This window comes from Ochotona princeps, chromosome 3, assembly GCF_030435755.1.
Source record: "Ochotona princeps isolate mOchPri1 chromosome 3, mOchPri1.hap1, whole genome shotgun sequence".
In the NCBI taxonomy this organism is placed as follows: Eukaryota; Metazoa; Chordata; class Mammalia; order Lagomorpha; family Ochotonidae; genus Ochotona; species Ochotona princeps.
Genome location: NC_080834.1, coordinates 38,086,940 through 38,231,118, shown reverse-complemented (window position 1 = coordinate 38,231,118; position 144,179 = coordinate 38,086,940). Strand labels below are relative to the sequence as shown.

The following is a 144,179-nucleotide window of genomic DNA, read 5'->3' as shown; positions in this document are numbered from 1 at the left end:
ACTCTTGAGAAACAGTGTTGTGTTTTCTGCTTGCTATTTGTTAATTTCTTTTTGTCAGGGAATGGTAAGACTGTGACCATGACTTGAACCGAGAGTAGGTCACTATTTAAAAAACAAGAAGAAGAAATAAGGAAGGACATGGTGGGTGGGGAACATGGGCAGGGGGGAGGGTGTAGTAGGTTTCACCATGCTACAGAATCTGTACTGTGAAACCCATGAAATTTGGTCACCGTATATAAATAAAATATTTTTAACAAAATATTACGATTTTGGAAAAATAACATTCACTCAATAAGAACTCATCTTCTGCTGTGCTTTTTGGGTCTGTTTGCTTCTTTTTGTAGGGTGCAGCTTTCTGGGTCAGGACACAGTGTTCAAGGTAGCATCCAGGACAGGAATGAACTTGAAGAGAGGTTTCTGCCCTCACCTTGAGGCACTGCAGGTTGAGTCAGATGTCTGGGATCTGAGTTCTATGCAACTCAGTAATTTAAAGGATGCATTTAAGTTCTCTAATACTCTACGCACAATTTAAATTTTATCAAGAAAGAAGACATACTCCATTTTATACATGTCACCGCTTGTGATGGAGTTTTTCATATTTAATAGGTTTCAGTGAGTGTGGCTGTATAGAGAGGTGGTGTGAACATGCTACAATTATTGCATTTTCACTTCAGCTGGTGAGACCTACACAAGATCTACACAAACACCCAGGCTTGCCACCTGTGGAGATCCAGCCTGACATGATACTGACCATTTTGGTGGTAAGCCCACTGCGTCCTTTAAGCAACCCTGATAGTTATCTTAAACTCTTTAGGATAAACAAAGCTATTTTGTTGGTAAGTACTGCTCTTACCAGATGCTCAATATGTTAATATTTCTCAAGAAAGTCCAGGTGCATTTTATTAGCCATGGGCTACCTTTGATTATAAAACCTTATCTCTCTTGCTTTTGTGGCATGGAATCCATCTGTCTCATGTCAGTCTGAGGCTAATAAATTACACTCTGCACAATCCTGGATTTGTTTTCTTTCTTGTGTTATGGCATCTTCTTTTGGCAGCTGATTCTAGCATACTGGATTTTCCCCAAACATCATGCCAAGGAGTCAGAAGTAAACTTGACCTCACTTGACAATCCTCTTATTTTTTTCCATTGCCTACTACTCAAGAGACAAAGTTGTATTACACTGAAATAAGGTATCTGAACAGCACAAAGACTTTGATGACCTATAGAAAATGAGAAATGGGGGCAGGCATCTGAGCTCCATAGTTAAGACACCTGTGTCCCGTATCTAAGTGACTGGGTTTTATTCTTGGCTCCAGCTCCTGATTTCCATTTCCTGTTAATGTAAATTCTGGGAGACCATGGTGATGGCTCAAGTTATTGGGTTCCTGTCACATATGGGGAACACCTGGATTGAATTTCTAACTCCTGACATTGGCCTAGTCCAATCTTAGCCATTATATGTATTTGGAAAATGAATGGTCAGCTTGAAAGTATCTCTCCTGTATCTCTTTCTCTCTGTCTGTCTGCCTGTCTCTTTCTTTTTTTTCTCTCTGTGTGTCTGTTTATCAATTAAATAAATAGAATTCTAAAAATGCAATGATCACTAGATATCATCTGTTGTTACTGCTGTCAGTGGGCAGACAAATGTACCTGTCTTTGCAATATGGTAGATACTTTGCAGGGTCATTTATAAATATTACATTTATTTATCCAAAGAATAATAAAAAATAAATAGCATTATTCTTAGTTCTAGGTGAAGAAACACGAACTCAGAAAAGTTAAGGAATTTGTCAGAACCAGTGGAAGCCAAGTAGGTCGAATTCCGAAGCCCTTTCTTCTCCATGTCACTGATGTCTTGTATTGCTGAAGACCAAGCAGAGTTCATCATGGGAGGACTATGGGAAGATAGTCTTCTGTTAATAAAAGTCGCTAGGTTGTTACTTCGAATGACAGTTAATGCATTAGATTCATATACATGTTTAAATGAATACATTTTCCAACTGAAGCTAATATGCTTATAATATATCTTTTTTATAACAAACTTTTGGAGCCATTATTTAGTGCAGTGAGCCAAGATATTGCTTGCTACACTTGTATCCCATATTAGAGTGCTGGTTCGAATCCTAGCCTCTTCACTTCTGATCCAGCTTCTTGCTAATGTGTCTGACAGAGCAGTGAATCCTAGACCAAGAGCTTGAATCCTTCTTCCCCATGTGGAAGCTCAGCTGGAGTTGCTGGCTCCTGGCTTTGGCCTGGCCCCATGAGAGATGTGGTGATCATGAAGGGAGTAGACCAACATATGAAAGAACTCTTTCTGGTTCTCTTTTTTTCTCAGATGTTCTTTCAAATCAGTCAATCAGTCAATGAATAAATCAACCTATCTACCTTGCCCAGAACTCTGCTTCTCAGGGAAGCACAGTTTGGAAAGCATCCATTTGCTTGTAGTCTTGATCCCCTCCAGATATAGTACAGGATGTGCCTGCTGAACTAAAAAGCTGGAAGGCTTTATAAATGAAAATATAAAGCCTACCAGTGCCAAAGCACTCTTAGAAACTCACATTTTATTATGTTTTTTATGTTCCAGACACCACATACTGTGGAGTATCTTGGTCAGCCCTCATTCTACACTGTGAATGTGGTTGTTATTACCCCCGCTTAATGGATGAGGGCACAGAAGCAGAAGGCTTTATGTAACTTGGCCAGTGAGTGTCCTTAGCAGTCTAAGCCCTTAACCACAAGTAACCCGATATAGACAAGAGGAGCATCTGGAAACCTACACCATACGTGTGTTGTATTGATTCACGCATATACTGTTTAGTCAAGTTTCTATTGGTATCAGCCAAGATTCATTCTCCCTCTTTCTTCCATTCACCCAGACACACACACACACACACACACTGAACAAATGTGTGCAGAAATGGAATATATGAGTTTTGCATTGTGAAATATAGTGATACAGTACAGGTCACTACTACTTTTATTTGTAGTGTGCTGAAGTTTGAATAGTTTGTCCCTCCTCAAATACATGTTGTACTTCAACGATGAAATGTTAAGGAGGTGTCAACAGGTAAGACGTTGAAGAGTCTATTAGGGTTCTACACTTACACATGGCTTAATCTACTCATCAAATTAATGGCTCAACTTAATAACAATTAATGGGTTATCTTGAGAATGCTACAGAAGTCCTTTTTTCCCCTAAGATTTAGTTTATTTGAAATACAGCATTACAGAGCAAGAGAAGAAAAGATAGAAAGATTCCATCCGCTAGTTCACTACCCAAAAGGCTGTAATAGCGAGGGCTGGACCAGGTCAAATCAAGGAGCCAGGAGCTTTATCCATGTCTGATTGTTTCAGAGGTTCAAACCCTTCTTCCATCTTCTGCTGCCTTTCTCAAATACATTAGCAGAGAGCTGGATAGGAAGTGGAACAGCTGAGACTCAAACCAGCACCCCTCTGGGATGTCAGCATTGCAGGTTGTGGTTGAACCTATAACACCACAGTACCAGTCCTACACAATTCGGTGTTTGTCCAGGTCTGTTGTATGCTTGTTCTACATTCACCACCACATTGTGTCTCTGGATCACCACTGATCTGTTATCTAAAAGAATATCTTCAGATGTGGTCACATGAGTTGGGTCAGAAACACAACCCTGAATTAACCTTTTGTTTAGAGATTACCCACTTTTTGCTATTGTATGTTGCTAAGAACAGAAAATAGACTAAGATACCATATAGTCTCAGAAATGTAACCCTTTACAACAGGGTTTAATCCCTTTTATCAAGGGATTAACTAAATAATTGTGGGGTTTACTGCTGATTCAACATGAAAGGATTTAATTTCTTTTAACATGAAAGGATTTATAGCTCTGATTGAAAGCATCATAAAAAAGCTGTTTGTAAAACTTTCATACATCCCTTTAAAATATGAAATTCAATGCTCCAGCTCCAATAAAATGAACAAAAAGATATTATAAAGTTAGGCCTATAAAGAATTTCATTTTGCTACAAAAATACATATTGTATATAAAATGACCAATGCAAATTTCTCTAAATTAGTGTGTGAATTATAGATATTACTTATGTATTTAATTAGACAAATATATTTTCATGTTGAAGGAAAGATTCATAAATGTCATAGCCACTTGTCAAAACCATGCAATTTTATTTAAGAGAAAACAGCCATTTCCTCTGAGGGGTGTGTACTATAATGACTAACATTCAGCATCACCCCAATTATTTTACAGTTTTGAGAATTAACCATTCAGAATACTGAGGTACATATTGCTTCAGTAAAGGTCTTTTGCTTAAAGCCCTTAGAAAACCAGAAATTACCCATCGATCTGCTATTTTACACTGACAGAACTTGTTAATTTCATCTCAGTTTGTGTATGGAAAAGGTCAGACAAGAGTCTCTGAGCAAAAAAAGAAGGATGGTACCTTGGAAGCCACCTGGGCAAGTGTCACATGAGGGACAGACAGCTCGTCCTGTGTCCCTAGGACTTCCCCTGAGTCCACTCTGAAAACGGAAGCTTAAAATGCCCCAAAAGAGTTGGCTTGAGCTGTACTACCGTGCCTCTGTTCTCCAAACAGGGTTGTCTTTCTTAATTAAGCTTTAGGGTAATGTTGCTTTTCATTTAAGGAGAAAAAAAACCTTGAAAATTTGTTAAATGTTTTATGTGTCGGTAGTGGAAATTTAAACACTTGCAGGCAAAAATCACTTTGGAAAATGGAGTCTATTTTATTTGAAAGATGAGACTCAAGTCTCTCTCTCTCTCTCTCTCTCTCTCTCTCTCTCTCTCTCTCTCTCTCTCTCTCTCTCCTTTCACCTGCTGGTTCAGAGGTTTTCACCAGACAAACATCTAAAGTCAAGAGCTGGGAATTCCATCTAGTTGTCCCACAGTGCGGCAGTCATCCAAGTCTTTGTACCGTAGCCTGTTGCCTCCTAGGGTGTGTGTTAGCAGAAAGCTGTAGCAGAAGTAAGGTGGGAGCCCAGCACTGTGGCTAAGTGAGTAAAGCCACTGCTTGCAACAATGACATCTCATATGGGCACTAGTTCATGTCGTGTGTTGGCAACGCCTGCGTCGCCACATACCCCGAGCTGAGCAGAGGGACTAGGGTTACACAAAGGACAACGCAGAGAGCCAACACAACACAACACGCGGTACACCGAATGCCGATCGATGATAGATTGATTTTTATTGCAACTCCAGGCTTTCTTTTATACTCTCCCTAGCTCCTCCCAGTGTTTATCCAGTCCTCAAGGGGCCACCCTAAATCCTCGAGTTCCTCCCAGTAGTGGCCACCCTAAATCCCTTGTGTTCCTCCCAGTGTTTATCCAATCCTCTAGTGGCCACCCTAAATCCCTTGAGTTTTATCCAATCCCTTGGCAGATAACTTGACAAATAGGAAGCAGGAACTTGCGGTTAAGCCAATGGCTAGATGTATCAGGCCAAAATTGCCAATCCTGTTATGCTCTGAGAAACAAGCTAAGCTGTGGAGTTAATCCTTGGGAGACCGGGGCCTGCATGTCCCCCTTTTTTTGTTTTTTTAATGGACGCCTGTCTTAGGTTGTCCAGCAGTCAGTTGACGCCTTACCCATCATGGGGAGCCCCACCTGGGGAATCCCTGTCTTAGGTTGGTCATCAGTGCTGCCAGATCTTACCCGTCTCTGGCTGCCCATCACACCATGTTCAACCAAACTTGAGTGCTAGGATTTTCCAAGCTAAAACCATCATGGTTTGTCAAATAATGACCTGCTCCCAGGCTTGTTGCCTGCATGAACAGTACTGCAATCATGGCTACGACCATCAGCCCCATGGCCAAGATTCCGCTTTGTTCCTGAAACATCCATGCTGCCAGTTAAATGCCATTTCACAGGGGTAACACATATATGATGGTAAATCAGGGAGCAGCTGGAGATCTGCGTTTCCCATGGGCAGGATACCAGGAAGTTGCACCACTGCTGTCAGGGTCTCCTATCCTGCAAGAACATCGTTAGGAGTGGAATCATGCTGAGTTGGAGCCAAGGAGATTTGCCATGTAAGTCTCTCGGGAACCCATCTAGGTGTTTCTTCATCCTGAATCAGCTGGCCAGCCTCCCGGGACGACCCTTCCTCGTATCCTCTCTTTCTCAATCTCGGTGGGACCTCCAGATGTTGGCAACGCCCGCGTTGCCACATACCCCGAGCTGAGCAGAGGGACTAGGGTTACACAAAGGACAACGCAGAGAGCCAACACAACACAACACGCAGTACACCGAATGCCGATCGATGATAGATTGATTTTTATTGCAACTCCAGGCTTTCTTTTATACTCTCCCTAGCTCCTCCCAGTGTTTATCCAGTCCTCAAGGGGCCACCCTAAATCCTCGAGTTCCTCCCAGTAGTGGCCACCCTAAATCCCTTGAGTTCCTCCCAGTGTTTATCCAATCCTCTAGTGGCCACCCTAAATCCCTTGAGTTTTATCCAATCCCTTGGCAGATAACTTGACAAATAGGAAGCAGGAACTTGCGGTTAAGCCAATGGCTAGATGTATCAGGCCAAAATTGCCAATCCTGTTATGCTCTGAGAAACAAGCTAAGCTGTGGAGTTAATCCTTGGGAGACCGGGGCCTGCAGTCGTGCTGTTCCACTTCCAATCCAATCCCTACAAATGTCCTGGGAGTGGCAGAGGAAGAATGCGTAAGTCCCTGCTACACACATGCGAAATCCAGGTTAAGCTCCTAGTTCCTAGCACAGCCCTGGTTGCTGTCATCCAGGGAATGAACCAGTGGATGTGAGAGTCTCTCACTCACTCTTTCCAATTCTTTCAAAATAAAAATAATAATAATAAACCTTAAAGAAAAGGACTGGAGTCCAGGTACCCCAGGCAGTGGCTCAATCCAATGAGCAATATACCTACCCTTCTTTTGGATCTCTTAATGCTGAATATTCATACACCACGTGATTTAACAGTTCTATCTCCAGGAACATGTCATAGAGAAACTCTTGCACAGGTCTAGAAGCACTCTCTGTAACAACAAAAATCTGGGAAGAACTCAAATCCTCATTAATCAGAGATTAAAGAACTGTCATGTAGTCACCTGATGAGATTGTTTGCAGCATGCTTCAAGGACCGTAAAACTCACAACTGGATACGTGTTACAAATATAATATTAGGTAGAAAAAAAAAACTGAATTTGAAGAAATTATCCACAGGTTGCCACTGTTTAAAATAAAGGTGAAAATTGGGCCTGGAGCGGTGACCTAGCAGCTAAAGTCATCGCCTTGCATGCGCCAGAATCCCATATGGGTACCGGTTCTAACCTTGGAGGTTCTGTTGCCCATCCAGCTCCCTGCTTGTGGCCTGGGAGAACAGTCGCGGATGGCCCAAAGCCTTGGAACCCTGCACCCGTGCGGGAGACCTGAAAGAAATTTCTGGCTCCTGGCTTTGGATTGGCACAGCACTGGCCATTGCGGTCACTTGGGAAGTGAATCATGGGATGGAAGATATTTCTCTCTGTCTCCTCCTCCCTGTATATCTGACTTTGCAATAAAAAGAATTAAACAAAAATAAAGGTGAAAATCAAGAGCTCAAAGTGCAGTCATGCCTCACTTTTCAACGCTGCAGTCCACAATGGGTTTTGTGTAAGATAGTGGTACCATTAGAGTGTAATGCAGCTTAAACATTTCTGTTGCCTAGTGTCACTGAAGCCACTCAGTGCATGAGTCACCTGTTTGTGGTGATGCTGGTATAAACAAACCTACTAGCTGCTATCCATATAAAAGCATAGAACATGCAGTTAGGTACAATACATAATACTTCATAATGAGGATAAATGACTGTGTTACCAGATTATATATTTACCACACTAAATTTTATTATGGTTTTTATCTATCTACTTATGAAAAAAAAGGCTTACTGTAGAACAGAGTACCATGTTGACAGTGTACCTTATACATTTCTTATTTACTGTGCTTCTTTGCTATCAAGCAGATAGGTTACTGCCTCCATGACCTAGGCTTTTATAAGTACACTATATGATGTTTATTCAGCAATAATATTGTTAACAGTGCACATACCCAGGCCTGGAGGCGTGGCCTAAAGTCCTCGCCTTGAACGTGCCGGGATCCCATATGGGCGTCGGTTCTAATCCCGGAAGCTGCTCCACTTCCCATCCAGCTCCCTGCTTGTGGCCTGGGAAAGCAGTCGAGGATGGCCCAATGCTTTGGGACTCTGCACCTGCGTGTGAGACCTGGAAGAGGTTCCTGGTTCCCGGCTTCGGATCGGCGCGCACCGGCCGTTGCGGTCACTTGGGGAGTGACTCATTGGACAGAAGATCTTCCTGTCTATCTCTCCTCCTCTCTGTATATCTGACTTTGTAATAGAATAAATAAATCTTTAAAAAAAAAAAAACAGTGCACATATCCTCTGCCTGTGGTGCCCGTATCCCATATGGGATGCGTCCTGGCTCCTCCACTTCCCATCCAGCTCCCTACTTCTGGTCTGGAAAAGTAATAGGGAAGGGCCCAACTCCTTGGCCTCTGCACCCATAGGGGAGACCTGGAAGAAGCTCTTGGCTCTCGGCTTCAGACCAGCCCCGCTTTGGCCAAGGCAGCCATTTTGCGGAGTGAACCAGTGGATGAAAGATTTCTCTGTCTCTCTCCCCTGCCCCATCTCTCTGTGATTTTGACCTTTAAGTAAAAATTTAAAAATAATAAAACGAGCTGCGATCTTTTGAGCACTTCTCAGGAGTTCAGATTGTGCTGAGGCCCTGAATTCATTTCTTCCTTCAATTAAAAATTTTAGACCTACACAAAGAAAGGCAATCACTGGTAATGAATATTACGATTTTGTCTCAAGTTTTCCTTATATTTTTAAACTTTAGTTTCTAGAATGGTTTTATCTACATAGTGAAAGTAAGTGATAAATCCAAGAGATAGCTCATAAACCACTTATGCTCAGAATTGTATAACCTCTTCCATTATAAATATCTTAACACTAGGGTGATATGTTTATTTACAATCAATAAATCTATACTGATGTATAATTTTTACTGAATATACATACTATAAATTGGGATTCATTCTTGCTGCTCATATCTTTTACATTTGGATGACTGTATAATGATATTTTCCCCTTATTTTTGATGTTTTTTGAAAAGTATTTGTAGAACATCATTAAATTATGTTTCAGAAAAATTTCAACTTCCTTAATTCAGGTACTTAAAATGTTTGTCAATGTACTAAAGGCCTACTTAACTAAAATATACTTCACTTTCAGAAGTAATAGCTTGAATTTTTAAAGTTGTCTTTGTAATGTTAGTAACTTTAATGTACAATGCAATTATAAGTTTTTAGTATAGTAAATGGTATAGCTAGAGTTCTGAAATTAACGTTATGCTAGTGAATCAACAACTTTATTACAAAATTGATAAGAATTATAACATGAATCTATAATTAAAAATGTAAAGTACTAAGTTTTATCTCTTATAGTAATCTGCATTTTCTCACTTAAATGCTTCCACTCTTTAAAAAAATGATAAGGCTTTGGCTGAACACAATAGTTTGCTGTGATTATATAGTTCTAAAGAGTAAGTCTGTTAACATGAACTTTACAAAAATCAGAGGTCTGAATTAAGAAAAAAATGAGTTTCATCTTACTTCTTTATTGTTTTCCTGTTACATGGTGTTATATTTCATTATTCTCTTTAGTTCTTTCATACTGAGGTTAAAGTCGTTCAAATAACAGGTAGTAAGCATGCCTTCTCCACTGAACTCTATTTATTTTTCATGTTAGATGTTTTTGAGAATCAGAAACCCTGATTTTTCCTGGAAAGATTATCAGACCCTCAATCAAGAACTGGATTTGAAACTAAGTGATTAGCAAAGAAGAAGTTAAGGTAAAATCATGGCATGTAAAAAAAAGAGAGAGAGCTGATTTTCTCTTTTGCTATGCTTGGAATTGTTGAGTTTCTGGGAGATATTTATATAGTTTTCATCTTACCTTAAATATTTTCAGTCATTACTTTTTAAAATACTTTTTCCATTTTTTTGGATACCACAAATATATTTGTGGCTTGGTAATATATGTATATTTAAGGTGCTTGAGATTATCTGCAGTTAAGTGCTGTTCTATTCATTTTTTTCAGTTTAAAAAAATTGATAATGGATGACTTCTATTGTTATGTCAACAAATTAACTGATATTTTTCTGTAGTGTCTAAGTTGACATTAATCTCAATCAACATAATAGAATTTTCATCTAAGCATTGCAACTTTTTTATTTCTAGAAGTTGAAGTCATTAATATATTCTAAACTTCTATAAAATGTTTGACCTTTTCCACTTTCTTGGACTTTTAGTATATAGTAAACGGTAATGGTTTCAATGGACTTGTCTGTGAATTCTATCATTTGTAGAGACATTATTTCTGGATCAGTTGCTACTTAGTTTTTCTCATTATTAGGCATTGTTATTTTCCTATATTTTTTATACCTGGTAATATCTGGTTAGATATCATTCCCTATCGATTTTTTTCTTGTTGGGATTCTGGATATATGGTTGTATTTCCATAATTATTCTTGAGTTCTGTTGGTACAGGATTATGAGATGATTCTTACCCTTTGTTAGTGGAGGCACAGCAACCTTAATGAAGGGCTAATACTGTCCTACTACTCAAGCAACACTCTTGAGTACTCCATGTCCAGTGTCTGGGTTTTCCCACGCATGCAGGTGGACGCCTGAGTTACACCATCTTGCCTGAACTCCAGTGTTTCTCAGCATCCTCAGGTCCTTTTAGGGGCTGCTGCCCTAGGTGCCAGCATTTTCATCACAGGCATGTACTGAGGGTCACTAAACATAGGGCACTGGGGACTCTGTAAGTTACTGCAGTTCTCTCGTTTTGGTTATCCTGCCTAAACGCCATGCCCTGTGGATCATAGTTACATCTATTTTCCCAGACCATCAGCTCCAGCTCCATTCCCTCAACTCACATTAGCCACCATTCTCCGCCCAATTTCTCTTTCTTCAGGTGCTCGCTTGGGCCACTCACAGGGCCCATTCTGTTTGTTCTCTTTCAAAGAGTGTCATCCTAAGTTGCTAGAAATCAATGTCTAAAAGACACTTTTTTCTTTTTTTTTTTTCCTGAAATTTTGTTTCTGGTGGGAGGGTAAAAAGGTTTTTAAAAAAGATTTATATTTAGTTTATTTTAAGGTAGAGTTACAGAGAGGAAGATACAGAGAGAGACTGAAATTCCATATGCTAATTAACTCCCCACATGCTTACTCTGCAAATGCCCTCAACAGCTGGAGCTGTAGGTCAAAGCCATGAGCTTCATCTGGTCTCCCACATGTATGCAGGGGTCCAAGAACCTGTGCTGTCCTCTGCTGCTTTCCCACGAATGTTAGCTGGGAGATGGATTAGATGTGGAGAGTCTGGTACCAGCTGGGATACCAGCACTTCAGGCAGTGGCTTAACCCAAGGATAAGTCTCATCCTTGTTATTTCATCTTGGTCATAAGCAGAAGTTCAAAGGTCCTCTGCAAAGACCATTAAAAAAAAAACATTGTTTCTTTGAAAGTGTGCAGAGTGAAACTTGTCTCATCCTTTTCCCACTGGCACTTATAAATTCCTATGAATCAGAAGTAAACAGGCCACACCTGTGTGACTACCTTCCCTGGGGAACCAAAGAAAGCATGGCCTACATTTCTAATACATCCTATCATGGAATCCTACCTGTGTGATTGATAGAATTTCTTAAAACAAGGTTTAGTCCCAGCCTCTTTATTGTCTTTTCTGCTACTTGCAGTACTAGTTGATCAAATTTTACTGAACTTACACTGATGGTTGCTCAGCATCGGTGGCCAAGAGCAAAGTCATTGGCTTCAGTTTGAGTCTTGGCTCAATTACTGAATAACAACAGCATTCCTTGAGCTCTTACTACTTGGTCAGGCAACATATTATGGAATTTTACATGGACTATTTCACTTAATTCTCACAGCTATATCTAATAAAGTTGGTATTATCATTATGCCTCAAGATTGAAATCGTCATCAACAGACAAAGTTTCAGAACTGAATCTTGAAACCATTTACCCATTATTAATGATCTACTATGGGGACATTTTAAAATTTCTAGAAGTCTTGTTTTCCTCATTTTAAAGATGGAACTGATTATACCTCTCGCACTGTGCTATAAGCAATTAGCATAGTGCTCAGTGCATATATTGAATAAAAAGTGACTAGTTGCCTTATTTTTCTGTGAAACACGGAAAATAAAAGGATAGCACTGTGTAGCTTCCAGGAAGTTTCTGGGCACTTGAAAAAGAGGACATGAGACAATAACTCTTAGACCTATAGAGATTAATTAGAATCAACCAGTGGCACCAGCTGCTAAGCTTTGAAATGCAGTGATGCCTTTGTGCAATAGCACACCCACCTTGGACTGCTCCCTGATGGTGATGGGGTACACCCAATGTACTAAGGCTGATTCATTTATGGAGCCATGGGACTCCTGCTGTTGGCAAAGGCTCAACAAGTTTCTGGTGGCTTTGCAGAAGCTTTGTCAGGGCTGCACTCAGTTCAAGAAGGTTTCCACACCACCTTCACTTCACCCTCCTATGCTTGAAGTTCATTTTGTAAGTGGAATCCCGTGGCTCTGTCGGCCTTTTCTGGCTTCCTGTCTGCTTCCTCTCACATGGGCGTTCTTGCATGTTTAATCCTGTCTTGTGGTGTCTGCTTTTTGGAGACGCTTCATTAACAGATCTGAGTTCTTATTAAGTTTCCTGACAATGATGCCAATCACAACTTGCAGATGTTTTTTCCTGGCCCCAGTCTCTGGGAAACACAATCACTACCATTCTCCTTATAAGTTTTTCTCCAACAACCATTCCTTTTAATTTTACTCATCTGACTTCCCATCGTACTTTAACATTGAGTGTGCTGCCCCCTACCCTTTTAAAATCTTTTCTTCCTATCTGCTGTAGTCAATAGCTTATTCTTCATCTGCCCTATTTTCTTCTTTCTTCTATTTGAAATCTTGAAACCCTGAGCTCTTTAGGATGCTCAAGTAGCTTTGCACAGTTTTGAAAAAGAAGTGTATTTGAGAGGGAGAAAGAACGAGGAGAAGAGAGATGTGTTGAGAAGAAGAGTGGAGAGGAAAGGAGAAGTGAGGAGAAGGAGAAGAAGAGAGGAGAGGAGAAGAGAGCAGAAGAGAGGAGAGGAGAGGAGAGGGGAGGGGAGGGGAGGGGAGGGGAGGGGAGGGGAGGGGAGGGGAGGAGAGGAGAGGAGAGGAGAGGAGAGGAGAGGAGAGGAGAGGAGAGGAGAGGAGAGGAGAGGAGAGGAGAGGAGAAGTGAAGTTCACTACCCAGATACCTGCAAAATCTGGAGGGTTGAAGCCAGGAATTGGAAACTCGATCTAGATTTCCCACCTGGGTTGGCAGGAGTGCAAGTGCTTGAGCCATCTCCACTGCCTCCCAGGATCTGAATTAACAGGAAGCAAAATTCAGGAGCTGGAGCATGGAGTCCAACCCAGGCACATGGTGAGTTAACCAGTGGTGGTTAAACACTGCAGTGATCAACCAGTAGCTTAACCACCAGGCCAAATTTCTGTCCCATGTGCTTTCTCAATTTTTGGTTGATATCTACTTTCCAAGTCTGCATTCAGATAGCTTCTTTACAATGAGTTTATAACTAATGGAATGTTTAGGTTGCCATTGATTGTTTTAAAATCTTTTTATTTGAAAGCAGGTTGACAGGGACAGGAAGGAAGGAAGAGATGGAGATGGCAAGGGAGAGGACAATGGGAGAGAGAGAGAGAGAGAGAGAGAGAGAGAGAGAGAATGAGAATGAATATCACTTATTCAGTATTTTGCATCCCTGAGTTCCCATGAGCCAGGTCAAGACTCCATTTGGTTCTCCTGGGTGATGGCAAGAACTCACACACTTGGATCATTATCGGCTGCTTCCCAGGAACATTAGCAGGAAGCTGGCTCAGAGGCACCATCTTGTTGCAGCGTAATATAATGGAAGGCTCCTCATGGGCAAGAAACAGAGAGGTAAAAGTGGCCAAATCCCTTTTTACAACAAACTCACTCCTGGTGTAACAAACCCACTCCTGTTATAATGAACAGATCCCTGTAAAAGCGAATCTATTCTGGTGACAGCAGTGTTAATCCATATCCGAAGGCAGAGTCCTCTTATCCAAACACTTCCCGTTAGATCCCATCAGGCGGCACCGTTGCACTGATGTTCACGAACTTCGGTGAATGCATTCAAACCATTGCAGTGTACTTCCTGATTCATTGGTGCTCCCTTCCATCTGTGTCTTCACAAGTGGGAGTAACATGCTAGCCCTTTTCTAAGTGCATGAATCCTGTTCTTAAGGAAGCGTTCATAACTTAATCACCCTCCAAAGCCCCCAGCTCCAAAAATACCATCATTTTGGAGATGAGGGTTTTTATCACAAGAATCTGTGGAGGGATGATATTTACAGCCTGATGGTCAGGTCTCCAGGAAGTTGCCCCTGAGACAGATTCACGTGGAAGTGATTCATGTATTATTTCCTCCCAACAGAAAATGGGAAGAAATTAAGGGAAGAAGGATATGGAAGGGAATCAGGTCAAACAATGTACAGTCCCAGAGAGAAGTCCTGTGGAAGGTTGGACCAGCCTGATTCCATAGGGTAACTTGAAGGATTAAACTGTGGAGTCATCCCAACCTGAGGCAAAGGATTTTGGCCTTTATACCCGTGAGTCCATTAGCTGAGAGCCTCCCTGGCATTTCCAGCTCACCACATGCAGTAGAAAAGAGGAGAAAAGCAGTTGCAGTAGAGAACAGTCTTCTAAAGCAGGATCAGGATCCAAATACCGGTCATTGTGGAAGCACAAGCTCCTAGAGGTCAGAAAAGTATACATAAAAGGTAGCAGGGGCGTGAGCGGCTGGGGGGATCACTGACATTTCCTGTTACAACCCAGACTTCCTCCCTGTGAAGTTCCTATGGCAATATTGAAACCCATGCAGTTACATGTATTTATCTGTATTTATTTATCGTATCCCTAGAGACTATTTCAAGTGGAGGAAAGGACCTTTGGTCTGTAACCCCAAGGGCTACATTACAGCTATGGTAGTTTTTGGCTTGAAAGCTCAAATTCTTTGTTTGGGATGAACCCAGGTTTGTGTGCCATGGAATATGCCATATAAAATGAAGTAAAATCAAAATAAAAAAAATGAAGTAAAATCTGTCAAAACAGTTTATGAATTAATAACTATTAAACAATAAAATACTTTTAGAAAATTGGATAGATATAGCTGAATTTTTCCTGCTTTTTGCATTTTATGACGTGCTTTTCTTTGTTTTTCTAATCAGGTGTTTATAATTTTCCAGGACCTTGTTTTCTTTTTTTTTTCTTTAATATTCATTTATTCATTAATTACATTGCATTACATGACACAATTTCATAGGTACTGGGATTCCCCCCCCTTCACCCCAAACCCTTACCCCATCATGAATTCCTTCACCTTGATGCATAACCACAGCTCAAGTTCCGTTGAGATTCCCTAATTAAAAGTTTACACCATACAGAGTCCAGCATCCCACTTGTCCAGTTCAAGTTCAACGGCCTCTTAGGGAGGCCCTCTCAGGTTTGTAGGCAGAGCCAGCAGAGCGTCACCTCGATCAATTAGAAGCTCCAACATATCATCAGCAACAGTTCAGGTATGATAAGGCTGGTGCAGAGTCCACTGATTGACATAGTCCGTCTTAGGGTTTCCCCTTGTCCAGTTTTCCGCTGCAAGCATAAAGCTGAGGTGGTTGATTCATCTACTCCATTTTCCATCTTTTTTTGATTAATGCTTTGATTCCTCCATTTTGTTCAGGGGAATCCCCCTAAAAAAAACTTTGAGGCATTCCCAGTCCAGGCTCCTACATGTACTACTAGTAAGCACAGTGCCCGCCACCGTCCATCACTCCGATCAGCTGATGGTTTTAACCCCTGGATTGGTTCTCTTCTGAGCCCCGACCTCTATTGGAACCAATGAGTATCGCATCTCTCCCCTGCTCTGCCCATCACACTCTCGTCCCTCACCTAAACCAGTGGGAGGAGTGCTGGTCGGGTGTTGCATTCCCTACTAGCACAGGCCATTTCACCTTGGCATTTTGTGTTTTGTACTGTTTTTTTTTTTTTTTTTTTTTTTTTTTTTTTTTTTTTTTTATCGCAACCAAACCCGGCCAGGCCCCCACACAGTTTCAGCACTTGGGCTTGCCAGTGGATGACGTGAACCGACTCACCTGGTCTGCCCCAACCCGAGCCAAGTGTATGCCAGTGGGTCACATTCCAAAGCCTCTTCTGGGTTATTTACCTCCATGCTTCTTGCGTTTATTTGTAGAGTCAGTGTCCTGTCAGAGGCACTGTTCAGGTTCCTCCCTCCGACTCCTTCATGGTGTCGGGCTTCACGCATTCCAGCAGGTTCCAGGACCTTGTTTTCATGATCATACTTACAGATGGATTTTCAATAAAAACATTATTAAAGAAGCAGGACATTTCCAAAAAAAAAATGCTAGTTTGGCAATAATTTTGAGTTTATGTGATCATTTTCTATTTTTTAGGTTATTTATTTATTTGAAGGGCAGAGGTACAGAGAGTGAGAGAGGGAGTATTTGTGTGTACTTCTATCCACTGGTTTACTTCCCAAATAGCTCCTAGGGTTGGGGAAGCCAGGAACCTGAAACTCCATCATGGTTGCAGGTGTCCAAGACATCTTTCATTACTTCCCTGTGCATTAACAGCGGGCTATATTGTAAGCAGAATATCTACCTGTGCTCAGAAGTTGGTGCCTGTGCTCCAGGCCCAGCTTAACCGCTTGTGCCACAATACCAGGCACCATCCTCTACTCTTCAATATTCGTTACCCAATTACTGTCCTTCCTACTCCGCAGCGGTTCTTTAAGGCCCTCACATTGCCATGGATTCTCATTTCAACTCCTTCCTTCTGTTTTGGTGTTAAAATACATTTGCCATTTAAACTCACTAGAATAGCTGTGATTATCCTTGAGTGTGGCTTGAAGTGTTTGCCCTCTAAAAGAACTTGCAAAGCTTTCACCCGAAATGATGAATCCTGCAGGGACTGCAGATACCTTGGAGAAATAACATATAGGTAGGCCTAGCATGTTTCTTTCTGGTATAGAAACATAATCTTTCTTGTTGTCTATTTTAAAATGCTCAAATATCTATGATTAATTTATTTTCTTGGCCTCATATGGTGCTTGCAATTACTTTTGTGCTTGACTTTTTTTTTTAACTTTTATTTTGTATTTTTGAATTTTATGGTACAATTGCATATAGACTGGTTCCCCCCCCCCAAACTCCCACCCCAGACTGTGGTTCCCTCCCTATGTTGCCACAATAGTATAGCCCTTCAAAAGGAGTCATAATTCCATCAGTCTGTTATTTAAGTGTGCCTCAACATTGCTGGTACAGACAATGTCAGACAACCAGCATCCCATTGTCTGCATATTTCCAACAGTTTCATTGGGAGTCCGTCTAATGTAATGTGCTTGACTTCTTATTGTTAAGGATAAAAAAGCACCTTATATTGGGGCTTGCTTTTAGAAACCCAAAGGACATCTATAGTTATTTAGAGATATATCCACTCTTTCCCTGTTTATTGTAAGGGATATAAAACACATTCCCAATTGTATTTCTTTTGGAAAGCTCATTAGCTAGCTGGCAGTATTTTAGCATCCTAATCAATTTAAATTGATGTCTTTAGAACCGTAAGCCTAATATTAACTCTAAAGTCTCTTTTTACTTAAGTAACACTTTCAAATTGTCAGTATAAAAAGATAGTTTTTAATAAGTGAGAGTCTACACCTCATCTGTTTTACAACTTCATTCCATAGACATAGATTTAATGTGTTACTTGTTTATTTCAGACACTTTAAGTGGACCTGCCTTTTCCAATTCACATAATCTTTTAGTTATGTGTAGGCCATTTATTTATGATTCTGTTAGAAATTCATAGTAAAGCAATAAGTTTTTGAAATATGAAAATTACATAATTTCTTATGCTCTTACCATGTTTTTGTAGCACTCATAACTATAAAGCTGTTTTGAAGGATTTTAACTTCCTCTTTCTTTTTTCTCTTTTCCTTTGGCAGTTATTCCATGTTTCAAAAGAGCCACTTCCTGGAACTTTATCAGAGTGGCTTTTAAAAAACAAAACTAGCTTATCTGAATCTCTGTTTTCTTATTTGTGACCTACTTAGAGCCAAGGGGAGGTAACAATCCTGAAGTCAGTCATACCAGACTTTGCAATTTCTTAAGATCCATTTTTGTGTCTGATCCTCTCAATGCTTTAATACTGTTATTTGCTGCTACTTGTTGGCAGGACTCAAGGGTTATGTGTTTAGGTCGGCAGTGTTAGTTAATTCAGACTGCTAGAATAGAAGACCATCATTGAGGTGGCTTAAGCCACAAACATTTATTTCTGGTTCTGGAGGCTGGAGGTCCAAGATCAGAGTTTAATGTGGCTGATATTGGGAGAGGGCACTCTTCAGGGCTGCGGGTGGCTGCCTTCTTGTTGTGTCTTCACATTACACTTTACTTCCACATAACCTAGGACACATGGCCTCAGTGTTCTCAACACGTATTTTTTTTTTTTTTTTAACAGAATGAATGATATGGGAGACTTGAGAGTAAAGCTGGAGTTTAAGAAGTCATCTCAGTTGACACTGGCTTTGTCTTCAATATAAGACACTCAACTTTGGCTGCTTAACTGAACAGGGTTTCCTAAGAGTGAATCCTGCAACTAGGGTTGGTTGGTTGCTTAAGGAAGTCAGCAAGAACTGGGCTACTGCTTAACTTCCAACTCCAGTATTGCTATCCTGTTGGTTGAAAATAAAAGTTTATTTTCTTTGGTCATCTGAGGGGCAAAGAGCAGGGAGCAAAAGTGCACACCAGGTGATTTGGTATTTTGTAGGAGCTTTCTGGTAAGTTCTGCTGAGTGTGGATTTGTTTGTTTGTATTTGATTTGAAGCAGCTCATATGGCTTAGGGGGTCTCAGAGGTGTTTTATGAGGGAACTTATTGCATATTTATTGCATTTTCCAAAAGAATAACTAATAACAGATCTGTTTTCTCATAGATTACTTGAATTGAAGAGGCAACATCTATATAAAGTGCCTAAAACAAATAAATGTATATTAAATTTGTGTCTATGGATGCAAAGTGCAGTAAGGATACATTTTGAATCTCATTTAGTTATCAGTACTATGCCAAAAAGAAAGGGAAATGTGTGTTGGGTACATAACCAGCAGCACCTGTCACAGAAGAGTTTAAGCAAAAGGAAGTAAAAGGCATTCCTGTCCCAACGTTAAGTTTTGAAGCCACTAATAAGGAACACACAGGGTATTTCTGTGATGTAGTGACTGTGTGGACCAGTAGACTGAAGTATTTACTTTGTCAAATTCACCAAAGGACTGAACTTGCTGATGTAGAAATTTGAGCTATAGATATATTAGAGGTGATCTAGCTTTGGATACATACTTATCTAAACTTCAGAGACAAGAATAATAGAAATGTAATTAAACTTACAGTGAGAAGGTAAATTTATCAAACATGAGCACTCAGTAACCAAACTATGTCTCTCTAGGTAAATCTACATGCTAAGTCATTAGAAAGACATTACAGAACGATGTTAATGGTATGGCTTTGACACTTACAGTCTAGTAGAACCAGTTGTAGCGTATGTCCCCATCTTCCTCATATTCTGTAGGCAACTGCAGATGTACCCTGCTATAGTTTGAAATTAATATCAAAACCTCATGTAGGTAATGAAGTCCCAAAGTTATGCATTGCTCGTACTAAGGTGGGGAAGGCTTGGTCCAATTGTGGCATTTAGAAGGCGGGTCTATCGGTCAAGGGTGATAGTTCTTGTAAGATGGCTCTCATGAGTGTGTTGGTTATAAAGCCTGGGTCCAGTTCAGTTCCTATGCCTCCTGGCTCCTCATGAGGCTCTTCCATCAGCTTCATTCTTCTAGTATCATGTGCTGGCTTCACCAAATGGCAGAGCCAGTAAGCCCCGCATGATCTTGGATTGTAAACCTCCAAAATTATGAGTTCAACTAAATGCTCTTCCTTTATTAGTGTCCTATGCAAGGTATTTCACAGTAGTCACAAAAAAAAATCTGACTAACATACATCGTTTTCATAGGCAGTGCAAGGAATGTGTTGCTCCTGTTGGTACCATTGGTTCTTCCTCTTCTTGCCTTCCCTCACCATTTTAAAAGAAGATTTATCTATTTATTCATTTATCTATCTATCTGTCCATTTAATTGGAAAGTCAGATGCACAGACAGGAGAAGAGAAAGATTTTCTGTCCGCTGGTTCATTCCCCAAGTGGCCGCAATGGCCGGAGCTGAGCTAATCCGAGCCAGGAGCCAGGAGCCTCTTCTGGGTCTCCCATGCAGGTACAAGCAAAAAAACTGGATTGGAATCTGGGCATCCAGGATTAGAACCAGCACCCATATGGGATCCTGGCGTGTGCAAGGTGAAGACTTGAGCCACTAGGCTACTGTACCGGGCCCTATCAGCTGCTTTATCTCTCCATGTTTTAAAGATAACAGTATCTTTTTTCTCTGACCTACTAGATCTTACTGTTTAGCTTTTAACTCTTGGAAGTCCAAAGCACTTCACACTTATGGTGCTTTAATTAAAGGATTGGCCTTCTGCAATGGGTCGCAGCCTATACCTATGGTCTTCCTTCTCCAGGAGATCAATGCTTCTTCCTCCAACAGTGAACACTCCAGTCTAACCCCAGTTCACTCTTTGTTGATTTGTCAGTTATCTTTTTCACTACCAGAAAGGTCCATGCTGTTTTTTTGCTTTTTCCCCAAGTATGTATGCTTTGTCATGTGCATTTTTTATCTCCTTTTCTGGCTCCATTTTCTGCTCTTTGCAGTTACTCCTTTCTTGATTCACCTCATCTTTTCATTTACACACATGCTTCTAATATCGCAGCATGAGTGTGTGTTGACTTCTAATACTGATATGAGTATGTTTCTCAACTTTCACACTGTTGAAACTTGGTGCCACGTAATTATTTATTGTGAATGTGGAACAAGATGTTCTCATTAGTGAAATATTTTATCAGCAGGTACTGTCCGTGGATTGTAGGATGTTTAGCAACATCTCTGGCTTCTATCCACCAGATGTAATTACCTCTCCCATATACAAATACAGTCACTTAGTCCCAGTATCTCTTGGGGCCAAATAGGCCCCCATTGAGGATTACTGACACGGATGAATAGAGAAGTTGATGCTTGTGTAAAGGAAAACTGACTTATAATCTCTATTGTGCCAGTTTTATTAAAAAGTATTATTTGAGAAGATCTTATCAAAACAAATATGTGCTTTTATGAGTTTTAGGCATAAAAGACCAGGAGCTGCCGACTGTAATTCTTGGTGTAATCATTTACAAATTCATGCAATGGAAATATCAGGCTCGGTTTTTTTTTAAGATTTGTTTATTTTTATTGGAAAGTCAGATATAGAGAGAGGAGAAGAGACAGAGAGAATGATCTTCTGTCCGTTGATTTACTCCCCAAGCAGCCACAATGGCTGGAAATGCGCAGATCCGAAGATAGGATGCCTGAGCCTCTCCCAGGTCTCCCACATGGGTGCAGGATTCCAAGCCTTTGGGCCGTCCTCCACTGCTTTCCCATGCCCCAAGCAGGGAGTTGGATGGGAAGCGAGGCCACTGGGACATGAACCAGCACCTATATGGGATCCTGGTGCGTTTAAGGTGAGGACTTTAGCTGCTAAGCTGTTGCATCGGGCCCTCAGGCTGAGTTTTTCAGTCTTCTGCAGATGCATGATAGCAGCTGAAAGTTCTGTGCATGCAGTCTCTCGTTCTGCACGAAGCACAAACATACTGGCTTCACAAAACTGCTCTCAACCAACGTTTAAGAACATTTCAGAAGGCTTGGGGAAATGGTTCCATCAAGCTTCTGTCACCTTTCAGGCTCCAGCTCTATTCCCTCTCTTATCCTTCTGACTGGGCACACAGCAGTGAAACTACACCTAAGATCCTTCAGGATCTCATTTCTACTGCTAAGCATTTATCATTTTCCATATAACAATGTACAGCCCTGGCTTATGAGAAAGGCAAATTCTCTACTTCGCTCCTTTCTTAGTCCATTTTGTGTTGTTATAACCAAATACCTGCATTGGATGATAAATGTAGAATGTGTTTATTTACCCAATGATCTGGTTACTGGAAAGCCCAAGCAACATGGTATTTGCATCTTGCCAAGACCCACTGGCTGTATCACAATATGGTGGACAAACAGAAGGGGAAGTGGGCCTATGTAAAACAGGCCCAGCAGCTGGGGCAATGGGGTGGTCTTGCTTTATAACAACCCACTCTTGTAGTATCTAACCCAGGTCCTCAAAACTTAACTCAGTCCTGCCAGAGGGACAGTCACGCCTTTAGTGGTGGTGCCCCCCTAGCCCTAGTTACTTCCCACTAAGTCCCATATCTTAAGGATTCTAAAATCATTCACCACAAATAGACTGAGGACTGAAGTCTCCACATGAATTTTGTGTGGACAAGCTGCAATTAAAGACAGAAATCATTTATGTAACCGAGTGTGAAAATTTAGAATCTCATTAGAAATGTAATTGAGTAAAATTCCAAGACTCATGTCAAATAAGGAGCTTGACACTGGCATGAAATTAAAGGTTCTGTGCTCCAAGTCTTGATCATGAGGGTTGGAGCTCCGCAGAGAAATTTATTTACATTTTGATGCTGGATTGCTCTATCATATTTTCTTTAAATTTCATTTTATCTATTGTCAGATAAAGCACCACATTGATACTTGACAGTTTATAACAGTAATTATAGATCTATGAGTCAACAGGGCTCAGTTGGAAGGCTCTGTTGTACAAACCCGACTAGGCCAGAGAACATCCAAGGCAGCTGGCTCACGTGCCTGGCACATGACGCCGCTGACTACCAGCCAGGACTCTTGCGTGGGGCGACTGCCTATTCCCCTGCTGACTTCTCCTAGCATGATGGCTTGTTCTAAGAGAGATTGTCCCAAGAGAAATAATTTCAAAAAAGGGGAAGTGGAAGCTGCCAGTCTCTTAAAAGACTAGACACAGCATTTCTTGTGCAGTGACAGGCCCAGATTCAGGAAGAAGGAAAGAAAGAAACTCCCAACCTTGATGGAGAATGGATCTGGAGCCTTGCAGCTAAGAGACTGCATCCATCAGGGTGCGTGGTTTTGAGACAGCACTGCTGAGCTCAGCCTCCTGCTAATGCGGGGCATGGGATGGCTCGAGTGGCTGGATTCCCTGTCACGCATGGTCAAGGCTGGTTTGTGTTCCTGGTTCCTGGCATCAGCGTGGTGCAGGCTTGGCTGTTGTGGGCATTTGGGAAGCGAACAAGCAGGTGGGAGATTTGTTTTTCTCTGTCCTTCATATAAAGAAGCAAGCAAATAAAGTGAATGCCAGAAAGGTACAGGTCTTTGGGTACCACCTGAGATCTGCGATATCAGAGACTTCAAGGCAGGGCCCCAGGAGCTGCATCTTAGTGAGCACCCCAAATATTCTTCAGCACATAGAAGTTTCAGCATCACTGCTAGTGGCTTTGATAGTCTCAAAATCTTGGCATACATCTGTGTAGCTGCTATCTAATGAAGTGCGAGCCTTCCAAAGAGGAGGCTGTGTGCCTTCCCTAGAAAAGGCTACCTAGGTGTGATGGGCTGAGTGGAATTCCACTGGCTCCAAGTGGAGAGAAGCCCCAGAACATCTTACATGATTTATAAGAATTAAAATCCTCACCTCATGGGCTACTTCCAAGAATCCTTTCCTGTGTCTTGTTGGATATCTGCACAGCTGCCATGAGCTCCACTAGTTCAGGATGCCAGCTGCCCCCTGCCGCTGAGCTCTCCCTGGACAGCGGAATCTCAGAGACTCCAATTAAGATTTGTTATTACTTATTTGAAAGGCAATTACACACACACACACACACACACACACACACACACAGAGAGAGAGAGAGAGAGAGAGAGAGAGAGAGAGGCTTCTATCTATTGGTTCACTCCCCAAATGGCTGGGCCAGGCCAGGGGCCCAAGCAGTAAGACTGTTCAGCCACTGCCTCCCCAGGAGCATTAGCAGGGAGCTGGATCGGAAGTGGAGCAGTCGGACAGGAACCGGCCAGCATCACTGTCAGGGGCTTAACCTGCTCCAGCAGAGCACAGGCCTCAGCACAGCTGTTACTTCCTTGGGAAATCCTTCTTTGGTACCCACGTCACAATGCACTCACATTCCATTTCACTCATGCGATCTTCTCATGTATCTCAAATATAATGCTCTCTTGGTGAATTCCAGAAAGAAGCCCACACTCCGGAGCTGCTGCCGTTGAGCCAGCAAATTGTCCCCTTCTCTGCCTTTCCACTGAAGCCGACAATCCAAGGAGTAGTTATTTGCTGGCTGCTGGTCTCAAGGTGGGTGCCACCCTTTCAGGAATTCTAGTAGAGCTGGTTTAGCGCAATTCCCTCTCTTCCTGAGCAGAGGAGCTTTGCCATGTGTATTCTGCAGTGACCACCCTTTCAACTCCAGAGGCGTGACATTTTAAAGGTGATAATTGGAGAAACACCACAAGAAGCAGTGAGGGATGAAAGCACAACCAAGGGTTTGCGAGGGGCGAGTTGACAGCTGGCTCCAAGTTTCTGGCAGCCACAGCGCAATGCCAACACCTGTGAGCAAGCAGCCTTGTTCTCATCCACACAGGAGCAGCCTTGCTGGAGGCCTTCCACAACAACCCGGACGCCCTGGCGACCCTGGGCGCCCGCCACCTCAAGCCACACACCCCACGGGGCTTCCAGAACATGAGCCCCGCGCCCCGCAGGGCCTGCTCCTGGGGCTGCATCCGGGCGTCCTGGCCAGGGGACAAGGCGCCCCCTCTCCCTTCCCCTGGAACAGTCAGGAAAGGAGTGGCTCCTTCATGTAACGCCCACGGAGTGGGAGCAACCCCTGTCGTCGCCGCTCCCGGGGCCCACGGACACCCGCTCCTCTCACGGCACCCCCCTCCGAGGTGAGCTTCCCTCCGCGGCTATCGGGGTGAGTGCTCCCCGAGAGGGTGCCCGAGCCACAGGGCGTGGCCCGGCCGGGCAGGGGCGTGGCCCGGCGGCCGGGGGGCGTGGCCTCGGGCGGCCCGGGGCGGGGCTCGGCTGGCGGGGCGGGACTTGGGCGGTGGACCCTGGCTGCCGAGGGGCGGGACTCGGCTGGCGGGGCGTGGCCCGGCGGCCGCGGGGCGTGGCCTCGCGCGGCCCGAGGCGGGGCTTGCGCGGCGGAGCCGAGGATCGGGGAGGGGACGGGCCGGGAGGAGACAGGCCGGCGGCCGCGCGGAGGGAGTGAGTCACCTGACCGCTGTCCGCGTTCGCTCGCTGCCGTCAGACGGGCCGCGCCGAGCCGCGCCCGGGCTCCGGTGAGTGAGCGGCTCCTGGTCCGGGAGGGTCGGGGGTCCGGCTCGGGGGGCCTCCGGCGGCGTTCCGGCTCAGTGGGGAGCGGCTGCGGCCCCGCGCCTGGAGGTAGCCGCGGCCGCCGGAAGGGGCGTCCGAGGGCGCCCCGGGGCTGCTGTTGTTTACCCCCTGGGCTCCCCGGGCTCCCCGGGCCCCGGGCTCGGACGCCCCCGGCGCCGCCCTCGCGGCCTGCCTAGCCGGCCGGGGTGGGAGTCGCTCGGGCAGGCGCGTCAGGAAGGCCGGAGCGATCTTTTGCCCGGCTCCCCGGCCTAGCTGGCTCAGGAGAGGAGGTTCCCAGGGCTCCCTTTGTTGGCGTTTTGCCCACGCGTTGTAGTCGGGACTCTGACAACGTGGTGAGAGCGGGTTGGGGATTGTAGGAGGCACCGGCTTTGTGCTGGGGTGATGCAACGCGGGTGAATGCGGGGGCTTTCTCATTCCGAGCGGCTTGGCTCGTGTCGTTGAACACAATTGTGCAGAATGCGTTCCCGGCAGTGAGTCTGAGGCGTTCAACTCCAAGGTAAAGTGCACTAGTAATTGTGAAAGAACCTGTGTCGGTAAAGCAAGCTACCGTGTCGTCTTTGGGGCGGGGAGCGGGGAGGCTTTTGTAGGATAGTGATCATTTTGGGGGAATTCTGCCGGGTTTTGGAACTATAACCCATGCGAGATGCCACTGCTGGGTTCGCTGTTCATCTGTTGAACGTCTCTTACGTTCCCACGGGCTGTGAGTTGGAGACAATTGGGAAAAACGAAGGTTGGGATTCCCAGGAGGGCAGAGTGCTTGAGAGCTTCCCCGTGGCCAAGCAAAGAGATGGGAAGAGCTGTCAGCCTCGCTCCTTCCTGATGTTGCCACGGTAGTGCAAAGGCTGGGCTGGGCTGGGTTTGAAGGCACCTGTCACTTGTGCCTTTGGACATCTTGAGAAACCTTTGGAAGCAAGGCCCCAGTGAGTCAGCGTGGGGTAGGGTGGCCTGGGGGTGGGTAGTGACGGCCTCGTGTTTGCTTGTTCCGTGTGTGGTTCTGTCAGTTGGTTTACCTTTGTTCAGCAGTCGGTTGGGTGACGGTAGAATGACTCTTTAAAAAAAAAAAAGTCGTGTTGCTGAGTCATTCGCCCGAGCTTGGGAGGTAATTAGGAACAGCTGGCGCAGATAGGCGCATCACATGCCTCCACTGTGAAGGCCGCTCGGGGGCTTGTGCTCAGGCAGGTGCGTGGGAACCCCAAGGAAGCGGCCAGGTCGCACTGAGGTGTTTACACACAGAACAGCCTCAGGATATCAGAGGAAATTTGCCCTGGAGAGAGCTAAAGTTGAGGGAGAAATTTGCAGGCAGTGGCAAACAAAAACATGTGTGAACAGTGTGATAGAAATATGCCCAGCTCCTACTGTGCTCAGTGTTTTATCTCCCTTTTTCTGTTTTGTGGTCTTCACATTTCAAACATGAACTGAATTGGTGCCTCTGGGAAGTTTCTCAGTGCAAACCCAGAAGGGAGTCTTCGTCTTGTCTGCCATGCCCTTGGCTTCTCATGAGCCCAGCAGTAGGTTTTGGTGTTGGAGGGGAGAGTAAGTTGAATTAGCAGGTCTGGTAGGGTCAAGGCTAGCAGGGTGGCTCGTGGAAGCTCACACTTGCATGTCTCGTTCTCTGAGTAGATGCTGCTCGCGTCTGTCGTGCCGTTGCTTCTTTCTTAAAATTGACCGCAGAACCCAGGCGGCACCCTCCTCGCTGCGGACAGAGTTTAGGAATGGGAAGCTCGCAGGTGAGGATCTGACTCTTAACCTCTTGCCAAAGGACCCGGAGGTTTTATTGCTGATAATTCATTTAAACCAATTCGTATTAGGAAAAATGGTTAATTTTGTTTATGTTTCTGACTAGAGAAGATTAGAAATACAATTTTTAGATCTCTAGTGAAGAATGCAGGACGATAAAGTTAAGAAGCTATTAAGACTTCATGTTTTAAAGCTTGTCTGTCACATAAAATAAGCCGTTCAAGGTACAGATGAGCAATAGTGCCTGGGTGTTACACGGTGAGGGAGCCTCAGCTTCGCTCTTTCCTGTTTCAGGAATGTGGTTTAGAATTTGTTATCAGTTGCCAATAATGCTTTTTGAGCGTTAGGCCATTTTTTTTTTAACTTCTTGATCTCTTCTTAAGCGCCACAATCCTTTGAAAATGTTTTTCATATTCCATTTAGTTTTTACTTAAGGTGTATATTGTGTCTTAAAATTTGAAGCTGGAGAGTAAATTTCTTATTACATTGTAGAAGTTAGAGGTGGAACTAGAATTATGAGCCAGTTAGAGTTGGTAAAATGGGATTGTGGATTTGGAGACCAGCTTAATGATTACTTTTTGAGATCTGAAGTGTAGTAGCGTGTGAAAAGGTCGATGAGAACACTTGAAGATAACGTATACGTTGGAGTGCAGTATTGGGAGGTGGCACTGTTCAACCTCTGTGCAGAGACTGGTTGAGGTTGGCATTCAGTTGGTCTCAGATGCTCTATGGTTGCTGTACACCTGTGCTGGGAGAAGGGCTGTGTGCAGTAACAGGTGCAATACTCTCTCACATGGCCAGTTGTCCCCTGTGCTGGGAGAAGGGCTGTGCGCAGTAACAGGTGCAATACTCTCTCACATGGCCGGTTGTCCCCTGTGCTGGGAGAAGGGCTGTGCGCAGTAACAGGTGCAGCACCCACTCACATGGCCGGTTGTCCCCTGTGCTGGAGAAGGGCTGTGCGCAGTAACAGGTGCAACACCCTCTCACATGGCCGGTTGTCCCCTGTGCTGGAGAAGGGCTGTGCGCAGTAACAGGTGCAACACCCTCTCACATGGCCGGTTGTCAGAGGTTGTCTTCATAGTGCTGCTGGTTGCTCGGAGGCCTGTGGTTTTGGAACTGCCTCCTGCCTCCAATTTTCTGACTGATGTTCATAGGAGAGTTACTTTACCCCTAAAAACTACATCTCTTGAGGATCACTTTAGAGATTATTTTGATTTTAAAAATTTAACAAATGAGATAACCAACTGATGTTCAGGTTATGGGTAATTTGAATGGTCTGTGCCAGAACCTAAAGCACTCAGAAAGAGCAGACATTTTAGGAGTGCCAATAAAATATTGACGTACGCCGCTGTGAAACTTTGGCTTCTGACATCCTCAGTGTAGAGCATTAGTGGAGCTGTAGTCGTGCTGTGATTACAGTATTGCTGACAAGAACAGCAGAAAACAAAGTGTTGCAAATAGGAGCCACAGAGCCAGACTGCTTAAGTTCTGACTTAAGGTGAGGTCCCCTCTGAAGCCTTGGGTAAGCTCTTCCACTTGGTAGCTAGCTGTCTCCCATGCAGTGCAGGAAATGGAATCTAAGCCACAGAACTCTTTGGGAGAATTCAATGTGTTAATACAGTTCAGGCTGTTTGTTGAGCATCAACATTAGGTGTTATCTGTTGTGCAGAGTTGGGGAAGTGCTGTTACGTAGCCCTATTTTGTAGCTACTAAGAACTGAATTACAACCACTGATCCCAAGTGAGACTGCGCATGAGGCAGGTCATTCATTGCTACTGGGAAAACAGCTCGCTGAACTCACATGCCCAACTCTGAGGGCAAGTGACAAGGGATAGCTGTTACTTAAAGAACTCTTAGCTGTCTCCGCAGAGCGCTTTAATGGCAGTCTCCATCAGTTACTGAAATTGGTTTTTGAAGAATCAAAAACACTTGTCATTTTTCTAGTCTCTTTCCAACGTTGTAATTGAGACACCGTGGCCTGGCAGGTTTAGTAACCTGTCTACTCCCTGCCTGCCTGCCTGCTTACTAATACCAGCATAGGACTTGTTCTCACTTCTTACTGCTCTGCCCCATCCAGTTTGTTGGGAATATTTGGATGCACATTTTTCCTGAAAGTTGTTTTTTTTTTCTTTTAAATACTTAAATACTTTCATTTTCTTCATAGCATGTCATCTAAAAAAACCAAAGAAGTAGTGACTGCCAGGGTCTTGGTTGTTTAATGCCTGCTGTATGATTGCAGCAGACATGCAGTGAAGTTGGCTAGCTGCTGGCTTCTTTCTAAGTACTAGCAAAATTTAGGCATTACTACCGCATGCACCTGAAGCTATGTGCAAATCATGTTTTTTTTTTTAATAAATTGGAATCATTTTTTTCTGCCTTAGGAACTCATTGCTTGAAAGAACATTTTTGTGATAAAAGTGATTCCAAGTTTCTGTTTGATAAAATTATTATTATTATTACTAATTTGAAGGGCAGAATTACGGAGAGAGAAAGAACAGAGAGAGGAGATATTTTGCATTCACTGGTTCACTCCCCAAACAGCTGCAACAGCTGAAGATGGGTGCATGCTGAGCCAGAATCCAAAACCTTATTCCTGGGTCTCCCACAGGATGCCATAGGCCCAAGTACTTGGGCCATCCTCCAACTGCTTTCCCAGGCCCTTAGTGGGGAGCAGGATTGAAAGTAGAGCACCTGGGTCTTGAACTTGGGTCCATACAGGCTTTTGCCCATAGGTGCATGCTTCACATGTTATACTACAGCATTGGCCCTGATAAACTTACACCTACTTTGAGATTTATTTATTGCTTTGAAAGAGTAGCAGTGAGGAGAAACAGGAAGAAAGGAGGGAGGGAGGGAGGAAGGGAGAGACAGAGAAAGAGAGAGGGAGAAAGAGAGAGAGAGAGAGAGAGAGAGAGAGAAAATGAATGAAAGAGAACATCTTTCATGGGGAAATTCTGTTTGCATTAGGTCACACTGACTTGGGCTAGTCTAGGCCGAAGCCAGGAGCTGAGAGCTCTGTTTGAGTCTCTTGCATGTATGGCAGGAACACATACAGTTGGTTCATTCTTCACTCCTTTCCTAGGAATATTGGAGGGAGCAGGTGTCACAGCCAGGGGCATAGGTGCTCTGTGACAATTCTGGTCCTATGTTCACTTGTTTTTGGATTGTGTGAAGTTGATGCAGAAGGTGGGAGAATCCCCGGAGCACTGGTCGGGACAGAGTGAGCAGAGAGGGGAAAGCTGGCAGAGAGTGTGCCCCTGGCTTCTCGTGAGCCTGAGAAAGAGTGGTGACATGTTGCCCTCCATGCCCAGGTGAGGGGGAGTACAAGGAAGGGGTCATTTGATTGACAAGTAGATAGACTGTATCATACAGGGCAGGGGAGGTATGGCTTCCGGTTTGTGAGTCTGAACTTTCTAATTGCCTGTCCGGTTTCCTTCCCTCTGACATTTTGCACCCCTATTCTCAAGTGTTCCTGAAGGATGTAGTTTCATCTCATCTTCTGTAGCTACTTCTTGCTGATTAGGGGTGCAGGCCTTACATGTCCTCAGTTTGGAAATCGCCCTGTTTTATGTAATGGGTCCATCTCAGGAGCCATAGAAAGTGTAGCTGGTGCCGATGGGTGTGTCCCCCATAGTCTTTGCCACTCCAAGAAGTCACTGGCCTTTTCCTGACTTTTGAAGTGACACTGGAGCAGGCCAGCTCCTCTTCGTGTGCACCTGGGTGTGACCCTGCCCCCTGCAAGGATTCATTGTAGGAGGTGCCATAAAACACACTGTGAATTTTGATGACAGGGCATGCACGTGGGTATCTGATACCCAAGACCAGAGATCTTGTTGTTTCTGGGACTGACAGGACATGAAAGTCCAGGATTCTTAGCAGTGCCCAAGGTCATCAGTATGCTTTCTTCCCAGGACCCGGCCTCAGGCCCCTGGCCTAGCATGATTGCGACTGCTTAGAACCTTTCCCAGACCAGCACAGTGTCACACGGCCTCTCCAGGACCCCTCAAGTTCCTGGCCAAGCTCAGTGGTCCACTGCAGGAATGGCTTGAGTAGGGCTTCAGTGGCAGCCCCTGGTCTGCCCCTCCCAGACTGCCATTCTGGTGTGCCGTGGGCGTGGCCTGCCTAGGACCCCCCAGGACTCCTGGCCTGCGCTTTTGGCATGCTGTGGTGTGTTCCCCTTATTGCCCAGGAGGCCTCTTGGCCTGCCTGCTCTCAGATCTTTTCACTGGCCGGCCACAGGTAGCCTTCCTAGGATCTCAGCATCAGGCCACACCTGCCTCTCCCTGCATGATAAATACTTTTACTAAGACCTGTTGGTTGTCTAGGACTATTTTACTTGGAGTGTCTATACATTTAGGGACTTGCTAAGTTGGCCTGAAGGGTAGGCAAACTGCCTGAATAGTCCAGTTTTTTTAAGATTAGGGTCATGTGATATGCCAAAATCCAATAATAGCTTTCAGAGAGAATTTGGAGAAGAGATAGGTTAAGTGTGTCTGCCTTAAAGTGCCACAGCTTTAATACAGAGAAAGCAAGGGCTTTACTTAACCTTCTAAAGACGTATTTGAGACTTTTGACTCCTCTGCTGGAGAAGGCAGGCTTATCTCATGAGGCACAGCCCTAGCCCCAGGCCTGCTCTGCAGGGCCAGGCATCCAAGCTGGCCTGTGCGGCTCTGGCCTTGGGCCTCCTTTAGGGACCACAGCCTGTGTGTTGGTGCTCAGGCTGCCTTGTTGTGTGTCTCCCAGGAGAGGATCGGGCCCATTTTTTTTTTAAGTTTCTTTAGATTAAATCATCAACCCTTCAACTAGAATGACATTAAAAATGTTTAGTATGGTAGTGTCATTTCATCCTGTATAGACTGCATGTTAGCAGTAGTTTGACTCCAGGGCTGTAGATTAAATAGTATTTGATGAAGAAAAGGTTCTTTCTCCTCATTCCTGCCACGTTTTTTGCTCTATTTTCTGTTTACAGATTGTCTCCCTTTGGGATGCCAGGTCTGAGGGTGCTTTAAATAGAAAAAAAAAACAACAAAAACAAAACCCATCTCACCAACAAATATCAGCAGAAACTGTATCTCATGGATTTTGATTTTTTTTGTTAGTTTCATCTCTTCAAAACACTGAATTCTGATTAAATTGTTCAGTGGCTCTTAGATCATAGAGTAGCATCATTTTCTTCAAGAAGCTTCTTGATTTTTTCATTTCTTCAGTGACACATTAGTCATTTGGTGACATGTTAGTTAACTTCATGGCATTGTTAATTTCTTTTTTCTTCCTGTTGTTGATTTTGTTTTGTGACTTTTCATTGAAGGGGATATACCGTAACTGTGTAATGGAGACTATCATATCCAGATGTGAGGATACACTGCAGTATACATCTCTACTTCCAGACCAAACATGGACTCCCAATGAAACTGTTAACTCTATCTTGACAATAGTATGCTGGACTCTGCCATTGTCCATGCCCACAGTGATGCACATATGACTGTTAATGAAGAACTATACAATAGTAATGATGTAGGGGAACTCAGTGAGGGGGGAGGGGATTGAGGAAGGGGTAAGGAAAATCCCAGGGCCTATGGAACTGTATTATAAAATGATAATAATAATAAGTAAAATTGAAAAAAAAAAAGGTATACTATGGGTCCAGCACAATAGCCTAGTGGCTAAATCCTCGCCTTGCATATGCCAGGATCCCATATGGGCACTAGTTCATGTCCCCACTGCTCCACTTCCCTTGTAGCTCCCTGCTTTTGGCCTGGGAAAGCAGTGGAGGATGGCCCCGAGCCTTGGGATCCTGCCACCCACGTTGGGGACCCAGGGGAACCTCCTGGCTCCTGTCTTTGAATTGTCTCAGTTCTGGCCATTTTGGCCACTATGGGAGTGAGCCAGGGGACAGAAGATCTTTCTGTATCTCTTTCTCTGTGTATCTGCCTTTGCAATAAAAATAAAGAAATGAAGAAGGTAAACTGTTCAGCAGTTTATTTAAGAAAAAATGTTGGTGAGCCCTGCAGTTTCCTTGCTTACTTGCGTCTTCGTGTACTTAGTGCTGGGTCCTTCTCCAAAATGTGCCATCATGTTTCAGGAATCAGCTAGATTAGTACAGGGTTATTCGGCCGTAAGGTATTCTCTAAAATATGTTTAAAACATTTACTGATTTAATACATTTGTTAGGCTGTGGTTCTCATGTCCGTGTTTTCGGTAAGATCAGCAGTTTAGTGTGTATGTTGTGTATAAACACTGCGTTTGAAGCGGTCGTCAGGCTTGTGCGTTTGCACAGCGTCTGGGCTTCTCCAGCTCCTGTGGTCTTCCAAGGAGGGTCCTGGGCATGGACGTCACTGGTGAAGTTCAAGAAGTAGGGCAGAAAGTGTCAGGCTTTTGTGGTTTCTTTTTTTTTTTTTTTTTTTTTTTCACTTTTTATTTTTTTTCATTTTAGTTGTTTTTTCCATTTTAATTTTAGTTAAAATTTCATAGTTCTAGGAACAATGGCATTCTCTCCTGCTTCTCCCTGTCTCTCTTTTAACTTTTGAGATTTTAGATTTACACCACAGCAAAAGACTTACACCGAATAAAAAGTTTAATAAATAAAATTCAGAAAGATCTAAGTTTGCAGACAAAAGCGGTAAACAATAGTTGATAGAAAAATGGCCATGTTATCTATATATAGCAAATTTTAAAGTAATCACAGAACATTAAAACTATAGAGTATGTCATCTAATGTTCTTTTAAAAAATTTTCGTTTATTATGTATTTGGAAGACAGAATTACAGAGACTGAAAGGGAGAAATGAGAGAGAATCTTTCATCTGCTGGTCCATTCTCCAAATGGCCTCCAAGGACAGAGCTGGGCTGATCCAAAGCCGGGAACCTGGAGCCTCTTCCGAGTCTCCCATGTGGGTGCAGGGGCCCAAGTGCTTACCCAGGCACGTTAGCTGGGAAATGGTGCACATGTGGGATGCTGCTGCCACAGCTGGTCCCAGTATAATATTCTTAACCGCCTGTTTGGCAAAGATACAGAACACTATTTGAAGTCGAGAAGCATTTTGCTGGGTCTAAATGGAGTTTTTTGCTAAATGCTTTTCGTCCCAGGGTATCATCTAGAGAAATCAGAGGAAACGCCACTTGAGGGTAAGTCTTGGCGATTAACCGTTTTTCTGTTGAAATCGTCTCATGTGATACAGGACTGTTGCCACATACCAGTCAAACTTCAGTAATATTTCTTTGGATTTTCTGTGAAGGATGTTTTGCCATGAGGGTGTCACACCCCTTTGTCATTAGCCCAGTGTATCTGTTCTAGAACACTCTTCTCTCTGGAGCAGGTTGGTAACAGGGCGATGAGTAGCAGAGGGGGCCCGAGTGTTTCTCAGATGCTCTCCCTTTGGGTGAGTTAGCTTGGAACACAGGGGAGACAGTAATTGCGCTTCTAAATGTCAAGGCACTTCGTTTTCTTATCTTTCTGTTTGTGCAGCTCGTATCTCAAAAGTCATGTGTTGAGCTTATATTTAATCAACTACATTTGTATGTAACTTATCAGACTGATATTTATGTCATTATGTGTTCTACTTATTGACAGTATGGAAGTTTTCCGAAGTTGTGGTCTAATAGGCAAGCACACCATCTCTCTAGCGTGTGTGCTGTGAAGGATTCGGCAGTCAGACTTTGGGGCACGTGTTCTGGAGAATCCTGAAAGCGTTGGTTACGATAGTGACGAATGCATGAGTAGTGGAGGGAACAACTTTTATTAATAACTCTTTTGAGAACTTTAGTTGTGAGGAATGGTAGACTAGAGAGAACTGGAAGTTAGTGCGAAGATGCTGACTTATACGTCTTGTCAAAGGGGTAGGGATCTGACACAGTGGTTGAGATGCTTCCATTTCATGTTGGAGTTCATGTGTTGAGCTCCTGGTTGACCTGACCTAGTTCTGGCTTTGCAGGCATTTGGGGAATGTACCAGTGGACAGAAGGTGTCTCCTTGCCCTCTTCTCTCCCCTGCCTTTCAGATAACAATAGCGATAACAACAGTAAATCCCATCAATGGATTTTTTTAAAAAAAGATTTATTTCTTAATTTTTAAATTTATTTATTTTTATTGGGAAGGCAGACCAATTTTCAGAGAGAAAGAAAGATGGAGAGAAAGATCTTCCACCTGCTGATTCACTCCCCAAGTGGCCTTCAGTAGCCAGAGCTGAGCCAACCTGAAACCAGGAGCCAGTAGCTTCTTCCAGGTCTCCCATGCAGGTGCAGGGTCCCAAAGCTTTGGGCCGTCCTCTACTGCTTTCCCAGGCCACAAGCAGGGAGCTGGATGGGAAGTGGAGCAGCTGGGACATGAACCTGTGTCCATATGTGATCCCAGCGCTTGCAAGGTGAGGATTTAGCTATTGAACTGTGGTGCTGTGCCTGAGATTAATTTATTTTTAAAGGCACATTTACAGAGAGATTTGACAGATGGAGAGAGGTCTTCTATCTACTGATTTCACTCCTCAGATGGTCAGGATGGCCAGAGCTGAGCTGACCAAAAGCTGTGAGTCAGGAGCTTCTCCCCCATCTCCCACATGGGTGCAGGGTCCCCAGAACTTGAGTCGTTCTCTACTTTGTCCCAGGCTTCAGAAAGTCGTCTCGAGAGTCAAGCAGCCAGGCTGTGAACCAGTGCCCCTCTGGGATGCTGGCGCTGGCAGGTGCAGGATGAGCATTCTGTTCACCACACTAGGCCTGAGTGTTTTTGTTTTGACCTTGACTAGTTCCTCTTACAGTTGACTGCAAGATGGATGCCAGGAATTCAGGGGTCTCAATTAAATCTATGTTTGTGGAAGAAAAGAGACTCTATTTTTTTCTGGGTGTTTTGCCAGTGAGAACAATTCCGCAGAAACCTCATAGTAGATGCCACCTTTTGTCTCCTCTGAGTCAACATTACGGAGAAACCTATACCACAGTCAGTCATACCAAGTGAAGTGTGACCTCCCCCCACCCACCATGATTGGCTTAAATAAACCATGCGTTATTTTGCTTTGGACTGGGGATCTGCTGCAGCAGAAGTGTGTAGTTGGAGTGCTGTGAGGAATTGCATAGAAAGCGAGGGGGTGAATTCTGCTGGGTGGTTCACAGCATCATCTTTGCCTGTGACTACACAGGCACACATTTCTGAGTTGAGACAAAAAAATGTGGTTGCTTTTTTATTTATTTATTTTTATTATATTTTTGACAGTCTTTCCATAGTTAATTACAGTAAAAAGGTTCAAGGGCTATAGGGAAGTGGGTAAAACTATTACTTCTATATTGTTTCCTTCATGTATCTGAGGTAAAGGGGGATATTAAGGGAGAAGCCCCACGCAGTTAGTTGTTTTTAAAAATGGAAAATGCCTTTTCTACCCAAAAACTATTCCTAGAAGAAATGTATTTCTTTCAGTACTCGCAGGAGTTCGGAACTCTTTCAGGGAAAGGAGAAACCTCTGTTTTGCAGCTTCTGACTGTGCAAAGAGAACTCTGCTTTACCTGAAGGGCATAACCCCTGTGATAGTCATCGCTCACACGGAGTGTTGGGGCTAGCCTGGCTCTAATAGAAACTGGCTCACTCACTGAGTGCGTGGACTTGGAACCCAGAGTCCTAGAATGCAAACAGAAGCTCCGCCTCTCTGCAGAGTCATTCCTGGGCCATAAGTAGGGGAGTTGGACGAGAAGCGAAGCAGCCATCACGTGAGCCAGTGTCCGTGTAGGGTGCAGGTGCCAGAGGTGGAGGCTTAGAGCACTAAGCCATGGTGCTGGGCAGCCCCTTTAGCCAGGTGTCTTTTCTTACTTTAAGTTTTTTTTTTTAACACATAAAATGTGTGTATTTTATGGTATGTCATGAGACTTTGATAAATAGATACATTGTGTAATGTTTAACAGGGTAATACATCTGTCTCTAAATATTTAATATTTGGTTGTGGTCAAAACATTCAAAATCCTATTACCTGAGTATTTTAATAGTAAGAATTACTTTTTTGAATATAAATTTTTGTCTGGTATAAAAGGTAATGTGTGAATTATATTTTTCTACTCAGTTGTTCCTAGATACATTTCAGTTGTATTTGTGGGTCCCAAATTATTGCTTTTTTGCACTGATTTTTGTGATCATCGTAAATTATAAATGTAGTTATTAAGGACTCTAATGAAAAAATTGTAGCTCGAAAATTCCTATTTTAGAAATGATTATTTGGACTCGCAAATTAATAAAGGAGACAGTTCTTAGTTTTAACAGTTTATGTTGAGACACTGTAGTCGTAGCTGTCCCAGGGATTAGTGGGTTGTATTATTTTAAAATACAGTATTTAAATTTAATACTCTATTTGAATTAAAAACCTTCACATCATTGATTCACATGATGTATTAATTGCTTTGCTGTATTGCTGCCTAAGATTGTTGCCAAAGATCCATTCTTTTAAAATTATGAGTTGGTGTGTAAGGAGTGGTTGAGAATTTGAATGGCACTTTATTTTTTGTTTGGCCTTTTTTCCTACCCTCTGCACCCCCCCACTCCAGTTACTTTTGATTCTGTGTGTGTCAGCTCTTGGACCTGCTAAGAGTTATTCTGAGTTGGAACAAACTTTAAGCCTTCTCACCTCAAATTTGGTCATACGTTTGATCATGATTGTAATCTTTACAGTTTGAAACAAATTGGCATATGAAGACTTTCATGTTTCATTTTGAATGAAGCTGTTTTCAAAACCTACTACTCACTATGAAACATGAAAGTCTTCATATGCCAGTTTGTTTCAAATACCTGTTTTCTTTTTTCTTTTTTCTTCTTGATTTTTGTACATGTTACAGGTGCAGCTTTAGACTAAGTTTAGCACTGTTTAGATTCTTTGTAATGATATGAGGTTGGTTATGTAATTCATCAAGTGTCCATTCAACATCACTCTACAAAATATTGAGTAATAAGGGAAAATGTTTCTGTTCTGAAAATGCCTCTTGTTCATTGTCATCACCTTAAGGATACTTGAGACCTTTCTCTGTATTTACCTTATTCCTCCCTCGGCCCTCACTTTTCCTGTCCTGTCCCTCAATTGCCATTTAAATCCAGAGGCAGGTTATGTGAATTTGTGGGGGGAGTCGGGTGGAGACCTTTCATCCTTTGTTAGTGACTCTAAATGTTTCCTTGTCTGCAGGGAAGCCCGCCATCCTGGGTGAATGTACTTTCCTAATTAGAAATTCTTCAGTCCTGTGAAACCAACAATTATCTTGGGAAGATGTTTGCAGTTCTAATATTTTCCCTTTTCCTTGTTGGGAACTTTATTGGCTTAATAAATTCTTATTATTAAACATTTAGGAATCTACATTTTGAAACAATTCAACTTTAAAAAAAATTGTATTTCTGCCTTTCCAATAAAAACATGTAAGAGAAAAGGGCACACAGAGAGAAAGTTCTCCTGTCCGTTGGTTCACTCCCCAAGTGGCCATAATGGCTGGAGCTGAGTGATCTGAAGCCAGGAGCCAGGAGCTTCTTCCAGGTCTCCCAGTTATAACTCTTCAGTTATGAAATAACTAGTTGGTTTTCCTTGTAATTTGTATATCATGAGGGCAATAATGATAAAATATGATTTGCCTGCTGTATTATCCATTGTGCTATAAAGTGAACTAAACCATTTGGCCCTGAAGGGACGGATGTGATTGTCCTGGTCCTCCAGTGGTGATTTGTGTGACTTGCCTCAGGTATCTCTCCATTTCCTTTTGGCTTTGATAATTCTGTGTGTTTAGCACGCACGTAATGCCTTTCTGAGCTTTGTGAGACCTGTTGGGCGGAAGCTACCTGTGGATGCTTCCTGTCTACTCTGGGTTCAGAGATGTGCATTTGCACTTCTGATGCGCTGGGTCTTAGTACTTTTCTGTAGTAGTGCCTTTTTTTCCCCCACAATGTCACCATTGTTAGTTTCTTGAAACAATTGTTTTTTAATAATTACTTTGAAGATAGCAGTGGAGGCTGTTGTGTCTTAGAGTTGTCTATGAATTTTCCTCGTAATATCAAAATGGATGTTTTGGGGAAATACTTATTCTAAAGGTAGGAAAGGCAACACCTACCTACATTCTTTGGGAGGCTTTGAGATAATTAAAATGTGAACTTCGACCTTAATCGAGGCATGTAGCATCTTATTATAAAGTCATATGTTTATGGTTAAGGATTTGAATGAGAAACCAAAAATAAAAATTATCTGAATATAATTATTTGTAACAGTTTGATAGGTGTTCTGCTAAGGTGTGTGTGTGGGGGGGTGGTAACACCAGGTTTTCTGTGCTTGTCAAACTTGAGATGCGTGTTAGATGTACAGCTGCCTGGGAGAGAGGTTTAAGAGGGAAGGTAAAATCAGAGTCCGTGTAAATACAGCAGGTCTGTGAGTTTTGCCATCTGTGGGTGAGTTCAAATGACTTCTCCCTGGTATTCTGTAGAAAGAAGAGGAGCGACTTCATCAGTTGTAAAAAATGGTGTAATTTCCATGGAAATCAGCACTTTTTAAAAAGTTAAGCGTACTTTTTTCTTTTTATCCAAGAAAGATGAATGGTGTGACTGTGCAGGTGTTGTCGCAGCTTCCCTACAGGTGATCCCAGCCCGAGAGCGAAGCGATCGCCCATCGTTATTACAGTAGTCCTTTGTGTTCCATCTAAAAAATTATACAGTATCCACAAATTGGATTATTATTCAGCAGTAAAAAGGGACAAACAAGGTAGTGTATGCAGCAACAGGAATGACGTTAAGCTGAATGAAAGAAACACTAAATTAGAGTTTGAAATGTGACTCAATTTGTATATTAAAAAGAATTCACCTTCATTTATAATGAATACAGCAGACGTTTGGTTACCTGGAAGTGAGCACAGTAGAGGAGAGACGATGAAGCGGCGTGTAACATTCTCAGTAATGATCAAGTTTACATATCTCACTGTGATGGCGATGGTGTTGTGCACATATACAATTGTCAGATTGGACATTTTAAATCTATGTAGTTCATTCTATGTAAGTTATACCTCAAAATTGATTAAAGTAGTGACTGACAAGCGCAAGTTAGAAAAATATGTATTTAATTAGGTAAGCTTTATGGTTTGGGCCAATTCTAACTGCTGCAGTGCAAATTAAAGATTTCATAGTTTCTTAAAGTCTTTGTAGTTAAAAAGTCTAATGGCTGAATGCCTTAGTTTTGGTTTTGAAGCTTGGATTTTTTCTCCTTTGCACTATGCCCCATAGTTATTAAAGTTAGATATGTTAATTTGGCAAGTCAAAAAAAATTTTTAAGATTTATTTGTTTTTATTGGAACGAGAGGAGGAGAGACAGAGAGGAAGATCTTCCATCTGATGGTTCATTCCACAAGTGGCTGCAGCGGCCAGAGCTGAGCCAATCCGAAGCCAGGAGCCAGGAGCTTCTTTCTGGCCTCCCACATAGGAGCAGGTTCCCAAGGCTTTGGGTCGTCCTCGACTGCTTTCCTAGGTCATAAGCAGGGAATTGGGGCCGCCACAATTAGAACCAGCACCCATATGGGATCCCGGAGCATTCAAGGCGAGGACTGTAGCCGCTACGCTATCACGCTGGGCCCCCCCTAAAAAAAATTTTGTCTGACATGTGAATAGTGAGTCTTTAAACAGCTTATGTAGATTTTTCTGTTAGTTTACATTAATTGGATCCAGTAAGTATAAATATGATTTTTAATATTAGGAAAAGTAATTGGAAATGCCTAATTTACCCTGTATAAGACCTTGCATAGGTCTGTAATAATCATGAACTTTAAAAATTGCTTTGATTTCTTCAAAAAAATTTTAGAAAGTCTATTCTTGAGTTATATAATTTTAAGATCGAGATAATTTCCCACTTAAAATCGTTAAAAAATTGTGATTTTTGCTGTTTCTATAAGTATCTCTGCTACTTACATCCATACACTATTTCTTGTTTTACATTTTCATTCAGTCTTTAAAAATATGCCCATTTACATATCGTATTCCATCATGATTAAGATTTTTATTAAGACTGATAGGAAAAGATTGTAGGAAATGAGGTGATCAGAGGTGGATGCGGCAGTGGTGATAAACAAGGCGCACTGGGAGAAGGGGTGTGGAAGAGGAGGTGGGAGTGCCCCGTCCCCTCGGACCAAGGGGGAGGCGCCTTTGCAGACCCGCCCAGGTCACAGGTACCGCTTCTGTAGGAGGCTGCACAGATGCCCGTATGTACTATTGCTAACTTAGGTCTGCCAGTCACCACTTGTGCCCTTCCTGCACACACGAACCCTCATGACTGTTTTGTGAAACATGCTTCTCATTCACTGAATATTATGGGTAAATGAAAATGGACCAAAAAGTAGTTTTTATTGAAGACTTTTCGTGATGAATACCTTTCAGAAAGTCTGTGTTGCTGTGTAAATTGATGTTAAAGATTATTCTTGTCTGTTTCTCTCTGAGGCATCATTTTCATTCCAAATGTATTTAGGTTGTGTTCTTTCTAAGTGTGTGTGTAACTTGTTGAAAAGAATGTCTGGCATTGAGTCATTGTTCATTGAAGCTGGCAAGTGATGGCAGCCTTTTTCTTTTAAATGAATACTTGGTATTAGATGACTTGTTATACCTTTCCTATTAAGAATTAAAATACAATATAGCCTTTTGAGACTTGGGCTGAATGACATTTTATCTGCTTCACATATGTGAAACTTCATCCTCATACAAAGTTACCGTCTGAATTCTGTATACGGATGACTGTGATCAGATATTCTCTTGAGATTTATAAGGCTTTCTTTAATAGGCAGATGATAACGGCGAGGCATTTTGTTTCGTTTTCTGTATTTTGAAAGCAGATGCATCACATTTTAGCTATGTTAGCACTTCAGGTAGAGAGCAGAAGTTATTTCTAAGTTGGGGTTCAGGAAGCTTAGAAAATGCCTGTTCATACTTCATCAGCACTTGTGTGTGAGTCAGCAGTTTGCTAAAGTCTGCAAACATTTATTTTGAACTGTCTAGTTAGTACGTATTGCAAAAAGTGTGAGAAATTCTGGTGTAACAAAATTCTAAATTTGGTGCTCAAATTCATGATGGCATTAGGCTGCATTGTTAATGCAATGGAATTTCGCAGTCTTTATGGAAAGATAGAATTAAAAATCAAGTTTATTTTGGTACATTATTTTGAAAGCCACGGAAAATTTTTGTGATAATACTTTTCATAAGCTGTTTAAGACAATTTGTATACTGTTTTTTTTCATGTTGGAGAACTGTTGGAAGATATTTGATAGCTGTTGTAATAATGTGTTGTTATGTGGTGTAATCATTACATAGTCATTGAGTAAAAATGGATTTATTGACCACTGAGTTTTCAAGAATTAGAAAATCTGATTTTCATAACACTGTTTTGTGTTGCCTGTGCTATTTAGAGTCAGGCTGTGTGTGTCTGTAGATACCAGCTTGATCTTCCTTGGCCAGTTGTCTGTTGGGTATTTTTCTAGCTCCCATTGGTAGGAGTGGGATCCTCTTCCCCTTATAGCTCTGGAGAAGCTAAGAACTTAGAGTTCTTAGGTCAGTGGTCGTGTTTCCATGTGGATTGTAATAGCCAACAGCTGTACTTGAAAGCAGATTTAAATCTGGGTTTGGAGTTTGTATTATAAATGCCAAGTCATTCATTCAGCATTGAATATCTGTTTTGGCTCATTATTGCATGCTTGAATTATGACAGAAAACCCATCAGGAAAAGTTGACATACAAGAGATGAGAAATCAGTATGCTAAAGATTGGAAGCGCAGGCAGGAAGCATAGCAGGTGTGCAGGCCAAAGCAGTGAGAGCCGCTTGGTGGTCCAGGGATCAGGAAGGCGCACTAAGGCTGGAGAGTAGCAAAGGGCAAGGCCGAGACGGACAAAACCTGAGCAAGGTCGTCTTGAGGAAGTAGTTTGTGATGAAGTAGTTTGGGAGACATCATGGGATTTGCATGGGAGGGGAGAAATCACTTAGTCTTTTGTTAATATTTTCCTTACCACTGGTTACTGCTTGTCCCAATGAGATAGTAAGTGAACTAAGACAAAAAGCCGCTTAGCCCAGGTGGTGTGTAGCCACTGAGTGGCAGAGCTGTTATTGAACCCAGACAGTGTAAGATTCTAAATGCTGAGTGTTAGCAACTGCACTTGTATAGCATGAGGGTTCATTAGTAGGTCTTGGGATTGAATAAATCACAGCTCATATGTATTTTAATAGAGTAATTACAGTGCTGTGGATGTAATAAATATTTGTGAAATTTAGTTTTTCTGTTTGAACTACATTTGTATGGTTTTTAAAAAAGTTTATGGAAAATGAAATTAAAAGGTGTTTATTTTTGTGCAAAAGAGTTTTGAAATCCATGCACAGTTTTTTTATAATACACATTTTCATACACTTTTTGAAGACCCCTTGTATTCATGGATTCCAAATCCTTTTTTAACTATTTGTTTTTGTTCCCTTGGAAGGCACAGTGACAGTGGAAGGGATGGAGAGAGGCAGAGAGGGAGAGAAGGATGGGAAGAGAGCGAGAGAGTGGCAGGCAAGCAGTCAGACATGTAAAGATAGATTTGCTTTATTACCCAAATGCTCATAGCGACCAGGGTGGGCTGAAGCTAGGAACCAAGGATTTCGCCTAGGCCCGTCCTGTTGATGCAGGGCTTAAACATCTGAGGATCTGTTGTTTTCTTGGGTGTGCATTAGCAGGAAGCTAGTTGGGGGGTGGAGTAGCTGGTTTCAAACTAGCCGTAGAGAAGGGATGAGTGTGTTCCAAGTGGCGTCTTAACCCACTGCAATACAGTGCCTGTTCCTAGATTGCAAGAGAAGATTTTTTTGTGCCCAAATGACCATCATTTAATTTCACTTTTCCATGAACCTTTTTGAAATACCTCTCTATTTGTGTATTTATGAACGTGTGAGCCATTCCTAAAGGTTAAGCAGCATTTCTGTAGGCAGGAGCTGGAAATGGCCAGGGTTACGATTGTGGCAGTGCAGATGGACAAAAGTGGACCTGTGTGTTAAAAGGCAGAGGCGGCAGCCTCAGTGCTGTACCTTCCAGGAGACTGACATTCTTGGAGGGGTCCCTCTGGGTGACTGTTTTGCTGTCTTATTCTCCAGCTTCTCTGCAGCCGACAGGAGTTGCGGTTGGCCTCTTTCCCAAGGACAGCAAATCCATCCATTGGTCACGAACCCATGAGGTGATCTGTTACTGAACAGATGTGGTGAGCCAAGACTATTCTCCCTGGAAATTGACATGCATTGTGAGCCAACTGGTGGCGGGGTTGAGAAACAGTGGCCACAGATGCGCATTGGTGGGACAGCAGCCTGCTGGAGTGGAGGGGTGGAGCTTCTGCTGTGTGTGTGTATTTTGAAGTATTGCACTGTGAATCAAAAACACTTTTTTTTTTTTAAAAAAAAGGATTTTATTTATTTTTATTGCAAAATCAGATACACAGAGAGGAGGAGAGACTGAGAGGGAGAGCTTCTGTCCAATGATTCACTCCCCAAGTGGCTGCAATGGCTGGAGCTAAGCTAATCTGAAGCCAGGAGCCAGGAGCCTCTTCCGGGTCTCCCACGTGGGTGCAGGACAGGCTTTGGCCTGTCCTTGACTGCTTTCCCAGGCCACAAGCAGGGAGCTTGCTTTGGAAGTGGAGCCGCCAGGATTAGAACCGGAGCCCATTTGGGATCCTGGTACATGCAAGATGATTTTAGCCACTAGGCTATTGTACCAGGTTCTCAAAACACTTTTAAAAGGTATTTTAATGCCCAAATTTTGAAACTCATGTACAGATTTTTTTGTGTGTGTTATATGTGTTTAATGAGGTTGGGGGGGGGGCAGTTTCAAGATTTATTTATCTTTATTAGAAAGGCAGATCAGATTTATGGAGAGAAAGCAAGATAGAAAGATCTTCCATGTGCTGGTTCACTTCCCGGATGGCTGCAGTGTTAGAAACAGTTGTTCTGAAGCAGGAGTTTCTGCTGGGTCTCCCACATGCTTGCAGGGTCCCAAGCCTTTGACCCATCCTCTACTGCCTTTCCTGGTCATAAGCAGGGCGCTGAGTGGAAAGTGGAGCAGCTGGGACACAAACTGGTGCTCATGTGGGATCGCGGCACTTAGAAGGGGAGGGCTTAGCCAATTGAGCTATTGGGGTGAGACCCTCTATGAGCTTTTTTGGAGTATCGTTCATATTTGAGAAAGGATGCTGAGAGAATTATATCCTAGAGAAGCAGGATGAAGCAGGGTCAAGAGAAGACAAAGTGGAGGAATTTGTGTGTGTGTGTGTGTGTGAAATTGGATCCTAGTTATGGTGGTCTGTTGAGAGACACTGAGGACAAAGGTGGAGAGCAGTTACAGAGGGCAGGAGATAGAGTGCGGAGGCTTGGCAAGCCGGGTCGAGATCCAGAGATTGCACGTTTGCAGTTTTCTTAGCTGTTCTTCATTCAACAAAATGATGAGATAAAAAGTAATGGTGTTTGCAAGCCAGACGCCAGGAAGAAAAAGAAGGCTGGGGCTTGGTGGGAGGGACACAGTGGAGCATGTTGTCAGTTATTGAGCCCTGCGTGGCTGAGGAAGCCCAAGTGCTCCAGGGAGGGTGTATGGTTTTGAAGGAGGAGGAAGGTGGTGGGGGGTGTTACACACAAAGGATACATAGTTTGTTTAAAAGATGGTTCCTTCCTGCTAATTCCAACACCACTTCCTTGGGGTGATACCTGAAGTATTGAGTCCACTTGTTGAAAGGGATTTACTACTGTTATTTGAATGCGCTCAAAAGTTGAGGTGCTTCTAGTATTGATTTTGAAGTTACCAATGATTTCCTGCGGTATGCTGGATCTGTTGAGGATACCTGGTGGTCCTTAACCTTAGGTGAAGTTTAACCATGGTTTGAGATTTTGTTTTCAGTGACTGCTTCTGAGGGCTGTAACATTTCAGCTATTCTGAGGACTTTAAAGTCTAAGTAGAAGAGAACTTTCAGAGGCATTTCATGTGTGTACAGAAAGATACAAAGATAGTTGTGTTTGAGGTGGTGTTCACGCATGATCTGGGCAGGAAGTAGGTGAGCTGCTGAGATCCTTATTTTTCCTCTGAAAATTTAGTTTTCAAATTAAATTTGTAAATTAGATGTGTAGCTAATCTAAAACAATTGTGTTTATTCATTCACTATGAACTTTATGTGTTTTGGGAAGTGAGTAACCTGTAAAAAGAACAGAAGTGAGTGATGCTGGAATGATACCATGATGGTCACAGTAGGATATGCACACGTGGGTGTGTTCATCACAGGGGAGGAGGGCTGGAGGAAACTATTAGACCCATTGCTAGCCTCTTAAATTCAGCTTCTGTTTGTTTTAGAACATATATGTCAGAATAGTTTTGCATGCCTGAATATGTTTGCATTGGGAGTGACCATCCCACCCCCTTTTGGACAGTGGCATGTAAATGTTTAAAGGCTACTACGTGCTGGGATGTATTTTCATAAAAATTGTGTTTTGGGACCCAGGATAATAGCTTGATTGGCTAATCCTCCACCTTGCAAGTGCTGGGATCCCATGTGGTCACTGGTTCATATCCCAGCAGCTCTATACCCATCCAACTCCCTGCTTGTTCTCTGGGAAGGCAGTCAAGGATAGGACCCTGTACCTAAAGGGGAGACCTGAAAAGAGGCTCCTGGCTGCTAACTTCAGATTGGCTCAACGCCGGCCATTGCGGCCAGTTGGGGAGTGAACCAGCAGACAGAAGATCTTTCTCTATTTCTCGTTCTCTCTGTGAAATCTGCCTTTCCAATAAAAATAAATAGATCTTGAAAAAAATGTTTTGATAATTTTTTTATATTTTAACATTTTGGAGAAACCAAGAATTTCTCTATGTGACAAAACATACTTGTAACCATGAAATACTTTTATTTATTGTCTGCTATTTATAATGACTTTCTATATTTGAAACTCATTATTGCAGTTTGAGTTGTCACATTCAAATCATTTTCTCCTTTTGATTAGGTGTAACTTTGCCTTTTATAAACTAGTGTCTCATTTGAGCACACTGAACTCTCCTGCCCTCTCTGATGTGTGGAAATGGTGCATGGGAATATTTGTTCCTTTGTCAGTCTCATCCCGCAGTGTGACCTGCCTTCATACATGTGGGCACACAGGCATTCATTCACTCACTCACACAGTAGGATGGCGGTACCACCCAGACATTTTCTGGCCCCGTCTGTTGGCTTGCAGGCGCTGTTTTCCCGCCGTGACATGTCGCGCTTTCAGAGAGCAGCCCTGACATCCTTGCTTCAAAAAGTTCTATTTTCCCTCAGCTCAAAAACATCTTCAAATTAAAACAAAACAAAACAAAAAACAAACAACAGCAAAAACCAATACCAGGGACGTATTTTAAAGGACATTTGTTCCAGAAGCATTTCTAGGTTGTTCCTATGAAGGTTTTTAATTCATTTTTGTTTCAGTGAGGAATATGTATTTTAATTTCTGCCTGACAGCCCTTTTGAAGACATTTTTAAATTTGAAAGGTAGAAAGATACAGAAAAACACGGATGGGGGAGAGAGACACACACACACACTCTCTCCCTCTCTCTGCTCCGTAGCTGTTGCTTCACTCTCCACATGCACACAGTCACCAGGGCCAGGCCATTCTGAAGTGGGGCACCTGGAACTCATTCTCATCTCAGGTGGGTGGCAGAGATCCAGGTAGCTGAGCTCATCTTCTCAGGCCAGGGTGCACAAGCAGGACTGGAACCTGGGGACTTGATGTTGGGTGCAGGTGTCACAAGCGGGGACCTCAGCACTGCTCCACATGCCTGCTCCAGAACTCTTACAAAGAATACATTTTATTTAGTTAAAATCTTGCGTATGTCTTTGCAGGTTGATGCCAGTTAGAAGAATGCTCTCCACTGAACTTTCGGGCACCATTTGTTACGCAGGATGTCTCTGAGTGAGAACACAGTTTTTGCTTATGAATCTTCAGTGCACAGCACCAATGTCTTGCTGAGCCTCAACGACCAGCGCAAGAAGGATGTGCTGTGCGACATCAGCGTCTTTGTGGAGGGGCAGCGATTCCGCGCCCACCGGTCGGTGCTGGCGGCGTGGAGCAGTTACTTTCACACACGCATTATAGGCCAGGCTGAGCCGGATCTGAGCATTACCCTTCCGGAAGAGGTGAGTGCTGCTTAGTCCTGGTGATTGTAACTTAATAAGTTTCTTATGCTTGATAAGGCTAAAACTAGAGCCATTCTTGTCAGATGGCTGAGGTGTATTTCCTAACTTCTGCGAAGAATTATTTCATTTTTGTGTCTTGAGATTGTTGAGCTTGTAGGAAAGAAACGGTTTTGCGTTTTCTTTTTTTTTTTTTTAAAATTTGTGTCTGACAGTGACTAAGCTCACTTGTTCTGATTCACTTCCCAGATGCCCTCACTGGCAGGGGCTGTGTTGGGATGTCACTCACAAGGCAGGAATGCAGGCAGGTCTGCCACATGGATGGCTGCAGCAGCTGCCTCCCAGAGGCCGCATTAGGGCCGGCCAATGGATGCAGGCACTAGAGTCAGTGTGGGCTAAGGGTCTTCATCTGAATCTTAACTCTGAGTGAGATATTCAGCTCTGTTTTGTATCATATATTTTCGCATCTGTCCTTTGCCTCGCCTGTTGTGGATTCCAGATTAATGAGTATTTGGATCTTTGTTCCCAAATTACTTAATGTCCCACCTCCGAAAGAACTTTCTTTTGGGTTAAGAATGCTGCTTGCAAGTCATCAAGCCTTTGGCATTAGGACACTATTAGAAATACTAAGAGGAATGTATAGAAAATGTGTGGAAGTTCTTTGTGATGACAGCTATGTGTGGCTCCTGTGGGTCGGAATGCTGGATGACCTATGAGCCAAGTGTGGGTTAGCTGCTGCTGGCCAAGGCATATGTCATCAGGCTGTGGCTACAGCTTTGGAATGATGCCTTATTTCTTTGGCAGAAGTCAGAGTAAGTGGTACAATACCAAGAAAATAACAAAAAAATCAACTGTAGACTTGCAGCTCTTTTTACAAAGGGTCAACACAGATTAATCAAGACTGGCTTACTGTAGTTCTCATTTTCATATTATACAGTGAGACTTTCAGAATGACAAAGTTTGATTGATTCATGGGTTTGGATGTAAAGGAATGTGTATGTATTACGTATTCATTGTAATTTGAGGTGCAGATAATAAGCTTCAATATTTTCAAGTGTTTAATCGAAGCGATGGCTTGAAAATATTGTATATGTACCAGTAAGTATTGTATAACTGAAGGCCTTTTTGATTGCTCTCATTTCTAAAATTCTTAATGGAGAAATTTTGAGAATATTGTAAAAGTCATGTAAAACTCCACGATGAATTAGTGCAGACTTTGATTTTTCACTTTGCCCAGTGTTGAGCATTGTTAATGCATCACGGAAGGATCGGACGTTATAAGTGGAATCTAGATGTTGATAAAAACTACCCATCAGATTCAGATGGCCTGTTTTTATACTAACTTCTGCAGTTGTATATGTGTATTAAGTTCTCTGTACTTTTATTTTATTTGAATATTTACGTTTTAACCACCACGGCTAATACGCTGAACAACATCTGTTCTTTTCTTAAAATGTTCATTTTAGATGATGTTACGTAGTTGATGAGGGTGGGAAGGGTCGAGGATCAGGGAAAAGTGGGTGTGATCATTGTTTCTTTGTTTTCCGTTTCTCTTTCCTGTATCTGGGGGGAGGAGGGAGACCAGGGGAGAGAAGCCACACACCCAGCCTCCCAGCTGGCCCAGTGCCCTGGGGTGAGAAACGGCTACCCAGCATCCACCCAGGCTTCTGGTGTGGCATACGTGCCAAGGGTTCTGCCTGGGTGTTTTTGATGGTTCTGAAATGTTGTCGATCTCACTGATCCCAGGATAGGGAACGCCTGCAGTGCCCATTGGCTGACATAGTTGACCTTAGACATGTGCTGTCGTCGTTGGGCTGGGCTGGTTGTCCAGTTTGTCCTGCTCTCCTTGCTCTGCTGTCCAACACCTGTTCTTGCTGTCCTTCACAGGCACTCCACTTCTTCGCCACTGTCATCCCTTTCTCTGTACTCCCTTTCTCCATCTTCACCTCCTTAGAGCCATTAATATGTACTCTTTTTCTAAAGTTTTCTGTTTTCAAAGAATGCTACATCAGTGAAATTATAACACATTACCTTTTGAGATTGAATGTTTTCTAATTAGCACAGTCCCCTTACTATTACTCAGATTATATATTTTAATATTACTGAGTAGTACTTCATAGGGAGGGATAAAGCCAGTTAGATTTATTTATTTTTTAAGTTTATTCAAGCTTTTACTGAAGGAATTTAGGCTAATTCCAGATTTTCGCTATTAAAAAATAAAATTGCTCTGAAGAATTGCAGAAATTTGTGTGACTTTTAACTTTTAATTTCTCTGAGATGCATCAGCTGAAGTATAATTGCTGGGTCACATGATAGTTGCATGTTAAATCCTCTAAGAAATTGAAACTTTTTTAAAAGTGGCTTTACCATTTCACAGTGCACTAATAGTGTTTTGAATGATCTGGTTTCTGAGTTCTTGTCAATATTTGGTGGTGTTACTATTTTCTGTTTTACTGTTTGAAAGTTCAATTCTCACAGGTTAGCATGTTTTCAAGAACATTCCATGCATTAGTTAGGTTTTTATATCTTGTAGGAACACACTGTGTTCAAGTTCGTTGTGTATTTTTAGCCAAGGATGAGGCTCTGTGCTCTCAGGCAGATTGCACTTGGCAGAGGCCGGGTCCGTCAGTGTACATATTTCTGTCTAAAGGCTTTGTTTCCTAAAGTTTGTGAATCTGCCCAAATACTCATAGGGCATGGTTGTTAGGGCTTGTCTCACTTTAAAATCGGATCTTTATTATTTTTTTTTTTTTAGTAAAAGTGTATAGTATGTAATAATTGTATCATGTAGGACAGGGTTTTGCAAGAATTTGTTTTTATCCTCAAAAATTCTACCTTTGGGAGCCAGTGCTATGGCTGGGTGTCATGACCATATTGTTCCAGTCTTGGCTGCTCCATTTTTGATCGATGCTGCTGCTGATGCAGCTGAGAAAGTGGCAGAGAATGGCCCAAGGCCTTAGATCCCTGCACCCCTGCGGGAGACCCAAAAGAGCCTCCAGGCTCCTCGCTTTGGACTAACTCGAGACCATTGCGGGCATTTGGGGAGTGAGCCAGTGGGTGGAAGATCTTCCTCCCTGTCTCTCCGTCTCTGAGTAAATCTACCTTTCAAATAAAAATAAATAATTTAAAAAAATTGTGCCCTTGTAGTTACTAGCACTTTGAGTAGTTTAGAATATACTGGCTGGGTGAGGCGAAGCTGGAATGTCCCTGTCACTTGACTCTGTGCAGTGCAAGTGTTGCGTAGGCTGCTTTATTGCATAGGTTATTCATTTCCACTGTCTGAGGGTAGAGGGGATTGTTACATTCTTATGTCTTTACCTTAAGTGAGTGAACCACAATTCTGTTCTTGAAAGTAGAATCTACAAAGTGAAGGACTTGGTCCCTGTGAAAAGGATGTGATATGCATACATTTCTAGCCTGCTTTAAGTTTGTATTCTCTAGAATTAAAATCTCTTTTATTATTATCACAAGTAAATGAAACCTCTCTGTTCCCCTTATACTTTGCTTGACTTTATCTACTAGACATGTTTTAAGTTGTCTTTTTTTAATTAATTTTATGTTAACAGGTGACAATTAAAGGATTTGAACCTTTGATTCAGTTTGCCTACACTGCTAAACTGATTTTAAGTAAAGACAATGTGGATGAAGTGTGCAAGTGTGTCGAGTTTTTAAATATACACAATATTGAAGAATCCTGCTTCCAGTTTCTGAAATTCAAGTTTTTGAACTCAACTGCAGACCAACAAGAATGCCAAAGAAAAAAATGCTTTCCATCATACTGTCAGAAAAAAGACCTTAAATTTTCACTTGTGGACCAGAGGGATCTAGACGTTGATGAAGTGAAAGAATTTGTGGAAAACAAAAACGCTCCGATTCCCCAGTCTAAACTCCGCCGGTATCAAGACGATGCCAAGGTGGCACCTCCCCTCCAAGATAGTGCCAGTCAGACGTATGAGTCCATGTGCCTAGACAAGGATGCTAGTCTGGCTCTGCCGTCTCTGTGTCCCAAATACAGAAAGTTCCAGAAGGCTTTTGGAACCGACCGAGTCCGTACAGTGGAATCCAGTGTGAAGGATGCTCGTGCCGCTTCCGTTCAGCCTAATGAGACATCGGAAAATGAATGTCTGGGAGGAGTCCAGGACTGTGCAGACTTACAGGTGATTTTAAAATGTGAGGAAAGTAAATTGTCATCAGAACACGAAGAAACGAAGGTGAAAGACCCTGCCTCTCAGTGCTCAGCCGGCAAAGCAGATGTGACTCCTTTGGCCCACAATTCCTCTACAGACCCTCATGGACTCTACTCTCTGTCTCTTTTACAAACGTATGACCAGTATGAGGACTTGGCTTTTCCTGCAGTGTTAACAGAGAAGCCTTTATCAAGTACAGATGTTCGAGAAGAGAAAGCATTTGGGGAAAGCCAGGATTTACATCAGAAACCCGAGCCAGGCCCCAGAGAAGACGGTGGCCACGCATCTAGTGATCGGAGTAGTGTGGAACGAGAAGTGGCAGAACACTTAGCCAAAGGCTTCTGGAGTGACATTTGCAACACAGACTCTCCTTGCCAGATGCAGCTGTCACCTGCCGTGGCCAAAGAGAGCTCAGAACAGATCTATTCGCAGAAACGCTCGGAGTGTCCCTGGTTGGGTATTAGGATCAGCGAGAGTCCAGAGCCGCCTCAAAGGACTTTTACAACATTAAGTTCTGTGAACTGCCCTTTTATAAGTACTTTGAACAATGAAGGCTGTTCAAGCAGTTTGGAGATTGGAAGTGATGATTATGTGTCGGAGGCCCAGCAGGAACCTTGTCCATATGCTTGTGTTATCAGCTTGGGCGATGACTCCGAGACAGACACGGAAGGAGACAGTGAGTCCTGCTCAGCCAGAGAGCAAGAGTGTGAGGTGAGCAGGATTTTATACATATTATTATTATTTTATGACACCGTTTAACAGGCACTGGGGTCTCCTTTCCCCCTCCCCAGCTTTCCACCCCTCCCATTGTTCTCCCCTCCAGTCTCACAGTAGGTGTCTTTCATGAGTTTTCACAAATCCATTGTGCTGCGACTGAGGTGACTCCCAACAACGTAGCAGATGATTAGCCGTTCTGCTGTGCGTCCGTCCTTGTTCTGCATGCACGGGCACAAACTTCTCTCTGTTTCCACCTGGGAACTTTTTAGATTCATTCCTTTGAAAACCATTCATTGAGATTTACTCTGGGCCAACTTGTGTTAACTAAGGTCTATGAGCAGGTTCAGGAAGATGAAAAAATAGATACAGTTATAAAAATTATGACAAAGGTAATAAATACAATTAAGAATGAAGTAAAATTTGGCTTAATATTTCAAGCAGATACATTCAGTTATAGATTCATAATTGACTGTTTAGCTGTATGAGTCAAGTGTCATGTCCTGTAAGGAACACCAGGAATAATTCTGTGGTTATACACAATAACATACAGAAAATGCGGCTTCCGGGAAGGGTTATTCATAGCCGTGAGGATCGTTAGGCCTGGGACCTGTCCCTTAGTAATGGATGTCACAGTGGCTAATTGTAGGAATGTGGCTTCTAATGTAAAGTATTCTTGCTCCAAGTTTTTCGAGGTCATTGATCTTTCTTTCTTTCAGCTATTGGGTTAAAGAATGCCTTACTGCTGCGTTAGCATGAGTAATCTGCAGTTAACCATCTGCAAGCTTGAACTATATATATCTGAATACAAGTTCTTTGATAGCTGCATTTAATAAAATGGTAGTATGAAAATCAACGTATTATTCAATATTTAGGTTTTTCTATTTATGATTTTTGTCTAGTTTTCTGAAGTTGAAGTTTTTGTGTGTAGTTGAGGTTTTCGCCTTCCACAGATGAGGTTTGTGTTTTACCCATTGCCCTTTTCTATTTTTTGAACTTTAGTTTTTGTATGGTGAGATCACGTACACAGGCGCTACCCATGGAACAGGTTTGTAAGTTAGTTACAGGTGCTGCACGGCAGGACTTACCCATCCCGAAAGGAAACGGAAACTTTCCCCATTGAACAGCAGCTCCCACTTTGCTCTCCTTCTGGAACCACCATTTCACTGTTTCTAAACATTTGACTATTTTAGATACCTATGTATGCTGTGTGATCCAGCAAGATTGCCCTGCTGTGTCTGAATTATTTCATGTAACAGTTTTCTCCCCAGCTCATCCATATTAAAGCAAGATGGCCATATTTCCTTCTTTTTATTAGGCTAAATATCACTCTGTTGTATATACATGCACCATGGTTTCTGTGCTTAGTCATCTGTTGGACATTTAGGTTGTTTCCTATCTTGGCTCTTGTCAGCAGTTCTGTTTTGAATGTAACAATGCAGATGCTACTTTGTGAACTTGATTTCAATATTTTTTGGACAAATGCCAGGAGATAAAATTGCTGGATCATATATGCTTCTTGCATTTTTTTTTTTAAATTTCCTGAGGTTTCTACGAGGTACCTTTCATGGCAGTTTCTACCATTTTCTTCCCAATTTATCCACATTCCATTGTTAAGTATTTTGTTTTGGAGCTGTTGGGTGACAGGTGTGAAGGTGGCTTTGGAGCATAGAACAGTGGTTTAGTTGAAGGAGCAGAATATGGGCTGTAGCTGTAGCTTTGTATGACATTTATGAATGTGCCATTGGATCCACTGTGAAGAGTGTTAAAACATTTTGTGCAACTAATTTCTGCAAGCTTATACAGCAAGCTAAATAGACTGCTAGACTAACCAGCATTACATTCATACTTCTAGTAATTAAAAGTTGTACAAGTTTGCTTTTTTTTTAAGTTATTTTTTCCTTTTTCAAATTTGAATGTGTTGAAAATGATTTTAAAATATGAACTTGATAAGATTTTCCTTTTTTTACACTGGCAAGTGAAATGTATGGACTTTATTTTTTTCTCTTAAGTTTTTAGACATTTATTTGAGATAAAGAAAGAGACTGATTTTTCTGTCTGCTAATTTTGCCCCTCAGATTCCCGCAACAGCCCAGGCCAGACTGAAGGCAGTAGCGTGGATCTCAGTCCAGGTCTTCCATGTGGGTGTGTGGTAGACACCTGTACCTATCACCTGCTGCCTCCCAAAGGACTCAGGAGGTTAGGTTCAGGAGCGGAACAGGCTAAGCCACACACTTCAACATGGGATGCAGGCATCACGGCCTGGGTTTAAACTGCCGTGCTGAGTACCTACCTGTCCTTGGCGCTTCAGTTTTCTTGATAGATTTTCTGAAATGCTTTAGAAATTGGTGATAGGCATGCTGTGCTGGCCTAGTGGCTAATTCTTCACCTTACATCCACCGGGATCCCATTTGGGCACTAGTTCTAATCCCGGTGGCTCCACTTCCCATCCAGCTCCCTGCTTGTGGCCTGGGAAAACAGTCGAGGACGGCCCAAAGCCTTGGGACCCTGCACCCGCGTGGGAGACCCAGAAGCAGCTCCTGGCTACTGGGTATGAATCAGCTCAGCTCTGGCCATTGCAGCTCCTTGGGGAGTGAACCAGCAGATGGAAGATCCTCATCTCTGTCTCTTCTCTCTATATATCTGCCTTTCCAAAAAAAAAAAAAAATAATAATAAAAATTACTGGCATGCTTATGCCAATATTAAGTATCATGCATAGGGTGAAGAGCTTTTATTTTGAGGTTGAGTAGAATCATATTAAAAACGCTTTTTTAAATTTTTTTTTTTAAAGATTTATTCATTTTTATTACAAAGTCAGATATACACAGAGGAGGAGAGACAGAGAGGAAGATCTTCCGCCCGATGATTCACTCCCCAAGTGAGCCGCAACGGCCGATGCTGCACCGATCCGAAGCCGGGAACCTGGAACCTCTTCCGGGTCTCCCACGCGGGTGCAGTGTCCCAATGCATTGGGCCATCCTCGACTGCTTTCCCAGGCCACAAGCAGGGAGCTGGATGGGAAATGGAGCTTCCGGGATTAGAACCGGCGCCCATATGGGATCCCGGGGCTTTTAAGGCGAGGACATTAGCCGCTAGGCCACGCCGTCGGGCCCTAAAAACACTTTTTAAAAGATAGTTTCCAGCTGCTGGTTATCCCCTCCAAGTGCCCCAACACCAGGGCTTGGCCGAAGCCAGGCATCAGGGTACTGTCCAGGTCTCACACATTGGTGCCAGGACCTAAGCACTTGGGTCATCATCTGTTATTTTGCAGGAACATTAGCAGGGAATTGCATTGGAAACCGAGTTGCTGGTATACAAAACAGTACTTGCGGTGATTGGTGGCTTAATTGCTGTTCAACTTTACTGGACCTAAAGTAACTTTAGGAAGAAGCTTAATGTTTGTGTTATTCACATGCGTTAAAGTAACATGACTCTGATTTTCCATTTCAAGTATGTTTTTGTAAATGTCAGCATACTTGATTTGCTGAAAAAGAACTTCTCTATTGGTTTTGGAACTAATTATCAGATAATGATTTGTAGAAATTGGGAATAGGGGCCTGTTTTAAAAAGCCAGATGAAATTCTCGGAGAAGCTTATTTCCAGAGTTAATTATTATAACATACAGTAATAATTATTAATGCTTATTTCACATTCTAGGTTAAACTACCATTTAATGCACAACGAATAATTTCACTCTCTCGGAATGATTTCCAATCCTTGTTGAAAATGCACAAGCTGACTCCAGAACAACTGGATTGTATCCATGATATTCGAAGAAGAAGTAAAAACAGAATTGCTGCACAGCGCTGTCGCAAGAGAAAGCTTGACTGTATACAGAATCTGGAATCAGAAATTGAGAAACTGGTAAGTGTGTCACTTTATTATTGTTTGATTTCCAGGTCTTTCTTTATAGAGCAAATGGCTATTTCAATTCTTAAGTCACATGCAATACATTTAAAAATGTATTGGGTACCATTTTATAAAAATTACGTGTCATTTTCAGGAGATTCGAAAGTAAAATTGTGAGACTTTATAGAGTATTTTACTTATGTAGGTAGTCTACATTTTTACTGTGATGTCCTTTAGAATGTAAGTTGGTAACTGTTTCTAGGTATTTATAAAAATGGCTTTCAAATAAATGGTAATTTTATTGCCAACCTAATTCTTAGTGGTTGAGTAAAGATAGACGAAATTATAAGATATATTATCTGTCTGTAACATGTTTGGTGTCTATAAAAGTTATTGTTTTAGTTGTTAGTTTAAATGCACTGTGGAGCCAAATTAACATGTTAATTTATACAAGAATGTAATAGAGTAACGAGGATTTTTCATCTAAGGATCTTATTTGAATATCGATATCATATAGTGTTAAGATCCTTAGAATTCTATCTTGTTTATTGGATGGTATTTGATATTCTACCATCAAGACATAAATTAACAGAATTGGGTGGTGGAAGACGGCTACATGAAAAAGAACGCTAGGGATTGTACAGGCCAGGTAAGGGTAAAACTGTGAATAAAGATGACATGGAAATAGCCTAGAATAGTAAAAAATTGTCTTTGACTATACGTTTTTATATTTAAAGTTGTAATTGTCCAAGTCTTCAAACCTGAACAATTTAGGAATGTTAGTTAAATAGCATTGGTTTGGAAAGAATCGTGTCTTATATGTCATCAAGGAAAGTTGGAAAAGGAAAGTTTATTATATGTGTGTATATATAGTGTATATGCTTTATGCAAAAGCTGAAGTATAACTTTAAAAAATGAAGTGTAGCTATATAAAAACTCCAATATTTTACAAATAAATCATGACATGAGATACTAAAAATGCTGATGATAATGCTGTGTAATTTAAGTTGTTAGGTTCAAAGAAGAAAGTTAAAAATTCTCTAATATTTAGTACTTTTGGAGTATATTTCTATCATACCTTTGAGCACTAGCATTGTTTTTTATATTCCTGCTTTGAATTAAACACTCCACCTGTCCTTAAAGCCTTTGAACTTTGGCTATTTTTCTGCACTATAGTACATCTCACTATTGTTAGATGAAGTGAGCGCACTAAACCCTGTGGGGCTCCGTATCAGATTGTGCTACGGTAGTGTTCAGTCTTTTAGTTCTTTTGTCAGTTGTGAGTTTGAGTTGTCGGTGGAACTGATTCTCTTTGTATCGGTAAGTGTATTTTGTACATGGTTGCTAAGCTGGTGTGTTTTCCGAGTAGGTGTTACTCTTTGGGACTACTCCATTTCCTGGCTAGGTTTTATTTGTTTTGTGTGAAGCTGGACACTGGACTGCTGGATAATTGTAGAACATTGTTTCAAGGGCCTTTCTTGGAGCTGTGTGCCTGCTCTCCTTTCTGCAGCAGAGGAGTGGGACACACGTGCAAGTGGAGATCATTGTGGTGTTTATGTTACATTACTTGTTTTGTAATTGAGCATCTGTTTGCCTATAGCCGGTATCAAGGAATCAATCACATTTATTTCCGTAGTCTGATAACATACAGGCAAAGGGCCCTACATTGTAGTGAGCTACTGGCTTTCCTCTGTTTTACTAGTGTGAAGTCTGAAAACTTTTCCAGGTGATCCTGAGCATAATAAAAGCATAGAATGCATTAGTTTACAAAACACATAAAATAAATGTTTGACTAGAGAATAATTATGCTAACGTGAGTCAATCGAATAGTCATTACAAAGGATACTTTTACAGTCTCAATGTATTAAGGAAGCCAAAGAATAATGTTTGTTCACATTGTTATATATCTTAATCAACTTTATCATTTACTTTGAACCTTATATGTAGTGGGTGAAGCATTGCTTTTACTATCAAATTTAATGTGCATAATACACAAATAAATAGCTGATCTTAGTATAAAATTGAAGAATCAGTCTACTTCTGTTAGTATGTTTGAAGGACTTGTCTGTGGGTTTCTGTGCAAGAATTAAGTTTATTCTTTTCGAGAAGATTAATTCAGAAGGTGGAAAGGGTGGATGTGTCTGATAATCATTTTTGTCTCAAACAAAAGATACTCTGGAAGGAAGAAAACCACACTTTTTAAAGAAAAATAAAGTTAGTAAAATATGTTTCTGTTAGAAGTATCAAATGTTGTTTGATACCAGCTTACAAGTGACCAGAAGTCAGAATGATCCCAAGTCTTTTCAGCACAAAGTTGAGGTGTTCAAATATCATTTCATTTCTTGAGCCGTGTCCAATGTGATGGTGTTGCAGGGTGCGAGTGAGATCACACCAGACATGTCTAAGGGTTATTAAGGAGTCTTTATTAATCAAGCTGGGAGATAATAGAGCACAATAGCAAATCACAAGTCCATACAGCAATCCACCTAATCATAATCCAACCAATCATAATCCTAAAAGGAACAAATGGTCATCATCCTTAAATCCATCCATTAAGCTGAAAACCTATGTCCCAGCTTCCCCAACAATATATGTTATCCTAAGAGACATGCAGCGATAACCTGGACACACTTACAAAGCTGCAGACATTCACCTTTCCCTGGCTTCTCTGCCCACATTCTACTACTGCTAGGCCTCACCCCTCCTGGAACTCCAGATAGCACACAGACCAGAAACAACATTATTATAACCATTGCCTCATCTAAGCAGCACACAGGGCCCATGCTCAGGGGATTACCTGTCCTGGGTCAGGCAAGAGTCGAGGTGCCAGAGTAATGGAAGCACCTGACCAGAAAAAGAGTGAGAACCCCTGCTTCATGGGCCTTTTAAAGGGGCTTGTCAGGGGAGTGGTTACACAACACAATACCGTCCCCTCTCAGTTGATAGGTGAGTCACAGGTGGGCAGGAGCGAATACCTAAGTGTTGTGGGCTAAAGAGTTGATTAGTACTCGTTAGGATGGGCAGGAACAGGAACTGGACTTGTAGCTAAAAACACCCAGACTAATTGGACTTCCAATAACCTGGCTCATTTAGGATGTTGGGGAAGTGGTTTAGGATGGAATTAACATTCCATTGCTGTTAGGACTCACCTTCAGGACAGAGGGTAGAGAACACAGCCAAGTTTCATTTGCCCACTGTCAATGGGTGCTGGCTATCACTGGCTGCACCCCATAACAATGGGACGGGAATAAAACAGCCTCAGGTGTCTTTACTGTTTAATATTTTGAATCAGAGATGGTATTTTATTAAATAAAAGCAGCCTGTATGTTCACACTAGTCATTGTGCACCAAACGCACCCCATTCATCCTGTGGAGCCTGTTGTGTGGCATTCTGTGGTGCCAGGGATCATTGCTTCAATAGGTGTGATCTATGTCCCGTTGGCTTGGAAGTCATTTGGGGATGGTCTAAAGATGGGTATTCTTTATTGCTACACAAGAGCTCTTGGAAGGTCCGGGAATGTGTATTGTACGTATGTTTTGGTGCTAACTGTTGTGTAACTTAATCTTGGAGAGCTCACTGAACTGGAGAACAGACACAGGCTGGGGGCTTTAGCATAAAATGATTGGATCTGGGTTACATAACCTCCCTCATTCCCTCATAAGTAATGTGTGGGTAGGAATAATAACTACCTCAGGGTTGCTGCCCAGTATCAGATGAGACCAGAGATGGAAAGCTTTTTGTACTGTTCAGCACATGTTCAAGTCTCAATGAATGTTAGTTGCATTTTAAATAAAAGTGGTTTTGTATTTTTTTAAGTGTGGGCTTACACATATGTGTTAACTACACAACTAGATACTAGGAAATCAAAGGTGGTAAGTAAAGTATTACCCACAGCCTTATGGGAGGCAGGTTATTCGTTTTGTTTTTTTTCTTGTTCCTCTTCTCCCCATTCCTTGTTCTAAAAATCTGAAGCTTTGAGAGAAGTGAAATGAATACTGTAATAAGCAACCATATATTCCCCATGTAAATTCAGTCACTAAATTTTGGCACGTTTGTTTTCTTTCTCTCTCTGTCTTGTTCTCTTTCTGCCCTTCTGGTCTCCTTGCCTGCTTGGTACCTCCACACCTCTTGCTTCATTGGTCTTTTTCTTTCCGTCTCTGTTGGTCTGTCTTTTCCAGCCTCGTCTGATGGTCATCGGTCCACTGTCTGTTGGCCTCATGGTCATTTCTTTCCTGCTTACTTGACTGGCTGCCTACTCTGTCCCTTTTCTTTTTATTTTGAACCTTTTGAGAGATACCACATGATGGTTCTTCATCCTAGCTTTCTAGAGAAGACATCATCTGTTATCTTTATTATGCCTGAGAACATAACAAATCTGAAGTATTTTATCTAGTCCTTATTTACATTATCCCATGTCTTTCCTAGATGCTTTTTTCCTCCTAAAACTTGGATCCAGTCATTGTGTGTGTGTGTGTGTGTGTGTGAGAAGCCTTTTCACTCTTACTCTGGAACAATTTTTCTTTCCATTTTGTAAAAAAAGTTATTCATTTGTTTCATAGAGTTCCATAGAGGGAGGGAGAGCGGGATAGTGAGATCTTCTGGTTATTGGTTCACTCCCCAAGGCTGGGCTCTGTCAAAGCCTGCAGTTTCATTTGGGTCTCCCATGTAATGGCAGGGGCCCAAACAGCTGGGTTGTAACTCTGCTACTTAACCTAAGCCATTTGCAAACTGCTGGATGTGAAGCGGAGCAGTTGGAACAGGAAGCAACAACCATATTTGAAGGGGGAGGGGGGAGGGAGAGAGGGAGAGAGAGATCGATCTTTGGTTCACTTCCTGTGGCTGCAGCAATAGAGATTGGGCCAGGCTGAAGCCAGGAATCGAAAACTATACAGTTTTCCCACTTGGGTGGCAGTAGGCTGTCTTCCCCTTCCTTCCCAGGCACATTAGCAACGAGCTGGATTTGATGTGGAGCAGTGAAAAGCTATGCACAGACAGTGGCTTTTTTAACCCACTGTGCTCAAAGTGAGCCTCAAGTCTTAACCTTGTTTTAAAAAATATCTTTGTAAAATGCCAAGGCAAAGTTTCTTATAAAATGTCCCACATTTAATATTTGTTAGATTGGGTCCCCAAGGTTTTATTTAACGCATCCCTTTGTCCCTTTATTTCACATGTATTGGAAAATGTTTTGAGTTATTTAGTCTGAGATTAAACATTCACTAAGTCTTGTGTATTTCATCAGCTAGCGAGGCACACTGTATCAGGGTGTCCCACTTAGGTCTGTGGTAATTGCCAAATTTCTTCATTTTCAAAGTTGCGTTTTTGTCCTTGTAGTTGTTCTGTGATCCGTGAAGCCTTGCCCTTGTAGGTCAGTGATCTGTGAAGATATTTTGTGACTATCCTGTTCCTCTGTATTCCTACTTGGTTAGGTTTTCAGCTTGCGCCGGTGAGTTTCACATTTGAGTCAAGTGAGTTTTCCAGTTTTCTCATCACACTTTTGCATTTCATGGTTGACATTCCTGTTTAAGAAGGGTTTTCGTTCTCTCCTTTGCTGTTGTCCTCCGACCCACCAATTAGTTTTTTAATTCACTTGGTTAGAATCAGTCATAGCGATTTGATCTCAGAAAATAATTTGTTGTCCTTTTTTTTCCCTTGATGATGAGGATTGCTATCTGGTAATGTCTTTTATAATCCCTCGTATTATAAAAATTGAAAATTTTTGCTTGTTGTTAAGAGCCATTTACAAGTTTCCGTGGACTGTCTGTTCAAAGGTTTTCTGTTGCCTGTGATTCGTGCTGTATGTGACGTTTTCTAGTAGTGAATGCATTTTACCTCAAAATAAATTATCACTGTTCTCTGCATCTTTGGAGGTCACATTCTTTTGGTCTTTATTAAGTGAGCTGTATCTAGAATCATTTTCGAAAATGAATCTTTGAACATTGTATACTAACTTCAAAATACAGATTTAGATGTAAAGTTGCTTAATCAGCATACATTGTAGAATGGCAACAGGTTGCCAAGTTTATTTTTGAATAGATCTGTGATTAAAGGCACAGAACTTCCAAAGGAAATTAAAGCATGTTATAAAAATACGTAATAGAACATTGGTAGTATGTGTGTTTGAAAGATGGCTTTACTGGTTATATTAGGGTATGATTAAGTTGAATTTATTTAACCATTAGATTGTAAAATGGACTGCTGTCACCGCAGATTTTTGTTTTAGAGTTGGAGTGATATAGAAACATCAACCAATTTAACCATGTGGAAGTTACAGTGCACAACAACGGAGGGCCAGCCTTGTGGCATAGTGTAGTGAGTTAAACCACCCCTGCCTGTGACACTGGCATCTCACATGGACACCGGTTCAAGTCCTTGCTGCTCCACTTTCCAGCCTGTTCTCTTCTAGTGTTCCTGCAAAAGCAGCAGAAGGTGGCCCAAGGTCTTGGGGGTAAGCTCCTGGCTTTAGGCCTGACCAGTCTTGACCACTGCAACCTTCTGGGTAATAAACCAACTGATGGAATATCTCTCCATATCTTTCTGTAACTCTACCTCACAAATAAATACATCTTTTTGTTGTTGTTGTTGTTAAGTGCACAGGAACTGACAGGAACATTTAATTTGTAGAAACCATCATGATAGTATTCAAGGGTTGCGCTTGTTTTAGTTGAAATGAGGAAGCAAGCCTAGTAGGGGACATACCTTAAAAATGATGTCGTCCCTTGAAGGTAAAATCAAATGCATGTTTATATAATGAAGGGGAGTTATAAAATATTTGCAACTTCAGTGGTATGTTAAGTAGTGGTTTTAATTTCTGGTAGGAAGTTTAATATTTTGCCTAATTGTATATAATTTAAAAGGTCAATTAGCAGTTGAAATTTTGTCTATTACTATTTAGAACAGATTCATCTTGACTTTGTTAGAGCAGTCCATGCCTGAATATTGCTGTGACTCAAAGTCCTCTCTCATTTTTGTTATTAGTTTTGAAATTTCATTTACATCCTGAGTTCTCTTGGTCTGTGAGATGCCTTAGAGGGAACACGTTCTGCTTGCATTAAATGTTTTTTTTTCTTGGGATGCGTTGTACTAGGTACTGTTCTTCCCCTCTTTGTGACCACAGATTCATTTTAAAAAATTTTATTTTTATTGCAAAGTCAGATATACAGAGAGGAAGAGAGGCAGAGAGGAAGATCTTCCATGCACTCATTCACTCCCCAAGAGGCTGCAGTGGCTGGTGCTGCACCAATCTGAAGCCAGGATCCCGAAACCTGGAGGCTCTTCTGGATCTCCCATGCGGGTGCAGGGTTCCAGAGCATTGGGCCATCTTCGACTGCTTTCCCAGGCCACAGGCAGGGAGCTGGATGGGAATTGGGGGCTATAGGGATATGAACTAGCGCCCATATGTGATCCTGCCACATGCAAGGCAAGGGCTTTAGCTGCTAGGCTACTGCACCAGGCCCCACAGATTCATTTTATCAAAAGATTATACCAAAAAAGAATGCCACCCACATGCTTATACAGTGCTCATTCTTGACCTATCCGTATTTCTTTTGGAAACAAAATATATGAAAACCTGAACAAATCTAAGTGTACAACTTATTTTTTTTGCCTTTAAAATATTTTTTCACTACCAGTAAGTGGGTTCATACATAATTTTGTAAGAATATTTTGTATGCAATCATTATGAGTGTTTTGAAAATATGTAATGAGAAGTTCCTTTCAGCTGTTTTAGGGTCAGAAAAGACTCTGCAGGATGCTAGTTATACTTTAGCAATGTGAAATCCCCCGTCTCTGTAGAAACTGGCAATCTCAGCTCTTTAGAACCTACTATCCTGCAGAGAAAGCAAAACAGGACCTTCGATGTGCCAAGAGAATTGTTGCAAATTGCACAAGAGAAACCTTTGATCTTTTTATCAGCGATTTATATACTTTTATCTTAAAATAACTTGATCATTTGGCAAACAGAATAGGAAGGATGAGATTGGATAATAATTGATAAGTTACGGTGTCAGCAGCCGTGAGTGAGTCAGACAGAAAGGAAGCTTGAAATTCTATAGTAGGCTTTCTCTTAGGGAGGTAATATTTCAAAATTATAGTAAGAAATATAATAATTAACTCGCACTGAACAACCCCTCTTTTGTCCCCCTATTTTTACATTTTACTGATTCTTTTTCTGGACATGTTGAATTTTAGTCCTGTTTGTTAATATAATATTGACAAATCTTTGTGTGTTATGCGCTGAGAGAGCATATTTGCAGACATTGACCACAGTGTCTAGTGCAGAGGAGCTGCTCAACAGTTGCTGGTCGTTAGTGGAATATTGCCGTGATCTGAATCTCAGTAATTGAGTTCACTGAAATTATGCTTTTATAATTTCCTTTGTCCAAAATGTCAAGTTCATACTCACTTATCTGCAGTCTGAAAATTGGAATACTTTGAAAACTTTGAAAGTTTATCACAAGCTGTTTTGGCCAAAACACGTATCCAATTGATTGTATGTTATCTTTATCCCACTTTGTGTGTTATTTGATATTCTGTTGTTTTACATAGGAATGTGAAGATGTTTAATGGAGAGCTGCCTCAGATTGCTAATGGGATCTTGTTTGTAATCCATGCTATCTAACTCAGATCTGAAAAATTGTGAATTCGAAGTTCAGTCTGGCTGCACAGTTTTGGGGAAGGGACCTTAGACCTTTGCTTTCAGTGGATACTTGGCTTGACTTGAAAATTCCTTGTGTTCTAGCGAGAGGACATTGATTGTGATAGTGAATGTTCGGTCGTTTTAGCAGTGTTGATTGAGCTAATAAACATGGTCTTCATGTTCTCTTCGTTCCATTTCGCAGCAAAATGAAAAGGAGAGCTTGTTGAAGGAAAGAGATCACATTTTGTCCACTCTGGGTGAGACGAAGCAGAACCTCACCGGACTCTGCCAGCAAGTCTGCAAAGAAGCAGCTCTCACTCAGGAGCAGATACAGATACTGGCCAAGTACTCCGCCTCGGACTGCCCACTTTCATTCTTGATTTCTGACAAAGAAAAAAGTACTTCTGATGGTGAACTTGTACTCCCATCCATTTTTATCTTGTCTGATGGGCGTCTAGGTGTGTTGCCTCCCAGCGGGAGGGGAACTAGTGAGCCTGGTGGTGTGCGTGGGCAGGAGTTGCAGCCTGCTCCCACGGCTGGCCCCGAGCAGGCCCAGCCCGGGCCCGAGGAGCAGTGTCGGCAGAGTGGTGGCATCTCAGATTTCTGCCAGCAGATGACTGACAAGTGTACAACGGACGAGTAAATTTGCATTCATTTCCTTCAAACCATCCAATTTTCTATGGAAGTTTTGGTATTGCTTTGAAAACTAGTGTGGCTATCTATCACTTACCAATGTTGTTTTCCGCCCTGGTAGTTTGTCATAAAGAAATTTCTCTTATGCCTGAATTCTTCTAAATTCCCATGGGAATGGAGACACAAACGATTTGTCTCTTGAGTACTGACAAATCACATGTGAAAATGTACGCCTTTTGAAAACTATATTTTAAAAACAAGTAACTATTGTTAACAGCTCCTCCCAGTATTTAAAAAAAAAAAAAGATAGCAATGTAAAAGCTGGAAACGTCTTCTGATTCTGTCAAAGAAGTGGCTTGTAGAAGTTTAATAATTTGACCTGTTCACAGTATGCTGATTTAACAGAAAGTTTCGTCCTGAGCCGTGCTAATAGAGTTCTGTTGTACTAGGAAATAGTCGGTCAGCTTGTTGGATGGACGTGTGTACCCAGAGCTGCAGTTTTGTTTTAATCCTTGAGCTTTGCTCTTCAGCTCGACGGGGAGAGGTTTCCTAGACTTCTTTGTGATCCCGAGTCTCACTGGGAAGGGGTTGGAAGCAGGGCTGGCCTGAAGGCTGGGGCTTCTGCCCCTTCTCCACTTCAGCTGCACAGTTTCCGGCTGCGTGGCAATATGTAAGTGTCACACCCCCACCAACCTTTTTTCCCCCTTTGTACAGTCTCTGCTGTATTTAGACCCATGATGGGATTTCCTTTTCTGATAGTGGAGACTCAGGTTGGAGTTGCCTGTGTGGACACACTGGTAGCCTTCTGTGGCCTTGCTGGCGTTTGGGGATGCTTTCCAGTGACAGGTCTGTTTTCATTCCTAACATAGATTTCCAGTGCCAGAAAAACTGCGCATCCAAAAGAGAGAAATGACAGACATTTACTAGGAATTCCTTTAATTTTTCATCCTGTTTTTTAAATCCTGTGGTTTACTTTTGAAAAACATTTGCAGTTAAAATTGTATCTATAACAGCTCTGCCGGTTTGTGAGAAATGGATAAATTCAATCTTCTTGCACTATGAATTTGCATTTAGAATCCAGGTTTAATCCTTACTCTTTTTTAAGTTTGATGTGGCACAAAGAGATGCAAAATCAGTTTTTCTGTCTTATCTAATCTTGTTATGAAATATATTCTGATCACACCCAGCTCGTAACAGTCTGCAGTAATTCATAGCTCTTGTGGAAACACAGACTTACTCAAGAGTCAGATAAAAACTGAGGATCTTCTCAGCAATTAAAAATAAACTTCTTGTACAAGTTGAGTTTCCCTAATCTGAGAAATCTTTGAAATGTTCCAAAATTCAAAACTGAGTGTTGACATGAGACCCCAAGTGGAATACTCACAGTTGACCTCGTTGTGATGGGTTGCTGGCAAAATGCAGGCGCACTAGAAACATTGTCTAAAGTTGCCCTCAAGCTACTGGACAAGATCTGTAAGAGTTCATAAATGGACTCCCTCCTCAAGATATCATATATGTTATATTTGCAAATTTTGCAAACCCTAAGACACTTTTTGGTCCCGGCCATTTCAGGTAAGGGTTATTCAGCCTGTATTCACACTTAATAGAGGCATTTGCGGAATCTAGTTTTAAAGTGTACAAGAGAGTACACTGTTTTACTCTTGGCCAAAAAGCACTGAATTTCTCCAAGACCGTGCACCTGAGAGAGAGGTCGCTAGAGACTACATCTGTGTCCAGTGAGACCCTGGGTGGCTAACCTGGAGACCACCAGCTACGTTACATGAATGAGCTAGAAGCAAGTGGCTCTTCGCTGTGAGAGTACGTGGGGACCACTCTTGGTGTTTGACAATAATTTGTCAATTGTTACCCTTTTTCATCAAAGTGTAGGTGTGAAAGACACTGCTTGTACCTTCAGTGGTTTGTGTGTTATCTCTTACTGACTTGGTTGTAACAGAACATTCATTGGGATTATCTTCTGGAGGATGTCAAAAGTACACTCAGTTTTTCAGGGAGAATATTTCTGTGATAATGTATCCCGTTCTCCAAAACAATTATAATTATCTGTATCCAGAACTAGGTCTAGATATCTTCCTTAACTGTTTCTTCTATCCTTATAGTTTGAAATTTCAAGTATAATATAAGAGAACATGAAACTTTCCTGGTTTACAAAATGTAAAATCTTGTTCAAGTCAATGGAACCCTTGATTTCCTACCTCAGCTGTCTGTCATATCAGTTTATGTATCTGAAAATGTCAGATCATCTTTTCCTAATTTTTAATTGCTACTGTAAATATTTGCTTTGAAACATGGTTACCTACTATGTCATGATAAAACATAGCTGTCTCTGGAGTTTAAATTTAGTTTTTATGACACTTGGTTTCCATTTCTCTATACTATAAACAGTTTAGCATTAAGGGTTTATTTTAATGTTGTCTAATTAGTGGCCACGTGTAATATTTCTTAACATTTAGCATTACTTTTAATAGCCAGCATGTAATACAAGTACCTACACTACCTCATACTTAAATGATTTTCAAGTTGTAATATAGATGGACAGATAAAAAATATTTTATCTTTGTCTTTTGGCCACAAAGTGGGGAAGTTTTCTATATATTGCATAGCATTACACATTCATGCCTATCTTAACATTAACTTCTACAGAAGATTTTTTCTAAGAAAATTTAATTCAAGGCACTATTCTTTCTTTCTTTTTTTTTTTTTTTGCGGCTGCCGAAGACAAATGACAGGATTATGTGTATACAGTGTATGCCTTTTTCCTTCATGCAGAATCTTAGAACTATTGTTTTCAATTTTTCATTGCATATTTACATGATCATTGTTCCTTACTTTGTGAACCAATTCATCTTCTCAGTGCTTGTAAATTTTTAAAAGCTGTTGTGTCTGACTCAGTAAAAACATTATCTTAAAATTTCTTCCCTTATTTGAATTCTATAGCTATGGCAAATAATTTGTTAAATTATTATATTCAAAGCAAATGTGGATACTATCTTGGTTCTCCGTATATAAGTTTCATAAGAAGTTACTGCAGCTTAACGCTCATCCAGTTTTAAATAAGGAATGATATTTGATGCTGTAGATGACACAGGTTTGCATGTGGACACAGCCACGTTAACAACTTGGAAAAAAACCCAACAACATGGCAATGTTAAAATGAATTCTCAGGTGAAATGTTTTTCATTTATGAAACATCTATTTTGACTTTGTAAATATTTTAAATGTTTTGTTAAGGCATGTGATAAACAATTCTTGAAACCTATTAGGTAGAATGAAAATTGAAAGCCATGATGGTAAAAGTCAAAAAAAAAAAAAGGCATACTGATTGTAAAATAAATAAATAATGACATTGATTTTTTTTGTATCTTTCCTAAATATCTTTCCTAATACAGTTTTCTAACAATGCAATAAAACCACTAAAATTGTGTATTCAAATCCTATTAAGACCCTGTTTCATTAAAAATATACTTTCATAGTATTTAATTTATATTTTCTTCCTAATTCGCGTACCCAAATGTGTCAGAACTATCAGATGTTGGTGGTAAATTGACAGCCAAATAAAATTCTTCTAAAATTACTACTAATTAAGTGGAGATGAATATTCCATGTCCATATTCTCACAACCCACACTGCTTTACTGATTTTGGTCTTTGGATCAGTAGTGACTGTGACTGTAGCTTTGCTAGGAGAAAATCTTTCATTATTCACAGCTCTTCAGTGTCCTTTTCGGTGGTATGGAGTTCATCTAGTCATGCTTGTGGTGTGACTTCCTTCCGGTGTCTGCATAAAGATATAGGGGATATTAGAGGATTATCTGTCAGTCATTTTTTTTCTTTTTTTAAAAAAGATTTATTTATTTTTATTGGAAAGTCAGATTTACAGAAAGAAGGAGAGAAAGATCTTCTGTCTGCTGTTTCACTCTCCAAGTGTCCTTAACAGCCAGAGCTGAGCCCATCTGAAGCCAGGAACCAGGAGCTTCTTCTGGGTCTCAAGTGCGAATGCAGGGTCCCAAGGCAGGCCATAAGCAGGGCGTAGGAAGAGAAATGGAGTGTCCAGGAGACTTACCGCACCCATATGGGGTCCTGGAATGTGCAAGGCGAGGACTTTAGCCACTTGGCTACTGTGCTGGGCCTAGTCATTAATTTTTAAAGATCTATCTGCATTCATTTTCTCAGCAGGCTTGGCACAGCTGTTCAGCCCTGCACTGACAGTCTTCCCGGGCAGGGGCATCTGCTCTAGTGGTAGTGATTATCCGCGGAGATTCTCCGTTTGCTCCCTGGTAGACATTGGCAATTCCCAGATGCCCCGTAAGTAGCGAGGGTGAGATGAAGGACATGGCATCCGTTGTCAGACCAGGGATGCTACCAAACAGCCGACAGCACACAGCACGGTCCCAACAAAGATCGACTCACCTGATGGGTCTGTCATGCCTGGAGCAGATCAGTGGTGGCATCAAGGAGAAACGTACGAGAATGTCATATCTGAATTCAGAGGAGATGAGGCAAAGAAATATCAAAGATTATCACCTTAACTGGGAGAAGGCTCATCTCTAGGAAGAAATCAACTTGCATGAATAAGCTTGACTTGGGTGGAGGGCCCTGAGCTGTGTGAGGGAGGGCCCTGAGCTGTGTGAGGGAGGGGCCTGAGCTGTGTGAGGGAGGGGCCTGAGCTGTGTGAGGGAGGGGCCTGAGCTGTGTGGGGAGGGGCCTGAGCTGTGTGGGGAGGGGCCTGAGCTGTGTGAGGGAGGGGCCTGAGCTGTGTGAGGGAGGGGCCTGAGCTGTGTGGGGAGGGGCCTGAGCTGTGTGGGGAGGGGCCTGAGCTGTGTGAGGGAGGGCCCTGAGCTGTGTGGGGAGGGCCCTGAGCTGTGTGAGGGAGGGGCCTGAGCTGTGTGAGGGAGGGGCCTGAGCTGTGTGAGGGAGGGCTGGCCTCAGAGTGCCCTTCTGCTGTGTGTCCCAGTGTGTTCAGTATGTACTGACCTACAGGTACAATTATTAGGTTATTTCAAAGCATTTTGAGAAAAATGGAATCAAGGTGTTTATTTTGGCTCAGACTTTTTTGAAATTAATGCCTAGTTTTTTCATAATACGCATTTGGAAGACCCCTTGTTAACACGAATTTTGTTTTCTTCGAAGTGGACTTGTCTTTCAATTCTGCTTTCCATGAACTTTTGAAGTACTTTTTTTTTTTTTTTTTTGCTGCCCCAGGGTTTCTGAAGCTCTTTATAAATCCTGGATATTAGTCCCCTATCAGTTGTGCAGTGTGCAAAGGTTTTCTCCCATTTCATTGGTTGCTTCTTCACTTTGTTAATTGTTTCCTTTGCTGTGCAGAAGCTTCTTAGTTTGATGTAGTCCCGTTTGCTTGTTTGGGCTTTGATTGCCTTTGCTTTTGGTGTCTTTTCTAAGAAGTCGTTCCCTGTTCCTATATCTTGGAGTGTGCTTCCTATGTTTTCCTTTAATAGTTTGATGGTTTCTGGGTGTAGATTTAGGTCCTTGATCCATTTACAGGTTGTTTTTGTATAATGTGACAGGTGTGGGTCTTGCTTCTTAATTCTGCAAGGTGTTATTCAGTTGTCCCAACAGCATTTGTTGAATAGTCCAGGCTTTTTGCCTGGATTGCTTTTAGTTTTCTTGTCAAAGATTAGCTGACTTTACATGTGTTGACTCCCTTCTGGTGTTTCTATTCTGTTCTATTGATCTTCTTCTCTGTTTCTGTACCAGTATGTAATTGTAGTCAGAAGTACTGCTCTGTAGTATGTAGTTAGAAGTACTTAATATGGATGACCTAAGGCCAGGCGAAAAGATTCAAGGCAGACTTGTTCATTAGTATTTATTCAGGTTTCCTAGGGAGGCTAATAGTAACACCCTTCCCTGCGTAGAGTTTTGAACTGTTTTGAGATGAAAAGGCAGAGGTTATAGTTCCCTTTGCTGATGCAGGCCAGGTGAAAACCGTGGCCTTCTTGCAAGAGATGAAACTTGGAGTGAAGTTGATCTACCCTCAGCTAAGGAGCACAACCTGTTGAAGAGGAGGAAGCTACGCTGGGAAGGGCTGAGTTACCTGCGAATGTATTCATCAGGATAAAAGCCACCCTTCCCCCCCCCCCCCCCCCCCCGAGCTCCTGAGGCAGGTCGGGACACGGAGACCAGGAGGATGTCCAGGGGAAATCCTGTTCCTGCAGACATTACTGGCCGAGCCCTGGCTGCTCACCTGAGAGAGGAGAGGGTAGCCGTTTCCAGAGGCAGATCTGTGCTCACCTGTATGTGATTGCTTCCAAGGATCAACACCCCCCCCCCCCCCCCCCCCGGTCTGTAATCCGAGGCACTGTCAATGGCGGGTAAATATTTGGGCTCATCAGCAGTTTACTTACTTATTTTTTTTTCCTTTTGGAAAGGCAGATATGTATATAGAGAGGAGGAGAGACAGGAAGATCTTCTGTCCAACGATTCACTTCCCAGGTAATCACAATGGCTGGAGCTCAGCCAGTCTGAAGCCAGGAGCCCAGATCTTCTTCCAGGTCTCCCATGTGGGTGCAGGGTCCCAGGCTTTGGCTGTCCTCTACTGCTCTTTCAGGCTGCAGGCAGGGAGCTGGATGGGAAGCGGGGCCCATCTGGAATCCCGACATGTGCAAGGTGAGGACTTTAGCTACTAGGGTAACACACTGGGCCGTCTCTCAGCAGTTTTAATAATGGTTCTGGGCCTGGTGTGGTAGCCTAGTGGCCAAAGTGCTCACCTTGCATCCTCTGGGATCCCATATGGACACTGGTTAGTATTACGTCTGTTCTGCTTCCCTTCCAGTTACCTGCTTGTGACCTGGGAAAGCAATGCAGAATGGCCCAAAGCCTTGGGACCCTGCGTCCGCATGGGAGACCCGGAAGAAGCTCCTGGTTCCTGGCTTCGGATCTGCACAGTACCAACTGTTGCAGCTACTTGTGGTGTGAACCAGCAGATGGAAGATGTTTCTCTCTGTCTCTCCTTCGCTCTGTAAATCTGACTTTCAAATAAAAATAAAAATAAATCTTGAAAAAATATGTATTTTAAAATGAATCCAACATGGGTTCTGAACGATAGTCCAGCAGCTGAAAATCTGTGCCTTGCATGTACCTGGATCCCACGTAGGCGCTGGTTCATGTCCCGGCTGTTCCACTTCCCATCCAGCTTCCTGCTGGTGGCCTGGGAAAGCAGTTGGCAGCCCAGAGACTTGCAACTCTGCACCCGCGTGGGAGACCTGGAAGAAGCTCCTGGCTGTGGATGAGCTCAGCTATGGCCATTGCGGCCACTAGAGTGAGCCAGTGAAAAGATTTTTCTGTATCTCCTCTCTGTAAATCTTCCTTTCTGAGAAAAGTAAATAAAATCTTAAAAAAAATCCAACAATGTACTAGTTGGTAAATGCAAAGGCCACTCTGTACCAGATGGAATTGATTTTAGATTTTTAGATGAAATTAATTTCTTGCTGTACTTCCCACCTTGAATCCCCCCTCCTATCTCTTTTTTCACTGCCAAATGACAGAGGTTCTGTCTTCAGGTTAAATTCTAACAGGAAATTCCAATGCATGAAGAGCAGCCTAGTTGTAAAATCCAGTGATCCAGTGATACACATAAGTTAACTAGAAATCCTCCCCTACTCAACTTTTATAGAAAACAGTTCAAATTAAAATCATGCATCTAATTCTACAAGGACTAACAAAATTAAATTATCGTGCACAATATAGCGTGAAAAGTGGATCCCAGGTTGGCCAAGTTTCTCAATCAGATCAACTTTGATCAGAGAGCTTCTATTTTCTGGAGTGGGGTTGAAGTATTAATTTTTTTTAAAATGAATTGTTGACTGACTTAAAAATTTTGTTTTTATTGGAAAGTTAGATACACAAGGAGGAGGGGAGACAGAAAGATCTTCTGTCTTCTGGTTTACTCCTCAAGTGTCTGTTAGGGCCATAGCTGTGCTGATCTAAAGCCAGGAGCCTCTTCCGGGTCTCCCATGCAGGTGCAGGGTCCCAAGGCTTTGGGCCGTCCTCGACTGCTTTCCCAGGCCACAAGCAGGGGGCTGGATGGGAAGTGGAGCAGCTGGGACACAAACCAATGCCTAAATGGGATCCTGGCATATGAAAGGCAAAGGACTTTAGCCACTAGGCTACCATGCTGGGCCTTGAAGCTCCTTCCTTTCTTCCTTGATTCCTTCCTCTCTTCCTCCCTCCCTTTTTTCTCCTTCCTTCCTTCCCTTTCCCTTTCTTCCTTTCTTTTGTTGAAATTTTATGATACAATTCCATAGGGTCTGGGATTTCCCTACCCCTCCCCAAATTCCCACCCCTGACTGAGTTTTCCCCATATTGTTACAGTAGTATAGTCCTTCATAAGCAGTCACAAGTCCATCATTCTGTTATTTAAGCATGTTCGGACATTGCTGGTACAGACAATGGCAGACAGTCCTGCATCCTATTGTCAAGACCTGTCCAACAGTGTCATTGGAAGTCCATCTTTGAAGCAGAGTTGCATACTGCACCGTGTCTACACATCTGCCTTCTTACATCATCACTATGCATTCCCTTAAGTGAGAAGCCATGAAACAAAGTCAACAACAGGAATAAAGGTAAAATAGAGCCATGGAGCTAAGTAACATGTTACTGAATAACCGATGTTTTGATGAAAAGTGAAAAAGAAAGCACAAAAGCTTCTTGGGTAAAATGATGCTACTGTATGATCCAGTCACGTCAGAATTTGGTAAGAGAAAAACTATTTGGAAGAAGTGAAATTGAAAACAAAAATGTCAAAACCCATGGTTTGCAGTAAAAACAGTATGGAAAGGATTACTGACTTTAAAATGTGCATGAAGGTTGCCGTAATCAGAGAGAATACATGATGTTTGTCCTTTTGGGACTGACTGATTTCACTGAGTGTAATGGTCTCTAGTTGCAATTACCTGGTTGCAAATGGTTTAATTTCATTCTTTTTAATGGCTGAGTAGTATTCCAGAGTAAATGTTCCACAATTTATTTAGCCACTCCTCTTTGGATGGGTGTCTGTGTTGTTTCCATGTCTTTGCTATTGTAGATTGTGCTGCTATAAATATAGGATTACAGATCCCCTTCTCATATACAGATTTCACTCCTTTTGGGTATATTCCTAGGAGCGGGATAGCTGGGTCATATGGCAGGTTTATTTGGAGTTCTCTTAGCACTCTCCATGCTGATTTCCACAGTGGTTGTACTAGCCTACACTCCCACCGGCAGTGAAGGAAGTAACTCTCCCACATCCATGCCAGCAGGTGTTGCAGGTAGAGTTCTGAATCTAGGCCAGTCTCACTCGAGTTAGGTGGAATCTTAATGTGGTTTTCATTTGTATTTCCCTGGGAGCTAGGGAGCCTGAGCATCTTTTCATATGTCTGTTAAGCCATTTAAATTTGATCTTGTAAGAAATATATAAAAGGTTTCCTTTGCCCATTTCTTCACAGGGTTTTAGTTGGTTGTTTGTATGTTTGTTTGTTTTACTATTCCTGGGCTTCTGAAGCTCTTTATAAATCCTGGATATTAGTCCCCTATCAGTTGTGCAGTGTGCAAAGGTTTTCTCCCATTTCATTGGTTGCTTCTTCACTTTGTTAATTGTTTCCTTTGCTGTGCAGAAGCTTCTTAGTTTGATGTAGTCCCGTTTGCTTGTTTGGGCTTTGATTGCCTTTGCTTTTGGTGTCTTTTCTAAGAAGTCGTTCCCTGTTCCTATATCTTGGAGTGTGCTTCCTATGTTTTCCCTTAATAGTTTGATGGTTTCTGGGTGTAGATTTAGGTCCTTGATCCATTTACAGGTTGTTTTTGTATAATGTGACAGGTGCGGGTCTTGCTTCCTACTGTTTCAGGCTGCCATCCGCTTGTCCCAAGTTCTTGCTTAACCTGTAGCCAGCATTATCTGCCACAGGCAGTGAGAGTGACAGTTGTGCAGGCCACCACAGGAACTAGGTCCAAGATCTAACCATCGAATCTGAGGTGGGAGTCACGAAAATTATTACAGCTGTGACCCCACATTGCTTGTTTCAACATCAACTGATTCCCAGCCGTTTCATTTATTCCAGACAAAACTATGCTGTGAACTCAGTAGCTAATGCTATCCGAGCCTACAGCAGAAGTTCACTGCTCTCTGCACAAGCTCTTGGTTTCAGCTTGCCACGGTGCCAGTGTGCAAATAGCCCACGATCTTCAACTCTCTGGGTAAGTCTTGCTTTTGGCCTTGTGTGTTGCTTCTTTCTAGGGACGACTTCCCCCTAGGATGGATGTTTTCAGTTCTTTCCAGCGCATGTCTGACAGGGACACTCTGGACTGATTGAGTAAGGGCTCCCTCTAGGGGCTTCCAGTTCACATTCCAGTGCACATGCATCCTCCCCGCCTTAGCCAGCAGTCATTCCGCTGCAAGGTCTAGGCAAGTTCTCTCTTAGCAATGGTTTCTCGTCTCTGTGGGTTTAAGCATTACAGAGTCAGCTGTAGAAGGGCCGTGTGGTTCCAAGGCTGTGTCTCCACTGTTTGCTCCTTAGGCTAGAATGGAGTTTTGGGCAAGCCACATGGCCTGGGTTATACTGTCCTAGCACTACCCAGTAAGAACCAGATTCATCTAAACACTGTAGCACATTGGGCTCATTATTTTTCCTGGTGGCACTAAAATAGCATGTGAAGAAGTGTCCTTTTTATTTTTAAAACTTATTTGGTTTTTATTTGAAAGGCAGATTTACAGAGAGAAGAGCGACAGAGAGATCTTTCGTCCACTGGTTCACTCCCTGGTTGGCCACAATGGTAGGAGCTGACCTGAACCAAAGACCAAAGCCAGGAACTTCCTCTGTGTCTCTCATGTGGGTGCACGGTCCCAAGGCTTTGGGTCATGCTCCATTGGTTTCCCAGGCCATAAAGGGTGGTGTATGGAAAGTGGAGCAGCTGGGACACAAACCAGCAGTCATGGGATGCTGGCAGCATAGATGGAGGATTAGCGTACTGTACCACAGCGCAGGCCTCTGAAATGTCTTTTTCGCTTGTGAGCCACACAGGGCCACCTCGAGCTGCCTGCCCTGCTCAGGGTTTTTGACCACTGGGCCTTTTCTTGTAAGACTGCTGTACTGCTGGCTTGGAGAAGACATCCATGGTTATTTCATGCCTTGACTCCTCTAAGTGCCTGGCAGTGTTCAAGTGTGCTAGTTGATTTCAGAAAGTGAATGTTGACTGGTAAATATCAGGGGGAAACTGATCCAAGGATATTCGATCTACTTGTTTCAGGTAACACTAAGTCTTTCATGGCCAGTGGGTTCTTTAAGTGTTGTGCTTTGGGATTGTGGTTTCTTCTAGGATAACTGCTCTAATGACTGAAGATCTACTTTGTTTCAAAATACGTGGCATAGATGCTATGATAATCTTGTGTTTGTGTCTCATTCTTAGTGGGACCTTAGACTCTTGACATTGGCCTAATTCAATTTAGGAGACCTCCACAGGGATTGCTTTATTCCTGTGAGAGGCAGCCTGCACCTTTGTGCTAGGGTCACAGTGTCTTTGTGCTTAAAGGTATGCACTGAACCTTTACAAAGGCCCAAGGAGGGCATTTGGGACTCCCCAGGGATTCATTCTCAGTGGGTGGGGCACCAGAAGCCAGAGTAGCCATCCAATTCACAGCTGACTTAACTCCTCTCACCTAGATTATCATCATTGCTGTATGAATTAACCTGGCCTACCACAGGAGGCTCCATTCACTTGGAGTTAATTAGCCTTAAGCAAGAATTTCTTGGAGGGAAGATTTTTTTTGTTTGTGTTTTAACTTGTAATAATCACACTTGATTTTAGCCAAAAGGCGGAGGAGAGAAGTGATTACTTGTGATAATTAAAGGAGGCAATGGAAGGGTCTAGTCTCCTAAAGAAACTGCTTCCCTGAGAAGGGATTGGTGATGCTTTTATAGCCAGAGTTGTCTATGTAAATTTTAGCCCCCATACATAATGGAGAACGTGCCCTATTTTCTTTCTGGATCTGAGTTATTTTTTACTCAATATGATGTCCCCCATCAAATGGTAGAATTCTGTTCTTTGTTATAGCTCAATAATATTCCATTGTGCATATACACTGTGTGTTCTTTGTTCACTCATCCTGGTTGATTCCAAATGTTGGCTCTTGTGAAGAGTGCTGCTATAAACAGGGTGGTGCAGGTGTCTAACCCCCAGTGTTCGAATCTTTGCGGCATATTCAGTAGTGGGATTACTGGATTGTATGGCGTGTTTACTCCTTTGAAAGGAATCTGCAGACGGCTTTTGACATTGGCTTCACTAATTTACATTCCCCTTCACAGTGTATACATGTTCCCCTTTGGTCACATCTTCACCAGCATTTGCTACTCCCTGTGTTTTCACACTTTAGCCATGCTGACAGGAGTGAGGGGACAGTCCATTGATTTGTACTTCCTGAATGACTTGTCATGTTGAGCATTGTTTCCCAAGTTTGTTGGCCATTTGTATTTCTTTTGAGAACTTCTTTTGACTTCCTTTGCCTGCTTACCATCTGGAATGGTTGTTTTGCTATTGTTGTTGATTTTTTAAGTTACTGATCTATCAAAAATATTACTTCTTTGTTGGAGAGGTAGTTTATCCCACTCTGTCAGATGTCTCTTCACTCTATTGATGTTTCTTTGTGCAAAAGCTTCTGAGCTTGATGTAATCCCAATTGTTTAATTTTGCTTCTGTTGAGTGTCTTTTGGGGGTCTTATCCAAGAAGACATCCCTATACCAGTGTCTTCAAGTGTTTCCCGTACATTTAGGTCTTTGATCTAACATTGTCCAATCTGATGTTGTAGATCAGCCTCATGTCATCCCTCTTTGTGTTCTCTGCAAAAGCTATAAAGTCGGCTTTCAATCATCTTCATTTATAAATCCTCAGAAGGGATTCAGCAGAACAAGGAACAAGAGCTGCCCGATCTAGACAGTATCTCGACTGCTGCTCTGAGTTTATGTTCCAACTGAGGTAAAGGGAAAACAAGTCCCAGAAAATGTATGATATATTCAGATAGTGAAAAGTAAGATAAGAAAAAATAAGCCTGAGGTGGACAACTCTGCCTCCAATTGCAGATCTCTGCTAATGTGTATGTGTGGGGGTAGCAGATGATGGTTCCTGCCACTCAGTGTGGGAGGCCAGAGTGTAGTTCCTGCTCATGGATTTGGCCTGGCCTACCCATGAAAATTGTGAGTGGAGACAGAGAGAATCAGCGTAGGGAGGATTTCTGCTACCTTCTTTCTGCCTTTCTGCTTTAAAATAAAAAGTGACTTTTTTTTTTAAAGAAAAGCAAACGAAGAGGGTGGGATTGCAATTTTAAGTGGATTAGAGGAGCTTGCTGATGAGGTGATTTTGAACGAAGAACTAGAGGAGGTAGTATAGTTTCAGCTGGTGATGTCTCACAAGTTATTTTTTTAACCTAAATTTTAAGTCAAAGCAGGTCTTGCATGGTTGTACTAAAAATTCAGTGATATGCTGGAGAAATTCTTTTCAGAAGGTTCAGTTAACTCTTATTATATAGGATGATAGCATCCAAATACAGTATCCATTATCCACTTTGTTATTTTGTTTTCTATGAATGAAAATTAAATAATATTAAAAATGTAATTGATCAGTCTCATTGGTTGCATTTCAGGTGCTCAATAGCTCTGTGCATGTTGTACAGCTTAGACCTTCAGTATTTCATCACCACAGAAAGCTCTACTGGACAAAATTGAATAGAATGTCTAACACTGATAAATGGAGGAACTTTTTAATATGTAATTGGGCTGTCCTGAGGGCTTTGTGGTCTTAGGATTTTAGCCTATGCCTCCAAGTTAAGGACATATTTAAGAATCATATCAACAAAGGTAAACCCAAGACTTAAGGCAGTGGTCGATTTGGACTTCAGGCTGGACCATCTTTACTCTCTAGACTATGTAAGAGAAAACCCGTAATGCATTGAGAGGCTATATTCTTTCAGGTGAATTTCCGAGAGTAGAAGTTCTATGGGAGAGGAGCTTCTGTTCACACCAATCAAGTGAAGGACCTCCAAGAGAAGCCCTCAGAGTGATGCTCATCCTGTTGTGTGATTACATCTCACCTGCTTGGTCTCAGGGCTTTGGGACCAGCCCCAGGGAATAGGCAAGTGATAATCATGTGGGGGGAGAGGGAACTCCCACCTCGTTGCTGACTGGATCTGTCTGAGCTGTAGAGACATATATGCTCCCTTCTGTGGTTTTGGGGGGCAAGTACGAAACAATTTTGGGATGAAGATAATATCCATTTCCAAGAATTTGGGAGCAGGGTCTGTGTGGAGTAAGAAGTCCTATTTTCTCCTAGAGAAATCCAAAGGTAGAAATCCTGGCTGAGCTGCCCTTAAGAACAGGCTGAGGAGGGAGAAAGGTTGGGAAACAGTCTGCCCTGTTACTTGGGACCACCCAGATGAGTACACAAGGATGCCAAGTACAGGCCATAGGGAGTAGCAAGTCTAAAGCTTTCTGTGCGCCTGCCTTCATCTCTGGAAACAAAATCTGTATCTTACACAGTGAGCGGCAGGAGTCTGGGTGGAATGATCCAGAGATCTTGAGATCAAGCAGATGAGGTTAATACAATTCACGAAATGGGACAAGTAGGATCCCAGAGAAGCCTCACCTTGTCCAAAAGGGCAGGTGCTACTCTACTGTTGTCATGTGCTGCAGTTCTATTCCAGGGTTGACCGAGCTTTGAATTCTCTAAAGACAAGCTGCTAGATTTTATGTGAAAATATTCAATTTTCAAAAATTGTTTTTATTTAAAACATATTGTGTTCTGTGTGTTGAATATCTATTTTCTTGTAGCTAACAACAATGACAAAATTGTGAGATCTTCTTGCACTACTACCAGCAAGTGTTTTCAGGAGGGGCATCTAAGAGAGTAAACACCAAACCGTAACTGGATCACATCATCTGAGTTTGGTTCATTGAGTACACAAAGTGCGTACGTAACTAACTGGTATAGGACTCACTTTAAGCTCTAGTGTAGAGTTACACTGAGGTAGTTACCTGTAAAACATGTATGTTTTCTTCCCTATGTTCATTGACTTTTTCCCCAATCTCTTTCATGAAGCTGTTTTCTTAAATACATTTTATAATGACCCCATCGTATTTTTTCTTAGATCTCTTCCTACTAGCACAGAATTTAGGTGCCACGTCTCTCATTCATTTTTTTCATTTTTACTTTTTTTATTTTTATTTTATTTTATTGTATTGTTGTTGACAATCTTTACATAGTTAATTGCAGTTAAAAAAAAAGGTTCGGGGGTATAGGGAAGTGGGTAATACCATTATGTCCATATTGTTTCCATCATGTATCTGAGGTAAAGGGGGATATTGAGGGAGAAGCCCCACCTGGTTTCCCGCCCACCCCAAGTCCCAGATGTGGAGCATGCTCTGAGATATTTGCTCAAGTGGTTTTAATAGTTCTCCAGTTATGAATCGCTGCCAGTTTCGCTCGATGAGGTCATCCACTGATTGATATGGTCCATTATAAAGTCTCCGTTTGCCCCATATTTCGCTGCCAACATATAGCTGAGATGAATGATTGACCTGTTCTGTCCTTTCCTGGTTAGAGTTCTGAGTCCAGCAGTTCGATTGGGGAGATCTCCAAAGAAACATTGAGGTATTCCCATACCAGATTCTTGTATGTTCTAGCAAGCACAGGGCCCGGCACAGTCCATCACCTCGATCAGCTGGTGGTTGCAATTGCTGGGTTGGTTCTGTTTTCAGTCCCGAGTTGCACTGGAACCAATGGGTGTTGTAGTCCAGTCTGGTTCTGCCCAGCACATACTCGGCCCTTACATCAACCAGTGAGAGCTGCATCCTAGTCGGGGCGACCCACAATAACCCCCACCAGGCCCGCCCCCTACCCTGGTTTGCCAGTATGTATAGCAGTCTAGTCCAGTCTGTCCCACATCCTATTTGGCTCTTGTACTTGTCAATGGGTATTAAAGCTTAGTTGCATCTAACCAACTCAACCATCTAGCCCTCACGGATGTTGTTGAGTGCCTCTCTGTCTAGCCACCCCAGCCCCCATCCTAGTTTTCATGCCCTCCCGCGGGACTAGTGACCCAGGAAGGGGGAACCCACTTTTTCCCTCCCAGGTCTCTCTCAGTCCCGGTTTATGCACTCTTTAGGTGGTTCTGTGATTTGACTTGACAGAATTAGTCCCCAGTGCCAGCTTCTGCCAGCTGATGCTGCGGCCAAGCCCAAACATCCCTCACCCGCTCCAATTTATGCTTGCACCCACAGGAATAATCAGCCCAGCCTGGATTTTCCCTGATCTAGTCCACATGCAGCGCACACGTGTTGCAGCCTTGCTTAGTCTGGTCTGTCCTCATCCCAGCCCACATTCTCCAGTGGGAGTAGCTGTCTGGCGAGGGGACCAGCCCCTTAATCCCCCTGCCAGCTCTGTCCCTCCCTTCCTGGATCTCACGTGTGCTGGTTGGGTGCTGCAGTCAAATCCAGTACAGGCAACCTCACCCTGGCGTTCCATAATGTGTACTGGTTTTGTTGCAACCAAACCCGGCTCAACCCACACTCTGTTCTGGTGTTTGGATTTGCCAGTGGATGACATGAACTGATTCAGCCTGGTCTGCCCCGACCTATGCCGAATGTGTGCCAGTGGGAAACTTTCCATGGCCTATTCTGGGCTGTTTCCTATCATGCTTCTTGTGCTTACCTGCAGGGACTGTGTCCTGCCAGAGGAGTTGCCCAGGCTCCTCCATCAGAATCCCTCCCAATGCCAGATTTTGTGCATACCAGGGTGTCCTTGAGCCAGCCCTACTCAGTTCACCTCATATCCTAGCAGGAACAGTGGCTTTTCCTGGCTGGCTTTCACCCCATTCTGGTTCTTGTTGTTGGATGTTTCAGCCCAGCCATGGCTCGTCCATACCCACATAGAGCTCACACATGGCTCAGTAGGGGGTTGAGACCCAACCTAGTCAGTCCCACATCTACCCTGGTTCTCCATGACACCAGATGGTGTTGGGGTCTGAACTGGCCTGGTGCATCCAATCCCAGCCCACACTAGTGCCTCGGGTGACTGCAGCTGTTTCCTAGATAGAACGCAGCCCCCATTCCAGCACATGCACCCCTTGGTGGGAACCTCAACCCTGTTAGGGTGTCCAACTAGGGGAACTTGTATTTCCACAGGGTTGGGCCCACACAACCCCATAGTCTACCCCCAGACCAAGTTCTCTCGCGTGCTGGATACAGTCTTGACCCTGCCAAATGTGACCACTCCACCACTCCACCAAACAGTTGGGTAATGATACCCATCACTGTCAATGAGGCTCACATCCATAGTATTGGTGTGGGCTGGTGTGTGACGATCAGTGATGTTCTAGGCAAACAGGCCATTTCTGTATTCCGAATTGGGTTGGTGTATCTGACTAACTGTAATTGTCTCCTGGGTACTTCCCTCCAAACCAACAGGTCTCAGTCCCCACGCATTCCTAAAACTTCCATGACCCTGTCACTGGGAATCACCCAAGATTCACTACTCACCTACACTAAAATTGGACTTAGTCATGGGTGTCCCCAGGCAGCAAACATATCTTAAAAAACCCCAGAGCAGGCCGCCAGGCGGCCAGCAGGCAAAGCCTGGCACCACACGGCGCACTTACCCTGAGGAAAGAGCTCTCTTGGGTCCTGGGTGAGGCTGAGGACTCTTTCATTGCCTTGAGGCAGTGTCTTTGGCGTGAGCCCCCAGCATTGGGTCCGACCCGGCAGGGGCACCCCGCACAGCTGCCACACTATGAGGAGTGGCACTTGCCCCCAAACCCAAGGCCCGAACCCCTCCCAAACTCACCTAGTCACAAGATATTAGCAGCTGGCTGGAGCTAGGAATTTTAATCCAGTTCCCAAGTTCCCTCATGGCGCACTTACCCTGAGGAAAGAGCTCTCTTGGGTCCTGGGTGAGGCCGAGGACTCATTCACTGCCTTGCGGCAGTGTCTTTGGCGTGAGCCCCCAGCATTGGGTCCGACCCGGCAGCGGCACCCCCACAGCTGCCACACTGTGAGGAGCGGCACTTGACCCCAAACCCAAGGCCCGACTATTTGAAGTTTTTCTTCTTCTCCCTTTCTTAGTTTAGCTGAAAGTTTTGTCCCATTTTTTTAGAATTTTTTTTTTACACAGAACAATCTATTCATTTCATATATGTGGAGCATTTTCTAGTCTTCTGTTTATTATGCTCTCGGTTTTATCAGTTGTTTCCTTCTAGTAATTTTGGATTTGATTTGTTCTTGTTTTTCTATTTCCTTGAAGTGCAGTATCAGGTGGTTTATTGTTTAAGAAAAGTCATTCTGCTTTTCTTAAACAAAGTAAAATGCATTTTCTTAAAGTAAAAGAGACAAAAAATCACAGAAAAAGAGGGTAAAGATCCAGCCAGATGTGTCTTTTCTCTGCAAGCTTTGAGAAATCTCTCTTTAACTTTGGGAGATTGATTGTGGCTTGATGTAAACCTGCTTAAGATGATTCTGACTGATTTCCAACCTTCTCTAAGTTAGGGAAAAGTTGTGTCATTGTCTCTATAAATATGCTTTTTTTTTGCCGCTTTGATCTTCTCAAGTCCATCCTGAGCTTTGGTAACTCGGATATTTGTTCTCTAAGGTTGTACCCACATTCCTATAAGCTTTCTCTATTCCTCTTGATTGTGTATTTTTAAATGCCTATCCTTAAGCACATTAATTCTTTTTTTCCATGTGATATCTGCTTCTGATGATGCCTAATAGCTCATTGTAAATTTTATTTGGTGTACTTTTTAGCTAAAGGTTTCTTTTAGGTTTAAAAGTACTTTAGTTTCTATTAAGTCTGTTAAATTATTGAACCGTTTTTCTGTGTCCTCTTAAAGTTCCCTGAGTTTTATGTAAACTATTATTTTTATTTTTTTATTCAAGGATTTTCTTGATTTCACCTGCTAATTGGTTTCTGAAATTTTATACCCAAAGATGAAGTTGTGATTCGCTGAAAGTTCTGGATGATTGTGGTGTACAAAGTAATCAGTGAATTGAAGGTTTATTAACTTTCCAAAACTTCGTAATCTGGCTTTATGGCTGTCTTTCCAGACATTTTAAGCAGCTGATTTTATTTTCTTTGAGAACACCTCTGCTATTTCAACGCTGGATGGAGCACAAAGTTGAGATTTACTAAGTCTGCTGTTGACGTGTAATCATTATTTCAGCACTAGAGGGTGCCCCAACCCCAGTTTTCTCCCTACAGTTGGCTTTCAGCTTGAATTGGGGAAGTGTCTTTGGAAAAGCAGTCAGTCTTTGCAAACTTCTACCTAGTTCCGTGGCCTCTAGTTCTACAATTCTTGAGCACATCCAGAGTCCATAGTCTGTCAATCCAGGTACAGCACTGGGATAGAACCAACGCCCCACACTGCTATGAGCTGTCATCCAGGACAGGTGATGTGCACTGGGACCACATGTCCGAGCATGGAGCCATGGATCTCCACAGGTACTGGCTTGGGAAAAAGACCCTTGGGGACAATTCTGAACTCACTTTCTCAAAACTACCACCTTACAATGGAAGTCTTGCCACTTGCTGTGTGCCTGGGCTTGGAGGTACTCCTTTAGACACCTAACCTAGCTGATGATGAGCTAGGTTAGGCCTTCACAGGCACAGGAATGCCTTAGTCTCAAGGGGGCATGCAAAGCTCACTCAAGGCGGGTTGGTGACACAGGTTGAAACACATCTGAGCCACCAGGCTACAGGTCTTTCTCTGATGCTGTTGCAGGTTGGAGGCTCCGTCTGTGAACACTAACCTAAGAGTGATTCATCTGGTGTTGGGTCTCACCATGAGAGCCTGGCACTGAGTTTCACATCAGCCTTGACATTACTTTGCTTCCATTCTCCTAGGTGGTTGGAATCTCGCCCTGCTGTCTTCTAGAGATTGAGAAAGCATGGTGGAGGAGATAGTTTGACCTTCTGGTTACAAAGGGTGAAAGAACTCAGTTTGCAATGACGGGACTAGAGACTGAGGCGTTTTATCACACTGCCCTAATACAGGGTTTCAGGCCTAATGTGTGCACTTAATTACCTGTCTCTCTCTGCACTAGGAAGTGAAGAAGCTGTCTCTGCACTGAGCTACTTGGAGGTCAGAGAGGAACGGCACAGGCAACTCTTTCTTTCCCCCTTTCTTCAATGCATCTCCATATTGGACTAAAACCAGACATGAGAGGCTCTTACCTGGCTTTTCTAGCTCTTGCGAAGGTGATTTGAGGGCGAGAATAGTGCTTCCAATTGGTGTCTCCGTGGGGAGATGATTGCTGGAGTGTCTTGTTCAGTAGCCATCTCATTTTGCTCTCCTGGCTGCACATTTTTGTGCATTAGCTCATGCACTCTTTAAAAGGAAAGGGATGCATGTCCACTTTTAGGAGCCACAAGAAGTCTCTGCAAGACCAGTAGGCTTCTCTGTCTCCATGGAAACACCTCCTTATCATGAAATAGTAGTGTTGGATGAAGGAAAACTACGGAAAGATTCCAGGCAATTACCATGATGTACATAGGTGTGGGCTATTTCTGGAAAGTCAGGGAGGGTGGATGTGTTTTCAGGGAACTGATGGAATGCCCGGCAATTGCATGATCATAGGAAAATGCAGCTGAAATGAGGAAAAAATTGGTCTGGGACAGCTGAAATTTCTAGAAACTTCCCTCTCTTGGAGATAAATAAGCTGGATAATTGTGAGCCTAAATTTCAGAAAAATGTTTTAAAGAAAAACTATATGGGAGGTGTGTGTGTGTGTGTGTGTGTGTGTGTGTGTTATGACTTCCTTTTAAGATTCAGAGTTTAGCTTTTTCCCAGAACTCTAACATAACTACAAACTTTACAGATTCTGCAGTCCTTTTATTTAAAGGAATCATCATGTTTGTTATGGCCTATTAAAGCACACAGTAGATTTTTTGTGAGCAATCTGTGTCTTTTTATGAGGCTGTGTGAGATAAATTGTTTTTCAGTATTAGGCTAGACTTTATAAATAGAAAGATGAACAAATGCAACAATGTGTAACAGTAACCTCAGGATAATTATGGTTCTTTCTTTGCTTTTGTTTTTTTTTTCTTTTGTTTGTTTGTTTGCTTTTGCTTAGAAGCCAGGTGAGGTAGGCAAGCAGGCAAGTCCCTCTTGAGCTGGCGATCACATGGGCCATGTGATTTTATCTTCTCCTTGTTGATTGCAAAGTCCCTTTTATTGGGATGTTTGCTTTGTCCTAGACCCAAGGAGAGGCAGCATGAACATGTTGAACTTCAGCTACATAAAGCCTGGAGGTTGTATGACCACCACCCATATGGTGTGTGTGTATACACACACACACACACACACACACACACACACACAGTTATATGCCTGCAAAGGCTGGAGCTAGGCCAGACCAAGCCAGGAGTAAGGAGAGTCATCTGGACCACCCATATGGGTACAGAGCCCAAGGGTTTGGGTCCTCTGCTGCTTTCTCAGGCACATTAGCAGGGAACTGGCTCAGAAATGGAGCAGCAGAGACTCAAGTGGTGGTCACACAGGATGCTGGGATCAGAGGCAGCAGCTTACAAAGCTGAGCCACAATGTATACTCACTGTTAACAAAGGAAAAGGAGAATTCGCATTTACTTATTTATTTTTGTGATGAATGATGCCATACTGATAGCAATGGGGGAAAAGTCATTTGTCTTCCTCATCAAAAACAAAGTGATAAAAGTCACATCACAGAAGGATAAAAGTGAATCTTAAACCTTTGAATGTACTAGTATTTTTTGAAAATGTAGAAATAATGGTAATAAAATTATAGAGCATATAGGTTTGGGAAGATAAAATGAAAACTTCTGCATGTTTCAAAAGGAGGGATAAAAAAAATCACAAGTGTGTTACCTGTGTGAGAGTTGCTACAGTGGCACCTGAGAAATGTACTGGTTTATGTACCGAACTTTCTTCCCTGAACTTGAATCTGTGTTACTATTTCAATTTTTTTGTCCTTGAATTTTGTAAAACTACAGTTCAAGAAATTGTGGTACATATATGTAAGGGCTCTTTCCTAGGATCGTGAGAAAATGGAATTAAACAATGTTAATATCTTTTTGAAATTTTTGTTTCTATTTGCAAGGCTGAGTTACATGCATGGAAGGAGGAGGTGGAGGAGGAGGGAGAAAGAGAGGGAGAGAGAAAGAAAAAGAGAGAGATCTTCTATTTGCTGGTTCACTCCCCAAATGGTTCCTCTTACTAGACCTGGGGTGATCAGTATAATCCTTGCTTTCTCAGCACCCGGTAGGTCCTTCAGAGTGGACAGTGTCACCTGACATACATCCCTTCCTGTCTCCTCTTTAATACAGTTTTAAAATGGGATTGCTGGGCTGGGAAGATGGTTTGATGGTCTGTACTACACTCAGGGAAGTGACTGGCGGCCGAGGTGGGATAGGGTGGCTTGCAGCCCTGGGCTCTTGTCAGTTCCTCTGCCTTGCTTCATGGGTAGATTTAACGAAAGTGCTTTGGATGATGCCAATTAAGGATAACAAGGACATGTCACTTGACATCAAGCTGTGTAACAGTCACCCAGGGGCCAGCATTGTGGCATAGTGGGTAAAACTGCCATCCTATGACAATTTCACCTGCTCGACTTTTTATCCAGCTATTGCTGATGTGCTTTGAAAAGCAGTGCCAGATGGCCCCAGTACTGGGAACCCTGAACTCATGTGGGAGACCCAGATAGAGCTCCTGGCTCCTGGCCTCTGCTTGGCTGAGCCCTGATCATTCCAGCCACTTGAAGAGTGAACCAGCAGATGAAAGATCTTCTTTCCTTCCTCTTAACTCTGACTTGCAAGTAAATAAATGAATAAACAAATAAATCTTTACAAAAGATTTACCTGCACAGCAACTGAAGGATTGATATTTTTGCTGTATAAATATTTGACAAAATACAGTAAAAGGTACATCAAAGTATGAAGGAAGGATTGACAGAAACTGCCAAGTACAAAGGATAAAATAGGAGAAGGCAGCGAGTATGACCAGTTTGAGTCTCAGCTGCTCCACTGCTGATCCAGCTCTCTGCTTGTGGCCTGGAAAAGCTCTCTGCGTAAGGCCTTGCGTCCTTGTGCCCATTTGGGATGCCCAGAAGAAGCTCCTGGCTCCCAGCTTGGAACCAGCCTAGCTCAGGCTAGTGCATGCATTTGGGGAGTGAACAACAGATGAAAAACAGCTCTGTCTTGCCTGTTCTTTCTCTGCAACTCTGATTTTCAAATAAAATACATCTTTAAAAATTAAAAAAGATGAGTTATAAAAATTGTTTTTAAAAAAGAAGAGTTCAGAGGCACATCAGCCAAATTTCTAAGAGGAAGAGTTTGGGCTGAACGTTGAGCCTAGCAGTGAGATGCCTGCTTCCACAGCACAGCATCTGGATTTGACTGCTGGCTCTAGCGCCTGACCCCAGTTTTCTGCGAGTGAATATGCTGAGATTTTGGGTTCCTGATTGACTTACAGTTCCCTGGCTTTGAGCTGGTCCAAATCTAAACATTGTGGGTATTTGGGGAGTGACCAGTAGATGGGAACTCGATCGCTATCTATCTATCTATCTATCTATCATCTATCTATCTATCTATCTCAATCGTCTATCTAGCCAGCAAGTTGTAGTCAATGCAGCTAAAAGTCTCCCTTTCCCTGGCCTGTTCTTCTAGCCCCTTTCTCAGTTTCCCAAATCTCTTCCTTTTCTGTTGGGCTGGGTCTGACTGGTTCCTCTTGTTCAAATGTTATTGCAGACACCTCTTTCCAGATGATGTCTGCCACACTGCCTCCTTCTGTGGTGAGGCTCCCTGGCCACTCTCCTTAAGCGGTGTCCCTGCTGCATGCCTTCTCACAGTCGCACTCCCTGCTGTTTGTTTTCCTTGTCACCTGCTGCTTTCCAACAACCTATCAAAGTGGTTTATTTTGTTTAGCATTTATTATCTATCTTCTTCCACAAAACTATAGGCCTCTCAAAGATGAGAGACTTGTTCCTGGGGCATATTGAATACCTAACATAATCCTGCAACACAGGAAAACTCCCACAGACCTTTGCAGATACTGGGATCCTGGAGTCAGTAAATGAAGGGTGAAAAAAAAAAAAATACCCTGGCTTGAATTCTGGGCAGGTGGTAGCTTACTTAGCAAATGATTATGGTACTAGTTGAGTGACCAATATTGTGAATCCTCCTTTTGTACCTGCCCCACCGAGAATAATTGGGTTAAGCCTTTGTGGCTGTGATGTTATGTAGCTTGCTTTATCTACATTTATTTTGCTTGTAAATTGATTAGCATCTTCACAACTTTCAACACAGGGAAAGACATAGTCGTAGACCTTGGAATGTATGTATATATGTGTATGTGTGGCATGTTTTTCTTCATTGTGACTTTTCTGAATAGTTGTGGCCTTGTTAGGACTTGCTACACATGATCTTTTCCACTTCCTGGCTATAGATGGCAGCACACCACTACCTATGACCATACAAGCAGGCTGGGTTTGTTAAGTGATAACTATTGGTCAGGAGCCAGCAGCTCATGAGTGATCAGCCCAAGCTGAATGACAAATTAATGCCTTTAATAACTAAGCAAACTGGCTTCTTTTATACACAAGGTTAGAGTATTTATCACCCGGTATATTTCATAAAGTTAAACCCATGTACGCTGTGTAACTTTACCGTGGACCTCTTGATTTATCTGCAGGAAGCATATACAGCAATTCACTTGGAACCCACCTCTCGTAAGGACTGGTATCATTCTGATATATTTATTGGTAAAAGTCACTCTTGATTCAAAGCCTCATAATTCTCGCATAAGGCAAATGAAAAAATGATTACCTTAAACACAAGCCACTCTTACAAAGTGACATCGGGTAGCCTGTTCCAAATTGAATCCTTAGCAATAAAAATGAAGCGTGATCTTTGCTGATCAAATATGTCTGCCACTTAAGTTAGATGAAAAATTCTTTAACATTTAGAGTAGGTTTCACAGATACCAAGTTTATTATTTGCCACCTCTTGTACGTCACATTTTAAGTGAGTCAAATGCTTGAATTCATCATAGTTGTCAGAGAAGATTGAAAAAAATTGAAAAAAAAAGCTTCTTATGAGAATCTGGTAAAGTTCTGATCACAGATGAATGTTGTGTAATGAAAATGTAACTTGAGACCCAAGATACAAATTGCATACAAGGTTTAAATTTTGTGAAAACTATGTATGTAAAACTGAATAGTCTGAATGCTATAATGCATTTTATATAAGTGGATACAATCACAAAATCTTTTATCATGTAATCCATATAAAAATTATGGAGATATCCCACTTCTTTTTTTTAAAGATTTTCTTTATGTATTTGAAAGAGAGCAGGAGAGACGGAGAGAGAATCTTTCATCTTCTGGAAGTGTCCCAAGTGGCCACAATGGCCATGGTTGGACCAGGCTGAAGATACGAGCCTGGAGCTTCATCCAGATCTCCCATGTGGGCTCAGGAGCCCAAGCACTTGGACCGTATTCTACCACTTTCCAAGGCTCATTGGCTGGCATCTGGGTCAGAAGCGTAGCAGCTGGGACTCAAGCTGGTTCCTATATAAGATGCTGGCATCAGAGGGAGAGGGTTAGCTGGCAATGTCACAATGTTGGCTCCTGTTCTTCTTTCATCTGGGTTATATTTCACACTCGCAGCTCTTCTCAATTCATTTAGCCACATTTCAGATCCTCAGTAGCTCTGTGTGGCCAGTGGACACTGTAATGTCCAGCTCAACAATGAAGATTTAGTACTGCCAGGAGTTGAGTTGTGCAGCCGTCCATCTCACCATTTGTATGCTGAATTCCTACCCGTTAGTAACTCAGAATGTGAACTTATTTAAAGATAGTGCCATTCCCAAGTTAAAACAAAGGTAACAGGGCAGCCCAAATCCTAAATGATTGACGTCTTCAGAAAACAGGAAAGCTTGGTCCTAGACTCATATGCAGGGGCAAGGGAGGATCAGGGCAGGCAATGCCTCCGCAGGTCAAGGAGCCAAGGAAACTGCCGGGAGTTAAGTGGCATGCCTGGAACAGACCAATTGCACTCTGCTGACCCCTTAATGTTGCACATGCTCACTGTAGACCTGTGGGATGATGCCTCTGGACAGCGTGTCCAGGGCGTGGAGCTGCCCCAGCAGCTGGTGCAAACCACAAAAGTTTAGATCGGAATTACTCCTCTGCTCTGTAACTCTTTAATGGTTGTGGTCCTCCACTTCCTTTACTCTCTCTACTTTGCAAATTCTCCTGTCTTTGCAAATTCCCTTTTACTCAGCCTTCCAGCACCCTTCAAAGTGTTTGTTGCAGCAGCTCACTCCCACAGCACTGTGTAAGCAGGCAGTTTTCTTTAGAAGTAAGAGTATTGGGATCATCTTTAGCAGGACAAGCTTGACTTGCTTCATGTTTCCAGCAGGGATATTGTGTCCCCACTGCACCCCAACTCCTCCTAGAACTGCTGTTCTGCGGGCCAAGTGCTAGCCCCCAAAGTGCTTTTAAAACCTTAAATACTGGCACAGTTGGGAATGGGTGGTTTGTGTCTTTTATTTGCACTTGGTAAGCATTTAGAGGTGAAATGAAGCATTTCCCAAATTGCTTTGTTTTCTTCTCTCTGTAATTATCTGGGATCTCCACAGTAGGGAATTCGACAAAAGGGATAGATGCCTGTCACTTCCTTGCCATCTGGCAGCAACAGACCTCCGTTGGTTACTTCCCCGGCAAGTTTTGAACACTTCTCCAGCTTTGCATATGCCTCTCCTCTGTTTGCAATAAGACATGTGCTGTAGGTGATATGGGCCCTCCATATTTCTAAGAATGAGCCCCTAATTGAGTCGCGGTACAGGTAGCTTAGCCTGCATCACAGTAAATGTGAACAGTGAACTTGAAGGTGTGCAGTGCACAGCTGTCTGCAGTGGCTCACTCCTATATCACTAAGTCAGGCAGACAACCCCTTCTACCTTGCCATCATCACAGATACAGAATGGGACTTGAAACTTCTGAGAATGAGAGTTCTGGAGAGACATTTTCCAGGGTTCTTAGGGCAGAAAAGTCTTCCTTTCTTCTTTATAGGTCCTGTTGAGAAAGACCATTCAGAGCGCCATTTAAGGATTTATGGCTTGTTGCTGAGTTTATGACAGACAGGCTTGAAAGTCGCTAGTTGGAACCCTAGGATGAAATATGTGCCAGGGATTATAGTTACGATTCTTGATCAAGCTTTGCCTGAAGCACCTACAGACTCATTTGCATGAACTAGTATATTTTCTTAGACTATTGGATTTCCTGTTCTGTGTAACTCGAGGAATTCCAAATGCTACCGTGCAGATGCAGGTAAAGGAAATGTTTCTAGTCTGTGAATCCAAAACAAACACGCAAAAACAAGCCCTAAATTTCTTCAGGTCTCTATAGCAACTTGGATTACATTTTCTAATGGAAATAGAGCCAAATTATGGTTAGCTTTCTCTGTTCACCTACAGTACTATTGTAAAGTCTATAAATGCAATGCATTTGTGACCACCCTGTGCTAAAAATGTAGATGACTTTTCGTTAAAACCCTCAAGTATTTCTACCATTACACGGCTTAAGAACTGCAAATCACTTAAGCAAAAGATCCAGCCTAGAAACTTAATTTACATTGTGTATCTTCGTTTCCAACATTTTAAAGTTTAATATATTTAGAAATATACTTTTGACGTACCTTCTGTTTGTAAAATGGAACTATATATATATATATATATATATATATATATATATATATATGACACTAATTTTTCTTATTTATTCATGGCTCGGGAATACTATAGGTGTGATAAATGCTGAAAGTTGCAAGAAAATGGAAGAGACCTTTAATCTAACTCAATTTCCTACTACAAACACCGAAAGTTGGATCAACATATGCCTAGAGTTATAAAGCTATAATATATTTTAAAAGTCTTTAGCAACAGATTCCTCAAGGGCCCCAAAATTTCAGTCTTCAGCTTTGCTCTAGCCCCGTACCAGCTGTTTCTACTAAGTTTTCAATTATCTGCAGGCTGTTTTCAAGTCTTTCTGGGACTGAGAAGCAGCTACTGGGACAGTAGATCAGATGCAACTATCCTTGCCAAATAATGAAATTTGGAATTAGGAAGTAGCTTCTGGCTGCTTCCTGACTGAGGTGTCTTGGTCCCCAGCATGCCGCTCCCAGGGGGCGTGGCTTCCTACCTGGCTGTCTTAGGGACTGGGGTTTTCTGTTGGGTCATTTTCAAAGCCAGGAGCAGGTGTCTTCCCTGACCTGTCAGCTTCATTCCCACGTATTCTGCCTCTTGATTCCTGCACTGATTTTAGTTGGTTTCCTACAGAGCCAACATCAAGAGCTGCCATCACATATTTTGTTTTTCTGTCTTGCTCGCTGAAGACTATCCCAGGGGTTGTTCTTAGATTTTGGAAACTAGTTGGAACATGCCACTCTCCAGTTTGTATAAAGGCACTTCAGCAGAATAATGGTAAAGGAATTAAAGGATGTTTATTGTGGCGTAAAGATTTTTTTTTTTGGTATAAGTTTGTTACAGCATGCGTTTCCATATACTTTTTGAATGCACTTGTATTTTCTCTGGTTGTGAGTTTTGATTGGTGTTCTGAGCATATTCTCTTTGTTTTCTTTTGCCTCACTTTCAGCTTGTTTTATTGTACATATTCTTCCATTAGCTCCAATGCTTGAACCTTCTGCCTTTGCCCCACAACTGATGCTGGTGACTATATGACAATCAGAAGATAATAAAGACAGCATTTATACCTATGAGCTTAGAGACAATATTCTTTACTTCATTCATAAAGCATTTAGTGTTTTTCTTAGTCTGGATAAAATGACATTGTCAAAAATTGTATTGCTTTCTTATGTGGGCAGATTTTAAAATGTATTTATTAGCCAATACAATTTTAATGTATTTTAGCTAAAGAAACATTGCTGCTTCTCCAACTTGCTGCAAGTATTGCTTGTCATTTATTCTGCTTTTCCTGCATCTTCTTTTTCTTTACTTTCCAACCTCCTGATTAGCTTAAATTGCATGTGAAGTTTTTTTTTTTTTGATTGACTGTATTAATGAATCTGACTTTTTATGTTAGTTCAAAAAGATGGATGACTGGAGTATTTGTAACTTGTCTCCTAAAACAGATGACCGCAGTACAGTGCAGAAAGCTATCATTTTTTTTCTGATGACTAACAGCATTTCTATGTTCTTGAGCTGTATGACTGCTGGTGACAGACGTGTTGCTTTGGCACCGTTGGGCACAGCTCAGTTCTTCCCTGAGACTTTTCAGTCTAGGGTTAGGGATAGAATCCTTATGCTAGGCTTGGGTGTGCTTCGACCCCCAAAGATTCATCTGTTGGAAACTTGGTTCCCAATACTGCACTTTGAGAGGTGTGGAGATGGTCAGGTCAGTGTCCTTGAAAGGATTTGAGATGGTTTTCTGAGATGGTTTTCAAGATAACATTGATCTAAAAGAGGAAGTCTGCCTTGTCCTTGACTTCTATCTTACCACATACTCTTTCCTTCTTGCATAAACTCCCCAATAATGCCTTTGACCAAGATGTGGCATAGTCAGGGGATTGTTTCAGGAGCCAGTGCAGTGCTACTTGAACTTCCAGCCTCTGAAATTGTGAGGTAATAAAACCCTTTTCTTTATGTATTACTTAGCTTCAGGTATTTGTGTTATAGCAATGGAAAATGGGCTAACATACCTCCCCTATTATCGGTTATCGCTGCACAGCAAAGAATCATGAAATTGACTTGAAAGAATGACTGCTCATGAATCTCACACAGCTGCAGGTCTGATGGGTGTGTTCACTGGGCTTCCTTCTGTGCCTTCAGACTGACAACGGGCTGACTGATTTCAGCTACAGCAGCTGAGTGATCTCTGTACCGCACTGCAGACTTGCACATCTGTTTCAGCTGAGAACACGCAAGGTCACAAAAACCTAGGCTCTGAAGTGGCATATCTTAACTTCTCTATGTATATCAATGGCCATAGCAAGCCACATGGATAAACTCTAAACTAAGGCGGAAATATATACCCACAAAGAGACCATGGCAAGCGTGTAGGTACTTGGAGAGGTGAAGAATTTATACAAACCTTTCAACCTGCCATGGCACTTGTTCTGTTTGGGCATAGTGGTGGTAGGAATGAGCTCCATGCACAGATGTCTGTTATAGTAGGAGCAGATCAAAACCTGGAGAGGAGCTGATGGAACAGGGGATGGGAGTAAGTCCTGACAAAACTCCAGTTTGTTTGTAAAATTTACCAATTTCTTATTTGAGAGGAAGACAGTCTCACAGAGGACCTTCCCACAGAGCTTCCCACAGAGGAAGCGCTAGTTCACTCCCCAGATGCCAGTCGTGGTCAGAGATGATTCAGGGTGAAGCATGGGAATGGAAGCTCATCCAGGTCTCCCACAAGTGTGAAAGGGACCCCAACAGTTGAGTTATTACCTCCTGCCTCCCAGGGGTTGCGTTAGTGAGAATCTGGAATTAAGAGTCTGAACTGGGAGTTGAACCCAAGGACTCTTGTTATCCTTGGGATGTGGGTGTTCCACCATGTATTTTAAACTTTAAGCTAAACGCCCACCTCTCCATTTCTTGCTATGGTCTCCAATAATGCTCATATGCCCATACATTCTCTTTGTAGTTGATCATATTTCTTTTTTATGAAGTGAGCTTCTTCATGATTTGTAAACTCCCCTTTCTGGCATAAATTAGCATAAATAACATTTCTGTTACTAGCAACCAGAAATTTCTGACTCATGTATTATTTTCCTCATCAAAGGGTTTACCTTTATATCAAAAGATTCTTTCTTCATCCTGATGTAAAGTGTTTTCAGTTTGGTTTTGGGGTGAATGAAATCTTTTTATATTAGAAGTAAACAGCCCTTTTATTTCACAGGATATTAGTTTATCAAAGTAAACTGTACCACACAACTTTCAAATAAAAACATTGTCTAAAAAATTTTACATGAGTATAAACTGAAAAAGGCATATGAAAGCGGTATAAAACAAAGTTGTTTATAGTTTTGTCCTAGAAGTTTTATCCTTAAGAGTTTACTTCACTGAGGTAACATAAGCAAAGATCCATCTGTATGAATAATTTGCACTAACATCATTCATAAAACTAAAAAAGAGAAACATCTAAATAAAGAGATTGCTTTAACAAATTATGTCAGTTTATTAGGAAGGAATATTATGTGGTCTTGACGTTGAGAAAATTATGTAAAAATTGAAATCTGTTTATGATATAATAAATGAAAAGCAAAATGCAAAATAGTACCTACATAGATATCTGCACTGTGTATATAGGATCACTCCTGACAGGTGTCCATTGTCTACATATGACTTACACTCACGCACAGCTATTTTCTTTTTGTGTGCAATAAAGAAAATTTTCTTTTGAATGTACTTTTCTCTTGAGCGAATAGAAGACACTCTATTTAGTGTGTCTACTAGTGTGTCAAATAGGAACCCGCATCCTGTATTGGAGTGTCTGGGTTCTAGCTGGGCCTCTGATCCAGCTTTCTGATGAAGCATGTCTGATGAGATTAGAGGTGATGGTATAAGTAGCTGAGTTGCTGCCACCCACAACAGAAGACCGGACGGAGTTTATGGCTCTTGTTATTAGCCTGGCTCAGTCTTGGCTCAGCTTGGCTGTTGGGAAAATGTGAGGAGGAAATCAGCAGATTTGAACTACACATACTTAACATCTCTGAGTAAGTTGATAAAAGGCTGAGTTTATTGTGGGCAGACTTGCCTGTCAAAAGGATTGTGCCGATGCACAATTGGCCGCTGTGAGGGTGAGCACTTATTTCAGGGTGGAAAAGGAAGGGTTGGGGAATATCCTCTGGGGAGGGGTGGTGTATGGCCCTCAGTGGGCTGAGGAGGGTCAACAGGAGGGAAACAGTGGGGAATCAGGATGATGGAGAAAACTCCAGGTGCAATGACAGTTCATATCCAGTGTTGTATTTTTCATTTTCTTCCATTATAATTATTCTTGTTGTTCTTTAGTCTTAAGTAGGTGGTCTTAAACTACTCAAATAGGTATTTGCTTATTTTGGGGAATTCAAGCAGGCCTTGCAACTCTACTTGGATTAAAAAGAGCATGAGTTGCATGAAGCAGTGATAAAAAAAAATGAGCAATGGTGATCCAAGTAGAAATCCCAGGAGACGTGGCTCAGAATGGGAGTGAATTTATGGATTGTGCAAGAATCCTACTTGTACAGTATACTATTTCTGTTTACCATTTTCCCCCCTTTATCTCTTTGCTATGGATAAGTTTTACTTTCCTATACTGCTATATGCAGGGGAGGTTATTTGACTTGCTGTGGCCAGTGAAATTTGGAGAAAAACGTATGTCATCTTTGGAAAGAAGTATTAAGAATGAATTCCTTCCTGTCCAGGTCTCTGTCCCTGACCCTGGACCTGAGAAGATGCCGGCTAGTTGCTCCTCCATCAACCTGGTTCCTGAAGTGAAGATGAGGGATGAAGGGATCTGACATGCTGGCATTGAGGATCTGACATGTGGCATTGACGGTTACCATTATGTGTTTACCTGACAGGATCACGGAGTGCACAGGCACTGGGCTGCACTTTATTTCTGAGTGTGCTTACGAGGGTCTTTCTGGATGACATTAATGTTTGGTGGTCTTAGTAGATTTCTCTGTTCAGCTGCATGTTCATCATCCCTTCTATTGAACACCTGAATGGAACAAAAGGTACACACACAGAATTCATCCCTTGTACCTGGGTATTTGAGCTAACATTGGTTTCTTCTTATCCTCAGACTGAGACTGATACTATAAGCTCCCCTGGTCAACAGGTCTTTGGACTTGGTTGAAGTCTATCACCTGCTCTCCTGGATAACCAGCTTGCAGATCATACATCATGGGGGTTCACAGCTTGCATAATCCAGTGACTCAATTTCTCGTGAAAAGCTCTGTCTCTAACATCTATCATATATATACATACACACATGCACACACATATATTTACCTATTGGCTCTTTTTCCTTAGGATAATAGTAGCCTTTGTAGGCAATGCAGATTCATTTTTAAAGAAGGTTTATTTTTTATTTATTATAGAGGGCAGACTTGGAGAGGGAGGGACGAGAGTGAGAGAAAGACAGTGAGAGTGGGAGAGGGACAGAGGGAAGGAGGAAGAGAAAGAGAGAGAGGTTCCATCGCATCACTCAGTCCCTACTGCCAATGGGCCCGGCGTGATAGTGTAGTGGTTAAAGTCCTCGCCTTGCAAGCACTGAGATCCCATATGGTCGCCGGTTCTAGTCCTGGCGGCCGCACTTCCCATCCAGCTACCTGCTTGTGGCCTGGGAAAGCAGTTGAGGACGGCCCAAAGCCTTGGGACCCTGCACCCACATGGGAGACCTGGAAGAGCTCCTGGCGCCTGACTTCAAATTGGCTGAGCTCCTGCTGTTGCGGTCACTTAGGGAGTGAACCATTGGAAAGAAGATCTTCCTCTCTGTCTCTCCTCCTCTGTGTATCCGCCTTTCCAATGAAAATAAATAAATCTTAAAAAAAAAAAAAGATGGCTGCAATGGCTGAGGCTGAACCAGGCTGAAATCAGGAGCCCACAGCTTCTCCCTGGTGTCCCATGTGAGCACAGGGGCTCAGGCACCATCTTCCACTGCTTTCCCAAACCATTAGAGGGAGCTGGATCAGAAGTGAAGCAGGGGATGCTGGCACTACAGGCAGAGACTTAACTTGCTTCTCCACAATGCTGGCCATGGAAGATAGTTATATGTTACTATAGCATGATATGGCCTTCCCTGATTTATACAATGGGATTTTTCACAAACATGAAGGGAGTAGAAAATGGGAGGACTGAATCTCCCATTGCCATCTGTAGAGGGGTTTCTGTAGACCGAGGTCTATGGTCCATTTGCTCACTCTCTCACTGGCTGCAGTCTCAACTTTTCCCTCCATAATGCTCAGTGACTCCAGTGTGAAATGTGCGTGAGTTGTTTGCTCAGTCTAATTCACTGAGCATTGTGAATGAACTTTGATTTACACAGAGTTGTCAAAAACTGTATTTGAGAAAGTCTCTTTCTTAAATATGCCTTTAATGTTTGTATTAATAAGTCAATCAGAAAATTATGCTTTTAAAAAAGACTTGTTTTAATTTGAATGGTACATTTACAGAAAAGGGAAAGAGAAATGTTCCACTTACTGGCTCACTTTCCACATGGCCAGAGCTGAGCCAATCTGAAGCCAGTGGCCAGAGAAGCTTCTTCTGGGTCTCCAATGTGGGTGCAGAAGCCCAAGGACTTGAGCCATCCTCCGCTGCCTCCTCAAGCCGCAAGCGGGACAGCTGGGACAGGGACCAGCACTCATATGTGATGCCACCAGGCCAGCATCCAGAAAATTATGTCTTTAAATGAAATAATTTTAGACTGGAAATTAAAAATACATGAAAAACAATCTACCTAATTCTATGAAGGCTGGGATCCAGCTTAATTAGAAAGGACTCATTAGTTTCCCTTGAAGAATTTGTTACTAGGAATGACCCACTGAGAACCAAGGAGTTACTGCTGCAAGATGAATGCCTGAAGCCTGGCTTAGGAGGCAGCTTCCATAAACACCATCATTTCTCACTCTTTGGTCTCTCGGTAATAACAATGAGAGGAACCAAAGCAACTACCCAGATAATTAAAGAAAAACAAGTCTGTCTTTGACAGGTAACTTGAAGAGCCTCCTCTAGATATTCTAGGCAACCATTTTGTTCTTTGCTACCCGGTGTCAGCAGGAATCAGCTCTGGCTCACAAAAGCTATTTTAACAATTAAAATGCTCTCAGCTGGTACGTTTAACCTCACAGGCACCCCCCTGCTCATCAATCTAGAGTTTGAAATAGCTCTGTCAGATCTTAGGGCTGTGCTGTACCTGCTGATTCATGGCAAAACCCAACACAACCGTGTAAATGTGAGGCTGCTTGTGAAATGTCAGAAGGAAGGCCTTGTGATTCTGGGGTCTGATGAGTACTACACTCCCCACATGCTCCAAGGGTGGCAGAGGCCAGGGAAGGGCACTGTGTCAGGTCCCTAGGAGGCAGCAGCTGTGACTTACCCTCCAATGTATATGTAATATGTTCAGTTCACTTCTCAAGGGAATGAAACCCAAAGCCAGGAGCTTGAACCTCAATGAAGGCTTCCCACATGTGTGGCAGGGACTCAATGACTAAGCTATCGTTCTTGTTTCTGGAGTCTACATTTGCCGGCAGATGGAATTGGAAATCACAGCTGAGAGTTTAAATATATTATCGAACATGGGCATCCCATCTTTTTCTATTTCCAACATGTGTTTGTTTGAAAGGTAGAATTGCAGAGAAGGCAAAACAGAAAGTTTTCCATCCACTTACTCACTTCACAAGTGGTCACAACAGCCAGGGCTGGGCCAGGTTAAGTCAGGAGGAGCCAGGAGCTTAACCTGGGTCTCTCAAGTGGGTGTCAAGGGTCCAAACACTGGGGCTATCTTTCTGTTGCTTTCCCAGATGCAATAGCAGGGATCAAAATAGGAAGTGGAGCAGCTGGAGCTTGAATTTGTGCCTGTAGAGATGCCATTGTTGGAGGTCACAACCTAACCCACTGTGTCATAACACCAGCCTGCTCGTGGACATCTGAACTGGTGTCTTATCCCGTAGGCCAAATATCAACCCCAAATGTGTACTTTTGAATTCTGTTTTCCACTAACTTTCTGAAGGACCCTTGTATGGCAGATTCTATTGCCAACAGTTTACAAAAGATAGAGTCGCCTCAAGGCACACACATCAGATGAGCCAGAAAGCCAGAGTTCCTACTCAGCTCCATTTGATGTCCACTGTATCCCCACTAACCCCGGGGCTTTGGGAGAGCCAGACCGTCTACACTCTTTCAAAAGTAGCATGATTGTTTCTAGCATTAACTGGCTTTGAGACTGTATATTAGAGCAGTGTTTCTCAAACCCAGGCATGCATTAGAATCACTGGTGAGGGTTGTTAAAAAAATTGGCTACCCAATATACCTAGATTATCTGACTCAGTACGTTTGAGTTGGAGTTTTAGAATCTACATTTCTAAAAATTTCTCATTTTGTTGATGCTGAGGCGTGAACCTCCACAGAGGATCACTAGTGCATGGGAGTGGGTGCAGAGGGTTGAACTGAATGTTCAGCCTCTTAAAATCAGAGTTCATGAGGATAAGATCAGATATCTGTCAAGCAGCCAAAGTGGCAATAGTTGAGAATAAGTCCTGACTAATAATAAAACCAACATAGTTAAAGACAAGATGTCTGACACATGTGGAAGGTTGAAATACAAGCATTAAATAATGTAGCCAACAGCATCTGTTAGAAGGCGGGAGTAGGGGCCTGAGGTTGTGGTGCAGAGGCTTAAGCTGCTGCATGTGAAGCTGGCAGCCTGTATCGGGCTCTAGTTTGAACCGGATGCTCTATTTCCCTCCTAATGCTGCTGGGTAAGCAGCAAAAGATGGCTAAAGTCCTTGGGCCCCTGACTCACCTGGGAGATTGGAATGGAGTTCCAGGTTCCTGACTTCAGCCTAGCCTAGTCCTGGCCGCTGTGGCCATTTTGGTTAACCAGCTAGTAGATGAAGATCTTTCCTCCCTGTTTCTCCCTCTCTTTCTGTCTTTCTGTCTGTAACGTTGCTTTCCACACAAATATAACATTTTTTAAAGAAAAAATACAGAAGAAGTGGTGAGAGGGTTAGTTCCTACTTTGTGCTTAAATTTCCAGAACACTAGGTGCCTGTGAGTGTTGATGCCAATACTGTATCTGATTAATTTACTTTGTCCCCCCTTTTGCTGATGGTTGATCTCAAGCATGACTGTTTTTGGGGACCATCACTCTGTAAAATCCCTGCGGGTGCCATTCACACTGACTTGTGCATGATGATGATGATGACCCTGGTGGAGAGGGAAAGAATATCACCCACTGTCAAATAATGACATAGTATTGTTTCTCATACGTGACTTGTGTGCTGGTTGAGACTGCTTCACTCATAGGTCCTAAGGAACATGCCCTGGGACCTGTGAGAACATGATCTGTGAAAAGTTTTAGTTAGTTATGCATCAACCCACTCAATACCTATGTTCTTCATTTAAAAATTTTTAAAATTATTTTTATTTTTCATGATATGGTTGCATAGGCACAAGAATTCCTTCCCACCCTCATTCTCCCACTGTTTTCCTCTATATTACTACTAAAGTGTAGTACTTCAGAAATAGTCATAAGTCCATCATTCCGCTATTTAAACGTGTCATGACACTGTAGGTTTAAACAATTGTAGAAAATCCAGTATCCTATTGTCAAGAAATGTTTAGTGACTCCACTGGAAGTCCTCCTTTTATTTGGGAGTAGAGATGCATACCGCAACATACCTTAACTTCTTGCTATGATATGAGAATGTATGCATATACATATATACCTAATTATCTATTGACCTTATATTTTGAATGGAGGTAGCCTTATACCAGAGGGAACACATGATATTTGTCTTTTTGGGATTGGCCTATTTCCCTGAGCGTAATGGTACCTGGTTGTGACCATTTTGTTGCAAATGGTACAATTTAATTCTTTTCAGTGGCTTGGTAGTAATCCATGGAGTAGAGGTACTATAGTTTCTTTGTCCATTCCTCTTTCAGTGGATATCTGTGGTGTTTCCATCTCTTCGCTATTGTGGATTGTGCTGCTATACATAAATAGTTGCAGGTCACTGTCTCATATACGGATTTTACTTCATTTGCATGTATTCCCAAGAGTGGGATAAGTGAGTCATATAGTAGATCTATTTTCAGTTGTCTGAACATTCTCCATACTGCTTTTCATAGCTGCTGCCCTGGCCTGCACTTTCACTAAAAGTAGAGTACCTTTTTCTCCACATCAATGCTAGCAGGTGGTATTAGTAGATTTGCAATTGCAGGCCAATCTCAGTGGTCGTGTTGATCTCTACTTTCACTTCATGAAGTTTTGAGAAGATGCATAGTATGGTTTTGATTTGTGAAAATTTGTTTTGTAGTCTATAATGTGATCAGCCCTGGGGAAGCTTTCATATACTGATGAAAAACAGTGCATTCTGTGTCTGTAGGGTGAAAGAATCTGTGGATAACAATGAAGTTCATTTGTTGTATTGCCTGTTATTTTCTTGCTGAATTTCTCTCTCGTCCACTGTCCATTGAAGTTAGTGGGATGTTAAGATGCTCCACTATTACTGTATCATATTTTATGTCCCCCTTTAGATCCAATAATATTTGTTTCACATATCTAGGTGCCCTGGAGTTTCGTGCATATACATTTATTATTGTGGTTTCCTCTTGCTGATCCTTTGGTCATTATGTGGTGTCTTCATTCATCCCTTTTAATGCTTTTCATGTCAATGTCTATATTATCTGATATGTTAGAGTGGCTATACTAGCTTATTTTTCCTCTCCACCACCCAGGAATATCCTTTTCCATCTTTTCACTTTCAGTTTCCTTGTAGCTGTTGGTGAGCTGATTCTGGTAGACAACGGACAGAAGGGTCCTGTTTCGATGTAATCTACTAATCTACTACTAATCTATGTCATTTGATTGATGAGTTTCAATCATTTTCATTCAGGGTTAGTGATTCAGGTAGTGATGGTACGGTAATTTTACCAACAAGTTTCTCATTATCTGATCTAGGTTTCTTCTGTTGTTTTATTGAGGTGTTTTCCACATTTGCATTTGGAAATGGTAGGTGTTGTTCTTTTTCTCTGCAGTACATCTTTAAGCAACATTTGTAGGGCAGGTCTGATAGAAGCAAAATCTTCCAGCTTTCGTTTGCTTTGGAAGTGTTTTATTTCATGGGTGCAAAGATGCTCCAAGCTGCCTCACATCTTTGTCCCAGGGGTGGGATAACTGCAGTAGCCTGTGGGCTGATGGCTGGCCAATGGGGCCTGCATGGTATGGTCCAGCTGTGCTCTGTAGTGGGTGGTCCCCAGGAGTGGCTAGATTCTCCTGTTGCAAATGGTTCCACCGATGTTATGTTCTTGAAACAAGTGAAAATTCACAGGCTATCAGGATGTGTATCTTTCTTTTAGATTTCTGGGGTTTCAATTACAAAGTAGGAACCTTTGGACAGTATTTAGGTATTTTCTATTGTCCATCTTGCTTTTTTGAATTAATTTTTTAAAATAATCTTACATAGTTGATTAGGGTACAAAAGGTCAAGGGCTACAGGAAAGTGGGTTATACCATTGTTTCCACACTAATATAATTTTCCCTTGCATCTGGGGTCAGGGGAGAAACAAAGGGAAAAGCCCCACCCAGCCTCCCACCCATCCCAGGTCCCCCATGTGAGGCAAGCTCCGAGAGTCCTGCTCAAGCAGTTTTGATAGTTCAACAGGTCTGAATTGCTGCTGGTGAAGGAATGAATCCATTCCAATCGTGATGAAATCTATTCAGAATCCACTGGCTGACATAGTCTCTTCATGGCTGGGGTTCTGAGATCAGCAGTTCAGTTGGAGGGATCTCCAAAGAAACTTCATCTGAGATGATCCCAAACCTGATTTTTGTGTGAGTTTGCCAGTACAGGGTCTGGAACAGTCCGTCGCCCCAATCAGCTTATGCACATGCCAGTTGTTGCAATTGCTGGGTCAGTTCTGTTTCCACCCCTGTCTTCCACTTGAACCAATGCGTGTTGTGGTCCAGCTCGATCCTATCCACTTCATACTCGGTCCTTACACAAACTAGTGTGAGCTGCAGCCTAGTTGGGGCGACTCCCCATAACCCCCTCCAGGCCTGCCCCCTACCCTGGTTCCCATGTATGCCAGTATGTACCGCAGGCTTGTTCAGTCTGTCCCACTTCCCATTTAGCTCTCGTACTTGTCATTGGGCTTTGAAGCCTTGTTCAACCCAACCAACCTACTATCCAGTCCATACACATACTGGCAGGTGCCTTTCTATCTAGTGACCCCTACCCCTCTCCTGGTTTTCATGCTGTCCAGTAGGAGTTGTAACCCATGAGGGAGGTGCCTACTACCTCCCTAATAGGCCTCTCCAACTTCCAGATTATGTACTCTCCAGGTTGTTCTGGGGTTTAACTTAACAGACTTAGCCCCCATTGCCAGCCTCTGCCATCTGAATTTGTAGCAAAGTTCAACCAACCCTCACCCACTCTAGTTTTTGCTTGTACCAGTTGGAACAGTCAGTCCAATCTGGCCCTCCCCCAATCTAGCTCACATGAGGTCCACAGATGTTGTAGCCCTGCCTGGTCTGGTCTGCCCCCATCCCAACTCATGCTCTCCAATGGGAGTGGGTGTCCAGCAGGGGAGCCCACATTCCCCTGCTGGCTTTGCCTCCCGCCCCCCTCCCCCCGTTCTCACGTGTACTGTTTCGGTGCTGCAAACACGTCTGGTATGGCTCACCTCACCCTGGCATTCCTTAATGTGCACTGGTGTGTGTTGTGACTGAAACTGACCTGACCCAAACTCTATGCTGGCGCTTGGATTCACCCGCAGTTGATGTGAACGGGTTCAGCCTGGTCTACCCCCCGACCTATGCCACATGTATGATGGTGGGTATCTTCCTCTGGCCTGGTCTGGGTTGCTCCATATTGTGGTTCTTGTGCTCACATGTAGGGGCTGTGTTCCGGTAGAGGAGTTTTGCAAGCTCCTCCTTCAGGACCTCTCCCTATGCCAGGTCTTGTGCATACTGGTGGTTTCATGGGTCAGCCCTTATTGCTGGCCTTCAATCCATTCTAGTTTTTGGTGTTAGCTGTTTCACCCCAGCCAAGGCTTGTCCATACCCAGAGACTGCTCACACATGGCTCAGTAGGGGCAGAGACCCAGCCTAGTGCGTTCTACATCTATCCAGGTTCTCCAGAGCACCAGATGGTGCTGGCGTCTAGCCCAGCTTGGTGCGCCCAGCCCCAGTCCACATTTGTGCCTAGGGAGATTGCAGCCATATCCAGACCAGAACGCAGCCCCCACTCCAGCCTCTGCACCCTCCCGTGGGAATCCCAACCCAACAAGGGTGTTCTCTCACAGCTCTGCAACTGAGTCTATTCCTAGCCCTAGATTGTGCGCATGCCAGTGGGTGCTTTGACCCAGCTGGCTTAGCTTCTCACCTGTCTCAGCCTTCCCTTTCAATGCTGTGCCATAGTATTCCTGCCTTATGAAGACCAGTTGGGGTAAGAGCCTAGATCGGAATGACATATGCTCCATCCTGATTTCTATTCTTTTTTGTGAGTTGAGGTTTGCTTGGCCCTCCCCAGTCCGCCCCCTTCCAGTTGCAGCTCGGCCCACCCCACATCCTATTTTAGACTACAGGTTTGGGTACTGCTGCCTTGACCTGCCCAGATTGCCATCGGTTCCTTTACCCATGGTAGGTGCCATGGTCGCTCCTAGCTTAGCTCTTCGCCACCCCAGCTTGCGAGCTAACCTGCAGGACTTGTATTTCCACAGGGTTTGGCCCACACTTCCCCCAGACTTTACCCCCAGACCAAGTTCTCTTGCGTGCTGGTTAGTGTCTTGACCCTGCCAAATGAGAAGAGTCCACTATTCCAACACTCAGTCAAGTAATGGTACCTATCCCTGCCAGACAGGCCCCCACCCACAGCTTTGGTCTGGACTGGTGTGTGGCCCTCAGTGATGCTCTACACTAAGAGCCCATCTTAGGATTCCTAATTTAGCTAGTGAATCAGTCTGGCCCAAATAGATCTTATGGACACTCCCCTCCAAACCATAAGGTCTCAGTCCCCACACTTGCCAGAAAGTTTAATGACCCTGTTACTGAGAATCACACAGAATTCATCTCTCACCTACACTAAAACTGGCCTTATTCATGGGTGTCCCTAACAAGCAATTTCATATCCTGAAAACCCCAGAGCTCACTGCTGGGCAGCCAGCAGGCAGAGCCTGGCACCATTTGGTGCACTGTCTGCCCAAAGCCAAGGACTTGTTCACTACTTTTCGGCAGTGGCTTTGGCCTGAGTCCCCAGCCTTGGATCAGGCCTGGCAGGGGTACCTCCCACAGCTGCCACACTATAGAGTGTTGCAAGCCGCCCCCAACCCCAAGGCCTGGACCCTTCCTTGACTCAGCCGGCTGCAAGGTTTAGTGGCAGGGCAGAGCTAGGACTTTAATCCAGTTTCAAAGTTCCCCTCATGGTGTACTCACCCTGGGAAGAACATCTCTCTCGGGCCTGGGGAAAGCCAAGGACTCGTTCACGGCCTTTCGGCAGTGGCTTTGGCCTGAGTCCCCAGCCTTGGATCAGGCCCAGCAGAGGCACCCCCCACAGCTGCCACACTGTAGAGAGTTGCAAGCCGCCCGCAACCCCAAGGCCCGGACCTCTTCCAGACTTGTCCTGCCGCTCTCCATCTTGTTAAAGAGGACAGCCAGAATGTCGGCAACTCCATAGTTTCTTCCTGGCTCTCACACCACAAATAAAGAGTCTTCTAAACTGGTCGCATTTCTCAGGGCTCTCGGAAAGTCTGTCGGCAGGATGAGGAAGATGTGTGTTTTTGTGAGAATCCAAGGAGTCTTTCGCTTCTTATTCTCCTGGGGACAGTTTGTTGGGTGACAAGGAGTTTAGAAAGTTTTGAATTAATGGAGGTAGTGTGGAGGAGTCTAATTCAGGTCACTGGTGGACGTAGAAAAGCACAGAGAGTAACCATATAAGAGAACTAGTAGAAAAGTATGGACTCCACAGCAGATACGTTGCCTGGAAATTCAGTAACCAAGACTATGTGAGTTTATCTGATGGTTAAGAACGGCCTGTGGGGCCCGACATGATGACTCAGTGGCTAAATCCTTGCCTTGCACATGTCAGAATCCCTTATGGATGTTAGTTCATGTCCTGGCTGCTCTACTTCCCATTCAGCTCCTTGCTTGTGGTCTGGGAGAGCAGTGGAGGATGGCCCAAAGCCTTCAAACCCTGCATCCATGTGGGGAAACTAGAAAAGCTTCTGGTTACTGCCTTCAAATCGACTTAGCTCCAGCCATTGTGGCCACTTTGGGAGTGAACCAGTGGATGGAAAATCTTTCTCTCTGTCTTGTTTTTGCTTTGTAAATCTGCTTTGCCAATAAAAATAAATAAATCTTAAAGTAAAAAGGGAAGGCATTCTGGATATTGGAGGCTAAAGACTCGATAGCATATGGATTTTAGTGCATAACATTGTCCATGCCTGTGTGACCCAAACATTCGTCTCGTTGAAGGGTCATTGCTTCATAATGGAAGTGGTTTGCACTGCTGGTTGTAGACCAGGAGGATCCAGGAATCCATTCATGTGGGTTATGACGATCACTTTAAGAGCAGCAGTGCATATTGCACATGTTAAGTACATATTTTAGGAAATTGTAGTCAGCTATATATGAGCTGTTTATTGAAATAACATTTCTTTTTCTCTGTGGAACTTGCTTAGCCCAAGACTTTGAAAGCTACTGCTCTGTGATCTCCTTGGAGCAGGCAGCAGGTTCAGTCCTTGACTCACATCTGCTCCTGCAAAGGCCTCTGACTGATTATTGTTCAGGCTACCTTTGCATCTTCAGCCTTCTCTGAGTGCCACAGTCAGTTCAGGCTGTTATAACAAAGGCATGCAGACTGGATGTCTAACATAGCAGAAATCATATCGCGTGTTTTTGGAGGATGGAGGTGCCAGATCAGGATGCCAGCTTGGTCAGGTTCCGGTGAGGGTCCTCCTCCACCTAAGCCAGCTTCCCTTTGTGTCCGTATATGAAAAAGTGGAAAGAGATGTCTGGGTCTACTTTCTTTCTTCTTCTTTTTTTTAAAGATTTATTTATTTTATTACAAAGTCAGATATACAGAGAGGAGGAGAGACAGAGAGGAAGATCTTCCATCTGATGATTCACTCCCCAAGTGAGCCACAATAGGCCAGTGCTGCGCCGATCTGAAGCTGGGAACCAGGAACCTCCTCCAGGTCTCCCACACGGGTGCAGTGTCCCAATGCATTGGGCCGTCCTCGACTGCTTTCCCAGGCCACAAGCAGGGAGCTGGATGGGAAGTGGAGCTGCCGGGATTAGAACCTGTGCCAATATGGGATCCCGGCGTGTTCAAGGTGAGGGCTTTAGCCATTAGGCCACGCCACCAGGCCCTGGGTCTACTTTCTAATAGCACTCGTCTCAGCACACGAGTTTCAACCTCATTACACAATTGCCCTTTGACCACCCCATCTCCAAACACCATCATATAGACACGGCAACATACTCATTCTGTGGGGACAGAAGCCCTAGTCCTTAACGCTGAGCCAAATGAGTGCCTAGTCACTGCCTTAGCAGTGAGGGACTGGACCACTCTTTGGCTCATGTCACCACTACAGCAGAGGCCTAGAAATGAGGAAGGAGTGGGGAAGTTTGACTAGGGGGTAGCTTCCTCCTCTGGCGTATGTTGTGATTCAGTCATCGCCTTCTTAACTGGTTGTAAAGCTTTCCCAGATTTTATCAAAGTGCTGGAAAAATCTGAGAGTCCAAGTTTTCATCTTCTCTGCTTACTTCTGTTTCTTCCCAAGTCCAAGGAAAGAACATCTTGGATTTGAAATACTCTGGGGCTGTCACTCGCTGGATGCTCCTGGTTTGTTGTGGTGCTTTCCCAACCTTAGAGTCGTATTCTTTGCTGCATAGGACACTTTTCTCAGGTTCAGCTCTGCGGACATTTGTTTACCTTTTCGAAGTGGGAAGATTCTACATTCTACCCATAGAGTTTCACGTATTTTCAAGCTCTGCTTGTAAATACTAAAAGATTAGTCATGTTTGAAATGAAGTCAGTCCCTCACAGTCACGGGTTCCATATGAGACTAAAATTCAATCTGCATCTATTCTGAACATATTGGCCATTTCTGTCATCATTCTTTTTCCAAGCAATGCAATGTAATAACAATTCATATAGCATTTACATTGTATTAGGTATTACAAATAATCTGGAGGTTTTCAGAGAGTAGGGGAAGATGTGCATAGGTGACATGCAAAGCCCATATCGCTTTATGGAAGAGGTTTTATCATCTGCAGGGATTCTTGAACCAATTCCCTGTGGGTATTGAAGGATGACTCCATCCTCCTCAGCTTCAGCGTAATATTTTTATCTCCATTTCCCCCTCCTGCCTAGCCCTGGCCATATGTCTCAGTGGGGACTTAGAATCAGAGGAGTGCTTTATGTGATCTGTGGGGTTTTTGTTTTTCACTTCTTACCTTCCCTGCCTCTTGCCTACTGGGGCCACCTATCCCTTGGAGTGGGAAGAGGGATAGGAAGAGATGAATTCCTGGCCATTTCTTGACTGTTCCCTTGTAGGCTGAGATGGACCACGTGTAAATGTTCAATGATGGTGAATTTTCCAGGTTCTTTCTTGGGGATACATGTGAGGGGTGTGTGTGTGTTTCTGAGTTAATTGTAGTAATGAAAAAAACCTCTCTTCGAATTCTTGCCCAATTCTCTAAGAGGTGGGGCATTCAGCTCAGCTTCCTTGAATTACCCTCACTATTGCCCCCAGTTGCATAACTTGCTGTTTTCTTGTGGAATCTCCCATTCTGGAGGCAGCCCTCTTGTTTAAGGCACAGCTGAAGTCCAGCAGTCTCCCATGGGAATTCATATCTATGTACTTCAAATAGCAGGAACCTTGGCTTGCCTGTTGGTCTCTCTACTTTTTCAGTTCTTGCTTCCTCTGCTCAGAGTCAAAGGCAACAGGCAGAACCTCACATCTGCTCTAAGCAGTAGGTCGACCCACATGTCTGCTTCTGCTGAATCATGATACCCCAGAGTCTGAACACTCTCTTTGAGAACGCTCCTGTTTCCACTGATGGCTCATGATGACCCATTTCTCCTTTCTCTCCTCTTTCCCCTCTTCCTAATGTCGTGCTTACATAGAGTAGGAAGAATGAGAGGCACCTTGGGATGCTTGAGAGCAATGGAGTAGGAAAGTATCTTGGAGAAGTCTACAACATCCACCTGTTGGCTGTTCTCTTAAGATTGTGAGGTTCTTGGTGTATCTTTGCCTCCTATTCTGGACCTTTCTTACCAGTTCCAACACAGCAGTGTCATTCACCCCTGATGGCATGTGGGACATGAGGTCCCCGTGAGCTATTCTTTCCCTCCTTTGAAAAATTGAGCCAAAGCATTCCAGCACTGAAGTTGTGAACTGTCTGTGAGCAAGCCTAGAGATGGTCTCTGAAGAAAAGCCTGTGACTCAGTCCAGGTCATTGATTGTACTGTTCCCTAGTGAACATTTTGTAAAGTTACAAAGTAAAGCAAAAAAATAAAATAAAAAATAAAATAACCTATTAGAGAACCAGCAGAGGTATTTTGATTTACAATAAATTTCCCTTAAATAGAGGTAACTTGTAAACTTATTAGCTTATAAAAATTTCATTTACTGTTAGTAAGAGTTCTATGTGCAACAAGTCCATCATTTATTGGATTTTTGGTATTAAAAATCTATATTAATAATTACATATAATTATTACTATATTATTTTATTTAGTTTTTTTAGTAAATACCTCACCATAGTTGCATAGAAAATGTACGTCTGAAAACTTTTTCCAGATAGAAATTGCAAACTTATCATCACGGAAACGGGTTTACCTATTGTAGAAGATTCAAGTGGTGAAACAGGAATGTTAAAAATTCCTTCAGTTAAAAAAATTTTTTTGTTTTGTCATTTGCTCTCAGTCTGAAGAAGATGTTACCCTGGTAAGGTGCAGGGGCAAGTTACTATAGGGAATGATACGCAGTAAAGAGCATGCTTTTTCTCTAAGTACCCACTCAGAAATGGAATGTCAGTGACTGTGGCTGTTTGATGGGCTGTTGGGTAAGTCTCCCTCTAGCAGGGGGTGGGAAGGTCTCTACTGACGTCACAGAGTTGGCCTTGTTCTTTGCCCTCTCCATCCTGTTCTGTTGCCTGGGCTGCCCTGTTACCCCCAGTGGGGTTCTGACTGCTGCACTGACATCACCCTTCTGCTGGGGTTTAAATCTTTCTGTCTCCTCCAATAGATGTTGAGTCTTTTTCCTCAGGGCAACAGTAGTAAGACATGAGACCTGCAGGAGTTTATTAGGCCATGAGGGCTCTACACTTACAGTTCCTCCAAGGCTTTGAGAATAAGTTCACCCTTACCATCCCCTCTTGTCTATCTTTCACCATGTGAGGATATGGCAAGAGGCACCATCGAGGAAGCAGAGGGACCAGGGTCCTCACCAGATACTGAATCAGATTACACCTTGAATTTGGAACTCTCAGCAGCCATAACTGCAAGAAATATATTTATGATATTCATGTATTACCAGCATAAATGGATGAAGGCTTTGTGTGTGTGTATGTGTGTGGCAAAAGGCTGCATTGATCCTTTCTCTACCGTGGTGACTGATATGGATGTATGATTTCAGGACTCAAAACTCATCCTTGTCTAGGAAAGAGTATCTTCTATTTAGGTCATTCCTTTTTAAATTCTTTCTCTCAGATTCAAGTGTCTGCCCAACTCAGCTAATGTTGATACAAATTTTCTGGTGTTGGACTGGAAGTAAACATTAGCATATCCACAAAAACTGTCTCCTAAATAATTTATTTTTGGCAACCACAAGTCAGAGGGCATTCCTTCCTTCTAGCTTCAGTGTGGGTTCTGTGCAAAATTCATATTAAATAACCAGCGGTCTTGGGCCTCATGATAGAATTGGCAACAGACCAACTCATAAGGCCAAGATTTCCTATTATCTGCACATCATTTGGGACAGCGGTTCCAAACAGTAGTGGGTCACAGAGCCAGTAGATTAGCTTTATCTGGTTCACAGAGTGATTTTGTAATGGCTTGCAGTACCTTTAGGCTAAGCATGCCTTCTTTTGTTCCCAGTCCCCTGTCCTGCCTTTTGTCATAGAGCTGGCTGGCTTTTTCATTTTACGTAACCCTGGATTCCCTGAGAGCATCTGCTTGTGCCAGGTTCTTTTCTAGCCTTTCATTCTCAACTGGTTTCTGCTCAAGATTTATTAGCTTCAACATGTTTCTTTTTAATATAAAGAGTTATTAACTTTTATTTGAAAGAGTTATATAGAGAGAAGGAGAGACACACACAGAGAAAATGAGCTTTTCCACCACTGGTTCATTCCCTAAAGAGTCACAATAGCTGGAGCTAGGTTATCTGAGGCCAGAAACCAGGAACTTCTTTTGGGTCTCTCACGTGGATACAGGAACACAAGCACTTAAGTCATCCTCCTCTGCTTTCCCAGTTGGATTGGAAATAGGGTAGCTGGGATTTGAACCAGTGTCCATATTGGGTGCTGGCATTGCAAGTGGAGGCTTATTTGGCTATGCATGGAGCTGGTCCCTCCAATATGTTTCTTAACATGTCTGTTACACCTGACTGAGTCAATGATTTGACTCAGGTGTTTGAAGTGGGGAACGTTATGGAGTGCAGCCAGTGATGGTATAAGTCTCGCTTTATACTCCTTCACCTCTCCTTGTATACTCTTCCTTCCACATCCCAATTTAGCCAGGGTATTGGATACAGATGAGTCCAATTAGTCTAGGTGTTCTTAGCAGCTGCAAACCCAGTTCCTGTTCCTGCCCATCCCAATGAGCATTAATTAACTCCTTAACCCACAACACTTAGGTATTAGCTCCTGCCCACCTGTGACTCACCTATCAACTGACAGGAGACAGTATCACATTGTTGTGTAACCACTCCCCTCACAAGCCCCTTTAAAAGGCCCATGAACCAGGGGCTGGCTCTCTCTCTTTCTGGTCAGGAGCTTCTGTTACTCTGGCACCTCGACTCTTGGCTGATCCAGGACAGGTAATCCTCTCAGCATGGTCCCTGTGTACTGCTTAGATGGGACAATGGATATAGCAGTGTTATTTCTGGTCTGTGTACTATCAGGAATTCCAGGAGAGGTGAGGCTTAGCAGTGATGGAATGTGAGCAGAGAAGCCAGGGAAATGTGAATGTCTGCAGCTTTGTAAGTGTGTCCAGGTTATTCATTGCATGTCTCAGGATAACTTATATTGTTGGGGAAGATGGGACATAGGTCTTCAGCTTAATGGATGGATTTAAGGGTAATGACCATTTGTTCCCCTTTGGATTATGTTTGGTTGGATTATGATTGGTTGAATTGCTTGGGCTTGTGATCTGCTATTTCTGGTATGCTCTATTATCACCTAGCTTGGTTAATAAAGACTTCTTAATAAAACCTTAGACATGTCTGGTGTGATCTCGCTCGCACCTTGTAACCGTCCTCACAGATTTTTTTCCCCTACTTGTACAGGCCCTTACAGAAGTGTAATTACATGATGCTTTCTATGGATGTTGGGTCTGTATTTCCACAGACATAGCCATCCTACTTTGGATCTGAATTATACTATCTTTGCAGCTACATGTTAAATAGTACTTGATTTGGAAACAGGAGATGAGTATGTAAAGGCCAGGCTGTATACAAAACAACTCTGACCCACACTCTGTACCAACCTTGTGAGAAGTGACTCGAACATCCTCCACTATTTTGGACCTGGTGCTATTTTAAGTATCTGCTTCCCCTTCCTGCTGCTCGCAAATTTCCTGCTGTTCCGGTTGCCCACCCTTCCGCTGTAATCTCATAAGACTGCCTGCCTGCCCCAATCCACTGTAACCTCATAGCGCCAGATCTGACAGGCCTTTCCACCAGACCCTCGTGGCCCCCTTTCCCTGAATCCCCACCCATCTACCCATCCCCTGTGGCTCCAACAATCCTATCCACCAATCCCTCACAGCCTCGTGACACCTGCCCTTGCCACAAAACAGACACACTCGTGGGTGTGCGGCTCTTTGCTGCACGTGCTGCCCCTTCCCGGCCGGCCCCTTTCCGTCCTCCTTCCCCTGCCCCTGAAGCCTCCACCTGCCACCATGGGAGGTGATGGCCCCTTCTCTTCCCTCTCTCTCCCTTTGCTTCCACTACCCTGCTGTAATAAAGAACCTCCTAGGAACCTCACTGTTTCTGATATTTTGGCTTATTGCAGCAAAAAGAGGACTTTTGAGCATAAGAACTAACAAACCTACTGAGGGAACTAATGCTTGTTTCCACTCAACAGCCCAGGAAACCAGGCTTCTATGAAGTAAACTAGGAAAAAGACAAATTGCTATCTCTTGTAGCAGTAAAGGAAGCTAGCACTAAGGAATAACTAGTCTTAAGTGGCTAGGACTGGGTTATTAACTAGCAGCTTCTCTGATTTTTTTTTCCTCACTTTCAAATGTGGAGCAACCAGAGAAAATCAGATATGCAGGTAGTTCCATGTCCAACTCCTAATTAGTGTACCTGCAGCTTCCCTATGTCAAGGGCCTTTAGTCATGGCAAACCTGAAGTCTTCCTTTTTTTCCACCATGTGAAGATAATTCCTAAAGCTCATAAAAATGGAATTTAAAGTACAAAATTACTTTGGTGCAAGCGTATTTTTGAAATCCACACTTTTTTTTTCATAGCACACATTTTCCATGTATTACGAAAAAAATTTACACTGAAACAAATTTATACTTTAAATTTCATTTTTCTATAACCTCTTCTAAGTGCCACAGTATAGTTTTCACAACCTCCTTCCTGCCGGTGGGTCCCTAGCACAATGCTGGTGACGGTAGCTGACTCCTTTGTGAGCAGATCTGGAGAAGTAGGCTCTGTTCTGCTCCTTGCATCTGTTTATTTCTACAAAAACACATTAAATTCAGACTATGTAGATCATCATCCTAATTCTAAAGGCCTTATGCAAACTGTGGAAATACAGAAGGGAATGAAAAATGGGACGCTTTAGTATTTTGTAAAAATTTAAGGAGTTCTCCCTTTAACATACTTTGAAGCTCCTCTGCGGGCCACACTTCCAGTTTTTTCTGTTTCTACAGAAATTGGTAATAAAACAGACTCCCTTGAAATGTTGAACTTTGTTACTTTCATACTGAAAACTTTTGTTGAGGCTGAAGGCAGTTATTTCTGCAAAAGATGGCTTCTGGGTTTATTAATTAAAAAGAATGCAGGGAGTTTTTGAAATATTACCATCTGGGTTACTTTATCTTACATTTATAAATACTTTTCAGTCTCACCATAATTAAGATAATATGAAAAGAATTTGAAATACGGTGATAGCATAAAACTTGGAAATAATTCTTTTTAACATGAATAATTATCTCACTACTTTTATAACCTAATAAAAATCAAAGTAAAAGAAAAACCCTGGGCATTTTAATTATGTGAAATCATATGTATTCTGGGAAATTGGAAACATTACCCACGCATTCATACTTCATAGTGCTCGTTCTGGAAAGTTCTTCCTTGGAGATATTCCAAAGACAGGACTCTGCTGACCCTTTTCGGTAGAATCTAGCAAGCAGAGAACTTCCTAGGAGGCATGCTTAGGTTGGGACCTGAATTTGACAACAGTTTTTCTCACATTTGAACTGAGATGCCCAGTATAAACCTGCAGTCTTGGGATGTATTTCCTGATTTATGCTAGTAATGACACCGGCCTCTGTTGTACCTTACTCCAGATGGAGGGAGGCGGAGGAGAGAAGGCTCTAGAAAATCTCTTGCATACTCTTTTTTTCTTTGTATTGTACATGTGTGATTTATTTATTTATTTATTTACTTTTACAGATCCTCAATTTTATTTTATAAACCACTCACAGCTGCTCAGATGCATCAGGCAACCCTAGCTAAACCACATGAACAGTCAGGTCTATGGAAGTACAGAAAATTCTGAACATGCTTTGCAACTAAAACACTAGGTTGTACGTGTATACTTTTAAACATTTATTTGAAAGGCAGATGCACAAAGAGAGAAGGAGTGAGACAGAGAAATCTCAATTGCTAACTCACTTCCAAAATGCCCAGAAATCGCAGGGCTGAGCCAGACCCAAACTAGGAACTGGAAATTCAGCCTTGGTCTCCCACATAGATGGCAGAAAGCTAACTGGAGTCATCCCTGATGTCTCCGAGGACGTGCGTTAGCAGCAAGCTGGAATCTGGCATGGAGCTGAGTCTGATACAGGATGCCATAGTAGCACTTACACATGTAGACATCACTTATGTATGACTTTAAAGTCATAAATCCTTCAGAGATTTTTCCCAAGTAATATCTGAGCTTAATGGTTTCCAGTTGCATCCATTTAGTTGGAAAAGACAAGATTCCATTTATTTTTGATGGCTTATTTCCTTTCCCTCTTGTGCTAGTAATAATGTTATACTTATCCCATCCTAGACTTTTAAGGCTCAAAAAGAGCAGCAGTGTTCCACCAAACCTACCTTTTAGTTAAAGGCATGAATCTTTTCTGCTTTTCTCAAGCTTCGTTGTGCACCACAGTCACTTGCTCGTTCAAGGAAGGAGTGCTGGACACCCTCCCCCAGGGTTTCTGATTCTGTAGGTCTGGGATGGGGTCCTGGAAATTGCATATGTAACAGTTTCCAGGAGGTGCTGAAGCAACGAGTCTTAGGACAACACACTGAGATCTGCTGTGTATGCCTGCTAAGGGACAATGGCAGTGTGTTGTCTCTGTAGTGGTGGCAGCAGCAGTGGTAACGGGGATGCAAGCAGGGCAGGACCAAGATACAAAGAAAGCTGCACATGGAGCTGCTACAAGAAAACTGAGACGCTTGTGAGAAAACACAGCATTTCTGGAAGGGCCTTAGTCCCAGAGGCATGAATGAGAGGGGAAAAGAGAAAGAGAAAAATTGACATGTTCCTGAAAGCTGGATGCTTTTCTCATATGGAGTTCTCTGAAATGGAACTCACAGATGCTTGCAGCATCCCATAGAGGCTGCTAGATTGCCACCCCTCTGCCTCACATACACTACTGGGATCGGCACATTGTGCTCAGTTTTATGTGAAAATTCCATGCAGTGGTGGCATAAGTCAGGTAAATATTTATACCTCTGACCGCATGTGGATGCTATGCATTAATGTTTCCTCGTTTTTCTGTTCTGTCTTAAGGAATCAATGAGTCAGCTGATTAAGGTGTTGGCTATGAAGAAACTAGGCATGACTTTTAATCTCATCATAGCTATCCCCGCCCTGCTTAAAAATGGGTGGATGTGCACTTCAGAAGTGATTTGGGAAACCTGTTTGTTTTTCTGCTAAATGCTAAAGACAGCTCTGCACAGGTTGCTGAATGGATGAAGTGATTATAGATTCTGGGGCTGACACTAAAAAACAGGCAAATGTCAGTTCAAGAGAATAACAGCACACATTGGTATTTGGATCACTCTTGCATAATATAAAATTGCAGGTGTTTTAAGTTCCCCCAAAGGCTTCAGAAGCCTCTGGTATCAAGACCCAGGTCTTTTTCATTTTAACTTGGTTTTACATTTTCTTTTTATTAAGGAAAATTTGAGACATACTTAGAAACGGACAGCATAGTTACATAAAATTGAAACTACATTACCCAGTTCTAATAATAATCAATATAACCATCAATATTCTATCCAATGTGTTTAATCAATGCCCTCTGCTGTGTTAAACTAGGACCAGTGTAATGCGTTAAGCAGGAAGTGAGTTCTTGCCTGGCTTAGCACATTGTCCCTTGACCATTGCTTTGCTGCCGAACTCAAAATGGCACCTGAGGTGGTTCTGAGCTGTGAAATACACTCCATTTCCATAGCCATCTGATTAGGCTCACCACTCTGCTATTGCTGTAAATCAGATAAAAAAAAATAGCAGGATTCACCCTCATTTCTGGGCATCTCCTCTTCCCACATGCCTTGCAGTGGAGCTCTGATCACTGCTTTTCTGTCTGTGCACTGCACTGTTGCTCTGCTGTTTCTGTGGCTTACCCATGTCCATTGGTCTCAGGTGCCGCTCTGCTGTTTCCTGGCATCATGCCCTCTCTGCTTCTCCTCCACTAATCCTTTTGTTTTAACATGTCCTCACCCTATTCCACCATCTTGTTCTTGCCGTAACTAATATTTCTAATGCAAACTTAACAAAACCCACCCTCATGTGCTCCTTCTCTCGGACTATACCAACACCTCTTTGATAGCAAAGATTTCAAACTTGCTCTTCTACAAACCATTTTCCACAAGTGTGCAAGAGGAATCATCTTGTGCTAGAATATAAATTGAACTTTACTTCAAAACTTTTGGTGGCTTTTCACTATACCTGCAATAAATCCAGACGCCTTCCAGAACTAGATGGCTCCACAGATTTGTATGATGTATCTCCTACCTCCCAACAATCCCTTCCTTCACCACGGGAGTCACTCTTTGTCAAGTGCACTCAGGTCTTCTGTGCCTTAAGGCGCTCTTTTATGCTCTTAGCTCAGTTTAAAATGCTTGTCTCCTCACTGTTGCTATGTGTGACTTCTTATCCTTTGGAAATCAACTTAAATATTTTCCTCATGATGCTTTTTATAGCCAGTGTAATTAAAGTGTGTCTTAGTTAAATTCTTGTTCATCTTCTTAATGATTTTGCTTGTACCCATGTTTACTCTCTAAATATTTACATTTGTGTTGTTTTTACTTTCCAATGGTACACTGGTTAGAATCTCCATAGGAATAGAGACTATCTTGCCCACTTTTGAATCCTAGGATTCAGCTTAGTATTTGGCATGCAGTTCTTACTCAAGAAAGTTTACACTGGAGCAAAGTAATTTCATATGATTGATTTTCAAATTATTACTGATTACAGTGCCCAACAACATTTTCAGAATACATTGTTGAGCAAGAAAACATATCCCCATTTACATCTATCAGAGGGTATATATGTGTACAAAGGCAAATATAAGCAATTTTGTACAATGTGATTCAAGATTACATAATATGATGAATGATAGAAAAGTGAAGAATGCTTTTAAATGAAGTAAAAGGGATACTTTTGGAGGCTAGCCACTGTTTGAACCTCTTATTAGACACTTTGGCTATTTTCTGCCTCAATTGTTCTATACATTATTGGAGATGCAAAACACCTATAATCCATACCCATGTTGTAAAGTGCATTTTTAGAAGGGACTTGAGGTCAATAGTCACAGAATGATTTTGGGATTTTTCACTTTCATTGCAGAACTGCTTTTTTTCTTTTTTGGTCAATATTGAATGGCAGCTTCTGTTTCAAAATGTTTGCTATCATTTTATCATTATCAATATATTTTAGTTTTTGAAAATTTGACTTGTGTGATGAAAAGCTGTCATTATTTGAACTTTAACTGCATTGATTATTAGTGAAGTAAATTTTTTCTTTAAGTCATTTATGTTTAGTTTCTATGTTCTTCATTTATGCTCTTAACTCATTATTATATTGAGGCTTCCTCTTTTTAATTTATACATTTTACATATTATATAAGTTATCCTTAGCATATATGGTCAAAATGTTTTCCCAGATATCTATAGATTTTAATGTTATCTTCTTTTTTTATTGTTGGAGGTAATAAAAATCTAATTTACTTCTGATACTGCTTATTTTTATTTTTTCTAAGGATTAAAAATTGACTTTGAAGTAAAAAGTGAAGTAGAAAGCAGGTTTATTATTATTCTTAATTTTAGCTTCTATATGTGAGTGAGTCTGGCTTATTTCACCTAATAATGATGTGCTGCAGTTGAGTCCATTTTGCTGCAAATGGTACAATTTCATTCTAGTTACAGATCAATAATATTTCACTGTGAGTATAAACTCACTCTTTCTTTATCCATTCATCTGATGATAGATAACTTGCTTGATTCCAAATTGTGGTTACTGTGAGCAGTATTGCCAGAAACGCATGGCACAGGTAATAACTGATCAGTTGTGTTTAAGTCTTTGGACTGTATGGCCAGTGCTATGGGCAGATTGCTGCATCATACGGCAAGTATATTCCTAGTGCTTACAGAAATCTTCAGACCGTTTTCCACAGTGGCTGCACTAACTTACATTCCCAGCAGTTGTGTGTAAGTGTTCCCCTATGGTCACATCCTGGCCAGCGTTTGCTCCTCTCTGTGTTTTGGGCTTTGATCATGCCAGCAGGGGTGAGGTGAGAGCACACTGCGGTGTTTATTTGTACTACCCTGATGACATGTGATGTCAGACATTTTTTTTCATTATTTGTATTTCTTCTTTAAGAAATGTTTATTGAAGTCTTTCAAGACCCAGAAAAATTTCAACTATTGTTTCATTGAACATATTTTCAATGCTTTTTTCCCTTTTGCTTATTCTTCAGGATACCTATAATACAGATATTTAGTCATTTAATACTTCGCGTAGCCTTGCATCATTCTTTTTAATTATTTGCTCTTTATTTTTGTCTGATTTCAAAATTCTTGTTCTTGGCATCAGGAATAATTCCTTCCACTTATTCTGAAGTTTTTTGTTCTCTAAAATTTCTATTCGGTTTCTCTTTATGAATTCTATTTTTAAGCAATATTTCAATTCATGCTAGCCTTTGATTTCAACATTTCTTTAATCTATCTGCATTATCTTGCATCTCATTGAGTTTCTTTACAATTAGGATTTTGAATTTTTTCCTCTACTAATTCATAGATTTCCTTTAGTTCAGGATCTGATTTTGGAGGAATAGTGTGTTCTTTTTAGGTACCTTGCTACGTTTTTCATGTTCCCTATTTCCATACGTTGATGAGTGCCCATCTGGTGTGCTTCTCTCTTCTTCTTCATTGGTTTTATTGGAAAAGAATTCATGGTCTGAAATGCATGGTATCACTTGGCATGTTGTTTTAGCTTTGATAATAAATTAGCCCAGGAATATAGTCTCAATGATGTCTTTTATCTTAATCAGTCAGCTGTATCTGTAAGTGACAGAATGGTATAGTTTGCTCAATTTGTGAGGCTAGATGTGTGGCTTTGAAATATCTTTTGTGTGTATTTTTGATGCACAGAGTTCAGTGTCACCCTCTCTGGCAAAGGTGATAGCTAGGCACTTGAGCTCGATGCCGAGTGAATCAAGGATGGCTTGAGAGCGGTTGGGGCTTGTGGCATCAGTAACTGTGGCTCTGGTGCATCAGTTGCTGTGGCTCTGAACCCTTTTCCTTCAGGTCCTGCTAACACTGTCCAACTGGTGCTGTGGTGTACAACACCAGCAGCCCTGGTTCTGGGACTAGGGGATGTGCAACCCTGACTGCTAGGTTTGAAGGTGCTCAAACATGCTTGAGAGAAAGAGGCTTTTAGTCCAGGAAAAGGGCTTTGTGGTCAAGAGAGAGTCCAACAGACCATCTCCACATGGCAGAGGAGTGTGTGTGTGTGTGTGTATTGATGTGTGAGGAAAGTGGCACTGGGGTTTTATGCATCTTATGCTCAGAGGAGGGGAGACAGCGAGATAAGGCAGCAGCTCCTTGCTCTGTACATGTATGCGACATATAAAGCAGGTTACTCAGCACGGTGCACCATGAGACAAGGTCAGGGTGGTCCAGAAGGGCATTCCAGACATTATTGGGTGGGAGTGTCAGCTTGAGATAAAGCAGTAACTTTGGCAGGTGTCCAGTGAGGCACCCATCATAGAGTCACTTCTGCTCTGTCCAGGCCAATGTTCTGCTCTGTCTAGCCTAACAGTGAGGGTAAGGTCTATAGATTTTATTCTGGAATGTATGAATTGAGCAAGGTAGAATGCAGTTAATAAATTCTACCTTAAGTCTATTGGGTAGATTCCAGTGGCAGTATGAAATTTAGAACAAATTGTTACAGTCCTGGTATTTTAGGGTATAGTATGGTCATTACCAGATTTCCCGACATGGCAGCAGAACTTTTATTCAAAAAAGGTTTATTTATTTATTTTAAAGGCAGAGTTACAGGGAGGGAGAGATAGAGATCTGCCTTCCAGATGGTCAGAGAAAGAAGGGAAGAGATTGAGAGAGGAAAAAAAAATAGAGAGTGAGAATGAGTGAGAGAGCTACAGTCCTCTTGTTCACTCAGCAGTGGCCACAGGGTTGGCACTGGGCTAGTCTGAAGCAAAGAGCCAGGAGGTTCTATTGAGTCTCCCACATGGATGCAATAATTCTAGTACTTGGGCTGTCTTATGCTGCTCTACCAGTGACATAGAAGGGAGATGGGTTGGAAGTGGAGCAGTTGGACTTGGACGTAAACCAGTGCTCATGTGGGATGCTAGTACACAGGGTGGTTTTACATGTGAGTTCCAGCTTATCTGATACCTGTGAGGAGGCATGTATGATCATCTTAAATTCTATTTCAGATTTAGCATATTTTGTCTTTTAATATCTTCTTCAACCCACCTTAACTTATGTGCCCTTAGTTGATTTTGGCCAAAGCCAAGAGTTTTTAAGCTTGTTGAAGTTCCCCAATTTTCTAGAACATTATTCAAGTCCTTTCAGTAAGTACTTTTCAGAGCTGAACTTTTTCTGCCGAGTCAATACTTGCTCTTTCCCTGTCTCTTATGCTGGTATATCGTGTGTGTAAGTTTCCATGTTCATGTAGGTCCCCTTCTTAGTCATAAAGCAGAACACTTTGCAGATTTGATGTCTGCTGTGAACAAAGGCAGAATAAGCTATTTTTCTTTTCAGATACCTAGCAGAAAACATGTTCTTTGGGTGTCACCCCAATCCCTGTGGTCAGGGAAGGTCACCGATATGGTGCTGGTGTGCTGAAGGGGGATATTCTCCTACTCCCATTGCTGAGCTTCTGAGAGTGGAAATGCCCAAAATTATAATTCTCCAGTATTTTTTTTTCCATAAGAACCCTTCCTTATTTATGTCCTGCTCCACCCAAGTCAGACTCCTTCCTGCTAGTCCTTTGGACTCCCTTTCTCTTGGGGAGTTCTGTGCTTTGCAAAAATGCAGGAAGTGACGATAGGAATGAACATTCTGATCATCTCAAAATATTATGCTTTTTCCATAGACAGACAACTGCTTCTTCCCTCATACTGGTTATTATTAGCAGGACGCACATTGATACAGATATCCATGTTGCATTTACATTATTTAGATAAAACTGTAGAGAGCAGAGTGCTTTCTGTATAATTGCATTTCATGGATTTTATGATTAGAAATTAGAAATTCTGACAGTAATTCTTGTTGATCTTGGGTAGCAGAATGGATGCTGTTGATCTTTACCCGTTGTGTATTTCATGAACAGATGGAAGAAAGGAGCACCAAAGACTCGAATCGTCAGACAATATCACAGAAAGGAGAATACTGATTACCCCATCTTGATCGATATGCTTTATGTGTGTATTGGAATGTCACTCTACAGCCAATCAGTGTGAACAATTATTTTCAGTAAAAATGTTCAACCAAGTGGCTTAGCATGTGCTGCGAGAAGATGCTTCATAGTGTTGGCACACTGCAAGCAGGAAATTCCCTCTGGGGAAAAATATGCTGGTATAATTAATATTTTAAGTCTTAATGATTTACCAGGCATATTTTCACTAGTTGATAAATATGATCTTATTTAATATTCACAATGAGCATAGAGGTAAATGTTATGCAATATTTCTATATGGATGAGGCACTACTTTGGAGACTCAAGTAATCTGCCCAGAGTCACGGAGTTAGAGACCACAAGGCCATGAATCAGGATTCCCAAACAGCTTGCTGGTCCCAAGTTTGTGACCACAAATAACTTAATACTGCTCAGACTGGGGTATTTGGAAGACATGAAGGAGTTTATAATAACTCTATTATCTTGTCTTTTGAAAGGAGTGAGTTTCCCCGATATTATATTTTAAGGGGATTTATTACTTTGCAACTTTCCTACTTATGCCTCATCTTTTTTTAGGAAGAAAGGAGTGCCTCCCAGACTCATCATAATACAGTACGATTCTTTTATCTTGAAGTTTGTTGCACTTTGTGACCCAGGAGGAAACCACCTGTGCATCGATGCCCATCTCCGTCTATTTCATTTCCATTCTATCCGTGAGTGAAGTGATTCAACTCTCTCAGATGCCAACTTCTTTTTTAAAAAATCATCTAAAAAAACAGTTGATTCCCCATTTGTGGTTTAAATCCTAATGAACCACTCATAGGAATGTCTATTCCAACCTTAACATACTGACTTTGATCTGATAAAAGCTTTGTAAGAATCGACTAGGATGCAAACTTGATTTTGACTTATTGTGTCACTATTTCGCCCCATATTTCTTAATTAGGTAGTTGTTAAATCGAACTAAATGAAATAAAGTTGAGGTATATTCTGTGTACTGAATGATCAGGCAGTTTATTCACTAAGGGTCAGAAACACCACCTCTAAGTGCCAGAAGACACAGTCAGTTCATAAATTCCTGCTGTGTGTCAGGTACTTTTCTTGAGACGTGATCAGCTGGGCCAGCTTGAGAACACTGGGAGGCCAGAGCAAGGGGCTGCTAATTCATTTAGTTCAATCTTATTCATGATATTATTCCTCTATCATTGTGTCATCTGCTGCTTTGCTAGTCTCCTTTTGAACTGGGTACCTCCCTCAGCTGCTCATGAGATGACTAATCCTTAAATGTCACAGTGTTAATTTATATAATATATAATCTATCTCCAGGAAATTTCCACTTCAATTCTTATTACTATCATTTTCAGCCCAGGGGATTGAGATGACGCTGTCTTCATCAAAACCATGTTCCAAGTATAGGACATTGTCCATCAAGTTAAGGCTCTTCCAATGAGTTTTATCAAGAATTACAGTTAGTGTGAGTTGAGACTATCTGGCCATGCATAGGTTTCGTACAACACTCTTTTAATCATTTTCCCATAAGGATTTCTGTAAAGTATGCATAGTTGACATAATTTCATAGCTCCTTTCTGAATGAAGACTTCCTCAGTCATAGTAGTACATCTAATATTATTGTGTATAAAATCACTATGACTTGGGTGTCTACAAGTTATATATGCTTTATATGTATGCGGATACTTCAGAAGATTGTGTAAGATAGAATTAAAAATAAATTTAAGTTGGCACAAACATTTTTGAAATCTGCACATAGGATATATGAATTTTACTTACTGCAAAGACCAATCATTATGCTATACATCTTTAAAGTTCCTTTGCATTAATCCTAATTCACCCAAAATCCTTTGATGCTAAATATTAGAACCAAATCAAATTGCATTCTTATGGGTCAAAATTGTTGTGGGGTAGGCAGCTCGTTCAGGGTCAGAAGCTTGGAAGCCACTCTCCATCCACCACCCCCTCCGGCACCTATGTGGTCCCTCCTGCCCACCTGTGATCTCACCTGTCATCACCTGGAACCTGAGAGGGGTTGGCATTGCATTGCTGTGTAACCACTCCCCTCACAATCCCCTATAAAGGCCCATGATAGGGAGGGGATCACTCTCTTGGTCACATGCTTCTGTCGTTCTGGCACTCCAACTCTTGGCCTTCCCAGTACCTGCTCTCTCTCTGGCTTCCTGTGGACGAACTCCAAGGAAGGTAACCTCGTACATGGCCTCTGTATGTCTGTATTCCTCACCTTCTGCTCACTGCTGGGGTGAGTCAGTGAAGATGTTAATGCTAAGTGAGATGCTTTATACTTCTGATTTGTGTACTATCAAGAGTTCTAGAACAGCAGAGTCCTAGCAGTAATGGTTTATGCACAGAGAAGCCAGGAAAAGGTGAATGTTTGCAGCTTTGTAAGTGTGTTCAGATTGTTCGCTGCATATTTTGTGGAATATCTTACATAGTTGGGGAAGCTGGGACTTAGGTCTATAGTGTAATGAATGGATTTCAGGGTAATGATCGTTTGTTCCTCTCAGGGTTTTGATTCAGACTGGATTATCACATAGGTTTGTCATTTGCTAATTTCTAGTGGGCCCTATTATCACCAAGCTTGGTTAATAAAGACTCCTTAATATACTCTAGACTTGTCTGGCATGATCTTGCTTGCACCCCACAACAAAATGTTTGAATAGCGCTAGTTTCAGGTGATTTAATTGTTATTAATCTTATTAAAAGATTTTTTTCATTTTTAGTTGAAATACAGAGTTACACAGAGGGGATATGTGAGAGTGTGTGTGTGTGTGTGTGTGTGTGTGTGTGTGTGTGTATGTTTCCTGGCTCACTTTCCAAATAGCTGTAATGGCTGGAATTTGGCTGATCTGTAGCCAGAAGCCAGGAGCTTCCCCCAGGTCTTACGTGTGGGTGCAGGGGCCCACAAACTTGAGCCATCTTCTGTGGCTTTGCCAGGCCACAAACAGGGAGCTGGGTGGGAAGTGGAGCAGCCAGTACACAAAGCAGCATCTAAATAGGATGGTGGAACTGCAAGTAGAGGCTTAGCCAATTATACTACAGTGCTGGCCCCTAATCTGATGCTTTATTGACAGAGACTTGTAGATATCTTGTTCAGGGTCACAAAGCTAGCAAGACCAGGCTGAAATCTATACTTACATCTATCTGTCTCAAGAGTTGGCTCATGCTGTAGCCCATGATATGGCAGTGTGCACTACTTTGCATTGATATATGCAAGATTCAAAGGAATATCAAAGGGGTCTCAGTCCTCTGTGATGCAGCATGGCAGTGAGAAAGAACAGCAATCTTAGACAGTTAAATATTTGCCAAATGGGTATTTTCTCCTGTTAGGTTGGGCAGAGCAGAAGTGACTCCAGCACTGTGCTGAAGCGAAGCAGACACTCCTCTCCAGGGATGTTTGGAATGTGGAATCTCTCTGACCTTGTCTCACTGTGCAAAAGATCACTCCACACTACATGTCACAGGTGTCAGCAGACGGCGGAGCTTCTGCCTCCTCCCATCCTCTGCACCTAAGATGTATTAAAGCATAGTGTGGTATACCCTGGTTGGCCATTTCCGTCACACGGTCACCTTGCCATGTGGAAGTGGTCCCTGGCTGTTTTCTGCCAGAGAGTGGTCTATCAGACTCTCTCCTCTAAAAAACTTTTTACCTGAACTAAAAGCCTCTCTCTCACTCTCAGTCACCACTAAACCTTAACAGCCCTATTTATTTTTTGTGTAATCTTGAGCAACTTTTGTAATTTACCTCTAAAAATGTAAACACATTCCTATCTCATAGGTCATTACAAAAACAGGCAGGCCAAAGGAGGATGCTGTGACAAAATGGGTTAAGTTATGCTTGGGTTGTCATTTTCTCTTACTGGGTCCCTAGTTGCTTGCCTTCCACAATCCAGTTTCCTGCTAATGAGCCTGTGAGACAGTGGAGTATGACTGAAGTGCTTAGATTCGAACCACTGGCATGGGAGAACCAGATGCAATTTCTGGCTTCCTGACTTCAGCCTGGCTTAGCCCTGATGTGGAGGTATTTGAGAAGTGAACTAGCAGATGTAAGCTGTATCTCTCTCTTACTTTCTCTTTCAGTCCCTCTGTCTCATTCTCTCCCTTTCAAATAAATAAATGCTAAAAAAACAAATTAAAAAAACAGGACAGCTTGTTTCCTTGCCATACTATTATGTAGATTTTTTCTCCTTTTCAAGGCTCTAACTGCCATTTGTATATACTATCTCTTGATAATAACCTCATTTGTTCCATCATTAAAAATATGGAAGCCATCTCAACACTATAAACTGCTAAATACTAAAATGAAAATAGACACGAGACAGCTGAATAGTACCCTACAGCCACTTTAAGGTATATAGCAGCCGGTTTTGTGTATAAACAAAAATGGAAATGTCAATGAAGTAGTCACAGGATGTGGTTAAGAATTTGCATGGTTTTAACGTATTGATTACTCAATACCATGTCAATTAATTTTATAATGTTGTAAATTGTTGTTGATGTTGTGCTGGGGCTCTTAATTGATCGGGATGATACTCTGCCAGCTCTACCTTCAGATCAGAGATGGTCTCCCCAAGAAACTGTTTAATTTATCTGGACAATAAGATGCTAGACTCTACGCTTGGTATATGTTTGCAAAGAAAGAATCTTGACTTAATTTGCTCTGTAATACTACAACAAGGTGGAGAAATCCACCATGGGGGGAAGGCTCGGGGGTGTTGGGGGAATCCCAGAGCCTATGAAACTGTGTAACATAATGCAACGTAATTAATAAAAAAAATATGGAAGCTATCAGAAAAGGTTTCACAGAAGCTCTGTCTGTCACATCTCCTTCCCAACTTCCGCTTTCTCCTGCTAAAGGCTCCTGACGTCAGCCTATGTCTCTGTGCATCATATCCCAGTGCTTCCCACTTGTCTAGGCTAACTTCCCCAAGCACCCTGCCCTATTTGTTTATTCTCCATTTCTTTCAGCAGAGCTCCATGAATGAATCTGTCCTGCAGGTGAATACCATTTCCCCATTAGGGTCAGTAATGACCTGCAGGTGGTGCAGTGACCTTTACTCAGTCATGGACTGGACTGATTTATCAGCAGCTTTAGCTGCGGGCTATTCCTTTTTCCCTGCAGCACGCCCTTCATTGGTCTGCAGGAATAGCAGGCTTTATTGCTTTCCTTTTTCAATTGTGGCTGCTTCTCTTCAGATCCTTGGCTGATTCTTCTTCATCTCCTCTACTTATTGTTTCAGAGTCCTAGGATTAGAGTTCTTGGATCTCTGGTATGTTATATTCTATGTGAACTCTCTTCATGGTCTTATACAATCTCATGGATTGTACATCATCTATAGATTGGTGATTCCCATATATTTATATCCATCCTATTGCAATCACTAACTGAAGATTTATATATGCATTTGCTGGTCCACTCAGCATCATCACTACTTTGAGTCAGTTTCTTAGTCATTGTGTCCACCACTGAGCTGCTGTTATTTCCCCAGCAGAATGTTTATCACTGATGGAAATTACAGTTACATTCTTGCAGTCACTCAGTCTAAAATCCTAGCTTAATCCTTTAAAATTTTTTAAATTAAATTTATGAGATCTGAAAATAATTTATATCCAGTAAACCATGTCCATGTAAATTGTGCAATTCAATGAGTTTTGTCAGACATAGACACCCATAAAACCACTGCTAAAATAAAATTTAAAGAACATTTCTTCCTCTCTGTCACCCACTCCTCTCTCTGCATGTGTGCACAGAAGACCACTGATCTGCTTTTTGTCATTAGGAGGTTAGGTTATATTTTCTAGAATTTGATATGAATGCCATCGTGCAGTATGCATTCTTTCCTGTGTCTCTTACTTAGAATAAATATTTTAATGTTCATTCATGCATGCAGCAGTAGCTGGCTTCTCATTGTGATCATTACTCTACTAGACGGACCTGTCATAATTTGTTTATGCATTCACTATGTGATGGATCCTTGCAGTTACTTAGTCTTGAGCTATGGATAAGATTGTCATAGATGTTAGGTGATAAAATTATCATAGGTGGTAGTCTTTGTGCTCAGAAAACATTTCATTTCACTCCTATTGAATAAATCATCTAGGAGTGAAATGTCTAGGTAATATGACAGGTGCATTGTGCAACCTTTTAAGACACTGTGTGATTTCCCTAGGCAGTTGCACCCTTTTGCTTTCCTGTAGGCGGTGTGTAATAGTTTATTCCTCTGCTTTATGCACTGGCTGTTTTATCCCCTCCCATCTGACATCCTATCCTTAGATGTGGTGGGCGTGATGGCACAGTGGAATCAGTCACCTCTTGGGATGCCCACATCCCATATCAAGATGTTGGTTTGAGTCTTGGCACAAGCTGCTCCTTTTCTGATCTGGTTTTCTGCTGATGTACCTGGGAAGACAGCATTTGACAGCCCAAGAAATTGGGCTCATGTCATGTGAGAGATGTGCAAGGAATTTTGGGCTCCTAGCTTCAGCCTAAGTACTGACTGATGAGTATGTTTGGTGAGTGAACTAATATATGGAAGATACCTGTTTTTGCTTTTCCTTCTGTCACTCTGTTATTCAGTAATTAAGTAAATATTTTTAAAAACCCTGTTGCTCAACTCTTCAAATTGTCTTAGGACTTCAAGCCTAATACATTTTCTACTATTTTGGTTCAGCTCATCTTCATCTTTCCTCTGGACTTTTGCAACAGATTTAAGTTTTTAACCTTACTCCCCTTCAGTGTGTTTTCAACACAGCATTTCAGCCAAACCTGAAAAGATATAAACATTTTCTGCTTCACTATTGAAAACCCTCAGAGCTTCCCATCTCACAACAAATGCCAGTGTAACCACAATGATGTGTCTGACCCTCACAGCTCCTCACCGCCCTTTTCTTACCACCCTCCCGCTGCACCTCCCTCTGTGTTGTTTCTCAAGCATGTTAAGCAAGCTTCCATCTTGGGGCCTTTGCACAGGTTGTTCTCTGACTCTTCTTCCCAGATGAATGCACATTGTCTACCTCCTCATTCTCTTCATTTCTTTATATTAATGATACTGTCTCCATGAGGCCTTCCTGGATGCTTCTGTTTTAAAATTTACCTGCCTCTTTATTTCATTTTCCTGTCTTATTTTTCACCATCACATCTTCATGCTTTGTTAATCAATATGATCTTTTGATATATGCCAATAACCCATTCTAGGCATTTTAATATAGCATTAAATGAAATAGTAAAAATCTCCATCATTATTGAATTTATGAGTAGTGTAGTAGTTTCCTTGCTTTTTAATTATTTTCCATCTAGCAGAATTAAAACTCCGTGATTATAGGGAGTTTTATCAATTTTTTTTTTTCAGCATTGTATTGATAGTTTCTAGAAGAATGTCTGGCAAACACTATGTTCTCAACAAATACCAGCTGCTATCTTTTTCTTCCCCCAAATAAAAAAGCAACCTCTGCTCAAAGTTTCATTAATTTGGGATTGTTTCCTGCAGTGAACTCCTTTGGGCCTTAAGGGAGGCTGTAGCCTGTGAAAACTGAAGACATCATTGAATTCTTAATTAAAAATTGGAACAAATTCAATTCTGTGATTCTCCAAGAAGGGGATTTTAAATGTTGAAGTGGTATTAATCTAACTGACTGACTGTTTATCAAAAAAGCCCTAGTTCTCCATAGAAAAATGTGTTTTGTATAGGAAAGTGTCTTTTCTATGGAGTCTTCTCGAATGCTGAGATTTTACTATTATTATTTATTAATCTTTTTCGGAAAGTCAGATTTACAGGGAGAAGGAGAGACAGAAAGATCTTCCATGAACTGGTTTACCCTCCAAGTGGTCTCAACTGCAGGATCTGAGCTGATCTAAGCCAGGAGCTTCTTCCAGGCCTCCAATGCACGTGCGGGGTCCCAACCAAGACTTTGGGCCTTGCTCTACTGCTTTCCCAGGCCACAAGCAGGGAGCTGGATGGGAAGTGGAGCACTGGGGCTATGAACTGGCAGCAGGCCCATGAGTGCTGAGATTTTGATTCAGTGTTTGCTAGGGGCTGTTGCTTTAACATCACCCTTCAGAGTAATGTTCTCAAAGTTGTCTTTTGACCATTTGCTTTAGCGTTGACCAGCTTGAGCAACTGAATTAAAATCTTTGGAGGCAGAGTGCTGAAATCATCACAAAGTCCTGAGGTGGAAGATTAGAATTTGGATTTGCTGCCATTTGTTGTAAAATATGCTTGAGATAGGACATGGGATATGGGAGGCCACCATAACCGTAGTTGGAGGCCACATGGCAAGGAACCTCAGAGACTATAAAGGGATGTTTAGTTGAGGTTAAAAAGATTTTTTGTAAGATTTATTTATTTTTATTGGAAAGTCAGATATACATAGAGGAGAGACAGAGAGAAATATCTTCTGTCCGATGACTCACTCCCCAAGTGACCACAACGGCCGGTGCTGCACCAATCCTAAGCCGGGAACCAGGAACCTCTTCCGGGTCTCCCACACACGTGCAGGGTCCCAAAGCATTGGGCTGTCCTCGACTGCTTTCCCAGGCCACAAGCAGAGAACTGGATGGGAAGTGGAGCTGCCGGGATTAGAACCGGCGCCCATATGGGATCCCGGGGCGTGTTCAGGGTGAGGACTTTTGCTGCCTGGCCCAAAAGATTTGATTAAAGTTTTCAGTTAGTCTTTGGACTGTGCTGCGTTTACAAAACCAATTTTACTCCTTCCTCCCAAATGATATCTCAGCCCAGAGTGCCTCACAATGTGATGCTGTTTGGCAAGAAAGTCCTTACAGATGTACTTGGCCAACTGGAATAGTGTGAGCCCTAATTTCTTGTAATTGGTGCCCTTGTGGAAAGGACTTGGTATGAAGGGTGAAGACACAGGGATGGTGAAATGTGAGGGTGAAAATTTTGAGTGATATGTTCACAAGCCAGTGAATAGCCAAGACTGCCAGAAAATCACCAACAGCTGGGAAGAGGAATGGAAAATATTTCTCTACATATTGCAGGGGGAAAATTGCCTTGAAGACAATTTGATTTTGGACTTTTAGTTCCCAGAATTATAAAACAATAAATTTCTGTGGTTTCATCTGTTTGTGGAGCTTTGTTATGAAGAGCTAGGAAACTATTAGAATCCTTTTGCTTCAGATTTTGAAGACAACCAAAATTGAATTTATTGAGATGAAAGAAGAGGCCAGAGCAGGACCTTCAGGGATTTCTCAAAGTCAGGTAAGCTTCAATGTGGATCTGAAATGTCCCCAAGGATAGACAAGTAGACCTATGGGAAAATAAAGGAATCTAAGTCTTTCATACAGTGATGAAAGATGATGTGTGACCAAAAAGAATTGTTAAATCAGCGAGAAAGGAATGGACTAGATAACATAGAGAAGCGGGAAAGCTGGATCATCATGTGTAAGAGTAAAACCCAACCTCTACTTCATATTCTACTATTGGTGATAATCACTTTAATTTCACTTAGAGTTTCTTACATTTTCTAATTGCAAATCCACTATACTTGTGAGCAGGTGTTGTTATTATGCTGATTTTAACATTAACAAACTGGAGTAGGCTATAAATTGGCGGAAATGAGATGTGAATCTAGGTAGTTTGTCTAGTGTCCAAGTGTGTAATCACTACGTCTTGTCACTTTGCACCTCTTATAGAAATCAACTCAAAGTTGTTTATATAGGGGAACATGAAAATAAAAGGCCAAATTTCAAAATCATGGTTCAAAAGCAATGATACCTGCCATTTAGTATATTCCTAAGGAGCTTAGAGTCCTAGGAATTTAACCTTGTCAATTCAGTCTTTTGACATCATTAAGTAGAGAAAAAAATGGGTGCTCCTTAGAGATACTTTAAGATTAGCAAACAGAAGTTAAGTGGATGCACAGTGGGGTGCTTCAGGGTTTCTCCACTAAAAGTCTTGCAAAATTGCCTTTGTAATACTGCATCAAGGTGGAGGAATCTACCAGGGGGGAGGGGAGGGGTGGGGGGATTCCCAGAGCCTATGTAACTGTCACATAATGCAAAATAATTAATAAAAAAATTGCCTTTGTTGAGAGGAATAATGAGGAGAATCTTTGTGATGGAGGTTTCTGGTGGTGAAGGTTTCCTGGACATTTTTTTTTCTGCTAAAGCTTTTTTTTTAGCCTTCTCCAAACACTCTGACAATAAGTGGACGTTATTATTTTTTGCCCAGAAAACAACAGTGAAGAACCCTGGTGAACCCCAAAACGATTGCTGAGTCTTGAATGGTTTACTTTTGTGTGGCTGGATCACTCCTAGTTAATGATAGCACTGCCTTGATTTTGTTTGGTCTTCAGCAAGCATCATATTGGTGTGTTGATATCGCTTGCTTAAAATTTTCATTGGAGACTCTGCTTTTGCCTGCAGCTGGCCTGGACACAACAGTCTTGTAATTTTTCCTCTGCTTTAATTTTTAGGTCAGAATTGTAAATACTGACCATTAAAGATATTTATAATGTTGACTATTAACACATAGAAATGATCTTTTTACCTCCAAAACAATCATATAACACATTATAAAAAATGCTGATGGTCATGTATGTGTGTGTGTGTATTTATATAATAGGTATATATGTAATAAAATGGTAAATACTTGCAAAGGCAAAGCTGTATTCAGGATAGTGATTGCCTTTTGGGAGGAAAATACAGGATATATAATCATTCCATAATGTCCTTTAGGGCTGCTTCCAGGATTTCTCGTAGATACCAAAATATGGAGGTCAAGTACCTCATATAAAATATTTTCTTATAACATATGCTCTACCATTAACGTTAAATAATTTTTAGATTACTTATGCTTAATATAAGTACTATATAAATAGCTGTTTTACTATATTTTAAAGGAACAATAACAGAGTACTTGTACATGTGCAGTACTGGCACAACATTTTTCCTGAAATACTTTCCATCTAGGATTGATTGAATATGTGAAAGGGTTATGGTTAGGGTTAGGATTAGGTTAGAGTTAGGGTTGGGAAGGTTTTCAATATAGTGGGTGAGTAACATTTTACTTTCTGTAGTAGGTGGTGGGTTCAAACACACTTGTGTCATTCTTAAACTTTCGTATTTATATACTGCAATGTAAATTTTTGAGAGGCAAGGGATGGGCAGCCACTGAGAACTGGGGGAAGAAGGATTTTACTTGAATATCAAGTATCGGACTACAGGTAGAGGAGGCAGGCCAGAGTCCTCGCCTGTTCTTGTGGGGCTTCCTTTCTAAGGCCATTTTCCTGTGAGCAGTGCTGGGAAGACACGTGTCGAAAACATCCCTAGCTTCTCTGACACTCAGGATCTGCTGCTTCTGACCTGTGGTTCACTCTCCCTCCAGTTCCTGTGCCAACGTTCATTTTTCTCCTCTGTCTGCCCTGAAGTTCACTCATCTTTCTGTTTCATTGCTGAGCTTCATTTTTGCTCCTGGTTTGGAAAGGCTCCTGCTTGTGTAGACAAGCTCCTTTTCAGATTGAATGCTTTTTGTGTAATCTGTGTGGTTTCTAGTCTTTGCATTTACCAACCCATTTTCACTCAATGTTTCTATCATGCCTTTCATTAACATAATTTTGTGCATATATTCTCTCACAAAGTGTGTTTGACATAGGGCTAATATTCTCCCTCCACACAATTAAAGGGTCTTCTAGACAAAAAGTGCATAAGAATCATGGTAGTTGTTTCCTGGTGCCTCTGGGGTGGCTTATAGCATGTCTGTGGGAATCAATTTTGTCTCAATCAGAAAGAATAGATGAAAACAGGGAGATGATTTTCAACCTAGTTAGTTAGTTAGCAGTCTTGGTGTTGCTTATGCTCTTACGTATCAACAGAAAATACTGTTTTCATTTCGATGTTGTCACTTCATACTTGGCTGCACTGAGGTTTGCCCACATTTCTTCGCATGATGAAAAAAGCAGGCTGGATGCAGAATAATAATTTTGGTATCATTTCCGTGATACTATCTTCCACCTAGTGTCTTGTGTACCAGAGTCGTGAATTCACTAAGAAGGGCGAATGCGAAGAGGCCTATTGCTCTTTTGTTTGCATAAAATCATAAGAACTTAACCTAGAAAACTGCTTCATAAAAACTGGAAGTACACTTCCTCTCCTTTGAAAATCTGTATTTTGTAAAAGTCATTGTTTTGGTCATAGTGACAAAGAAATGCTTTCTTAGGAATTTTCCATTAGTTTGGGACTTTTTGTTGTAGTTGTTGATCATCTTTTAAATATGGTTCCTGTGATGAAATTGAACTTTGGTGCTAAAGAGTTGAAGTTTTTAATAATATTCTTTAAATAAATAAAAATCTTTGCCAAGTGGTGATAGGAAGATTGCCTTAGCTTCATGGTAGGATTTGTGTTGCAGGGAAAGTCACAGCATGAATATAGGATGGCTCTTTTTGTCTCCAGGGACATTCTCTGTAAAAGTTGCATTCAGAATGAATTGAGCTTGTCAGGGATGGGCAGAGACTTCTTTTAGTCCCATGTCTTGTGCATTAAAAGAAAATACATCTGACACTTTTTAAAGCCTTTGTCTGATTGTCAGAATCCTGTGATCCTGGTATGATAGATTTTTATCACCTTGATATGAATCTTTTACCAGATCCAAATATTTTTCCAGGTATGTGACAGAATTCAGTCTGTAAATGATTTCTACCATGCAGTCATCTGAAATAAAAGATTTTTTCAATAGTATTATGTATTCCTTAAAAGTATATTTATCATCCCAGGTCACTTGCATTTGCTTACTTAGCAACGAATGGGTGAAAAGGTCCTTGTTAGACTCTGAAATTCAGTCTGTTGGCTTGTGCTCTGTATTGATATGTGAAGCAGTGACTGCCACATAATAGATGCTCATTAACTACTGAAATAATTACTATAACTGAAAGACTGGACATGGAACACCAGCTATTAGGTTCTTCATATTTATTCTCCTAAAGTTTGAGAATACCACTTTTGAAAAACTGAGGCTGCTGACAAATACAAGGAGAGCAGTATGAAATGACTGATAAATTATAAATATCAAAGGCAGGAACAGCTGGAAGTACAGGCAGGTCAGGAGCTGTAATCATCTTGCACTGTATATACACAAGATTAAAGATTCCCTCTGAGTTTTGATTAAGGATGCACAGTTAAAGATTAGAAATCAGTGAGGCAAATTAGAAAAGTTTAAACTCCAATGTCAGGATTCATCAAAGCCCTCCCTGCTACTCTTCTCTCTCTCTCTCTCTCTCTCTCTCTCTCTCTCTCTCTCTCTCTCTCTCTCTCACCTTAAGTAAGCTGTCTTCATAACATGTGATTAGAGCAAACCAGCAAACCAAGAGCTCATGTCCCTTGGCTCTTTGTTGCCTTTCTCATACAGCTGTCCTCATTCAGATCACAAACAATGCTTTTGTCAAGGATCAAGACTCATTTCCCCTTGAAGTCTCTGTATGCTGACTGAATTCATTCTAGTGCTTCCACACATATTTATTTTGGTGATCTGCAGGATCCTATATCAAGTACAGCAGGCACTTGTGTCTTATGCATTGTCACGAAACATTAAAACTTAGTACGCTTGTCTATTTTGGAAAATACCTGTTTCATCATTCCAGTAATTATGCAAACATTCCCACAGGGCCAACCGTAAACATGTCCTTCCCTTCTGGAGAAAGCTTCTGTTTCTATCTCCTTGGAAGCCACCCCACAGGGATGTGGGCAAGATGTGCAATTAATAACTTGATGAGGAGGTTAATACGGTCATCAGGCATCTAAGAAACAAAACTGTAATTGCTTTATTTAAGACTGTAAATTCAGGCCAAGCTTACATGATGATAACACAACAATGAAACAAACAAACAAACAAAAAACCAAAGAGAGGACAGAGGTTAGGGAAACACAGACGTTAACTCTAGATTGGATTCTAGATTCTACACATGTTTTACTGACTGGTAAAGAAAGAGATCCAGTGCCCATTAAATTTGGCATTTGTTATAAGAAAAGATTAAAGTCAAGGGAAATTATCGAGAGTTTGTTTCTTGAGTTTGAATAACTGTCCATAACCTAAAAGGAATGAATGTTTGGCATCCATGTATTCCTGTAGCCCCAACCCCTTTATGTGTAAGAGTCAAGTTTACGTAGGCTGGTTGTCCTTTCCTCTCTGTTGGAGTCATGGGTTTGAGAATCTCAGGGTCATTTAGAAAAGCATGATTTATCTTATTATTTTTTTTTTTTTTTTGCCTCACCAAAGACCACTGTGAAAAATGGTAAGGGCCAAACTTGGGATTTCTGCATGAGATCAAATGTACTAAAGGGAACTCAACATCACTCTTCAACATAAAATCTCATAACAAGGGACATTTCAGCAATGAAGACAGTAGGCCTCCATTAATGGTAGCCATTTAGTGGACATGGGCAAGCCATTTTTTCCATGTAAATGTAGCCAGGTGTGGCCCTTAATAGTTGGTTAGAGTTGAATTGGGTTGATGCTTTCAGTTCCTTTGTTTTTGAGATAAAATCTTCATTTGGAACCTTCTGGAGTATGGCAAAGAGACCTCTGGGAAACCAATGAGGCAGCTCTCTCAAAGTCATTCTCCTTGGGAAAGAGGAATTGGAATTTCTAGAAATAGCATAGGTGGGGAATATCTTAAGGTCAACTAGAAACTCTTGGTTCTATCTCTTGGACTGTAGAATCAGTAATCAATGAAGAGTTTTATACAGAGGGAAATTGGGATAAAAGCAATGTGTAAAGAATTTAAATTTGACAAGGAAATATGCAATTACTTGGAAGGTATCTGGGCATTAGGCCAGTTGAGAATTTTTTTTTTTAATAAACTGTCCCTGAGAACATGAAGTGTTATTGCTTTATTAAATGAGGAGAACATGAAGGAGGTAGAAATAAGGCACAATTTATTTTTTCTCAGTTTTTTACATCTATAATGTGCTCTTTTACATCTGCTTTTCTTACTCCTGAATGAAATCAGGAAAAAGACCATAGCTTTCTTGTTCTTTGTCCGTGTTGGGCAAGTCTTATTTTGTAAAGGTTGTCCAGTCCAGATAAAAAGGTTTGAATTTTTTGAATTGGTTTCTTTCCATCAGCTCATATCTGCTAAATTGTCTTAGATGTATTGACCTTTCTTACGTTGTTTTTCTTATTCTCCTATTTCCTTCTGCTACTGGTTCCCTCAAGGTTGGAACATGGGGAAGCTAGCACTGGAATGAGAAAAAGAAAGGTATTTTTCCTATTTCATATTATTTCTAGACTTTTCTTGGCTGTTGATGATTCATATGGTAGGTCTTCTTAATGGTCCTACTTTTTAAAAAACATTTTTAATGCTTTTATTAGTGCAAATGAAATACCCACAGACAGGCTAATGTTACAAGGAAAAGAAGTTGATCTAGTTTTCAGTTCTGAAGATTTAGGGGCATGGTACCAATGTGGGCTTGGCTCTTCTGAGCATCTTCCTGGGTACCTCATATCTTGGTGAACAGCGTTATGGTGAAAACCAGTGGTCAGGTTGCAAAATGAGAATCCAGAGAGTAGTTCAAGAGTTGAGCTCATCCTTGCAAAAACTCAGCATTGTCAAGACAATTGTCTTAGTCCCTTTGAGAGCAGTTCTTTCCTCAAGGACCTCCAAATAGACCTGTCTTCATAAAGGGCCACATCATCTTCCAACACCACCTGAGGACCAGTTTCCTAGTATGTGCGTCTTTGAATGAACAAACTACATCCAAATCATGATAGCATCTTAATGCAGGCTTGTTTGTCAATGTTGTATGGGTGTTTACATGGTCTGTTTCAGCTCTGTATGACATGGCAGGTAGTGCAAAATACGATTGGATTCTTCTACCTCTCTCCCATCTTTTGCCCATCACATCATGTCAGGATGACGGAAGCTTGGCTCCTCTCAATGTTTACTGAGCTCTCAGAAAGTGCATGGCTCCTTGTCATTCAAAATTCAGACTCTGAGTTGCTATCATCCTTCCTCCATGTTGCAGCATTCAGTCTCTGCATTCAGATATGCCCTGAAGCTCTAGTTTATTCATGCCAGGCTCTGCAGAGAATAGTCACACCATATTGTACTCTGCTAAGAATCTTGAAAATTTGTGAAATCTCCAGATGGGATTTGAAATAGAGATATGAGCTGAATTGTGTGCACCCAAAATCCTAATCCCTTGAACCTCAAATGTAACTGTATTTGGAAAGAGAGTCTTTAAAAGAGATAAGTATGTTAAAATGACATTGTTAGGATAGACCTAAGAATTGGCGATTAGGGCACATAAAGATGAAAGGCGCTTGGGAGGCACAGGGAGAAGACAGCATCCATACAGATGCTTTGAGGAGGAAATCAAACCTTCTGAAATCTTACACTTGGATTTTTTATTCCACAATTGTGAAAAATGTGATTATGTTGTTTAATACACTCAGTCTGAGATGTCTTGTTAGAGCAACTAGAAAAGGTAGTAAAGATAGCTATTTCCATTTGGTGCAGGCACTTTCAGTTTCATCGGTTGGGAAGTGTTGATTAGTTTCTTGGTTGTACTCTTTTGGATATTTACTGTTCTTAGCTTTGGAATTTCACTAGAGAATCTGTGACCATAAGAGACCATTGTGGTCCATGGCTTTTTTTTGGAACACCTGGGTAAAGAGGGTAAAACAAAAACACTTGTGATGGACCATATTATAGGTCCTCATCAGCATGACTTCAGACGAGATCGGGCCCATTTAGGGTGGTATGGCCGTAGACAAGGGCAGTATGACTTCAGAAGAGCTGCCACATGTTCAAATGCTGGAGCAGGGATCAAGCTCAAGGTCAAATAAGAGAATTTCTCCATTTCAGATTATAACCCCTTTTTCAGAGCTGCCACATTCGAGTTCAGAGAGCCCAAGTTCTTGAACTTCTTCTTCCTTGCGTTCTTAGCTCAACTGAATGATATGCATTTTCTTCTTTAATTTTTAAAGAATTTTTCTTAATTTTTCATGATACAGTTCCATAGACTAAGGGATTTCTCCTTCCACCCTTCCCATTGCCTCACCCACACTGAATTCTCCTATATTATTGTTAGTATAATCCTTCATCAACAATCACAAATCCATTATTCTGCTATTAAAATGCATCATGACATTGAAGGTATGGGCAATGAAAGAAAGTGCTACATCCTATTGCTAAGATATATGTAACAGTTTCATTTTAAAAGCTGCTAACTCACATTTCCCCTTCATCAATAGCCCCCACTGTCCCTCTAGCAAAGTAGTAGATTAGGTATTATGGTCAGACTTAATATCCAGTAGTAGACTGAGTATGATCAACTTAAGTCCTCTCTTCCCTTCCATTTCTTGAATCCATTCTAATAGCTTGGCCAAGAAAGGTAAGAAGTCATCCAACTCTGTTCAGTGTCTATCATATAGGAAGCTTTCTGTTCTCAGCTTTTCCACTTGCCCTAAACACTGGTCAAAAAGGCTTCACTCTTTTTCTCCACATGTATATTTGGAGAATATGTGTATATTTGCTTTACCCTTTCAACCAGGATATTTTTGTTTGTATCATGTTTCTAGCTCTGATGCAACACCGGACAGGACTTTCTTGTAAATATCAGTTGGTTTAAGAGAATGTTCTTTATTTGAGCTTATGTGTGTTTTTCTCTTTTTGCATTCCTGTTATGTGAGCTTTAAAAAGATGAGATGAAGCTAAACACTGATTTGAATTTCAACTCAGTGCAGTACTGCTTTTGATTGTGATCCTATCTTGAAATTACAATTTGGATGGCATTTGTTTCATAACTTAAAAAATCAGGATTATTTTAATAAAAATGTGAAATCAATGCCTTTTTGATGAATAGAGTCTTTATATATGAATAACAAATAGACTCTTCTTTGTTTTCATAAATAACTAGGGAAAATCATAAACCTCTATTATCTCATGCCATTAAACTCATCCTGGGGCTGTGTGGAGTCTGCTCTAGACATACTTACAAAAAAACAAGATTATAAATGGAGATTGTCCAAGGAGAAAACTAAAGTGTAAATATAGAGTTGATGAATAATGCATCTATTATAGGAACACCAGGGAATCTCAGAGGGGAAACATGCAGAGGAGCTCACTATCATTGTAGTGGCTAAATATAAGCCACTGCAACTAGACCTTGACATTCACATTGATCTCAGGTTAATCTGGAAGTTACCACATGGTCAGTCTCTTCTGAATGTCCATAATGGACGATTTATAGGAAACATGACAAGTAGCTTTCTGATTGCCATCTCATTGTGTTGGAAAATACACCTCAAGCATATCAGCACCACAGCTTTAATAGCTTTAAAATTAGTGTATCTGATTTAAAATGTAATAGCTATTTGGTACTCTAAGTTTGGGTCTGTATTAGTTTTTTTGTAAATGCCTCATACAATAGAGCCCTTATAATCAAAGTGAGACTCTGATTTTAAAAACTGACACAATAATTATATGTGATTATTGGATATAATGTGATATCTAAATGCATGGGTGCACTTGCAGTGATCAGGTCTGATTAATTGGCATTTCCCATCAATTTATGCATCCATCATTTCTTTGTGATGGAAGCAGTCAAAATCCCCTCAAGTAGTTATTCTGAAATATAAAATCAGTTATTGTCAGCCATAGCTACTCTGTTGTGCTGCAGAATATTACAAGTTATTCCTTCTATCCACTGCATTCTTGGACATACATACCATTGGTTC

General features: G+C 42.0%; 1 protein-coding gene across 2 annotated transcripts; it reads left to right on the top strand.

The window, feature by feature from the left end:
* Positions 1-25,342: 25,342 nt before the first annotated feature.
* On the top strand, positions 25,343-66,969 carry BACH1 (BTB domain and CNC homolog 1). Of its 2 annotated transcripts, none has more exons than XM_058661720.1 (5): positions 25,343-25,466; positions 48,083-48,376; positions 51,940-53,271; positions 56,933-57,139; positions 65,963-66,969. In XM_058661720.1, exons 2-5 carry the CDS (start codon positions 48,143-48,145, stop codon positions 66,401-66,403), a joined length of 2,214 nt encoding a protein of 737 aa, XP_058517703.1. In that variant the 5' UTR covers positions 25,343-25,466; positions 48,083-48,142; the 3' UTR covers positions 66,404-66,969. The 2 variants fall into 2 exon arrangements, with proteins under 2 accessions (XP_058517703.1, XP_004588646.2); XM_004588589.3 differs by lacking the exon at positions 25,343-25,466 and adding an exon at positions 25,746-26,017.
* The last annotated feature ends 77,210 nt before the right edge of the window (positions 66,970-144,179 follow it).

Bases quoted from the DNA above. Each gene is read 5' to 3' on its own strand.
- BACH1 (XM_058661720.1), top strand. From the start codon at position 48,143: ATGTCTCTGAGTGAGAACACAGTTTTTGCTTATGAATCTTCAGTGCAC. The intron at 48,377-51,939 runs GTGAGTGCTGCT...TTATGTTAACAG, and splicing joins GCATTACCCTTCCGGAAGAG to GTGACAATTAAAGGATTTGA. The intron at 53,272-56,932 runs GTGAGCAGGATT...TTCACATTCTAG, and splicing joins CCAGAGAGCAAGAGTGTGAG to GTTAAACTACCATTTAATGC.